The 137,996-nt window shown below is 49.3% G+C and overlaps 10 protein-coding genes and 1 long non-coding RNA gene across 12 annotated transcripts in view; 8 read left to right on the forward strand and 3 right to left on the reverse strand.

The window, feature by feature from the left end:
• Positions 1–7,055: 7,055 nt before the first annotated feature.
• NPTXR (neuronal pentraxin receptor) lies at positions 7,056–16,217 on the forward strand (the record flags this gene model as incomplete). Its single annotated transcript, XM_082497851.1, has 5 exons — positions 7,056–7,646; positions 14,509–14,731; positions 14,845–15,089; positions 15,414–15,593; positions 15,993–16,217. 5 exons carry the CDS (start codon positions 7,056–7,058, stop codon positions 16,215–16,217), a joined length of 1,464 nt encoding a protein of 487 aa, XP_082353977.1.
• A 7,542-nt stretch (positions 16,218–23,759) lies between these two features.
• Positions 23,760–28,690, forward strand: DNAL4 (dynein axonemal light chain 4). Its single transcript, XM_082497815.1, has 4 exons — positions 23,760–23,787; positions 25,195–25,410; positions 26,262–26,345; positions 27,551–28,690. Exons 2-4 carry the CDS (start codon positions 25,339–25,341, stop codon positions 27,713–27,715), a joined length of 321 nt encoding a protein of 106 aa, XP_082353941.1. The 5' UTR covers positions 23,760–23,787; positions 25,195–25,338; the 3' UTR covers positions 27,716–28,690.
• A 5,308-nt stretch (positions 28,691–33,998) lies between these two features.
• LOC309669474 (extracellular serine/threonine protein kinase FAM20C-like) lies at positions 33,999–39,072 on the forward strand (the record flags this gene model as incomplete). Its single annotated transcript, XM_082480168.1, has 10 exons — positions 33,999–34,477; positions 35,974–36,149; positions 36,249–36,327; positions 36,799–36,891; positions 37,073–37,188; positions 37,476–37,656; positions 37,794–37,903; positions 38,453–38,534; positions 38,677–38,736; positions 38,838–39,072. 10 exons carry the CDS (start codon positions 33,999–34,001, stop codon positions 39,070–39,072), a joined length of 1,611 nt encoding a protein of 536 aa, XP_082336294.1.
• A 3,012-nt stretch (positions 39,073–42,084) lies between these two features.
• On the forward strand, positions 42,085–49,822 carry SUN2 (Sad1 and UNC84 domain containing 2). The gene is made up of 17 exons (XM_082498717.1): positions 42,085–42,262; positions 42,862–43,034; positions 43,186–43,320; positions 43,522–43,617; positions 43,808–43,901; positions 44,122–44,192; positions 44,452–44,576; positions 44,936–45,166; positions 45,249–45,326; positions 45,414–45,457; positions 45,922–46,087; positions 46,173–46,400; positions 47,654–47,738; positions 47,850–47,962; positions 48,150–48,317; positions 48,749–48,841; positions 48,959–49,822. The coding sequence occupies exons 1-17, from the start codon at positions 42,135–42,137 to the stop codon at positions 49,070–49,072; spliced, it is 2,142 nt and encodes a 713-aa protein (XP_082354843.1). The 5' UTR covers positions 42,085–42,134; the 3' UTR covers positions 49,073–49,822.
• Positions 49,823–50,893: 1,071 nt separating this feature from the next.
• LOC309685083 lies at positions 50,894–52,397 on the forward strand. The gene is made up of 2 exons (XR_014270400.1): positions 50,894–51,848; positions 51,893–52,397. It is a non-coding gene; the product is annotated as an uncharacterized lncRNA (long non-coding RNA).
• Positions 52,398–53,656: 1,259 nt separating this feature from the next.
• GTPBP1 (GTP binding protein 1) lies at positions 53,657–73,196 on the reverse strand. The gene is made up of 12 exons (XM_082492191.1): positions 72,996–73,196; positions 67,508–67,619; positions 64,856–65,036; positions 63,497–63,845; positions 62,922–63,045; positions 60,857–60,971; positions 60,253–60,397; positions 59,929–60,111; positions 58,989–59,124; positions 58,239–58,417; positions 57,535–57,732; positions 53,657–55,926 (listed from the first exon to the last, which is right to left on the reverse strand). The coding sequence occupies exons 1-12, from the start codon at positions 73,185–73,187 to the stop codon at positions 55,834–55,836; spliced, it is 2,007 nt and encodes a 668-aa protein (XP_082348317.1). The 5' UTR covers positions 73,188–73,196; the 3' UTR covers positions 53,657–55,833.
• A 2,276-nt stretch (positions 73,197–75,472) lies between these two features.
• JOSD1 (Josephin domain containing 1) lies at positions 75,473–84,412 on the forward strand. The gene is made up of 4 exons (XM_082497314.1): positions 75,473–75,874; positions 80,177–80,305; positions 80,422–80,616; positions 82,005–84,412. Exons 1-4 carry the CDS (start codon positions 75,690–75,692, stop codon positions 82,102–82,104), a joined length of 609 nt encoding a protein of 202 aa, XP_082353440.1. The 5' UTR covers positions 75,473–75,689; the 3' UTR covers positions 82,105–84,412.
• A 302-nt stretch (positions 84,413–84,714) lies between these two features.
• TOMM22 (translocase of outer mitochondrial membrane 22) lies at positions 84,715–86,733 on the reverse strand. The gene is made up of 4 exons (XM_082480209.1): positions 86,601–86,733; positions 86,371–86,489; positions 85,939–86,056; positions 84,715–85,466 (listed from the first exon to the last, which is right to left on the reverse strand). Exons 1-4 carry the CDS (start codon positions 86,706–86,708, stop codon positions 85,392–85,394), a joined length of 420 nt encoding a protein of 139 aa, XP_082336335.1. The 5' UTR covers positions 86,709–86,733; the 3' UTR covers positions 84,715–85,391.
• A 269-nt stretch (positions 86,734–87,002) lies between these two features.
• Positions 87,003–90,784, reverse strand: CBY1 (chibby 1, beta catenin antagonist). The gene is made up of 4 exons (XM_082492788.1): positions 90,509–90,784; positions 88,839–88,944; positions 88,639–88,754; positions 87,003–87,588 (listed from the first exon to the last, which is right to left on the reverse strand). The coding sequence occupies exons 1-4, from the start codon at positions 90,584–90,586 to the stop codon at positions 87,508–87,510; spliced, it is 381 nt and encodes a 126-aa protein (XP_082348914.1). The 5' UTR covers positions 90,587–90,784; the 3' UTR covers positions 87,003–87,507.
• An 18,071-nt stretch (positions 90,785–108,855) lies between these two features.
• Positions 108,856–121,553, forward strand: DMC1 (DNA meiotic recombinase 1; the record flags this gene model as incomplete). Its single annotated transcript, XM_082486770.1, has 13 exons — positions 108,856–108,912; positions 109,529–109,573; positions 112,485–112,631; positions 112,935–113,017; positions 113,608–113,660; positions 114,569–114,610; positions 115,838–115,910; positions 117,702–117,793; positions 118,637–118,710; positions 118,811–118,925; positions 119,766–119,826; positions 120,363–120,479; positions 121,197–121,553. The coding sequence occupies 13 exons, from the start codon at positions 108,856–108,858 to the stop codon at positions 121,264–121,266; spliced, it is 1,029 nt and encodes a 342-aa protein (XP_082342896.1). The 3' UTR covers positions 121,267–121,553.
• Positions 121,554–123,920: 2,367 nt separating this feature from the next.
• The window catches only part of DDX17 (DEAD-box helicase 17), a 20,492-nt gene continuing 6,416 nt past the window's right edge, over positions 123,921–137,996 (forward strand). The window contains exons 1-11 of one of the 2 annotated variants that reach the window (XM_082488035.1): positions 123,921–124,249; positions 128,418–128,568; positions 130,587–130,686; positions 130,823–130,956; positions 131,642–131,707; positions 132,005–132,146; positions 134,153–134,313; positions 134,402–134,574; positions 134,891–135,001; positions 135,478–135,539; positions 135,945–136,004. In XM_082488035.1, the coding sequence (XP_082344161.1) occupies positions 124,206–124,249; positions 128,418–128,568; positions 130,587–130,686; positions 130,823–130,956; positions 131,642–131,707; positions 132,005–132,146; positions 134,153–134,313; positions 134,402–134,574; positions 134,891–135,001; positions 135,478–135,539; positions 135,945–136,004 (1,204 nt within the window). In that variant the 5' untranslated portion in view covers positions 123,921–124,205. The remainder of the gene's footprint in view (positions 124,250–128,417; positions 128,569–130,586; positions 130,687–130,822; positions 130,957–131,641; positions 131,708–132,004; positions 132,147–134,152; positions 134,314–134,401; positions 134,575–134,890; positions 135,002–135,477; positions 135,540–135,944; positions 136,005–137,996) is intronic. The other variant, XM_082488036.1, reaches the window with a different exon arrangement.

Here is a 137,996-nt window from a genome sequence, read left to right on the forward strand (position 1 = left end):
AGGTAGGAGCTGTCTCTGAGCTGAGTCTTCCTAGGGATTTCACTCCCTTTCCCAGCCCCTCTTTGTAGAGGAGGTTTTGGCAGCTCCCAGTGTTTGGAGATGGTCACCTTCCTGGGGACCTCCTGGCAGAAAGAGGCTGCCATGCTGAAGGATGGTGTCCCAGGTCCCCCACGCTTCTGTCCACCCCAGGTCGTGGCATTAGTGGGGGTGCTCAGGAGCAAGTCCTTCTTCCCAGGGAGGTGTAACAAACCTGGAGTGCGTGTCTGGCTAAGTGCTTATTTTTCCCCTTGCTTCCTTCCCCACCTTCTGACAAGACCTTTTCCTCCTTCCCTGGCACATCCTTTTACTCCAATGTTGCTTGCTTTTGCTGCATTTTTCAATCGCCCAATAATCATGCAAGAGCTGGGATCTTATTTACTTTTTATATAAAAATATATAAATATAAAAGAAACCTTCTTCCCCTCGTTCCCCCCTGTCTCACCCACCACCCTGCACGCAGCCTTCCCGATCTCCGCTCTAAAGGCGGTACGCTGTAGAGGGTTAATTTGGGGCTGGGGATTCGGTGCCTCCTGGGTTCTGTTCCTTCTTCGTTTGCCGTGGCCTTTCTGCCAGCTGTGTCACTGCCCTGTGCCTCAGTCTCCCTCCTCCGAAGGGGGCAGTGGGTGAAGGGGACCATCCTGCTGAGGGTGCTGGCAGCCTGACTCCCGCGGCGTTTGCACAGAGCCGGAGGAGTGCCAAGTGTTGCTTCAGAAATCCCCTTCTCCCTGTCTGTGCTTCCTTCCCTAGGTAACTCTAGCGAGTATCTTCATTTCATCGAAGCTTTGGGGTTGAGCAAATCAGTGGCTTTTTTTTAATTATTATTATTACTTCTGGTTTTTTAGGTCCCTCCCCAGAGCACAAAGTGTATGGTTTCTTTTTGGGAGTGTAGATGGGAGGAGATGTTGGAGTCTGTCTCCGTCCTCACCTTTGCCCTTCCGTCCTCTACTCTGCCCTGTCGATGTTGCCCTGTGTCACACTGAGGTGGCTAGTGGGCTTTGCACCCTTGTCTGTGCAGGGACAACAGCTTCAGCACCAGCAGCTTCTCATGGGTTCTGTGTGGTGCATTGGAGGTGCCCTGTGTCCCACCTGCCTCACTCATAACGAAGTTCTTCTTTCTCTCTTTGAATTTCTCCTTTCAGGAGTGAAGGGAGGTTTAACCAGTTTGCCCTTCCCATGGTGGTGGGCTGCCTCTGGCATCTCTTCTGTCCCTTCCAGCTTCTGTGTGGTGGGAAACGAAATGTCTCCAGGATTGTCCAAAAGCATGGCCCTTGTGGGGAGAGTCCCTCCCCCTTGGGTGAGCGTTGTGCTTCAAGCCCTCTCCCTCCAGGCACCCATCCGAGAGCACCAGCAGAGATGTCGCTGGGGCTGGAGGAGTGGGGGATGCCCTCTGCGCTCCCAGGCTGAGCAGAGCAGGGAAGTGGGCAGCAAGCTCTGTGCTGCGGCATAGAGAAGTCAGGTGACAGTAGAACAGCTGGATGCAGTCAGGGTGATGCTGGCTTCGGCAGTGGCTCAGAAGATATATCCAGGGCAAGCAGCCGAAGTGTTAATTCTCGTTGCAGGATGCTGATTCTTGTCTTCATTCCTTGTTCAGCCGAGCGCTTAGGGCTTGCACTAAACCGCAGGAGCACGGCTGGGTGCGTCAAAGCACTTTGTGGGGCTTTGGGACCTCGTAGGACTAGCGGGGCCCTTATGTGCTCCTGAGCAGCCTCCCCCTGCTGCTGTGCCCTGCTCTTTGGGGGTGCCGAGGATTTCCTTATGGGCAGAGCAGCAGGTAGGTACACTTTCGCAGGTAGGGTGCTCTTTAGCTGTCCTGCAGGGAGCCTGCTGCTTCCAGCCCCCCGGCTGCAAAGGGGAAACATACTCTTAGGTCAAGTTCTCAAACAGAACAAAAAAAAAAAGTATTCCTTGTGATGACTTTTTTTAGAAAAAAGTTGTCATGCCCACACCTCCCCACCTCCTCCTTTTCTCTCCCCTACCATTAAGCCTTGTACACTCCTAAAGAATAGAGGACTCTCTCTCTTTTGGGATGTTCCCCCTCCGCCTGTTTGTTTTCTTTTTTGAATAGAAAGTTGTCTCCAGTGGTGGTGGAGGACAGGGGCCTGCCTCATCTGTTCCTTCCTTTCACCTTCCCCAGTGCCAAGCTTAGGCTTAAATCCTGCAGATTCCTGCAAATACTGAACTTTGAGCAGGCGAGTTACCCCACCGAGCTCTGTGGTACTTCTTGGGTGCTTCAGATTCTGCCTGTGCTTGAGTTCTGGCGGCGTCAGAGCCTTATCCTTTCTCTTTAGAGAAGGTCAGACCTAACTCCTAGAGTGCTGACGGTTCTGGTGCAACCCATCTGTCTCTCTGTTTCCCCTCACTTGGCATACAGAGTGAAGGTGGCGATTTTTTTTTTTTTTTAATTTAAAATAAACCTAAATATGTATCTTGTAATTTTTTTTTATTTTGAAAAAAATGCATTTAAGGATTGTGCACGGATGAATTGTATATCTATATATTTTTTTGTCTTGCGATTTTCATTTTAAATATAGTGTTTGTTCAGTTTTGTTTTGTTTGTTTTATTATTTTTTTTTAATCCAGTTCCCAGCTGGCTAAACTCTGTCTAGAGCGGATGGGTGGGAGGCGTAGCCACTGGAGGGGTGATTGAATCACCCCTTCCCCTGGCGCTTCCCACAAGAAAATGGTTTGCTCCAGGTTTGGGGGTGGGGGTTGTGCTAATTACTCTTGTATTCTTGTACATTTTGTTCTTTCTGCTGCTCTTGAATATTGTATCAATGCCAGAAATGGGGAGTTAAAAATTTAAAAAAAAAAATTAACCCCAATAAATTGTTACATTCCAAAACCTGTTGTCTTCTCTTCCTTGGGTGGGCTGTGACCTGCTCTGGGTGTAAGTGACCTGCAGAGCTGCCAGTGGGGGTATCCTCTGGTTGGGGTCTTCAGAGAAACTCCAACAACAGACAAGGGAGACTTCTGTAACGCTGAGGGAAGGGGAGGTGCTTTAGGAAGGCCAAACCGCAGCAAGTGGAATCTGAACCTGCTCCTCCAAAGTGCTTTGAAGAACCTGACATGGGTTTCCCACATCCTTTTCGTTTAAAAATGAAATTAGATCCAAGTGCAACCTCAGGCTTGGTGGCTGAAAAGTGCTTTTGGCTTTTCTGACCTTCAAAATATGTGGCTAAGTGCACCTTGAGATACATTAATTTAAGAAATAGGGTGAAAAATACTCTTAATGTGTGTAATCAAAGTCCCACGTTCACTGCATTAGTCTGTAGCCCATGGAAAGATATGAAAAGGTTACAGGAAAATATCAGGTGGGGCAGTGCTATTGGGATGAGATGGGGATAGGGGATGGGTTTTGGGTGCCAGCTCTTAAGGTGAGCAGGGGAGAAGAGTGAGAAGCAGTCCTTGTGGGTGCTGGGAAGGAGCAGCAGCCGGACACAGCTGTGGAGTGTCACCATCGAGCTGGCTGTGACCAAAGCACCTTCAGGGCTGCCCATCAGCATGGTGATTCCAGTCTTGCCCAGAGGGGGAGAGGTTGGGCTGAGCTGGGGGTTCCTGGGGGAAAGTCACTGCTTTGTTAGCCAAGGCTGCAGGTGCCTTGAGATGCCTCTCTGGTGTCTGAGGCTCAGAAAGTCATGGGAGAGCCCCCTCCAGCAGTGACGTGTCTTGGCTGGCTGGGAGCAGGGAACACTGCCCACCGAAGCTGAGCGCAGCCAAGGCATTGTGCTATTTGTGCCATGCTGTCAGGCTCACCTTGCCTCTGCTGTGTGCCAAAACGCCTGTGGGGCCAGCGCTCTCCCGTGCCCCGGCACGGGGGTTTTGCTCAGAGGCAAGTGGGCTTTTGGCTGGATCTGAGTACGACAAATGAAGCCCCCTCTGACCCACGCTTTCTGGAGCTGGAGGAAGGCTGGAGAGGCAGGTGCCAGCCTTGACACATCCAACAAGGTCCTGTGCGAGTGTGCTGGCACAGGCAGACGCTATAACCAGGCAAGGTGATGCAAACCATGTCTGCGGTGATGTGAGACCTGGAAATGAAAGAAACCAAGATTTCCACACTACGTGGAAACCACCAGGTGAGATGGACTGAAGGGTCCCAGTCTAAGGAGAAGGTGGAGTTGGGTCCATGGGGTGGCAGCTGTGGAGGAGCCCTTTTGTCTCATTAGGGTGGCCCTGGGTGTACCCCTGAGCTGGGCGATAGCCCGGGGGGGGAATCTCCCCTGAGAAAGGGTTCTCCCCCTTCCTCACCCCCCCCCCTCCCCACTGGCCTGAGCATCACCAACGGAGCAGGGCTTCCCCTGGCCGGCGAGAGGCTGCCTTGTTCCCTCAGGGAGGGTTGGATGGGGAGCAGCACGTCCACCCAGCTCAGAGCAGGGGACCTCCTTCCCCTCACGCCAGCAGCCCACCCCAAATGTCCCTCTCGCCAGGGGGGGTCATGGCATGGTGGCCTCTTGGCCCACCTTATTCTGCCCACGGTTGCCCCTTGGGGACAGCTGCCAGCCCAAGACAGCATTTGGGCATTAATTAGATGGAAGAAAATCCCTTAATAGCTCGCTCCCCGTCCCTCTGGGCTGAATCTGTCAGCTTTTGTAAAAACCCGCTTCTGTCGCCAATTCTGTTCAAAACCGGGCGGCCCGAAGCCCCCCATCGGCTCCCCCCATCCCATTGCCCACAGGAGGGCAGGGTTTCGGCATCACCGCGTCCTCTCAGAGCCGGCTGCCCACCACCGAGCATCTTCAACTCATTATTCACGGGACAGGGAGGCTGCTCTGGCTACTCACCAGTCTGAGTCATCACCCCCTGCGAAAAACCTATTTTTGTCGCCTCTTTGTCTCCAGGAAGAAGTTGTGGTCCCCGCTGAGGAGAGAGGTCGGGACCCCGGGGGCAGCGAGCCCTGCCCATTGCAGCACCCAAATCTTCCACCTCCCGGCACGGGCGAGTGGGTCGGGGGTGGCGTGGAGGGGCTCACCCGCCCCGCTCACCACCACAGTGGCATCAACCGGAGGGATCAACTTTGCCACGAGGATCCTGCAGCCTTTGGCAATAAAATCTGGACGGCCGGGCCAGTGCAAAGTCCCCAGCTCAGCATCGTTTCCCCCAGCCTGGGACCCGAAAAACCTCGTGGAGGCATACGGCATTTTTTTTCACAGGGTGTGCGGGTAAAGGACACCCTTCCCACCCTCATCTGCACGCCGTGGGGTGGGGTGGGCTGGTCCAGCACCCACAGGGGTTCATTTCAAATCTGGTCCTGCCTGACAGCAGCCAGGGGTGGGCATGCTGCAGGCAGGGGGTGATGCAGGGGGATGCAACCCCCTGCCACTGCTGGGAAGGGGCAGGTCGGAGGCTGGCAGCCTCCTTTTGTGCCTCAGGGGTGTGGGTTTCCATTTTCTTTACATCTTGCACCAGCGCCCACTGGTCCCAGCGCTCCGAGCTCTTATCTGCCCGGAGCGCCTGCTGGCCTCGCTGCTGGGGCCACGTGCCTGTCGCTGGGCTTTCTCCACACCCAGCTTCTCTCCCCCCTCCATGCCCACCTCTGCTTTTCTTCCTCACGGTTCCCTTCATCATCCTTAAACCGCCCCATCCGACTTCCTCTCCTCCTCCCCGCAGCCTCCCAGCACTGAGAGCCGGGCAGGCCTCTTGCTGGCTCCAGGGTGAGGATTTCGGGGAGTGGGGGGGGAGGGGAGCTGGGGTGCAATGCACTCTGTGGGGAAGAGAGGGTGACCGTGCCTTGCTGGCAGCATCTCGCTCCCTGCTGGCACAAAGCCGAATTTGAGGAGCCTTCGTAGCTCTGGCTCCCTTCCTATCCACTCAAACCTGCCTAGAGCTGGCGGGGGGAGAAGATGTAATCTTTACCGCTGTTTCATATCCAGCGCTGAAGCTGTGTTAAACACATGTGCTGCCACTTCCCTGCCGGCTAGGAAGGATTTCCTGCCATCGCTGGGAAAATCGATTTTGTTTGCTTTCCCTCTGCTGCTGCTCTTGGCCAGGCTGGGCCGGGTGGCCGAGGCCGCGGTGAGCCCTGGCAAGGGGGGAGGGCACGGCACGGCTTGCGTCGGACTGGCGAGCGCGCCGTCGGAGCAAGGAGAGAGCGGGTCCCTGAAGGGTCTCCTTTACGAGCAGTTTGGGATAAAGCGATGGTAGGGGAAGATTAAATGTAGGTGTTTATTTCCCAAATGGATGGCGCAGGCGTGCGGGGCAGGGCGTGAGGCATCCCCCGGCTGCTCTCTGCAACAGCGGGTGGGAGAGTGGGACAGCTGCCCCACCGCCCTCCCGGGGGAGGCATTTTCCAAGAGCTGGAAGGTTTCTGGTTTAATCTTTAGGAGAAAGGTGAAGAGGGAAAGGCCCACCAGCAGCCCGAAAGACCCTCTCGGGGGACACCTGACAGCGAGGTGCTGGCTCTCGGGGTAATGAGGGGCCCTTTACTTCCAGCATCTCGCAGGGGAAAATCCTCTCGTGGGCTGTCCCGGAGGAGCATCCCCTGAGGGGCCCTTTACTTCCAGCATCTCGCAGGGGAAAATCCTCTCGTGGGCTGTCCCGGAGGAGCATCCCCTCGCCGCTGGCTCCTGCCGGGCTGCTTTCAGCGAGCCCGAGCCCAGGCTGTCCCTGTTCCCGGGTGCCCCCGGGGTGCCCCTGGGGTGACAGCCCCCCCACTCCCGCTCCTCTCAGTCTCCGCTCACCTCCCACCTCCCGGGCGGGATGCTCCGGGAGGGGAGTGGGGGGGTCCCTAAGAGGGGCCGGGCCGAGCCGGGGCCGGGGGGGGGAGTGGGCGGCGGCGGCGGGGGCGGTGCGGTGCGGTGCGGGCGGCGCCGCCCGGCACATATAAGCGCGGCGCGGCGCGCCGGGGCCCCGGCACCGGTGTTGCTGCCGGTACCGTCCTTCCCCTCCGCCCGTCTAACCCTCCCTCCATCCATCTCTCCCTCCCTTTCTCCCCGCCCGCTTTGTTTTCTCGCCGTCCGCGGGCTCGGGCCCCCCACGCCGCTGCCACCCTGAAGTTTCTGGCGGTGCTGCTGGCGGCGGGCATGCTGGCTTTCCTGGGGGCCATCATCTGCATCATCGCCAGCGTCCACCCGGCCGGTACCGCCGCTCCCGCCGCCGCCGCCCCCTCCGCCGCCGCCGACAATGACTCGGCCGCCGCCGCCCTCCTGCCCGCCGCCGACAAGGGGCTGGGAGCGCTGCACGGCCCCGCCGAGGCTCTGGCCAGCGCCGGGCCGCGCTTGCCGGGGGGGCCGCCGCCGCCTCTCTTCAGCCGCTTCGTCTGCACGCCGTTGAGCGCCGAGTGCCCGGCCACCGGCACCGGCCCCGGCACCGGCCCCGAAGAGCTGCTGGCGCTGCGGAGCGCGGCGGCCCAGCTGCGCCGCACGGCGCTGGAGCAGAAGGAGAGGATCCGCATGGACCAGGAGACCATCCGGGAGCTCACCGGCAAGCTCAGCCGCTGCGAAGGCGGCCTGCGAACACCCCCCGCCGCCGCCGCTTCCCCCGCCGCCGCCGCCGCCGGGCTCCGCGCCGCCCCGCGCCCCGGCACCATGGGCCACCCCCCCGCCGAACCGCCCGCCGTGCGGGAGCTGGAGGAGGCCGTCCGCGCCCTCCAGGACCGCATCGACCGGATAGAGGTGGGAGGGATGCTCCCGGGGGCCGGGGGGAGGGATGCTCCCGGGGGTCGGGGAGGTGATGCTCCCAGGGAGGATGCTTCACATACACCATTCCCCCGGCCTGCTGCCACCCGCACCCCAAACCAGCTCCTTCCCGTTATGAGGCTTCAGGAAGGCTGTCCTTGCCCAGCTCTTGCCCGAGGTCTCCCCCCAGGGGCAAGGGGTTCGCCCTCAGCCCCCTTCTCTTCACTCTGCAGCAGGGTTGGTCCCACGGGGCCAGGGCTGCCCTGCTTTCTCCCCAGCCTGCACCCGGGTAGGGCACCTCACTCGCCCCGTGGTGCCCACCAAGGCTCTGCTGGAGCAAGGGCAGCAGGTTGGCAGCTCAGGGCCAGATCCTGCCCTTTAGCAGAAAGGTAAATCCCACCTGATCCCATTGCAGTTATGAACGGGACATCTCACAAAGTAAAGCATGGTGCCACCTGCCGCAAGCTCAGCACCCCTTCCCCGTACGGTTCATGGGAGCTGTAGAGAAGGGGGCAGCTGGAGCCACTCACTGTGCCCATCGCTGTGGCATCGGGCTGTTGGCACTGAGGACGTGGACCCTTGGTCCTCACTCTGTAGCATCCACACTGTGTGTGCCCGGTGGGCTGAGTCCTGGTGCCACCACAAGCCAGTGGCACCAAAGGTGCTGTGGAGGCGCCTGGGATGGGGCCCGTCATAGGGTGCACCTGTGTGTTGATTTATTTGGGCTGATGTGGGCACAGCGGTTGCATGGACCTTGGCAGAATTTGCGGGATACAGCCGGGGCATTAGTTTGGGCACATGAGAGCTGCTGGAGGGGAGTTGCCTGGTTTCCCTGGGGGGTTTGCTCCAGATGTCTCAGCCTTTCTGGGGGTTGTGTTGTCCCCTGAGGTCTGCTGGGGGCCAGAGCCACCTGCAAAGAGCCTCCTGCGAGTCCTCAACCTCCTCATCTTCCTGTTTGGTCCCCTGTTGCCCTCTCCACTCCTTCCTGGAGCACGGAGCTGGGAGCGGGGTCAGGCAGCACCCCATGAGGTCCCTCTCCCCAGCTTTGCCCTTCTGCCCCCCTCACTGCAGCCATGTGGGCGCAGTAGCCGCAGCCCATGGGCAGAAAATTCAGAGCCACTAAAGTCACAGGCTGAGAAATGAGACCGGGAGAGAGGGTTGTGGTAATGGATGGAGATAGAACGATGGGGAAAGGCAAGTAAACACATGCATGCATGAAGGGAAAGAGCTGGAGATGGGAGGAAGCACCTGTGAGCTGCCAGGGTAATGCACACGTGTGTGTGGAAACACACACAGAGGCACGCCAGGCGTGTGTGGGGAGAGCGGGACACAGAGCCCAGCTAAGCACGATGCCCGTAGCCCCATGCAGCCAAAGGGAGGGACAGAGTCACCCCGAAACCCCCCAACAAATAGATTCCCACAAGCGGGATCACACAACCGAGCTCAGAAACGCACGTGCAGGCAGCAGATGTGCTCACCCAGAAATAAAAAGGGGGGTGGAGGGAAGCCCTTGCACACACATACCTGTGTGTGCACGAGGACCGGGTGCTGCACGGTGGGGCAGTGCCCGGCACATCAGGTTGAACATTGGGCCTTTAGCTGCTCTCCGGTCACATTCTCCCCCTTCCCTGAGGGGCTGTGTCACTCCTGAGCTGCCCTGACCCCTTCTCCTGAGGTTTCTGGTGACCGCAGGAGGTTTGGGCTGGAGAAGGGTGAAGCTCACAAGGGCTGGAGAAGGCTCTCGCGTGCGCCCGGGGAGCCTGAAGCGATGCTGGGTCGAGGCTTGTAAGCGCACACACACTCTGATGAGGAAGACGAGCGTTGCATCACCAAAAATGTTCCCTTTTGTGCTGCTGGGGACCTGTGGGTCCCAAGGGTACCCTGCAGGGGAGACGCAGCGCCCCGCGGCTCGGCGATCCCTGCAGGCTCGGGAAATAGGGCAGCGTGTCGCAGGTGGGCTGGACTGCGGCTGCCCTGACTCCAGGCTGCCGTAACGCGCTGTCTGTGCTGGCCCGGTGACAGCCGCAGCCTGGCCCTGGGGTCACACCTCGCCCGTGCAGTGATGGTTGCCTGTGGCCCCCCTCCCCGGCTTGCCTTTGTCCCTCCCCCGTGTATGAGCAGACACCCCCAAAATTTGAGGATGTGTTGCCTGAGCCTCTCCACCCCACATGGTTCCATCCATTGGCTCCTGGGATACCCCATGGCATGGGGGGCACCCCCACCCCAGCAACTCCCCTAAAAGGAGGCGGTGATCACCCCAAGAGGTGACCTGGATGGTGACAGTCCCGGGGTGGCCGCCAGCGTGCCGGAGGCTCTGTGAAACCTGATGGGAGGGAAGGAAGGAGAGGAAATGCTGGCGAAGCCCCGGGGTGGCTTAGTCTCGGGAGAAGGATGACACAAAATGCTGTGGGGCCCCCCTGGGAAGGCTGTGTCCCAGGGCATCTCCTGGTGGGTTTGCCGGCAGGGATTACTGCTGGAGGCTCCGCAGCCGGGATTGCAGGGAGTGGGCTGGCGGAAGATCACCGATCTAATCCGGGCGCTCTCGGCCCCGGCTGTAAGGCATAACAAGACTTACTGATGTGTCAAAACCCTATTAAGTCATTTGATTCTTAATTTTGGCAGTGCAGGGGCAGGGCTTCCTGGGGGGGGATGCAGGGAGGGCCCCCGCGGGCTCGCTCTTTGCCCCCTGCCATTTCAGCAGGGACAGGTGAGCGCCAGCACAGCGTTCACACGGGGACATCATCCCTCACCTCCTCCTAACCCCCCCGCGGCATCGCTCGTCCTTTCCTTGTGCACAGCAGCCTGGCTGGGCTTTTTCCCCCTGTTTTTGGGGGGAGGTGTCCCCTCCCTCCTTGCTCTCCGCACGTGCTCATGTCCATAAGCTCCGGCACATCTTGGCATGCAGAGCCGGAGGGCCCAGATGCTCCTTTTCCACGCTTTTAATTACTGCTGCAAATGGAAATGGAGCGGTTTCAGCTGAGGGGGGGGGGGGGGGAACTGCCTCGTCCCCCTGGGCTGTGCTGGGGTGCAGATGCCCTCCTCGTCCCCATCCTCTCTTGGAAGGGAGCTGACTGGGAGGGGGGACAGCGCGATGGGCCCTGATGGGGACCCGGCCTCGGCAGAGCCATAACAGCCTGTTTGCTTCTCCACTGGCGTGCGGCCGTGCCGGCCCGGCCATGCCATTTTGGCTGGTGACCCAGCTGCTGGCGGGAAACTGGCAGGTAAGGGCACGGAAATGGAAGTGAGCCGGCTGCCTGCCTCCCATTTCCATCTCTGGTAGAGCGAGGACGGTGAGCCCCAAATCGTGACAGCCCCGGGCCCTGAGCGAGGACAGGAATCGGCAGCGAACTCTTCTCTTGAGAGGAAGAGGAGGAGGGAAAGGCCAATGCATCCCCACTCCCCCCACAGCCTGGGCTGTCCCTCCTGAAGTTTAATGACCCCCAAGCTCCTGCCTGGGTCCGAAAGGGTCCCAAAAAGTGGTAGGGTCCAAAAAAACACTGTTGCAGTGGGCATGCCACCCTGTAGCAGTGAGCATCCCGCGGCGGCGGTGGCCATGGAGGAGCTGCAGGCAGGCTGGGAGGATTGGTGGGTCTGAGGAAGGAAATGGGGCTGCTGTCTGCACGCACCCGGCTCGGGATCACTGTCCCTGGGATGTGCCGGGGGCATCATCCCGCGAGCATTGTCCTGTAGTCCTGCCCTCCCCTGTCCCAGCAGCTAAGGTGGGCACATGCGTGCCGGCGGCCGAGGGGGAGTGGTGGGGCCCAGATTTGCCGGTGCATTAGTAAATGAGGCTCTGATCTCCTTATATAAATCAAAGTGAATTTGCCGACCGGGGGCTACAGCCCGAGTGAGCGCACGCCCAATGTGGCTGCCCCTGCCTCCCCCTCCCCGCGTTCCCCCCCCCCCCCCCGCCAGCCGCTGACATTTAACGTGATTAATATTACCTGGCATCTTTCAATCTTTTTTTGCCGGCTCCGGTGGCCAAAAAGCATCGAGCGAGCCTCCCCCGCACCCGCTGCCCACTCCCCGGCTGCCTGCGCGGCGGCAGATGGGAAGCCGGGCGCCTGCCGAACAGCCGGGGAGAAGGCGCTTCTCCCCCTTCCCCTCCCCAAAGGTCACCGGTAGATAACAGCTGCACAGCTTGCATTAATAATTTTGCAAATAATTTGATTTGGGAGAAAGATGCTCGAGTGACAGCTTGGAGATGCGGAGGATGCTTAGGGGATGCAGCCCAGCGCGGCACCGGGGGGGGGATCACCCGGCACGTCCCGGCTGCAGAGGGTGGGATGGGGAGGTCCGGTCTGTCTGGCTGCAGGGATGGTGTCTGCTGGGATGTTCCTGGGATGATGAGGTGGCCCCCAAACTCTGCTGGATGAGGGTACGGGCTGCATCCCTTGCCATGAGGAACACAGGGCCGGCTGTGGTTTGGCCAGTTGTATGGGTCCGGCTGTCAGTGCTCTGACTGCCGGGCTGGAGGGACCAGGGAGAGCTGGAGAGAGGTATGGAGGGGGAAAAACTCAGGAAGGGGGAAGGAATTGAGCAAAAGGAGAGAGTGTGTGCGTGCGTGGAGGTGAGCGTCAGGAGGAGATGCTCCAAAGTCGGAGAAATTAAAAAGCCATAGGGAAAAAAAGTTACAGGGGGAAGAAAATAGCAGCGGGGAGAAAAGAAGGAGGAAGGAGGAGGGAAAAAAAAAAAAAAAGCGCTCAGTCACTCCTGAATAATGTAGGGCAGGCTATCGGGGGCTAGCGAGAGCGACAAAAGCTCCCAGCCTTTTCTTTTTTCGTCATTAACAGATGGAGCCGTGCATGAAAGCAGGGACGTAGGCTCCAAACCCGCAGCTCGAGCAATCAAAGCGTGCGGCAGACAGGAGCGTGCCAGCCTCCGCCGCAGCCAGGCGGCCTGAAGGGATGAGAAAAAGCTCTCAGAGCCCGTGGGATGCAGACAAAGAGGCGAAGGCGACCCCCGTCCCACCTGCGCTGCCCCCCACCAACACAGCTTGGATATGGGCGCGGGCAGCCCCGGGTGGGAATCATCCCTGCTAGGAAGATGGGAATTAACCTTTCCACTCGCTTTTCCTTCCCTCCCACCAGCCCACCCCTGCTTCTCAGTCGGCTGCACTGGCGTGTCCCCAAGACCCCCACCGCCCCAAAAAGGGCTGAAACCCCCTCCCCGTTGGCTAATTCCTCCCTGTTTTATGGAGACCAAAGGTAGGATCCCCTTTGCTAGCGCTTTTCCCTTCCCGGAGAGGTTTTGCTCTCTGCGAGAGCTTCCCCAGTGCCACCAGAGCAAGCCAGCAGTGAGAGCTGGCATTTGGTCATGGCTGGCAGATGTCCCCTGCACAACCTCTCTTTTCTTGCTTGGTTTTCGTTCTCTACGTTGTTTCTCCTTGCAAAGCCCATGGGTTTGTCCCGGCAGACCCTGCTGGAGGCTTTTCCAGAGCTCAGGGCATCGCAGCCGCCCTCTCATTTGCAGCCTGAGTATGTTCCTGCCCAGTGCAGGGCTGTTTGTGCTCATGCCAACATCATCTTCTCACCCCCTTCTCCCTGCTGTTCCCATCCACCATTCTGCATCCTGCTCGGCTTTCCTCCAGCCTTCCCTCCCCTCTGTTGTTCATGATGGACAGCAAAGATTGAGGGTGACATATCCCCCTTGCATCTTTGTGTGTGTGATCATCAAGTTCTGTCCAGAAAAAGCTGGAAGCTACAACCACAGACGAGCATGGTGACCTCCTCCGGGCCAGCTCCAAGGCCTGTCCAGATCAGCAGGGATGGCATCACGCTGTGTCCCACCAGCATAAGCCATGTGAATGTGCAGGGCTGAAGCAGCCTTGCAGACCCCTCTCAGTGCTGGAGAAGCTGTGGTAGCCCCAGTCTTGGCCTCTGTCAGATTGTCTGCCAAAGGCCAAGGCAGGGGCCACCATGGCTGCTCCGGCACGCTCAGGAAGGTCTGGCAGCATGGAGAAGGTGGTTGCCATCTTTCCAAGCCCATGGTAGAGAGCTTAACACCCCAAGGACATGGGGAAGGGAGAGGTCTACTATTTACAGAGAAACTCCAAGAGCATGGCAAAGGGCCACCTTCTCCCTTCCAGCCTGATTTTCTTCCAGCTGGTATGGGGTCTCCCAGCAAGATGGGATCTGGAGTGTTTGCAGGGTGCAGTAGCAGTTGGGAGCATCTTCACCAGGCATCAGGTTTTGGATCAGCCAAGGTCTGGGTTTTAACCCTGATGGGACAAGATGTGCTCGATGTCCTCAAGGGATGGGTCATGTCTTGAGGACCAGAGGATCTACCGCTGGCCCTACTTCTCTGTGGCATCCCGCTGGCCCGGGAGAGGCTGGCTTATGCTTATGAAGAGCTACCTGTCCGACCTGGCACGCGTGCATGCACCCCCGCATGCCGGCTGAGCTGAGCTAAGAGGATTACAGCCTCGTTATGTGATGTTAACGTGATGGCCCTGGTGAAGCAGCCTCCTGCGTGGTGGGGAAGGAGAGCTCCAAGTTCCTTCTCATTTTGTCCACTCCTTGTAGGAGGCTGCCTGTGGGAGCAGAACCAAGGGATGACTGGAGCACCCGTGTGTCCCTTCCTTGCTCTGTCTCTGAAGCAGCAGAAAGTCATTAAGAGCAGCCAAGCTTCATTTTGCAGTAATGAACTCAATGGGGGCTCTGTACCTTCTCAGGAGGTACAAAGTTAGCTGGAGGCTCTTGGAGAAGACCCTGCTGCAGATGTGGGGTTGTGCTCCCAGCAGTCCTCATGGTGGTGCAGGCTGGGCATGTCCTTATTTAACCTCTCATGGTGACACCACACTGAGTTTTCTCTTTTCTCCCTCCTTACCTGCCCCCATTGTGGCTGCCGCCGAGTGCAGCAAGAGCTGCCAGCCCGCACCAACGGCTCATTGCCCACTGCCCCCGCGCTCGCCCGCGATGCCCTCCACACCAAGATGGAGCAGCTGGAGGAGCAGCTCCTCTCCAAAATCCTGACCCTGCAGAAGGAGCGCCAGGCCGCCAACACCGACCGCAGCCAGCAGCAGCACAACATTGAGAAGGAGCTGAACTCCCTCCAGAACCGGGTGAAGGAGCTGGAGCACGGTGAGTCCTGCCCAACAGGGATGGAGGTGGCGTGGTGGGGTCCTAGGACAAGCCACCCTCATCTCAACAATGGGTTCTGACCCTCCTCTCTCCTCCCCATCCTTGACATGTAGGACCGCCAGGCTACAGCCCTCCTGATGCTTTCAAGGTGACCATCCCGGTGCAGAACAACTACATGTACGCCCGCATGAAGAAGAGCCTGCCGGAGCTCTACGCCTTCACCATCTGCATGTGGCTGAAGTCTAAGGCCCTGGCGGGGCTTGGCACTCCTTTCTCCTACTCCGTCCCAAGCCAAGCCAATGAGATCGTGCTGCTGGAGTGGGGCACCAACCCCCTGGAACTGCTCATCAATGACAAAGTCAGTCCAGCCGGAGGGGTGATGGGTGGGAAGCCCCTGCCCTCATCTCCCTTGCTTCAACACCCCTGGGAAATGATGCTCCTGGGGGTACTGGGGTGGGGGAACTGGAAGGAAAGGGCCCAGAGTAGAGGGGAGAGGGAGGAGGATGGGGAGGATGGCTCACCAGGGTGTGTTTTGAGAGGCAGAAGCAGGACATCCAGGTGTCTGTAGAATTTGGGGTGCTGCCGTCATTGGGGTGCACCGCTTGCTCTCCAAGGGGCTGGGGGGACACCGGGGTACACCGGCAGTCCTACCAAGTGCCGAGCTCTTGCTCTTCTCACGAAGGTCGCCCAGCTGCCGCTCAGCCTGAAGGACAAGGCTTGGCACCACATCTGCGTGGCATGGACCACACGGGACGGCAAGTGGTCGGCGTACCAGGATGGTGAGCAGCGTGGCGCTGGCGAGAACCTGGCCTCTTGGCATGCCATCAAGCCCCAGGGTGTCATCATCCTGGGCCAGGAGCAGGTACGTGCCAGCCTGCCACCAAGGGCTGCTGGTTTGCATTGCTCTGGTGTGAAGCCGGCTGGGATGGCAGCCCCCAAATGGGGTGAGGACAAGGGGCTGCGCAGGCAGGGCACATTGGCAGTGTGGGCGAGGGGCTCTCCTGCCCGCTCATCTGACCTCTGGGTGGGCCACGTGGGCTCACTGTCTTCTCCTCTTCTCTCTCTCCCATCCCTCTATCCCCCATTTGCTCCCCACCTTGTCTTCTTGCATCTCCCCCACACATCCATCCCCTCCCCTCCTTGCCCTCGGGCATCTTGTTCTGCTTCCACCCAAACTTCTCCCTCTACCCCCTGCCCATCGGCTGCCTGTCCCTTCTCCCATCCCCATCCCTGTCCCATCATCTCTCCCTCTCTTTCCCAGGACACGTTGGGCGGCCGCTTTGATGCCACGCAGGCCTTTGTGGGGGAGCTGGCGCAGTTCAGCGTGTGGGACCACATGCTGGCGCCAGCAGAGATCCTGGGCTTGGCCAACTGCACCTCCCACCTTCAAGGCAACGTGATCCAGTGGGATGACCAGGCGGTGGAGGTCTTTGGGGGTGCCAGCAAGGGGGGCTTCACTGCCTGCGAGGAAGGGAGGAAGGCATGAGCAGCCCATTTCCCCCTCCCCAGCACCGAGGAGCCCGGCGGCAGCCCTGAAGCAGGGAACCCCTTTCGCCCCTTCCAGACTGCCGAGCCTCTCCAGGGCAATGCTGGAGCCCCCCCGTGCTGGCGTCCCAGGAGGGAGGGGGCGGGGGGCCCTTGGCAGCATCCCTCTTTCTCCCGCACCAGCGGTGTGGCTTGTCCCCCCCCACCCTCCCTCCCGGTATGTCTGCCCCCAGGGTCTCGCCTTGCCCTGCTTCTGTTTTGGGAGGACCTCGCCGTACCCACAGGCATCTCCGGTACGGCGAGGGTCCCTGCCTTGTCAGCCCCAATGGGGAGCGGGAAGGTGACCTCTGTCCACCCCAAGCGTGGTCCAGCCTTGGTGGGATGCCAGCGTGCAGGCATCCTCTGAGCATATCCCTTTTCCCCTTTCCTTATTTATTTCTAGCACCCTGCTGTCTGGTTTCGTGAGCCCATACTCCAAACGAGCCCAAAGGCTTGGCCAGGAGCATCTTCCTTTCCGGCCCCATCCACTCTTCTTCTGCCACCCTGGTTTTTCAAGCACGGCCATGGGGAGGGAGGAATGGCTGAGGGTCAGCAGGACAGCCCTCCTGTTCCCTGTGCCCCTTCCCCTGCCTCCCCTGCCTGTTCAGGCAGGGCTACCCAAGGGGAGTCGGGCTTTCGAGGCAGAGGGAAGGAACACCCCCAGCTGGGGGGGTGGGGGTGGTGTCAGTCAGCCACCGAGGGAACAGGGAGGGAAAGGGGCAAAGCATCTCCCCCAGCCCTGGCGGAGGCAGAGGGAGCACAGCTGTGCCATCAAAGGGAATGAAAGCAAAGGAAAAAAAAAACCCCATGAAACAGAGGATGGTGGTGGCCAGAGGAGCCCTGACCTCCATCCCCTGGCATTTTGGGCACTAAATGGGGATGCTGCCCTCGCCTCCGCCTGGGTCCCCCACTTTGAGCTGCTTCCAACCAGGGACGGGGCTGCCGCAAGCCTCGGAACTGGGGAGGGTTGTGGGGTGGGCTGGTGTTTTCCCCATGGAGTGCCTGAGAATACGCTGTTTCCACACCACGTGGTTACCAACATCTTGATACGTGAGTGTGCGTGTGTGTATGTGTCTAGAAGGGGGGTGTGTGTGTAATTCTGGGGGTCTCATGGTTGCTCAATGCGGTGTCCAGCTTCCAGTGCTCTCCCCTGTCCCAAATCCCACTTTGCGCTTTCGATGACGGCTGTCCCCCCAGCCTGGGGGAGGTGAAGCGGGCAGAGGGGACAGCCCCACCACCCAGTATTGCTCCCCACCAGGGTCCCTGCTGGCGGTGGGGCAGCTCAGCCCCCCATGAGGGGGGGACATGGTGGGGATGGGGTACAGCCCTCGTGCCAAGTGGGAAACACTGTGACCTTCGTGCACCCCGATGAGCTGCCCCCTCTTCCTCGCTCGCTCGCGCGCTTTCTCTAATGCACGTTTGTGAAGGGGCCCCCTGACGCGCGCCTGTGTTGGGACGTTTCTTTTGTAAAGCTGATCGTGGACAATAAACGTGACATTTTCTGTTCAAGCCTCCTGCGGGGCGCAAGGTCAGTGTGGAGGGGACCAGCCAGCCCCAGCTGAGGTGTCCTTCACCCGGATGCTCAGGTTGGCATCCCTGGAGGGAGACAGCTGGGCCTGCAGCTGCGTCACTGGCATTACAGAAACATCATCATGAGCATCTGAGTATTATTGCCATGGGGGGGGAAAGGGTCCACAGTTTAGGCACCCCTCATCTACCCTGTCATGGAGCAGCATGGGGTACAGGCTACTACCGGGGGGAAGCACCGGTCCATGGAGGAGGAACCTTCATCCCCACAACAGGGAAGTAGAAACTAGTGGGAAACCATGGCCTCCAGGTCAGACCATGATGGTGAGGAGCTCACATGGGGTATAAATCTAATTAACTACTAGTAATGAGTTCCTGACCTAGCCAGGCATGAGCTGGTTTGCCCCTGGCACGGCTCTTGGAGCTGCCTATTCTAGAGCAACCCATGGTCAGATCTGCACGATGCTTTTGCCCCTCAGTGGGTCTTGTCCCTCCTAGGAAAGATGCAACCTCAACAGTATTTGGGGAAACCAGACTATAAAATCAGAGGACCCAGTTTTGCACAGGTCCCTGCCATTGCTGGTATACCAGTGGGGTCTCCTTGCTGAGCCATAACCATCCCCTGGCTCCCACTTCTCCTTCTGAAGGGAATTTAATGCCATAAAACGTCTGGGGCTCTCACCTTGAGCCCTTCAGCACATCTCCTCAAAGTTGAGGGGTTTTTTGAAGAAAAAAATAACTCTGAATAGGTACTTCAGCTGGAGCGTATGTTCAGGGGCTTTGCTGAGCTGAAGGCTCACCCCCACACCACTAACAGGAGGGGTTTCAACAGGCGACCTCTGCCCAAATAACAGCAGGATAATTAGGAAGGATGGCACCTTTTGGAGCAGGAAATGTCCAAAACCATTGCTTAGGATGAGGTGAAATAAAGGGGAGGACTGGTCCAGAAGACCCTCCTATTTAAACTGCAGGAGCCCTGTTAGGGTGCTTTTGGGGCTGCTGGCCCAAGCAGAAGACCTGCGGGAGGATGAACAAAGATGGAAAACAGCCTGGCCACTGGTGTAGGGTACTGGCATAAAACCTGTTCCTCCAGCACCCGGAAACCCAGCCCACGCTTAAATCTGTGTGAACCACCCTCCACCTTGGAGAAGCAAAAACAAAGGGACACCAGGAGACGCTTGGACAGGGAGTTGGGCGCTGCCCTCCGCCTCTCTGCCAGACTATGCTGGTGCAGCTCCAACCCCAGCCGTGTCCCCGGGATATGTGGATCTGTCACTTCTGGGATGGGAGAAAGGGGAGAGCCCAGTGGCACGGCTTCTGCAGGGTGACCTCCTCTTCCCCCAGAGGGTCACAGCCAGCCGGGCAGACCTGGGGGGATGCAGGAAAACTTGATATAATTTATCCAGACATTTTAAAAGCTTACGGCAAACACTTCCGTATAAGGCTCTTCAGGAACTGAAGGCATTACAAGGAGATTAGAAACTGGTTGGGAAACAGAAAATCAAGAGTAGGAATAAATATTTGATTTCCATCCTGCCCTGACTCTCTGCAGGCAACAGCGGCTGCTTCTTGCCCATCTGGGGAGGAGGAGAGCAAGAAGGGACCATTTATTTTTGGGAAGCCGAGCCTTGCAAGAGCTGCAAACCTGTGACAGGGCTTAAAAGGTGGAGGAGACAACAAATCAATGGCGTTGCTGGCTGGAAGGAGTAATTACAATGACTTACACATATTGCTTGCTTCTAAATTAACCAAGAGCACTCAGGAGAAGCCCTGCATCTCTCTAAGGGCAGCCGGTTGGAAAACAATGTGTCGCAGCAGAAGAGACAAGGAGCAACAAAGTCACCCTTGGGGGGTGGGGAGGGTTAAAGAAGGAAATTTTTAACAATGGTGCAGAGATGTTTTTGCAGTTGGGGTTGGTGTGCTCAGCTGGGATGCTGTGTTGTGTCCAGATACCTAAGATGGGAAGGGAAAAAAAGGAGGGAAAGAAATGGTGGAAACCCAAGATGTGGGCAGAGCAGAGGTACGGGCACTGTTGGGTTACGGTGGTTCAGCAGGGGCTGGCGCAGGAGGACATGGCGGGGGAGACAGACGGATGCAGCAGACACCACCTGCATGCTCTCCTCTGTTTCCCCACCAAGGGGCTGTTAACACATTTTGAGGGGCAGAAAGGGACTGGTTTTTCCCTTCCTAATCTGTAAGACTTGCTGCCGCAGGGCTTCCCATGGGCCAAGGGCTTAGCTGGACACAAACACCTCCCGCCAAAAGGGGCTTTGTCCTGCAGCAAACAAGAAGACCAAATCAAACATGGCAATGGGAAACCTTCAAGCCTGAGGGCTTTTAATTATAGGGTTTGAGAATAAAACGCTGCAATTCCTGCACTCCTCTAGCCCCTGCCCAGCTTTCCGGCGGGCACTGCCAGTGGTGCAGGCTCTCCCTCCATGGGGACATGGGTAATCCTGGGAACCCCGCCTCAGGGTGCACTTTGGGGAGTTCCTGTGCTCCCTGACACCCACAGCCTCAGCTTTGGGCTCACAGGTTCTGGCTCTGCAGTGTGTCAATCTCCCAGTCCCCCCAAAACAGGTCAAGCCAGCCTGTACTTCAGGTGACACTTCCAAACCCCCATTACCCATGCTGCCCTAGCAATGGGGGGCTGCCTTAATTGCCTCCCTGCGCCTCTCCATCCTGCCAGGAGCCTCCTCCGCTCCCTCCCAGAGCCAGGAAGGCTCATTAAGACTCGTGCGGTGCTCGCACGGGGAACGCGCCGTGCTTCCAGAGCATCTGGCACAGGAACAGCTCCCACGAGGCTGCTAGCACTGCAGTAGCACCACTCCTAGAGGTAGCAAAGCCATTACTAGAGGTAGTAGCTGAGAGGTCACAGAAGGGGCACTGCCTTGCCCAGCAGACATGGGGATCTGTCTGTCCCAAAGCAGGTTGCTCTCTCCTCCGGAGCAGAGGGCTGGGCTGCTTTCAGCTGCCACCTATTCCCACACACCAGCATCCCCATCTCTGCCTTCCCTCAGCTCAACGCAACGTGGTGGGGCTCCGATCCCAGCAAAACGCAACTTCAACTTCCCCATGGGGCCTCCTGAGCACTCCTCCTGCCTGCAGAGAGCCACAACCATCTTACCCACCCCAGGGCAGCTGCAGGACAGACCTCAGCGTGGCCCAAGTCACCAGCCCAGGTCCTCCTGTACCACCCGAGGCGGTGTGGAGCAGTGCCCAGCCCCTGGGCCACGGCCAACAGACAGGACAGCTATCTCTAACCCACTGCTTTATTGCAGAGAGGAGATGGGAAACAGCAGGAGCTCCACTCACAGGGATGATGTGGGGTCCCACAACTTGACCAGAGAGAGACTGCAGATCCCCTCTGCCTGACGAGGAGTCAGCTTGCTGTCCGGTCTCCTCCTGCCATCAGTGATGGAGATGGCTAAAAGAAAGCATGGGGTGGTGCATACAGATATATATTATATATACATATATTTTGCAGCCAGCAGTTACATTTCTGTTTCTCAGCTAAGGAGTACAACACAATTTAATGTCAGATGGCAAATGGCGCTTCTTTGTTTTAATGCATTTCACTGTGGCTGCCAAAGGCAAAGGTCTGAAAGAGTTTCCACCTGCAATCAGTGGCGAATAAAAAAAGACCAGCCAGAGCAGAGTAACTGCTGAGTTTCCTTACAGATCCAGAGGTGCGAATCAGCCCCTTGCTCTGGACTTGTCTTCACCTACAGACAGGTTCCCGGTCACTTGGTTTGGAAACTAAAGACCAGACGACGTGAAGCCAGATGCATATCTGCCTTTTGGGCTAGCACCTAAGGGACCCAACAAGGCTTTGACTGGATGGTGATGTAGAGAGGCAGCTTGCAGAAACCTTGCACTTGAGGGCCAAGAAATGAAGCTGCTGCATTTTGTTAAGCCATAGCAGATGGGGACAGGCCAGTGGGATGCTCTCCTTCATCAGGAGACATCTCTACCTTGCAGCCCTGCTGTATCACCCACCTCCATCACACAAAAAAAACCCAGCGTTCCTAACTTTGAGCCCTCTGCAGTTTGGGGTTTGGCCATTTTTCTTTAGCTTTTCACCTAGGAGCCGCTGATGAATAATCCTTACAACCAGACCTAGCATTTCCCAAGGGAAACACTCCCTGGGGACACATTGATCAAAACCAAAGCAGATTTAATTGAACCCAGAATCATATACGCATGCGCGCTCCACACACACTCACACACAAAGGCATACACACACAAACACACCAGCTCGCGCTGACTTGCTGCTTAGTAGCAAAAGTGGGTGAACTACATGGGGATTAAAGCATTAAAAAAACACAGCAAGAATACGATGCTTGAAAGCGCTGTGTCCCCAGAGAGATTAGAGTAGCTGCCTGGAGATAAAGTAATGATGATGGAAGGATCTTCTTCCTCACAGAGGTTCTATTCCTAATTATCTCCCCTGAAAAAAAAAAAAAAAAGATCTCCCAGCTTTTATCTATCTCTTGACAATTTTAACTCTGTGCCTGCCTTGTTGCATGAAGCTGATGCTTGCCAAAAGGAGGAAGGAAAAGGAATCAGCACAGGAAGTAGGAGCAGTAGGCAAACAAGGGGGACAGGAGGCAGCGCTTCATTCCTGTCACCAGCGGCAGCGAAGCCCGAAGCCAATGGGAAAGATAAACAATCACTGCAGCATTGTCTTTCCAAGCCCAGAGACAGCTCTGCTGCCTCCACCACTGCTTTGTCAAGCAAATGGCAACCAGGAGGTCTGATTCACTGTTACACCAGCAAAAGAGGTAACAAGATGTCCTCCCTACAGCTATAGGAGATTATGGTGAGGGAAGAGGACTTCTTCACAAGCTGGCAGGGACAGGAAAGCGCCCGGCTTGTTCCTCCCCTACTCTTTTCCTTCTCAGACAGCTAGAAAGCAATTCTTCTTTCAGCAGACAGCCAGCAATGAGGATGTTTCAAATATACGCCAGCCAGAAGACCACATGGAAGGTCTGGCCCATGAGCAACCCTGCCACACAAGGACAGGCCCTGATGGAAACCCAGGCATCATGCCCAGCAGCTGGGGCTTTGTACAAGAGATGTCTTTCCCCTTGGTACTATCCTGGAGCTTGCTGCTTGTCCACCTGTATTAATTTCAAATACAATCCTAGACCCCCCAGGAAACTGTTTAAGCCCTGGTTTAGAAGCAACCCATGTTTGGGTGGTGGGATGCAGAGACAACACAGGTTTCCCCGAGAGCTGAGAGACAAGGAAAACCTCAAAGCAAGCAGACATTACAAATAAAAAGGCCATGAAGGGCGGGAGGGGGTCAATGGGCTCAGTGGGGATGGGGGTGTTATAGGAGCTGCTTACAAACTCATGACCCATCCTTACCCTCACAGCATTATTTTCTCCTTCTTTCCAGTTGCATCAACAAGCAAACAGGAGTGGTTGCCTCTCCCACACAATGAAAACAACACATTTGGAAAAAAAAAAAAAAAACAAAACTGAATTGCACCAAACTGCCTTAATGTTTATCCTTGCTGTGTGAATCAAGAGGTAGAAATTGGCCCCAAAAGAGTTTTAAGTCAGAAAAAATATGAAGTCTCCAGATACCAGGCAGTTTGGCTGCGGGTGCGGCTCCGAGCCGGGGCCGCGGGCCTTTACCACGGGCCACGGCGGGGGTTTAACGAGCCCCCCCGCGGCGCTGGCGGCCCCTCCCCAGCTCCGGGAGCTCCCTCCGCCTCCTGGCAGGGTCACCGGGCCGCGGGCACTGCCAACCCCCGCATAAGCACCAGGCCGCGGACAGCAGCGGAACAAGACAGACGCACAGGCCTGCCGCCGCCCCAAGCCCTCCCGCGCGGTGGCCGGCAAGGCAGACCGCCAATCAGGCGCGCCGGGCGGCGCGTTCACAGCCAATGGACGACAAGGTAAGTGGGACTTCCTGCGCCGGTTGCTACGACAAGCACGGCTCTTCCTTAGTAACAGGAGCTGGGTTGTTGGTGCGGGCCGCGGCGGCGGCGGAGGTGAGGCCGCGCCCGGAGCCCCCTCGTCCCTTTCCCCCTGTTGCGTCTTTGAGTCTGAGGCTGCTTAGCCGAGCTCTTCCCTCCCCTTTCCTTCCATCCCCTCCCGCGGGGCTGAGGGCGGCGGGCCGGTGTGAAGGGGCCGCTTCGGGTGTGCGGCCTGCTCGGACCGCGTTCCGCCGCCGCTCCGCATACCTTGGTGGTGCCGCGGAGGGGGCTCCTCCATGCCGTGCCCCCTTTTCCCCCCCACCCGGTGGCTCCGATCCTGGCTGCTCCCCCTCCCGCCGCCGGGGCTGTGGCGTGCTTTTCCGGACCCACGGCTGGCGGGCTGCCCCCAGGCCGCCTCCCTGCCCTGCCTTTAAACGACGCAGCCACCCGTTGGCGGCTCCTCCCTGGTGAAACCGCCGTCGGCCCGTGGGGCAGCCCCCGGCGGCCTGCCTCGGTCTGTGCCCCGGGCACGTCTCGGGGTGAAGCTGGGTATTGCAGTGGCTCCCGGGGTTTGCTCTGCTGCGGGAGGCTGGTGCCAGCCAGGTGATGGTTCTGTCCCGTAGAAGTTGTGGTGGTGACGTCTACAGGTCCCACAGTCCCTTGTGTGAGAGACCGTAATTTGTTCAACTTGATGCTTTAGCCAGCAACTCTACACACTTGGCATAAATGCTTGGTCTGGGTGATGTTGCCTGACACCATGTTTGTTTTGTTTTCCCTTTAATATGGGATCACCCTTGCGTCCTCTGGGAAGGAGAGGAAGGTGCTTTGTTCTGGATGAGAGCCCCAGAGGGAAGACCAGGTGAAATGTTCTGAATCTGCCAGTCAGACAGCGCTGTGCCTCTGCGTTGCCCGACAAGCTGGTCGGTTAATTAGGCCCAGAGACATGGTCCAGAGTTTTCCCATATGGTTCTCCCCAGCTGACAAATGCTCGGGGATGTGAGGAGCAAGTGCACAAACCAGACCAAGATGTTCCCATTAAACACTTCTGTCCAGACATGTACGCTGATCCTGTTCCTAAAATACTCTTACCCTTTGCTTGTCATGCGCAGTTTGAAACCCTCATGGAAAATAGAGTCCTGGGAAAATCTTTTTGAATTAATCAATAGACATAACGGCTGATGTATTGTTCTCTCCTCCCTTGTCGGAAGCTGTACCCTGACTTGGCTCTTTCCCTCAAGCTCGATTGGTGCTTCTGGGAAGTGCTGTGTTCTTGAAGCCTCATTTATGGAAAATGATACGTTTTTTAAGTTTGCTTGCATTAATGGTCTGAAAGATAATGCTCTAAGTGTGTGGTGTGTAAAGGTGGTGCTGAGGAATAGCAGGTAACTGAGATGGGACAATATTCTCGTAATAGTTTTATTGGCTTTCCATTTTAATTCAAAGCTTTCTTTCTCTTTCCTGTGTTTGTTTTTGTTCAAGCAGTGTCCTCTGGGCCGTTTCCCCTCCTGCTGAAGCTGCTCTGCCTGTGTTCACAGAGCCGTGTTCCTCTCAGCTGTCTGTGCTGCAGCACCTTGCTGAGCTCCGGGCAGCCCCTCAGCCCCTTCCCGGGGTCACTGTGGAAAGACCATGGCAGACACCGGGGAGGGGAAAAAGGAGGAGGCTGATTATAAAAGACTTCACAGCTTTCCACTGATTAGGGTAAGAAGAGGGATGGACTATGCATTTACTAGTGTTTAAGATAGGAAATTCTACCTTCCAAACTAGCATTTCTCCTGCTGAGTAGTTGCTGTGAATGTGTGTACTGATGGTCCTGCGGAGGGGTCCCAGTCATCACTGCTGCTTTCTCCCTGTCCTTGGCCTCTGTCAGGGAAATTTATTAGAACCATTGTTCTCCCCTCCCTGCTCCTGTCAGCCAGGGGAAGCCTGGGGCAAAGTGATCCCATCTAATAGGTTGAACATGCTGCCTTTGGAGCCCTCTCCTGTATTCTGGATGCAGCTGATGCACCTTGCTTTATTTTTTTTCCTACAGGAGCTGGAGTAAAAGATCTTGCTAGCCAGCCAGATAGCAGAAGAGGAAGAAAAGGCTGTGTAATTTAGAATTCTTTGTTAGGCATATGGCAATAATTAAGGACTGTGGTTGGAGCAGTATTAACATGCTTTCTCTTCATCTTATAACAGAAAAACTGGCAAATGTATTTATCTCCTCCTTTAACCTGTGCTTACTTAGTGCTTGTCTTAATGTTAGGTAGCGAAGAATTCTGCATTGGCTTGGACAAAGAAACAAATGGGTCACTTGTAATGCAGTAAGCCATTTTCATATTACTGTTCTCTGAAACAGTGGAAATGCTGGTGTACAGACAAGCCTGTGTTGCTGGTGATGGCCCCCCACCTTGAGCAAGCAGTAAAAGTCACAGGGAGTAGCTGCCTTTTGCCCACACCCAGCAGTCTAGGCCCCCGCTATACCCTGTGCAAAAGTAAGGGCTACTTACTATTGTCTTGTGTCTAGCTCTTATTTTTCTGCTTAGTTCTTGTTTGTTTGCTCTTTCCAGCACACAGATATGCCGGAGGAGATGCGTGTAGAGGCCATGGAGTTGTGTGTCACGGCGTGCGAGAAATATGCCACCAACAACGAGGTACTAGCCACATTCCACAATGGCCAGCCTTCAGTCGCTGCGGCTCAGGGAACCTGCAGGAGCAGGGCTAAGGGTGTGGGGCAGAGTGGAGTCAGATCTTGACATCCTATTACACTCTTTCTGCACGGAGCAAGGGTAGAAGAAGACAAGAGCTTGGCTAGACTTCGGATTCAGTTCCCTTTGTCTGCAAGATCCATAATAGTCCTTTACTCTCCTGCAAGAAGCAGAGATTAGTAGCAATTCTGCCTCCCAAACCTTACCTCCTTCCCAATCCTGCCTTGCCTGTGATGTGCTTCCACTCTGTTCATAAAATGCCCTGTGTCCTGGGGGCTTGGTTCAGAACCGTGTGGATATGAGCCCCTCCCATCTGTTCTTCAATGTTGAGCAAGACCATCCCCATCAGAGTGGGGAAGAAAGAGACTCTTGTTTTGGGGATGAGTACGTGAAAATCTTTGAATCTTTAAGTACAGTCTGTTAAGTCTTCCCTCTTGGCTTTCAGCCTCTTGAATGAAATTACTGAGACCATATAAATGGGGGGTGATGCAGAAGTTACGGTTTTTGGAAAGGTTGCCCTTAACTTTGAGAGCCAAAGAGGAGAACACACCTTGCTCCATGGGCGGGGCACAAACAGCTTGTTGCCAGAGCAGTTTTGTGTTGGAGCAAGGCAAAGCTATGAAGCCAGAGATTGCTTCTGTCCTATCCTGCTTGAGATACCACATGTCACTGCAAAATCTTCCTCTCTCCTTTTTTAGATCAAGTGGGGTGTGATCTGGGAGAAGCGAGCCTTTTAAAAGTCAGCCTAGTTTCAGTGTTTTGGTAATTAGCTGGAGGGGAAAAAAATGGACTCCTGTAAAAATAGCTGCAGCTTAGTGACCTGAATCTCCTCTCACACTCGCTGCACCCAGCATAACTCCATCAGCATCTAGAGCAGATCTCTTGCTTCAGACTGTGTGAACAAGAGAAGTGATTGCTAGATGCGGTTCTTTAATTTCTCGTAGCTGCTGTCGGAGGCTGCTGAAAACACAGTGGTCTTGTTTTACCCTTGGGCGCAGCTTTGGGGAGCTCCCGGTTCCTGCAGTGCAGCTGCTATTCCTGTTGCCCACAGCTTGAGTAGTCTATTAAAGAGAGAAGACAACTAGGGGGATGTTTGCATAAAAACTGCTTGCTCTGTCTCACCCTATGCTCTCCTCCTTAACATTCTCCAGAGCGCTGCCAAGATGATCAAAGAGATGATGGACAAGAAATTTGGGTCCTCCTGGCACGTGGTGATTGGGGAAGGCTTTGGCTTTGAGATCACTCACGAGGTGAAGAATCTGCTGTACATGTTCTTTGGTGGCAGCCTGGCCGTGTGTGTCTGGAAGTGCTCCTGACATCTGGCTGGGTCCCAGACTTGCTGCATACAAGAGATTTCTTCCTTCTGTTAACAGGTTTTGTACAATCTGGAGGTGGGGCTTTATTTTTAATAGTTAAAACGTCAAGATTTTTTTTTTTCATACTGATGTAACAGTTCCGTGGGATACATATAGTTGGTGCGTGTGCGCGTATAAACTTGCTAAGCTGTCCTGTCCTTGCTCGTGGGTTTTCTCATCTGTCTGTGGCTCTTTCCTTGGTGTTTGAGCCGAAGCAGGAAGGAGGTGGGGAATAGGTAATCTCACGACACGCTGCGGAGCTGTACGGCAGTGCTAGGAGGGGGAAGTGAAAGAGAAAAGGTGCTATCTAGCCTGACGTTTTATTTTTCCTCCCACTTGTTCCACATCGTGTCCTCTCTTCTTTGCCTTCTCCACTACCATGTGGTATGGCTCTAACCAGCACCTGTCTCTCCTCTCTCTGGATGCCAAGAATACCTTCTCCCTCTTCTGAGATGTCCATACAGAACAGGCAGTGCCAAGGGTCTCCCTTTAGGCTGCCCGTGGAGGTGTTAGCTACAGGGAAGCAGACTCTGCTTGCCCTTCCCCGTGTCTTTTGGGAGGGTACAACAGCTGAGCTGCCTGGGTGTAGGAGGTTGCTATGCAAACTGCCCCCTCCTTTCTCACCCACCGCACACTGAGATAGCATGAAAACACGGGCGGCTGACGACGCCTGGGGAGTGGGTGAGAACTATTCATAAGGCTCGAATGCCTCCCTGTCAGTTCTTGGGGGTGTTGCAAGTGCTGTGTACTTTCAGCATCTTGTTTGGAGGCTGGTAGAGGAAGGAGGCTCCATGTGAGATATCACTTGGTCATCAGAAACCTAGTGTCTTTTTGGACTAGCGTTCTTTTAGCCTGTTGCATTTTTTTAAAGCTGTCAATGTTGGAGGATGGAACGAACGTAATTGTATGTTACATATATGGGTTATTTATATAAATCTGGGGAACTGTGTTTTTACAATAAAAATTTAGTAAAATGTCCTTTTCTCTGTGTGTTGTAAAATGGAAATCCCAAAGTGGAGGATGAGAAGGAAAAATAGTTCAGGAAACATGGAAGTAAGCAAGCAGTGGTGTAGTTCAGAGGGAGGACAGTGACAGTTCTCCATCCTGCATGTTTCCTGGGTGACTTGTAGGTACCAGAGCCATGCTCTTATCCTCCCTGTTCAACTCCTTTTACCAGTGCAAGCCACAATGCTGAGGAAGGTTGTCAGACGCACAGTGCTGCCGGCCAAAGTCCTGAGTCCACACAGCTGTCCGAGCAGTAGCAGCAAGGGAGTGTTCCCATGTGTCGTGGTTTAGGCCAAATCCACCACTGGGGACCCGAGGGACCCCAGACGGGACCGACAGATGCTCCCCTCTACCCCTCTACAAAGAGAGAGGCAGAGGAGGAAAAAGAGACTTATGAGTTTAGAAGAAACTAAACTACTTTAATGAAATATTAATAATAAAATAAAAAGAAATAATGAAAAATATATACAAAATTGTATCAAGCTCCCGAGATGACAATCACGTCACTGGCTGGCACTGGGGCAGTCCCAGGCTGGACTCAGTGACGGACAGGAACTGGATTCCGGATCTGGATTCAGGATTGGGATCACAGGCAGACAAACAGAGTCCTCCTCAGACGTTAGCCATTGAAGGAAGAGCCCGTGACCCTTTGATCCCTCAGCTTTTATACTGAGCATGAGGCAGGTGGGATGGAATACCCTGTTGGTCAGTTTTGGGTCACCTGTCCTGTCCGCTCCTCCCTGCAGGTGGGACCCCACTATGCTTTTCCGCTTCCGACCCTCCAACGTGGCAAATAACAGAGTTGGTTGGCCTTGGGTGTTATAGCAATAAGTATAAGCAGGAGCCTCTCTGCATACCATGCCTGGGCATCAGCTATAAACAATTTTGGCCTTATCACTCTGAGAGAGTGAACATTGTCTGCACAATATGCAGTTAATTTCAGTTGTTAGAAGAGGCCCAGCTAAGAAGCGAAGTTACTGAACAAAATTGGTTCTGTTTTACCTCAAACCAGGACACCATGTCCTCTGCCCAGCCAGCATGCTTCTGCTCTGACCTTCAGGGTCTTGTATTTGTGGCTTCCTTGATTTTCAGGCTTTCCTCTCAGAACGTCGCCAGCAGTACCATTGACACCTTGTGTTTTGTGTGAGGCCACACTCTAGTCCATAGTTCCATTCTGAAGGACCTTTCTGCATTAGTGCCTGCAGTGGATCAAACTGGTGTAGAGGCTTACAATTCCTTTTGTTCCTTCTCTGAACCTCAGTGTGATGTTAGAGATTTCCTTCCTCCACTTCATCATGTCAGGAGCTCTTGTGTAAGCCAGGAATTAGAGTAATATGAAGACAACTAGAAATTATTTCAAATTTGGACCATCTGTGCTGGCTGGGCCCGATATCCTCTCACATAATTCCTTATTGATCAGGTGGAAGGGAATTGCAAGGTAGGGTGGGAGACACATAACTGGTGTCATAAAATAGTTGGCACCATGATACCTGCCCTGTGCAGTGGGCCATGGTGGCAGAATTGCTGTGCGGTGTAGAAGAGTTCAAATCCTTTGAGTTGTCTCTTGGTGCGGTTACTCTGTTTTGCTCCAGCTGGCTGCTGTTACATGAAGACAGCACTGTTGGCTGGCACTTTCTGCAGCTGACAGGTGGAAAAGATTTTCTCTTCCACAACTTTCTATTTCCTCTCAGATCAGAGGAAAAGGTAAAGCCAGTGCCTTTGGAATGGCCTGCATTGGAGCATGTTGATACCTTCAGCCATACCATAGTTGCTTTAATCGTGCTGCTTTCACACTAATGAATAATTAACTGCTGTGTGCATATGCACAAACATGCTGGTCATGGGCATCTCTGCAGGGTCAGGCTGACCTGCAGACGATCACAGGGTGCTGCTTACCTCAGCACACAATCTTTTGGCCTTGCTGCCAATTTGTTATCTCTTTGGCCACCAGCTGACCAAAGCTAATGTCTCCATGACCTGCCTCAGTAACAGGCAAGTGGTGACCCCTCCCCAGCCTTCTCGAAGCATGAGCACGCAAACAGATTGAGGTGAGCTAGGTGTGAATTTGCAGCAAGTCAGCTCACACACTGTACCTCCACCAAGGTAGGTGCAAGGTGGCTCACGGGAGAGCGGCAGGCTATTTTTGTTTCCAAGGGTAACAGCTTTCCCACAAGAAGTTACCATGAAGAAGCCAATCCATCATAGCTGGTTTGCGTGCTTGTCATCAGCGCTGTATGCGAAAGCACGAACCTCAGCTTCCCCAAATTCAGCTGTGCCTGTCAAGGCCCTGCTCTGAGGCAAGTGTTCACTAAAGCAGACCAATTTTCCTGCCTGTTGCAAGTCAAGCCACGCTGTGCTGGCCCCTATGCGTTAGAAGAAAGACTTTTGCCCTCCTTATGCTGTGGAACTGGCACAGTTTGGGGCATGCCTGTAATTTTCAGGGGAGTACGGTTCGTGGATCAGAGATGATGCCTTGTCCTGTGTTTTCCCGAGACCCCTCTGCGGCTGATGCTTTGGAGCCTCTAGGGCCTATCTGCTTTTGAATATAAAACTGCAGTCTCTTACTGAAGGATTTTACCTTATGAATTTTCAGCAGAAAGCTGGGGAAGTTGGCAACAGGTGGCTTGCTATTGTGTTCTCCTCTCCCTCTCTCATTTCTTGCCCCCTGCATATTGCTGCCATTACCCATCAAAGCATCAAACTGAGTCAGATATAGAAAAGGAGATGAAAAACACAGGGTGATGCGTTGGTGCCAGCCGAAATGACCCTTTCTATCCCCCTTCCCGGAAAGCTGCGATAGCAGCTCAGAGGGCTATGCTTCATGACTTCATCCCTCCCCACTGAGGGGAGATGGGCAACATCATTATCGGCTGCCGGGGAGTCCTGACTCGGTGCCAGCAGTGGAAATGTCCTCGGATGTGGCTCCTCCTCCACCCCAAGGGTGACTGGAACCTGCTGGGAAGAGGGGTAGGCGCTGGGAAGATGGAGGAAGAGCTTGGGGGGGGGGGTGTGAGATGGGAAGAAAGAGGTGCAAACTCAACCGCTTCTCTGCGATGATGTCATGGCAACAAGGTACGTCAACCATGCTGTCAGGCAGTCGGGGCAGGCTTTGAAGCTCTCTAGCTCTTCCCCGGTGCTGCAGGCTCGCGTCTGACTCGCTGAAAAATCTTTTGGTTAATATTTAATGCTGGCATTGAAGTGCTAAGGGTGGCAAGTGCCCCACCTAATCCTCCTGCCTCTGCTTTCCAATGGGATGCTAAATCAGGGTGGGGGGATAGGATTGCAAGATCCCCTAGCCCAGGGATGGGACTCCCTGTCAGTAGGGTGGCTTCAGTCCATAGGGTCCCTGTCCCTGTCTGGGTTTAGGATGTAGGAGGGAGGTTTCTATCCCCCCCCAGCCCAGTTTGGAGCACTGGAAGAAGGAGGGTCTCCCTCTCCCCTCTGTCCCCCAGGGCTGGCTCTGGAATAAAGCAATCTGTGGCCCTGCTCCGGGAGACGAGCCCAGCTCCTTTGATGCAAGCGGTGAGCACATGTTTTTTGTTGGTGTTTTTTTTTTTTTGCTTAGCAATGACCTAACGATCCCATGTTCCAGCTACAGCCCCTCCTAGGCGCCTTCTTTCCAAACCGTACGTCCGGACTGGATCCAGCAAACCTCATGGAGCAAGACGCCGTGTTCCCTTCCCCGGGGAAGCCATCTGCTCCCCTCCGCCCGGCTCCTTCTGCAGGGCTTCGAGCTCGCCAGCCAGGCTGGAAAGCTGTCCTCCTCCTCCTCCCCATTCGCCCCGGCTCCCATCGGCCATCTTGTCAGCGCAAGGCACAGGGAAGGGAACGCGGGGCTGGCTGAATCTGGGGCGTCTGATGGAGTCAGCCGGAGGCGGTTTCCAGGCAACTGTCGCGCCGTGGGACACGACGAGCCAAGAACACCGCGTTCTCACTGCACCGCCTGGGAGGGGGCCGAGCCCGGCACGGATGGAGCCGGCACGGGACGGTGCGGAGAGGGCAGTGCAAGTGAGAGGGTAGTGCAGGGATGACAGCAGAGGAGGGGGTTTCCAGTTTACCCCCTCCTGCCCACCTCTCATCATACCCTCCCTGGCTTGGAGCGAGGACGTCCGAGCTGGCTGCTGCTACATCACACAGAGAGGAAGGACCATGTGATGTACAGGGTTTCACATGCCCTCTGCATCCTTTGGGAAATTGAAAAGAGGAAAAACATCACTCCAAACTCTGTACCCAAGTTCCCAGGATTGTTACGGGTGGTCCCGTGCTTCTCTGTCCCTTAACAAATCCAGAGCTCCCTCCCTACAAGTCACCGACCATTTTTGCCCATGTAGCCCAGCTTTGTGTCCCTGGATGTCACTGGAAAAGTAAATTTCTTGTAAAAATGGGCTGTCCTCCCCTTCCACAAGCTGCCAGTCCTCCCCGGTGGTCGGTGGGTCCCGCTGTCCCTCTGTGCTGATGCCTGAGGCAGCAGGCAGCATCCCCACTCCTGCCTGCCTGCTTTAGAGGCCCCAGGAGCATCCCTGCCCGTGAACCTCACCTGCCTGACAGCCCTTCCTTACACTGCCAGCCCAGCTTTTCCCCTCCCAGTGATGCTGATACTCACATCCCCTTTGTTTTGCCCAGTTTGAGTGGTTTTTGAAAGGTGAGTTGAGTACCAGTGATTTTGAATAGATGGGGAGAGTGATAAATTCCTCTGGCTGAGCAGCAGGAGAAAAACCTCTCCTGGACTACGAGCGTGCAGATATGATGGACATGGGGAATGGGGCTGCGTAGTGCTGGGCAGGGCGGGTGCTGCAGAGGGACAGAACCGCTTTAATGCCCTCGATACCAAGAATGTTCTGCAGCCCCGTGTGTGCAGGTGACAGCACAGAGGGACAGGATGGTGCAAGGGTTATCTGCAGCCATCGCTGTCCCCGAGCCAGCCTTGTGGCTATTGATTTGGAACTTGCCCAGTTCACGCTAACCTTTGGTGATGCCAGCTCGCCCCTTATCAGCACTGATAAACCCCACAGCAACCTCCCGCCCCATCCTGCTGCCAGCCTGGTGGTGTCACCCTGCGAGGTGCTGCGGTGACAGATCTTTCCTGTGACTCTGCCCTTGCACCGGTTGCTCTTTTGCTGCGATGCTCTAAAATCAGGACGTCTCACTCCTATTTTGGCATAGACGGTGTGGCCGCACCAACTCTCTTTTGGCCCTGGGTGGGTGCCCACCCCTAGCTGAGCGTCTCGGGTGAGGAAGGATGCGGCGCCGGCTGCAAACACTTTTCCAAAGGAAATTTAAAGTCAGCCTCCTCTTTCTCCTGCTCTTGGCCCTCCTGGTGCACCTGGTGATGGATTTGGCTCTCCCCGCAGCCCGTGGGCCCTGTGGCTGCAACACGAAAGCACCGAAAGCCTCAGGCATCCCGTCCGGCAGCCCTGTGCTGGCTGGCCCCAAAAAGCTGAGCCTGCGGATCCTTCAGGATTTCAGTGGCAGCAACGGCTCCTTGGAGAAAAGCTCCCAGCCGCAGGGAGTGGGGCTGCGCGCAAGGGCTGGAGAGCCGGGGGTCCGGCGCCAGAGCCGAGAGGGGAATGCAGGGCGGACCGAGGGATCAAAGCTGGTGGCACTCTTCAAGCATCCTCTTTACAACATCCCAATCCCGGAGGTGACAGAGAAAGACAAGCTGTTTGTCGTCAACCCCATGGAGAAGTTCAGCCTGCGCAGCAGCGGGAGTGACGAATGGTGAGCAGCGAGCTCAGCCCTGGCTTGTTTTGGGGGGATACGGGGTTTGAGGGGACAGGCGGCAGGGACCAAACATGTCATTTCCCTGCGTAGATCAGCATCCTACCCCGGAGGGGCCCTGATAGCCAAGCATGCTCTTTTTGTACCTCAAGTCTTCTCTTAAACCTGAATTTCTGGGCTGCTACCCGGGAGCCTGTGGCACATGGTGAAGCCAAAGGGGACTCTTGAATTATTCATAGTATTATGTAGGGTACCTTTTAGGTGATCTCCTCATCTCCAATGCAGATTAGCCTTTGGTTTCTCTCTCTCTATATATATATATGAGGAAGTCCCCACTCCAGATTTCTAACCAGTTTCATCCCCCCCCACCCCCCCCGACACGTTGAAGATGCAAAGCCTGCAATGTAGGTTACTCTAACCATGAGACTGTTCCCGTCCTGCATCTCGCAGGGCATCACCTGACCTCTTTAGGCTCGGCCGTATGGTGAGCTCACCGTTGCCGGCTGCCTATTTTTATCACTGGACTACTAACCTCTAATTAGGAGGGAAGATATTAAAAGCTTTAGCGTCAATAACACGTAGCAGCTTCCTTATGGAAAGCACACCTTCCAAACATAGTGGCTGCTAAAATTGGGAGAGAATAAAAGCTGGTTAAAGAGCTGGTTTCCACAAATGGGCATTTGCCTTGTCTCTGAGGACCACCCTCCCTATGGATAACCATGGGAGATGGGTCTGGTTTGATGAAATTGGGCCACAGTCTGCACTTTCTGAGAGAGAGAGAGGTGGATTTGGGTTAATAGATGCCCTGGGTGGGACTGTCCCATTGCAGTGCTGGTGGGTGCTGGTGCAGAGGAGGGGCAGATACCCCCAGGAGCCCCCCTTGAATGCCAGCAAACTGCAGATTTGCAGGAGGCACAGAGACAGGGGTAGCACTAACCCAAACTCATCCCCTCCCAGGGGAAACCAGGAGCGTGCAATAAACCCACCCAAGGGGAGCTGGACGTTGAGGGTGGGAGTTCAGGCTGGTGGTGGGGATGGCTGGGAAGCCCCTCCTCCTCCACCCTTGTTTTACAAATATGTATGTGCCCCCACTGAGCACATGGGTGTGTGTAGCCAGTTGTATTCCCGGGAGCTAATCCCTGGGGAAATATGACAAGATGAGCTGCTCTGTCAGGGGAATAAAAGCATGGATAAGAGGAGCAGAATCAGCCCAGGGCTTTTCCATGGGGGATGTGAGGGAAGCCACTGAGACCCCTTTAGCCACGCTGGTGCGTCTCTACGGCCACCAGCCATGGGTGGAATCTGCCCAGGTGCCAGGAGCCCCAAGAAGGGTCCATGGGGCAGGGGTTTTTACCACCATCCAGGGCTTGTGCTGGGTCTTCCCCTCACCTCACCCTCCATGCACTGGTTCCTGGGAAGGGCCTGGGGACACGGTGCCTATCCCATTCCAACTAAACTCTGTTGTTGTTGGGGTGGTGGTGGCTATTGGGCTGCAGGGTCAGCAGCAGTAAAGCCGAGACGCTCCTCCCGACAGGGAAGACGGCCTACGATACCTACCCCGCCTGGCTCAAATTCCACATTGGCATCAACCGCTACGAGCTGTACCCCCGCCAGGATCCCCTGATGCCCACCCTCCTCCAGGACCTGGCCACGCAGAGGATCATCAGCTCGGGTACCACCTCCCTGTCCGCACCCCTGCCCGCACCCCTGCCCGCACCCCTGCCCCACTGCCTGCTGCCCACCCCCCTCATCCCTGTGTGCCCCCTTTCAGTCCAGAAGTCCGGCGGGACCCAGCTCAAGCTCATCATGACGTTCCCAAATTATGGGCAGGCTCTCTTCAAGCCCATGAAGTGAGTAGAGCCGGAGACAACCTCATACCCCACCCACACGGTCCTGTTAGGTGGTGAGGCACAGCTGGAGGACACTACGGAGGGAGAAATGTTTAGTTTGCTGCCCCCCACCCCAAAATTGAGGCGAGCATGTTGGTCCCCTTCTCGCCTTCCCTGGTGGTGCTTGCGGCAGGCTGGGAGCAGCTTGTGATGGGGTAGTGACCTCCAGTGGTGGAAAGAAGAAGATGGTCCATGAGTACCCTCCAGTCCATGAGGGCTTCCCAGCCCTTGGGTTGGGAGCAGGGGGTGTGTGGGCACCTGGCTGGGGGATTTGGGATCGCACCACCCAGCAGGGAACGACTGGAGGAGACTAGGTCTGGCTGTGTCTCCAGTAGTACGAGGGACACAAGGTGCGGGGTGGTTTGGAGCCAAGCCCACATTCGGGGTGACTCCGTCCATGGCCATGGCCCCCACCTTCCCCTCTCCTCCCAGGCAGACCCGGGACCAGGAGACCCCCATCGACTTCTTCTACTTCTCGGACTTTGAGCGGCACAATGCAGAGATTGCAGCCTTCCACCTGGACAGGTGAGTGCAAGGTTTGCATCCAACTCTGCCCTCCTGTGACAGCAAAGCAGCAGAGAAAATGCTCCTTCATCCCAGCTCTTCCTCCCCAGTGTGAGGGATATCTGCATCTCACGGTGGTTTTAATAACTCATTGCGAAAACCAGTCTGGGTTGGCAAGAAAAGGTTTCGTTCTGCGTTTCAGAATCCTGGATTTCCGGCGAATCCCTCCAGTTTCTGGCCGTTTGGTCAATATAACAAAGGAGATCCGTGACATCACGACAGACAAGAAACTGGCCAAGACTTTCTTCATCTCCCCAGGTGAGCTCTCACTGCCATCCATCCTCCTGTATGGCTGCCCACGCGGAGCTCACTTAGAGCCAGCTCTTCCTGCCCTGACTGGGGCAAACTGTCCCTTTGGGGACTGCTCCAGGTCCCACCAGGTCCAGGACTCAAGGCTTTCCTTGCCATTGCTTTGCTGGTGGCACATGGCCACAGTGCATGGAGCATCCTTACCTGGCTGCTTGCTGGACCACCCTGGAAGGGGGTAGCATCAGGCTGTCTGCCCTCCTGCTCTCTGTCAACCTTTGCTTTGTCCCCACTGCCAGCGGGCAACGTCTGCTTCTACGGGGAGTGCTCCTACTACTGCTCCACTGAGCACGCCCTCTGCGGCAAGCCGGACCGGCTGGAGGGCTCCATGGCCGCGTTGCTGCCTGACAAGACCTTGGCCAAGCGCCGCTCCTGGCGCAGCCCTTGGCGCCGCTCCTACCACAAGAGCAAGAAGGCTGAGTGAGCCGGGGCACAGAGGTCACGGGGGGCATGGGGGGCATGGGCGGCACGGGGCAGCAGAGCTGTGGGATGGGAGGGGGCCACCCCACGGCCGCTCTCACGGCCCCGTCCCCCCCGCCCCGTCTTCTGCCCTGCAGGTGGGAGCTGAACCCCAACTACTGCACGCAGGTGCGAGAGACGCCGCCCTATGACAGTGGCCATCGCCTCCTCGATCTCATCGACATGACGGTCCTTGATTTCCTCATGGGTGAGCCCCACTGTGCCAGCGCTGGGGGCTGCGGGGACCCCTCAGGACCAAGAGGCACAAGCAGAAGGATGAGAGATGCCGGGGAGGTCCCAGCTGAACACCCCAGGCACAGGAAGCGTCTCCCAGCAGGCTCCCACGTGCAGCCCCTGGGGAGCCGGGACCGGTGGCCACACTCCCTGGGGCTCGTGCTGCCCCTCCCGTCCCCGCGGCTGCTCCTTCCTCCCCTTACTGTCCCCCTGCCATCATCTGACTTGGAGAGCTTCCCATCTCCTCGTCCCCAGCCACCCAGCCATGCCTTTGCCATTACTTCTGCTCCATTTGCTGCTGTTGTCCCTCCACGGGGCTGCCAGGATGACAAAGGGCCTGGAGACCCCAGGGTATCTGCTCTGGTTGCCCCCCCAACCATGGCCACCATATGGGCACCTTAGAGGTGCCCCCAGCCCTTTTCCCCAGCCTCCGGGTTTCAGTCTCGCAGCAGGAGGGTGCTCCATGTCCCTGCTCCCACCTCTTGGCCCACCACCCGATGCCTAATTTGTTGCCCCACCGCAGGCAACATGGACCGGCACCACTACGAGACCTTCGAGAAATTTGGGAATGACACTTTCCTGCTCCACCTGGACAACGGGCGTGGGTAAAGTGGGGGGGTGGGAGGAAGCAATCCCAGCAAAGGGGTGGGGGAGACGGCGGGTCTTGCCGAAAAGCACCCTGCGTTGGGCCCTGAGCCATGGGGCCATGCCACCCTGATGCCCACCGGTAGGCTTCTCCCCCCCCAGCTTTGGCACACACTCGCGCGACGAACTGTCCATCTTGGCCCCTCTCCAGCAATGCTGCAGGTAAGGGGGTCCCGCCGCCCCCCCCCCTCCCCCCCCAAGCTGCCATCAGAGGGGGGGAGAGGCTCCGTGGGTTGAGACCTCTCCTTCCTCATCTTCACCAGCATCAAGAAGTCGACCTACCTGCGGCTGCAGCTGCTGGCCACCCAGCCCTACCGCCTGAGCGACCTGCTGCGGGAGGCGCTGGCCACCGACCCCCTGGCCCCCGTCCTGGCCGAGCCCCACCTGCGGGCGCTGGACCGTCGCCTGGGGAAGGTGCTGGCAGTGGTGGGACGCTGCCTGGCCAGGGCGGTCCGCCCGGACGAGGTGCTGGTGGATGATGTGGGGTCACGGGTGTGATGGGGGGAGCTCGGTACCCCGCTGGATTGGGGTGTTAGGGAGCGGCATGCAGCTCCGACTCTGCGTAGCGTTGGTTTGCGGCGGCGCCGGAGGCAGCGGCGCGATGCACCAGGGAAGCGGGCTGTAAGGATGGCCGGGATGGGGAGGGTATTTAAATAAAAAGGTTGGCCTAGTGGAGAAGACATGAGCTGAGAACTTCCCCACCAGGGCTGCTTTCCCAGCCCTGGCCTGTCCTTGCATGCTTGGACGTGTCACTTCAGCCCTCCAAAGCCTTTTAGGAAAGGGGAGGGATTTTTCCTGCCTTTCCCCAGCAAGGGCTGCCAAACTCGAGCGGTTGGAAAGCTCCTTCTGTTCCCCCCCCCTCCCCCCCCCCCAGCACGGTGATGTGCTGGTGACCCCCAAAAGAGAGCTGAGGCTCCCCACTGCTGGTGTGGGGAAACTGAGGCACGAGCTCCTGGCCTCTCGCCACAGCCCTGCCCCGCTCTTCCCACGCCCACCCGAAACACCCCCATGGCTCCGGCATTGCCACCTCCTCCACAGCTCCTGGGGTGCAGCAAGGGGGGGACAAGCCCCACTACCCCCCTACCCAACCCCGCCCCAGCATCTCACACCCCCCCCCCCCAAATTCCCTGGGAACCACTGCTGGTTCCCTCCCTGCCCGAAAAAGTGGCTCCTGGGAGGGGACGGATTGACCTGGGGCCATGTACCCTATTTAGTGCCCGGTGGCTCAGCACCAGCTTATCCCCTGAGCCTCCCGGGGGGGTTAATCCGCGGCAGGGTTACATCAGCCAGGGCAGGTGCCACCACTACGGCCACCACCGGTGTCCCCAGGATGGCGTGGCCACAGATAAAGGTGCCACCGGGGGAGAAGAGATGTTCTCCAGCCTGATCTGTCACCCACAGGGTGATGGGAAGCTGCAGGAGAGGCTGGCACAGCGGGAGACGGAGCTGCCCTGGAAAAGCCAAGCGGAGCTTTAGGCCAGAACAAAAAATGGGCTCAAAAAGGAGGGAGGGAAAAAAAAAAAAGAAAAAGAAAAAAAAAAAAAAGAGGGAAACAAAGAGGATCTGTCTGCGTTACACAACGGGGCCGGGGACTCTGAATGGGGGTTTGTTGCGGTGTGGCCCCCCCCCCCCCCCCCCGACACGGGCGGCACGTCCTCCTGGTCCTCCTGCCCGTGCCCCCGCTTGAGCGCCAAACCCCCAAACCCCGGCACACGGGGAGGAAAAGGCTTCGGGGCTGTTTCGCAACAGGTTACTCCCCTTCTGCCAGCTTCATATTTTCTAACCCTTTCTATAAACAACCTTTTTCTCTCCGTACCCAAAGCCGGCGGGGCTGTTCCCGCCCCGTGCCCCACAGACGGGACCCCACAACCGCCTCCAGACTCGGGCAGCCGGTTCCCCCCCCCCCCCCCTTCCACCCCCACTCCCCAGGCAAATCTTTTCCTGAGGCGCTGTGGGATTTAAACACCGGGGCGTGGGAGGGCGGCTGTTTTCTCAGCCCGGCAAGTTGGCACAAGGTCCCGGCTGCGCCGTCACCGTCACCCGTTCAAAGTCCCACGGGAGCAGCCGGGTTTGGCTGGTGACCCCCCTCCCTCCACGCCGAGCCGGCCCGGCCGCCCGTGGGGTGGGGGGGAGAGGGATGGTAATGGGGCGTCTGAGGCCGCGGTCCCGGGGAGCAGCAGAACCCGCCTGCCCGGTCGAGGCGGCGTGGGCACACGGGCGTCAAGCGGGGCTGCCCACACCGCAGGACGGGTTCGGCTGTGCCGGCTGGTGCGTGGGGGTGCTGGGTATTTCCCACCCCAACTGGGGCTGGCAATGACAAAAACAGCCGCCCCAGTAAAACCCAAACTGGGCCAGGGCGCAGCCCTGCGCCTGGGAGTCCCCATTTTGGGCCACCATGGCCGGTGGGATTTGCCCGGTGGCCTGCCAGCGTGGGTGCACATGGCGGGGGGTGTGGAGGGGGGTAGACCCCCGGGGGGCTGAGGGGTTTGATGATCAGGTCCCTGCGGGCAGCCAGGGGGTGGGGATGGGCCCTCCCGATCTCCCCCCGCTTCCCCATAAGTGATAATAATAAAATAAAATAAAATAAAATAAAATAAAATAAAATAAAATAAAATAAAATAAAATAAAACAAAATAAAATAATAAAATAAAATAAAATTATATAAAGTAAGATAAAATGAAATGAAATGAAATAAAATAAAATAAAATAAAATAATAAAAACAAAATTATGGTGGTGATAATAATAATAATAATAATAATATTTATTTTTACAAAGGGGATACCGAAGGGGCCCGGGGGGGGGGAAGGGGGGCGGCGGCGGCCCCGGCGGGCGCGCGCGCGCGCGGTGAGGCGGGGCGTGGCGGTGGCGGCGGCGGTGGTGGCGGCGGCGGCGGCGGCGGCGGCGGCGGGAGGGGGGGGGGGCGGGACCGGGCCGGGGGGGGGGGCGGAGGCGGCGGCCGTGGCCGGGTCCGCCTTCCCCTGCAAAACAAAAGGGAGCGGAGCGGCAGCGGTTGGCGGACGGTGTGGGGGTTCCCTTTCTGCTCTGCGCCACTCGCCGGTGGGTTTGCGTGGGCACGGCGGGGGGGGGGAAGTTGCGGGTGGGCTGGCTCGTACCGGGGCCGGGGGGGTGGTGTGTGTGGGGGGTGTGTGTAGAGGGGTCGGGGGGGGGGCGGCAGCGGCGTGGGTGCTGGCGTGGGTGGCCCGTGGGAGGGGAAGGGGGTTTATAACCCTATAAGGGATGGCGGCCGCGCCGGCGGCGGTGTGGGCGGCTCCATCCCGGTCCAGGTCCCGGTCCCGGTCCCGGTCCCGGTCCCGGTCCCTTCCCCGGGGGCAGCAGGTGCCCCTGGGCGGGCTCGGAGCACCCCCAGCCACAGCGGGCACCCCACAGCACGGCCGCCTGCACCGGGAGGGGGGTTTGGGTGTGCGCCGGGGTCCCCCGCCAGTGGGGTCCCTCCCGGCGGGTCCCCTCCCGCTGACACTTGCCTCTCTCCCCGTCCCCCCAGGTGAACCGTGACACCCCCCAAACCCCCCCAACCCCACTCCCTCCCTGTGCCGCCGCCATGTCCCGCCGCAGCCAGCGCCTCGTCACCACCCGCTACTACCCCGGGGACGACGATGCCACGACCAGCAGCAGCAGCAGCTCCCAGATGGGGGGTCAGCAGCTGCCCTTCAAGGAGAGCACCAGCAGGTTAGTGGGGTGCAGGGGTGCCCCCCACCCACCCCTTCCAGGGCACTCCGTCCCACACCACAGGCCGGCATCGGGGCGGCTTGGAGGGAGCATGATGGTGAGCTCGCTGCGTTTTGGCATGGCCGCCTTGGCACTGGCTGTGCTCCCCACCCGTGGCACCTCTGAGTGTGTGTGTGTGTGTGTGTGTGTGTGTCCCGGCCCCAGCCCTGGCACAGGAGGCCACCGTGGATGGCTCGGGGTGGCTGCGTGCCTTCCCCCAGCCGCAGCCGCCTCCGGCGTGATGGCGGGAGGGAGGTACGCTGCAAGTGCCGGGGCCGGAAAACCGCAGCGGTGCGAGCGGAAGACGGTGCCGGCAGCTGCCCGGGGATGGGCGGGAGGGCCTTTCGCAAAGCGGTGCTTGCACCTTCCGAAACCTGCCGCCATCCAGTACAACTAGGGAGGGGTAGGGGGGTGGAAGGAAGTGATGTCAACCGAGAGATTGGGGTGAATTCCCCATTTCTCCCCCACGGGTGCACTGTGACGCCACCCCCACACCCCCTCCCCCGCACACCCCCACCATAACCACGCGTGGCTGATGAGCCCGTTCTCGCCCCTGGCAGGATGACCAGGAGGAAATCGAGCAGCACGAAGCGCCTCTCTCCCGCTCCCAGCACCCAAACCTCCTACTACAGCGAGTCCGTGATGAGCGAGTCCTACCTGGGGGGCAGCCGGGCCCTTGCCGCCCTGGGCAGCTCCATGCTGGACGATGCCCTGGACAGCAGCACCTACTGGGGTGAGCCCTCCTTCCCTCTCTCCCCCCCTTTCCATGGCAGTTGTGGACATCCCTGAGGGTGGGATGGTGTTGGGGCAGCCCCAGCCCAGCTGACTGGGTTGCCCCCCTGTGGTGGTGGGTGGTTTCTCAAGGGAGGCTCTGTTGGGGCCAGGTGGGGAGTTCTCCACCAGGAGGAGAAGAGGGACTGGGGACACCGAGTCCAGTAAGATTAACGGGCTGCTGGAGAGCAAGACGTACGACACCTACGCCTCCTCATCTGGGTACTCCTCGGAAGACGACTATGGCGGTAGGGATGCACCAGCTTCTCTGTGGTGGCAGGGGTGCTGGGGGAGACTGGGAGGACCAGCCTGGGGCCTGGCTGTGCCCAGGATGCTGCCAGCCCCCCTCTTGCACACCACTCCACCCCCATCCAAAGCCTTCACCCTCGATGACGCGCAGAGATGCAGGTTCTGCTTGGTGACTTACTGCCTCGCTTCTTCCTTTCCAGGTCACTTTTACTCAGGCCAGAGTAGCTCCAGGTCGGGGCTGAGGAACGCAGCCTCCCGGGTGGGCTCCTTCCTCTGGCAGGTGCTCACCTCCCCAGGTGAGTGGAGGGCTGGTGGGGGGGTTTCTAGCAGCACCCTTCTTCCCTGCCGGCATCTCCACTCCTGTGTGGAGTCTGTGCTGTTCCCTCATTGGATGGAGGGGCTTTATCCCCCTGTGGCAGTGTACTCAGGGACAGAGGGGACATCTCTGCCGGGACCCCGCCTGAGGCTCAGTTTCTCTCCTGGCAGTTCGGTTTGTGGGATGGCTGTTCTCAGGGCTGGCAGCTGCCTGGAACCGCCTCACTGGCACAGCTCCCCGCCTGGGCAGACTCCCCCTCTCCAGGTGAGTGTGGCGGCAGGATGCCGGGATGGGGGAGGCATGGGGAAAACCTGCAGGACCCCAGAGACGGGGTGCCCCAAAGAGTCCAGCACGTGTGGAGTGTGGGTGTCCTGTGCCGAAGCCCAGCTGGGTTTTGCTTTCCCTCTGGCCCCCATCCAGAGGAGTGCTGCAGTGGGGTAAGGTGGCTGCAGTCCTACAGAAGACTTTCTCCTCCATGTTCCAGGCGCTACCCGTGGGTGAAGAGGTCCCTGCTTCTGCTGCTGCTCCTCCTGCTCCTCTCTGCTGCCGCCTACGGTGAGTCAGCCCAGCTCGATCCGTTCCCCTGAGATGTGGGGCAGTGCAGAGCATCCCACTGCCGTACCCAGGGGATGGGATGGCCCTGAGCTCAGTCCCTGTGGCTCCTGGTACTCTGGTTCATCTGCACCCCTGTGCTGGGGCCTCCTGGTAACCCCAGGTGATGCTGGTGGCTGAGCCTCTGCATGTCCACCCTGTGCCCCGCTGTGGCCCATTACCAGCCTGCCGTTTTAACCATCCCATCTCCCTGCGTGCCCAGGAGCTTGGTACTTCTACCCTTATGGGCTATCGACACTCAGTGTCCCTGCCTTCCCGTGGTGGGGAGCCGGAAAGCTTTCCTCCTCCGATGTGCCTGTGGCAGGGGACCTGACCGCGCTGGACCAGGTAAGCCTCAGCAAAGGTGCGGTGGTGACCTGGGTGGGTGACTTCCAGGGAGAGCCAGGACAGTGCAGTCTATGGCTGAAGGAGCCCTTCCAGGGGATAAGGAAGTGGTGGAGGATGGGGCAGATGGTGGAAATGGCTTCCCCAGCTTGTGGCTATCTCGCTGTCCAAGTGTCCCAGGGGTGGTGCAGGGGGAACATCTGCCCCGTCTTGGGAAGCAGCGGATGAATAAGATGCCACTGACTCTGGGGACCGGGTGGTCTGGGTCCCCTTTCACAGGGGTCCCTGTGGAGCGGGCAGTCCCCCGGGGATCTGCACCTCCCTGGGCATCTGCACTGGATTCTGCCTTTGCTCTGCCACAGGGGCTACAGGGGGAGCACCGGCTCCTGGCTCGCTTCCAGGCCCTGGAGAAGCGCTTCAAGGCACTGGAGACCGAGGTGTCACAGTGGGAGCTGCGGCAGGGGGCGGCAGCGGTGTCAGCAGCAGGGGGCCCACCCCCGGGGGATGTCTTGGCGCTGCTGGAGGGGCTGGTGAGCCGCCGGGATGCAGGGCTGAAGGAGCATCTTCTCACCGATGTGACCAGCCACCTACAGGTGAGGGGTGCAGGGGGCATGTGGGGAGATGAAGGCATGCAGGACTGAGCTCTGATGTTCTCCCATGTTCCTCACCCTGCAGGGTGAGCTGGCTGCCCTCCGAGCTCAGGTGCAGAGGGATTTAGACGGACGTCTGGGGAAGATGACACAAGCCTCTCAGGTACGGTGATGAGCGTGTGGTGGTACCCAGGTGGGACATCCTCACCACCGGCATCACAGGTCTCACCGCTTCCCCTTCTTCTGGCAGGAGATGGAAGCACACTTGCTGGAGCTGAACTCGAAGTGGCAGAGGTAACGCTGGCTGGCTGGGCAGAGCCACCACTCTGTTTAGGGGCAGGCAGATAGTGGGGTTAAAACCCCACAGCAAGGCTTGGGAAGGAGTTTCCAGGTCTTGGTTTGCTCCAGTCAAAAGAGAGGTTGAGAGGCAGTCTTGGGTGAAAAGGAGGGATGGATACATGGGCATGACCACAAAAAAGTGCCCTGGCTGGCAGCAGGGCTCAAAAGGGTGATTGCAGCAAATGACCTCTGTCACTGTCACTTTGCATCACTGTGGGGAATGTGTCCCTTTGGCTGAGGGGTGAGCTGGGGATGCTTTCCCATGGGATGCAGTAAAAGAGTTCATGGCCACAAGAATTAAAACTGTTTGGGGCTGGAGAAGGGGTTGAGCCCAGGCAATGGAGGATGAACCTCCTCCAGTTTGCAGAGGGGAGCTGGGACTGTCGGTGCACAGTTTTGTTACCTCTCTCTTGGCACAGCTCGGTGCAGGAGGGCCTGCGAGGCAGCTTCCAGCAGGAGGTGGACAAACTGGAACAGGAGGTGGCAGCGCTGAGGAGGGAGCTGGTGGGCCTCAAGTCGGACCAGGAGGTGATGGGGAAGCATGTGGAGGGGATGCTGGAGCAGCTGAAGGCTGTGCGGGCTGATGTGAGTCCCTGGTCCCCACACTCTTTGGCAGAGAGAGGCATGAGGGTCCCTGTCCCAGGGCTGAGCTCTGTCCCCACCGTTTCAGGTGGAAGCGCAGTTCCCAGCGTGGGTCAGTCGGTTCCTGTCGCAGTCCCGGCAGGATGGTGCTGCTGGCCTTGTCCTCCAGCAGGAAGACTTGCAAGTGGAGCTCCAGGCCCTGGAGCACAAGATCCTGGCCAAAGTCTTGGAGGACGGGAGGCTGTCGGCACGGGATGCTCAGGCCGGTATTGGAGTGGCCCTGCAGCAAGGGGGGACCACGGGGGTGACGGAGGAGGTGAGTGCTGGCCTGAACCTCAGGGTGATGATGGTGACCCCAGGTGTGGGATGGGAGCTGTACCCCATTGGGTGTGTGCAGGGAGGGCTGGCATGCATGCCTGGCAGATGGCAGAGCCGTGAGGACAGCCCTTCCAGCTGGGACACCGATCCTGGGTTCACAACCCACCTGGAAGGAGCACCCCTGAAACTCCTCCATCCCTTCTTGGCTTCAAGCCTCCCCTGGGCTGTCCCTGTGCCCTGCACCGGAGGGGGTCATAGGTGGTGATATCCACACCCTGTGAAGCTCTTGCTGGCTTAAAACCCGCGTTTCTGCTTGTGCATCTCTCGCCCAGAAGGCAGGGTAGGTGCCACCAAGGTGGGCAGGCACTGGCAAGGTTTCCCATGGGTTGAGCATCCCGCTTACCTCCTTCCCTTAGCAGCGCTGCAGAGTCATCTGGGGCAAAGCATTTCGGTAGAATGACACCATGGGGAAAAAATGAGCCTGCTTGCTTTGGAAAAAGTTGTTGGCAATTCCCTGCGGAGCTGGTGGAGGGGAGGGATCAAGCTGGGATTAGCAGCCTCCGCAGCCTGCGCAAGCTTCGTGCACACCATAAACTTTAGACACACACAGCGGTGCTGCCAGGTCCTGGCTCCTGGGGCTGGCTTTGGCTCCAGAAGGATGCTCTGGCTGGCTCCCCCTTTTCCAGATGGGGGACAGCTCCTATCAATCCTGTGAGATGGAGCAGGAGGGACCAGCAGATTATGCTGGAGAGGACTGGGTGGGCTGTCAGGTTGTCTGGTACCCGCTGGGGGATACCCCTCCTGCTCTGGGGCCAGCCCCTCTTTCGGGGTGGGGGTGGGTGAGCCCAGCCTGCCTGGGCGTTGCCCCTTCACTGCACAGCTCCTCATCTGGGGTATTTTTAGCAATCTCTAAGGAGGCCTCATAGAATCATAGAATGGTTTAGGTTGGAAAGGACCTTGAAGATCATCAAGTTCCAACCCCCCACCTCCCACTAGACCAGGTTGCCGAAGGCCACATCCAGCCTGGCCTTGAACACCTCCAGGGATGGGGCCCCAACAACCTCTCTGGGCAACCTGTTTGGCTTCCCGGCCAAATGTGTGTCTTCTCATTTTTGCCATGGTGATTCATACCCTGGCTGTTTTGCGGGAAGGTCCTTGTTGCCCTCTCCATCCCTGCAGGGGTGGAGGTGGGTGAGGAGCAGGATGCCTGCCCCAGCCCTTCACCCCTCGTGCCCTCTGCTCCCCCTGCAGCAAGTGCACCTCATTGTGGGCCAGGCCCTGAAGCGCTACAGCGAGGACCGCGTGGGGATGGTTGACTACGCCTTGGAGTCAGCAGGTAGGTGGTGGTGGGGCTCTTGCCCACCCGAGACGAGCCAACCATCCTGGGGAGGGGACCCGCAGGGTGGTGGCATGCAGCTCACCTGCTGCCATCCCCTCTGTGTGCCAGGGGCCAGCGTCATCAACACCCGCTGCTCTGAGACCTACAGGACATGGAAGGCGCTGAGCTTGTTCGGCATTCCCCTGTGGTACCACTCGCAGTCCCCCCGTGTCATCCTGCAGGTAGGCACCCTCGGGGTGAGACCCCACCAAGGGGGAGGACTGGCCAGGCTAGTTCTTGTGTGGGCTTGGTGGGTTTTATTGGGTTCTCAATATCGCTCCAAGCAAGCGGCCAGGCTGATGTTGGGGGGGGAAGAAAAACGGCACTGATGGTGATAACGCTGCTGGTGTCTTGTTCCTGTGCTTGTAGCCAGATGTCAACCCTGGGAACTGCTGGGCGTTTCGAGGGTCCCTGGGCTTTGCCATCATCCGCCTCTCCAGCATCATCCGCCCTACGGCTGTAACGCTGGAGCACATCCCGAAAGCCCTCTCGCCCCAGGGCACCATCCCCAGTGCCCCCAAGGACTTCGCTGTCTACGTGAGTGCCCTCGCCCGCACCCAAGGGGGGGAGCGGGGGGACACGGTGGGAGGATGCCATGGTGGAGGGTGCAGGAGGGGAGGGCTAGCAAGTCCTGTATCTGGCTGTGGGGTGCTCTGGAGGGTGGGTGTTATCCTGAAGAGGAGGAAGAAACAGTACTGGGGGTGGAGAGGCAGAGTACCGGTCTTTGGGAAGGTTTGGGGGGCACTGGCAGAGAAGGGATTGAGTAGGTATAACTCTCGGTCTTCTCACCCATCCTTCCCCACTGGCCCCCATCCACATTTGTCTGTTTTGGCCTCGAAGAGCAGGAGTGGGGGCCAAGCACGCTTGTGTCTCTGTCTCCATCTTCTACCCGGGGTGCTCTCATCACCTCCAGTCTCCCTCTCTGATCACCCCTGGTTCTCCCTTTCTGCCTCCCTGCCCCTCCATAGGGCTTGAAGGAGGAGAGAGAGGAGGAGGGCGTTCTCCTGGGGCAGTTCACCTACAACCATGATGGCGACCCCATCCAGACATTTTACCTGGAGGTAAGTGCTTTGCCCTTGGAGTAGCTGACCCTGAGAATAAAATGTGGCTCCTGAGGGTCTCTGATCCCTTGAGAGCTCTCAAGTGCTCAGTTTTTTTTCTTTTTTCCTCTGTCCCAGGGTGATGATATGGGCACATACCAGCTGGTGGAGCTCCGGATACTGAGCAATTGGGGCCACCCTGAATACACCTGCATCTACCGCTTCCGCGTGCACGGAGAGCCGGCGCACTGACCCCCGGCTCCCATGCGGGATGAGGATGCTGCTGGGCCGACAGCCAGAGGGGATTTGTCTGGTTCACCACTTTGAACACAGAAATCCTGGGATGCACCAGGAGCTGCTCCCCTTGAGGGAGAAGAAGAGCTGGTGTTTAAGGGGTGAGGCTTTCGCTCTTCCAAGGACCGGGGTGGTGAGGCAAGAGCATCCCACATGGGTCCCTAGCGCAGCCTGGCTTGTTTTCAGTGCGTATTGGACATTTTAACTTTTTAAGCTAATTTTTTATTGGGTCTGCGCAGCCCCTCGTCCCCGTTGCCTCGCTTCTTCCTGACGGCGCGCCTAGTGTTACTGGGGCTTGGGGAAGGGGTACGTAATTTTGCGATGTGCTTCACGCAGGCTTGGGTGTGATATGGTGTACGGGACCGTGGTGACTGGCTTGGTGCTGCCAGAGTAGGTAGGAACCCACCGGTCACAGCCACCGAGTCTCTCTCCCCTCCACACGGGGTCATTTCTCCTGCCTTGGTTTAGGTAAAGGTCTCCAGACCTCCAATGCTGGGCCAGCAGAGGGGAAATAAGACAGTATTAATGAAGTATTAACATAAAACTAACGGTTTGGGGCAGCAGGAGGGGAAGAAATTCGGCATGCACTGGTGGCAGAGCTGGCCCCGGTGCTGCTGTCCGTCCACTCAAGCCCTTCTGCTGCCGGCAGCTGTGTTGGGTCTTGGTTCCCCAGTGTTAAGCTTGACGATGCTATTGAAAACTCCTGTTGCCTGCTTCCCCTTTTGGGTTGGTTCTGTTTTTTTTTGTTGTTTGTTTGTTGTTTTGTTTTGTTTTTTTTTTTTTTTAAGGGGGGTGCGGGTGGGGTGGGGTGGGGAGAGGGTGTTATTTTCCAGTTGGGGTCTTCAGGATTTTTGTGTTGTGGATTTTTTTTTTTTATAGTAACTAAGGAAAAAATGACTTTTTCCATGCGATTTCTACTTAACCAGGGAATGTTAATGGTGCTGCTTGGGCGAGTGGCTTAGATGCGAAGAGGGCTTAGAGCTTTGTTTAGTAGGAGAATAGCACACATAGTAGGATGAGCTAGAATAAGATGAGCAGAGCTGTTTCAAATGCGGGCCTCGAGTTGTCGGGGGCTCGGTAGCTGGACCTGGGAGACAAGGTCTTCTGTGGACTGCTGTTTGGCGGGGTGCCGGAGGGGCTCCTGCCTTCCTTGCTCCTGAGATGTCCTCTGAGACTGCAACGTGTGGCCAGGGCTGGTCACCTGTGGCTGCATCTGTACATAGTGTGACTCTTGGCAGCGTGTGGGGAGCTGCTGCCCCGATGCCCTGCTCTACTCTCTGCGTGCTGTGGTGGTCTGCTGGGTGGGAGACAGGGCGGAGGGGAGACCTCCTTCCCCAGGGGTCGCAGGTGCCAGCGTGCAGCTTCACCTCGGGGGGCAGCAGGGCCTCTCCCAACCTGTGTGGTGCTCAGGGCTGCCTCTGCCACCTCCTGGTTCCTGGTCGCAGGTGGCTGGCGTGGGCTGACCTCCTTTCTCTTGGAAGGAGTCCTTTTCCCTCTTGCCTTCTCCTCGCTGGCGTGGCTCAGCTCCCCCAGGCCTGGCTGCAGAGGACCATGCCAGAGAGGGATGGGGAGTCCTGCCTGCACTGGGCACGTAAATCCTTTGTGCCCATCAAGCAGTGGGGGGAGCCATGGCAGGTGACTGCAGGAAGGATGCAGAGAGACCTTCCGAAGACTGAGGAGTGCCAGGGCCATCTGGCTGCCCCACCTCCTGGCTGCCTGCAGGACGCTTAGTTTGGCTTATGTTCTTGGATGGCGTTTACAACCTCCACATTTTTGTTTCAGCGCTGTCTGATGCTGGAATCATCTTCCCTGGCACTGCAAGCGCTTGGGGGAGCACCATGACTTGAGTCCCGCTCTGGTCTTCTCCGCTTGAAGCGCTGTAGGGTGAAGGGCATAGAGGAGGGGAAGGGGCTGAAGAGGTTTCTCCCTTCAGCATGCCCTGGTGTGCATCAGGCAGAGGGGCTGAGCCCTGCCACCCTCTCCCCCTGTGTCAACTCCAGGGGCTGAGGGTGATGGTGACACCATTCCTTCTGGAGGTGGTCCCCTTGCTCCAAGCAAGGGCAGTGAACCCACAGGGTGCAGCCCCATCTCCCAACTGGTTAAAATTACCCTGCGGAGCTGGGAGGCCCTGCTGCTGGGAGAAAGTGGACCCGCAGCCAGATCCTGTGATGATAAATTCTCTCCTATATTAAGCGCAGTCTTAATTCTTGGCAGCCACAGTCAAAAGTTATTTTAAGCTTGTCTACAGCTGCCCGCTTGCCTTGGAGTCGTGTCCGTGAGCGCCCTGCGTGCACGGAGTTGTGCTTTTACCAATGCCTAGACCTGTCCTGGGCTCAGCAAAGCAGCTCCTGCGTTTAATTGAATGATAGAGAAAGCAGAGATGAAGCTCTCCCCCTTCCCCAGGGGTTCTCTGGCAGCTGGAGCAAATGCCGTAACCATGAGGCTGGAAAACCCCTTTTCTTGCCTCTCTTCTGGCTTCCTAGCCTCTGAGCTGGGCAGACAGGCTCTTTGCCCATGGAAAAAAAAATTGTTTTTGTGGTAAACGAGGTGTGCTGGTGAGAGGTGGGAAAGGGAGACCCCTTTCCCTAACAAAGTAGTTGGAGCAGGGTCTCTGCTCCTTCCAAGGGTGTGTTAACCACAAGCTATGGAGTGAGGAGCATTTGGTTTTACTGTCCTTTGGAGATGGAAGTCTCTGCTGTCCTGGGGTAAAACACCCTGGAGACACTGGTGAGAGGTCACCCTGGGGTTTATGCTCTTCTCTAGAGACACTGGTGAGAGGTCACCCTGGGGTTTATGCTCTTCTCTAGAGGGCAGCTCTGTTTTCGGAGGTCTTGCCATGCCAACTGGGTGGGGGCTCCCCAGGAGGGCGTGCTGGGCTTCTGCAGCGCTTTCCCTGAGCTGCAAAGGAAAAGAGGGCAGGTAGAACTGCCGCTTCAGCACAGCACAGGGGTATCTAATCCTTGTGCTGATGCAGAAGATGCACCCAGCGAGGCAGGAGAAATGCAAAACAGCTGTCAGAGCAGATTTCCCTTATTTACTCCATTTCCCTCCTCTATTCTCCCTCCTTCTGGGTTTGCCCTACACAGGTGTTATGAATTAGCCCTGCAGAAACAGATGGCTACAGGCAGGAGATGAGTTTGTATTTGATGCTGTAGCCTGTTGCAAATGCTGCACTGTTTTGTTCATTTTATTTTTTAATCAACAGATTGTAATTTATGCCTATGCAAGGAGGAGAAAAAAAAAAAAAGACCAAGACAAATAAATTATAGCAAAACTGCTGTGAGTGCTTTGTGTGTTTTGCTGCTGAATTTTCTGGTGGGAATGATGCCCAGCTAGTAGACAGAAGAAAAACTACAGTAATAGCTCTGTCTATGTATTCTCCTGGCAAATCCTTATTTTCCAACTTTCTAGGGTCAGTGGTTTTCACCTTGTCATCGAGCAGGCTCTGGGAGGCAAAAGCTGCTTGGAGCAATGATGAAAATAAGACCTACTCTTAAAAACTTGAATAGCTTGGGACACTTAAAATCAAAATACTGTTTCTTTGATGACTTCTAGCAGTCTAGGTCTGTGATAGACCATGGCTGTGTCCTCAATCCATCTGGCAGTGACCTTGAAGCTGCCCCTAAGCATCACTCTGTCCTCTGCTTTATCGTGGCCATGAGCAGAGCACAGCTTGGCCATGAGGAATGACAAATTATACTCAGCCTGACACTAATCAAATCAAAAGTAGGTGCGTGTTGCTCTCTTTCCCTTAACACAGGCTCTAAATTACCCAGCAGGCAGCTAAGAACAAGTAGAAAGAAAATTGATTTGGACAACAGATAGGAAGGAATGGGGTATGAGGTGCTCAGGCCCAAGGGCTCAAGTATAGCCATAGCCATGAGCAGAGGGCTGAGCACACCTCCAGCAGCATCTCCACTCCCCGCAGGTGTCCATAGTAGAGGGGTTGGTGAGCCTTTGCTTCATCTACCACCAGCTCCCAGCCCAACACTTACCTGTGTTAGGAAAGGGGCGGGAAAAGCCTTCGGAACCTCGGAGAACAATGAGGAGGCAGGAAAAGGCCCATTCCAAGCCCCGGAGAGTCCTGCTGTATTTATAGAAGTAGGTGAGGTGCAAATCGCTACAAGGGCCCAGGGAAGCACAAGCTCCTGCAGACTGTACAGTGCTGAAACTGCATCCTCTAGCAAATTGTCTCCAATGGGAGCTGGACCCAAGTGATTTGCTATAGCAGCTCTTCACATACACACACACATACGCATCTCCCACAGCATAGCTCACACCACACAAGCGTTCTCCTTTCACCACTCTGCCACTGAGAAGCACTAAATCTTAGGCAGAGTAAAAGCTGTGGGGGCTGTGCAGAGGCTCAGCAGCAGCTCTCCCGAGGCATGGCATGCCCTCCCCTGCCCAGCACTCCAAACACAGCCTCCTCTCATAGCCAGCAAAGGAGCATGGTGCCAGGCAAACCCACTTGGTCCAGCTTTCGGCGTTAAAGCAGCAACTGCTGCTTTTCCAGCAAGACAAAAAAGGAACAAGACATACTTTTAACTTGGAACAAACTTTTTTAAAATTTATTTTATAGATCACACCAGCCTGAGTGATCTTTGAATGCTGGTCACAAAAGAGAGATCACACCACCTCCTTTGCACAAACTGAAGTAAACCCTCTTCCAGTCTCGGCAGTCTCCTTCATTCGGAGCACAAGGAATGGAGAAAAAGAAAACCGCCTGGAGCTCCCTGCTCCCCTCGGAAGCAGAGGGCAGTGAAATCAGATGCAGTTTGATGCTGCTACAGGGCCAGAAGACAAATGAACCAGGCCCTCATGCCCTGCTTAGCCACACTTCACACCCCGTCACAATGCGGGTGCTATTAGTGTTGTAGCCGCCTATAGTTCCTCCCTCACCAGGGGAGTGCTGGTATTTAGGCACATAGCTTGGAAAGGACTGTCTCACCTCCCCGCTTCCACCCACACTCAGGCCACTGCAGTCTCTAAGGCAAAGTATCCTCATCTCCAAACCACGTTCCTCACCTCTCCCACGCCACTTAATGCTCTTGGAGTGCTGGTGCTGGCATCAGGAGATGCGCTCTTTACCCCCCCGAGCCTGCTGTCACTCACTCGGCTTGAAAGCCTACCTTGAATCACAAGGTGAACTGGAATGAACTCCACACAGGTGCCACAGAGTGAGGAACAGGAACAACCCGCTATGGAGGGACAGAAACCTTTCAGTCTCCCTCTAATTAAAATAAAAGTCCTTCATTGGAGGAGGAAGCCCTCAAAGAAACCGAGGCTGACTGCACCTGCTGGGGAGAGCAATGATTTGCTGAGGATACCACCTCCTCCCTCAAAATGCTACCATGCTCCCACAGCTCACCACAAGCTGGCAGAGGATAACTCCTGTCCTCACGGGAGCAAAGCGAAGAGGCAGGGTTAAAGCCGGGGTTAAAAAACACATGATAACAATAAAGTTGATTCATAGACCGTCCTTGCAGGTCCTTCCTGCAGAAGCCAGAATTTGTCATTAAAAAAAATTACAATCAAAAAGAATAAATGAAAGTCAGAAAAATTACCACGTACTTCCAAACCTGAAAGCACTTCTACAAGTTTGGTACCAATTCATTATTGCCCTCTTCGGCCAAGAGGGGAGAAGACAAATCATACCTCTGCCATGGCAAAGTTTGGCCAGTGAGTTCCAGAAAAGATTTGGGAAATCTTGGAGTAAACCAAGTCAAGGGAAAGTCACGTTTTCCTGGTGTCTCTGTTCCAAAGGTATATTCCCACCTGTGATCTCTGTCCATCGAGGTGAGAAGGCTTTCTCTGGCTCAAGGGATGGACCGAGTGTTCCTGCACTATAGTCTTAATACTGTCAATTGAGCTGCCGCAGCCTTGAGAGCCAGCTTAGATTTGCTCCAATGATGTGCACTGAACAAACAATAGGAAAAGCAGCACGACGGGAAGGGGAACAAGATAGACAAATGACTGCCCATTTATATTCTGTCTCTAATTAAAATCTTAAGTGCTATCAATGTATTTGAGAAGGATATTTAGTATAGGATTCCTCAACCTAACACCAAGAACTGCTTTCCAATTTGCTTCCTTCTCAGACTTCCAAATAATATTTCTTACCATCTCCTTCAAACTTCGGTTACTACAACATTAAATTAAACCCACTTAGAAATAGTTTATGATGGAAGGAATCCAAAAACATATTTGGCATGGGGCCACAGTGGTGAGGAAACAATGCCCTATGGAGCCACCCTAAGCAACGTGGTTTAACCTTTGCAAGTCTGAAATTTCAGGCGTTTGATAACCCCTGGATCTGAGACAGCAAACAGGAGGAGAGCAGCAAGTCCTGTGGAGAGAATGGGGTGAGGGAGGAGGGAGGCAGCTAACTGGCTCTTCGCAGTTCTATCCAGACTCTCCTCTCATCTTCATGCACACAAAATATAATAAAAACTAATAAGAATAAAAACTAAGCCCATGATGTACAAAAATGTGTCGATAGGGGGAGGAGGAAGGTGTCAGTTACTCAGTTCTGTGTGTCTTATCACCTTCATTAGCTTACAAATTACGCTCCTCTCCATTGCTTCCTTCAGGGAGGAGGGACGATTCCTCTGCAGCCAATCAGCTGGGATGGGTTTTGGTTTAAGCTGCTCTGGATCTTTTGGATAACAAATGAAGGGAAGGGGAGGAATTCCTCAGAGGGAGGAGGAGTAAGAAATTCAGCAGCCACTGGCAGGAGTCACACAGGCTCCCTGAGACTTCACTTTATGGCGCTGACCCCCACGTCGCCGGCCTCCTCCTCCGACTTTTGACTGAAAAACAAGAAGATACACTTCAGTGCACAGCGACCTCTGAATCAGAGTATCAACACAGCAGGAGCTCAGAGGGATTACACACATGTCCAGACAGCAGGAGGGCAGTTGTGACTGATCAGCTTCCTGCCACCGCAGGAAGGAGATAAGGCAGACAGACACACCATGAAGGAAGGAGGAGGTACAGATACACCATGAAGTTCAGCCCTTCAAGCTGGGGAGGACCCAATCTCCCAATTTTCTGAATGCTTCACTTCCACGAGAGTCAGCAGGTCCTGTAGGACTTGGCATCCAGGAAATCGAGGCCTCAGGCTCCCTTGGCTTTGAGCAGAATGCAAAGAGAGCCCCCCACCCCCCTACCAGGGCTCTCTTGCTAACCCGACTCTGTTCCCAGCCTCAGGCCAGCAAGCCCACCATTCTTTTAAAGCAGCCAAATACCTTATTGCCCTCACGGATGTGGGGCTCTTCGTCCAGTGCAGGCTGAGGGGAAGCAGCAAGGAGAGAGAGGCAGAGGTAAGCAAGAACAAAAGCAACACAGACTCTCAGGGGGAGGGACAAAACAAAGAGCAAGCTGGGAGAACTACTTGCAACCACAGTGATGCTACAAGACAAGGAGGAGACGGGGCATCTGTAAAAAGCCACAGGCAAATGCAAAGGGAGAGAACCCTTGCCAGAGGGCCCTCTTTCAGCAGCCAGCCTGGCTCAAGAGGGTGAGAATTTGACCAACGACAACTAAGATAGCTAAAATTAAGAGGGGCAACACTGACCAGGTCTCTTGAAAGAGTCAGTTCCTGAACCTTTTACTTACTAGATAAGTACACTAAAAGGAGAAGTTCCATGTAATAAAGCTGATAAATAGCTCCCAGAGCCTGCATCTAGAATTGAGTTTCCATTCCCTTCAGGCCAGAAAGGCTAGGTATCCTTCTCGGACAAGCCAAGCTGAGAAGTTCTAACCAACAAAACAACCTCGATAAATTTCGCTCAAAAGATAAGTCTGTCCTCCTCCTTGGACATCTCTATCCTCTTTCCTTGACGGGGCAGATGACCTGTGTCTGATACTAGGATTTAGGTTGTAATTTCTCTAGTGTAGGGATGTTCTACCTCTCACTCGGAGAGCAGAGTCCCATTCTGTGACTGGTTGTTAGATGCTTCACTAGTTCAGCTACTGGTTATGTGGAGACGCTTCTTCACTGTGAGCCCAATCAAGTAGTGAAACAGGTTGCCAAGGGAGGTTGTGCAGTCTTCCTCCTTGGAGCTTTTCAAGACATGACTGGATAAAACCCTGAGCAACCTGGTCTGACCTCACAGCTAATCCTACTTAGAGGCGGAGGTTAGACTAGATACTTCCTGAAGTCCAACTCAAATTGTCCCAGGACCCTAAGCTGCTAGCTGATCAAAGATCAGCCATGAGGAGTCATCCAGTCATCAGAGAATTCTGATTTCTGCTGTGAGACTACTTATATTTCTATTTGTTTCTGTTGCACATTGAGTCCCAAAGTGAGTTCAAGAGTATGAGGGGATAATGCTTATGCTTTAGAGTGCCCTTCCTCCAACAGATGAAACCAGGATGCAAACAGCTAGGACAGACATGGTATTTTCCTCACTTACCAATGGTTGCAGGGCAGTAGGTGTCAGTGGCACTGCAGCTGTTGAGGGGGCCTCGTCCCCGGCTGGTGGGCCTCCAGCTGCTGTCCCAGCTGGGGGAACACCATCCTCTCGTTTCGTAACAGTTCCCTTCTTGGTTGACTGCATCTTGATCTGCTGTGGCTTGGAGTTCATTGGTGAGTTATTGGTGGTCTGGAGTAACTGCAAATTACAAACGGAGAGGCCAAAATCAGCATTAAAATAGCGAGGCCAATATGGCAAGGTTCAACACTGCTTTTTAAGAAAAAGCTTTGACAGAATTGATAGCAATAGCTATAGGGAGAAGAATACAGCAGCAGCTGTTCAAAGAAATTTAGGCCACTGAGCTGCCTTCAAGAACTCTTACAGGGTAGAAAGGGCCACTCATCTGAGGTGACACTCAGCCCTCCTCAAGATGACCAGCTATGAGCTGTCAGAAAGAGACTAAGCTGTAAGAACCAGAGGCATCTGGCTCACCCCCGGCTTCGCATTCCCTCATTCACACTGGCTAAGACCCACCACACAACAAAGCACATTGGTCATCTGCGACCCACGTCAGGGCTGATGTTTGTGATCAACAGATGCCCTCTTCCCTCAATTTTCCAGAGCCATCTGGATTCCCCTGCTGGCTTCTCAGCGCCAAAAGTAGCTAATGGGCAAAAAAAAAAGTCGGACTCTTCAGCCTTTACCTTAGTGATGGTACCAACAGCTTTGGTGCGGCCTTCACGGAAGACCAGACGCTGGTCTATATGTAAATATTCCGGGGTTTTGATGAAGCGAAAGTGCACCGTGGCTTTGTCCCCCGTCCGCAGGCAGTCCTTGTCCATGCTGAGAATTGTGGCTGTCTGACGGATGCTGCCACAATGCACTGTGAATGCAATGAACAAAGGCTTTCAACAGTCAGTGCCATTAGTGGAATAAGCTTCAGACATCTAAGGCAGCTCTCGCTACCCTCCAGCTAAGAGCGCTGAGTTTGGAATGTAAAAATCTACTGTGTACCAAAGACTATATGGGTCACATGGCTGCCTTTGTTCAGTCCTCAAAAAGAAAACACATAGAAGCTAGAACAGTTGCCTTCAAATGGAGACTTTGCTGAAGCATCCTCAATGGAATCCTACATGCCAACCAGCCAGGCTAGAGGGCACAACCTAAAATGTCTCTCAGTCAGCATTTGAAGCTGAAGAATCTTCACACCATGGAGATCTGGCTCAGGCAAACCCCAAGTACACTTGGAGTCACACATCTCCTTTTCACCTGCAGCCTTCACCACTCTCCTCTGTCAGCTCCCTCCCCTCTCTCTAATGCATTCCTGGGAAAGGTCAGACCAGGAACCTATATTCAGGCTGACAGAGCCATCGGGAGAAAAATTATCTCAGGCTAGAGCTGATATAAACTGTTACCGCTGGGAAACAGAGATGAGACAACGCTGAGACACATACCCATGGCCTGATATCGTGGGCTGATGGTGGTGGGGTGATGGAGCACCAGAATCTCTGCTTCAAACTCCCACGATGCTTGTGGATTCAGGCGGGGTGACACCATTACCATGCCTTTCCGGATGGAAGAACGCTTTATCTGAAAAGCAGAGACGCAAAAAACCTTAGCATTATTCTCCAGGGAAGAAATTTGCTTCTCTGGCTGGCTGCATCCAGAAGGATCCTAAGGGATTTCACAAATATTAACTCATGCTCACCAAAAGGCAAAGCCAGAGCTGTTTAGCAGTATGTAATGATGTTATGCAAAGGCTGCAAAAATCAAGTTCAGCTGAAGTTTCTGAGGAAGCTTTAGTTAGAGAGCTGGGAATGCTGGACGCAGAAGTTTTAACTCACTGATCCTTTAAAAGCAAAACATACATCCTGGTTGCACATTACCAAACAGATGATCTCTCTAAAAGCATGATGTCTGTTAACACAAAATGATAAGACTGAAGACATGAAGTTTGGTAGAGCTTAAACTATATCTCCTTAAAATCAGTGCAGCTTCTATTGACAGAAACCTTTCACCAAAGGAATCGCATCAAATTTTGCTGATTTTTAAACCCCAAATAATGCAGCTGGTTCTACAAGTTGAGAGGAATAAAGTGGAGGGTGTAAATACCTTGCTCAGGTCACTAATGCAGTTGGACCACAAGAGGAAACTTCTCTTGCAGTGCCTCCAACGCTACTCCTCATTACCATGGGTCCCACTGCTTTTACCTGGCAGCTGTCAACTGGAGCAACTGGGACATAGGACCCACAGAGGTTCTATGCGATTTCTAACGGGCTGTGAAATGAGGCAGCTGAGGTTTGCAGAAGCAGTCTGATTGCGGCTGAACTCCAAGAGCACTCTAAAATTAGGAGGGTGGTTCCTGTTCTGGGGGTCTAGAGGAGATCATCTCACCTTTTTCAAAGCAAAGGAGGCAGTCTGGCCTCCCCGCACTTCTTTGACGGGCATTCTCTTGCGGTGGATGGACTTGACAGCAATAGGTAGGAAGTTGCCAAGGGGATCTGGCCCCAGCAGCAGGGTATCATTTAGCTTGATTAGGCCCCTCAGTGTCGTCCCAGACACAACTGTTCCTACACCCTATGCCAAAAAAGAAAAAACAGTAATTGGGGTCACTCAGCCACAGTAGCAGAAGAGGTCCAGAACTGCCCTCTCTAGGGGAGATGCCTTCTTCAACCTGAGAGAGTGAGCAGAAAATTATTCAAATACCAGGCCCCTTACCGGGACAGAGTAAGTATCATCTATCTGGAATTCTGCTGGCTCTTCTTCCCTGTAACTGGTCCGTGGAGACAAGAGATTAAGAAACATCTTCAGCAAATCTAGGTTCTCCCCAGTGACATTTGAAATCTGGAAAATCGGGCACATCCTGTAAAGGAAAAATGATGAAAATGGAGTTAGTTCACCTCCCTGCCTGGAATTCCACATGTAGGGAGACATCCAAAATCTTGGGACTGAATTCAATACACAGTGCTAGGAAGGGAGAGCCTGGCAAGCAGTCAGATGCACAACACCCCATGTCTGAAAACCTGCAACATTGCCTCTGCCTTCTAATGACATTCAGGAACAGGTGGAAGGTTCCAGGACTGAAGGAAGCCGAATAGCCTGCCATCTTCTGCAGGCTGCCCAGAAGCAGCCTCTCATTTCTGCCTCACGGAGGGGACCACAAACAGGTCAATCTCAGAATCAACACATTCTGATGGAATCAACACATCACATGGCAGATACAACCTTCACACATCTAGACAATGGGATTCTCTTTCTGAATCTTCTCACCCAGTCTTCAAATAGGATCAAAAGAGAAACGACTCTCCTCTACTCCCGTTACCTCTCTGAGCTGAAGTTGGAGGCTGTTACAATGACATCATCCTTGCTCTGAACCAGCACGGGAATCTTCCTGCACCCTGGGGACTTCAGCAGTCGCTGTAACAGCTTCAGGGTTTCTTAAAGGGTGAAATGAATATTGTTAGGGCAGCATCTCCCGTCTTTACAAATCGCTTTTGTGGGGTCTCTCCCCGAAGGGAGATGGGTGCTTTTGCCACAAATAGACAGGAGAAGATGGCTAAAGGTATGTGAGTGAGACTATGAGTTTGCTGCAGCCCAGGAGGGACTTAGGAGCCATTCCATCTTCCATTTCGTGCCAGCTAGCTTGCTGCCAAGCGACACCATACATGAACATACATATTCGCATCTGCAAGTGCAATACTGCGAAGTACAGATTTTATAGCTGTCTGTTAAGTAGCTTTAAGCAGTTACACGGTTATTTCCTAATACTATAAAGGATTTTTCATACTGAATTCATTGAAAACCAGCAGCACCTGGGAACAGATATATTTGAGAATACGTTAATTAGAAATCAATTTTGACCAAACTGACCTCAACACACTGCCTAGCAATCAACCTGCCCTAGAAGGTTAGGGAAGCATGAAAGAGGTAAAGACCACCATCACAGACTAGGACAGTGTAGGTAGACAAGATCCAGAAATAAGTATTTGGGGACAAATCTCATGGCTTCCAACTTTGATCTCTTGTCTCTTTTTAAGTTTTTTTCTAAGCCTCATATCTATCAGCCAGCAGGGACGTTACCTGATGCACTAGCATCAGCCTCCTGCAAAGCACCTTATAATAAATGAGAGGGGAAATCAAAGGCTATTAAGGGCTTAAAAGAGCAAATCATTTATATTCTACAATTGTCATCCAATTAGATGGTTTTTGTGAACAAATGATTGCCTATGGGAAAGTAATGTTTTGGATACAGAAACACAAACATCTAATCATGCCATCTGCTTTTCACAGATACGCTTGAGCCAAATCGTGTGTCTATTTAATTTAAACAGAATATGACACAGGAGTGGCTTCTCCCAAGAGCAGCTCTTCTCTCCTCAACCTGAGCCAAATGTTCTCCTTCCTTCCCAGTTATTATCTTATGGTCGGGCCTTACCTTTATTTGCCAAACATCAATTATAGAGATATTCACATTATCTTTTGATCACAGGCGTCTGTTTACCTGAAACGTATTTAGGATTTTTACAATAACGAACTAACCACAGGCAGTACTGGGAGCATTCATTTTCCTGATTCTCGGGACTGCTCATCAAAAAAAGCATTGCTCCAACTAACCACAGCACGTTCCTGAAGGTGTGAGAAATGCATCAAGAAAATTTTAAAGGTGAGAGTTGGTCACAGCCTGAAAAAATGTCAAGCACAGGTTAAAGGGTCACTGCTAGGGTTAGAGGTGCTGCTTTAACTGTTGCTGAGCATAAAAGTCACTAGCCCCTGCTGTTCATTGCCATTCCCACTTGTGTCCAGTCCAGTCCTGATACCACAGCCCACATATGCAGCGGCTTTGAACCAGGATTTATTAAGTGCTGGTTGGTTGTTCAGAGGAAGGAGCTGCTGTAGTTATGCCAGCGTACCTGAGAAATACCCAGGTGAGCAGGATGTAACAAGCAGCTGCCCCTTCACCTAATGGCTGCCAGAGAACAAGCTTGATCACAGATTAAGATCATACTCAAACTGTGGGCAAGAAGGAAAGCAGCCTTCAAGAGAACTTCCAGGTTTTCCCTCCAGGTTTAAATATCCAGAGAGAACATGAAGCCACAACAACAACCATAAGCTTCTCCCCTTAGAGCTCAGTTAAGCAAAACCCCGTAGCAAACACTTTCAGCTTTCCCAGATGAGTCCCCCAACTCGAGTAATTTTGAAAAGGTGATTACGAGTGAACTGCCTACAAAATGGGCAAGGGAAAAGGATAGATTTCTGAAAGGTGTTTAAGATGCACTCAAAACCAGATAAAGGCAGCTTTCCTCCAGCAGTAATTCCTCAACCCAAGCAGAGGACAACAGCACATACACAGGTAAGAAAAAGCCCGGGAGAGAGCTTGTAAGACTCACCTTGCAGGATGTTGGCAGGACACATGTCGATCTTGGTCACCACAACAAAAACGGGAACGTTAAGTGCAAGTGCCAGGCCCAAGTGCTCCTTGGTCATTCCAACAATCCCAGCGTTACTGCCAACCTACACCAGGGATACAAGACACGGTGATGTAAACGTTCCTCCTGCAGTGAGCTGGGTTATAGAGAAGGTCTTGTGTCAGATATGCAATAGGCTGTGATTAGGTTGTAGATGCATCACTGGGACTGTATGAGCAGACCCATCTCATTTCAAATGCTGTTGGACATCGGCTAAGGGCTCATTGCTCCTCAATTTTAGCAAGGTGTGCTGGAGTTTAGAAATCTTTCAGTTTTCAAGAACCGTACACCTTGGGCCCACCTGAGACTGACAGTCCTGGGGCACCTGCCTCAGAGCCCTGGCTACATATATTCACTGTGGCTGCTGCTCTCCACCTCTGGGAGATGCTGCCTCCCTCCACAACACCAGTCACTTGGCAGCAGGAAAGAAGTTGAGGCTGTTAAAGCTGTGAACAGCCTCGCTCATGCTGGTACCATACATCTTTCTTGCTACCTACCATAAGCATGCAGAAGTCGGGTAAATGGCCGGTCATGCCGAAGACGGTGGTTTTCAGGTACTTTTCGTGACCAGCCAGGTCAATGAAAGTAATGACCTTGGTGGATTTCTCACATATTTTTGTCCATTCCAAGCTGCCACCGTGGCTGTCGGGCTTGTTCACCACGTTGCCCTCGCTGTCGAAGCCCAGAATGTCATTGCCCACACTGCTGGTGCGGCCTGACTCAATCTCATGCTTATGGCGGAAGAGCTTTTGCCGAGCAAAGCCTCTGCCATTGTCTAGTTCGCCATGTGTCAAGACACCCAGCAACGTGCTCTTCCCTGCATCCACATTGCCAACCACTGCTACCCTGGAGGGAAAAAGGAAAAAGGAACCTGGTAAAATCCAATACCTGAAGATACAAACAAGCAATCAAAAAAAATAACCCCAAACACCACTGCTCCTGCAAATAACCAGCTTTTTCTGCCTAACCTTCAAAGAGAGATTGAAGAATGTTAGACCTTCTTTCACAGTTATTAGTTAACAGTGGAGATCCCAGACTGTGGAAACATGTCACGGGTGCCCCAAACAGACAGCTCAACTCAACATTGCTTGATGCTATACAAAATGTTTATTGTCCAACTCCAAGTCTCTCCATCCAATGCATACATATGGCAATTCAAAAGAAAGTCTAAATCCCAACTTGGTCTAGAGTACCTCTGCCTTCTTCCTATGTGTCTGTTGCAATAGCACCAAGTGCTGGGGAGAGCACAGAAATTTAAATTGCTGTTCCCAAAAAAGGAAAAGTTCAAACAACAATGAAATGGTTTAGGGGAAAACCCTCTCCTACAGCAATCTCCTTCCTTGTCTCTGATAAAGGTAGCTATTATGGCTGTTGGCAAACGCTGGAAATCTATTGCATCCAGGTCTGGGCAGACTCTCAAGTCATGCTACACAAGCTATTAGATGGCCATTAAAAGGTGACTTGGATCATCACAGCTTTGTAATAGAACTGAACCCTTAGTCAAAAGTACTGTATTCGAGCAGCATATATGCACACACACACAGACACACGTGCACATGTGACTCCCCACTGGGATTCCAGCCCACAAAAGATCCCCAAACTATGAAGCTGTCACCCAGAGCGCAACAGCCCTCAGCTAAACACAGGCAAATCTCCACAGTTTGTTCACAAAAGAGACAGCAACAACAACAAAAAGGCAATTTCATTAGCAAGGAGTGGCCAAGCTCCATTCCCTTTGTTGGGTAGCTACAACACCCAGACTCGAAACAGCGTTGCTGGCTCAGCATCACTGACAGCTCACAGGGTAAAAATGCAGCTGGGCTGCTGACTAACCCTGTCTCCACCCGGCTCCTCACCTGACCTCCAGGAAGTCGTTGTCACCCACACGTTTCCGTACAAGGTAGTCGCGCACCTTGCCCCCTGCCTCCTGGTGCTCCCGCAGGAGGATCACATCTGCCTCGATCTGCTCTGCCATGCTCTTCAACGTGGCATAGGATGCTTCCATGTCTGCCTCGCTCAGACCGTATTCAGTCCCGTCTAGTGTGATGTTGAGGAGACAAAGGGCAGTTAGTGAGCATCATCTTGCAACAGCCAGCAGCAACGTCATTCTGCCGGGGACTTTCACACCAATCGGGATTTATATGTAGACTGGAGATGTCAGCCATGTGAACAGAACAGGCACCCTTTGCCCACAATAAAAAAGGATGGTCCTCACTCTAAGTCTTAAAAGATACTAGAAAAGCACCATCTTTCATCTAGAGGAGTTTTCTTCACAATTTCTACAAGCAAATACTCAGGGATTGGCAAGAAAGACACATTTCTGTCTAATTCCCTTACTTCACATGCTGAAGGTACTTTGCGTGCAATTTCCTTCAGTCAGATAAAACATCTCCTCTTGCATTGCAATAAAGGGAAAAGCATTAACAAAAGGAAAGCTCAGACTGAAATATCACCACAATTAACTAGTGAATGTGGGACCAATTTAAACAATCAGCTTATTTTGTAAAACCACATCCCAAGTGTACGTTTTCTGCAAGTCTGGCCCGCCCAGCAATTTCTTTAGCCCCCACGTACTCCAGTTAAAACACTGTTTTTGGCATGTCTCATTGCTTTTGCCCTGGCAATTTAAAGAAATGCTGACAGCATATGAGGCCAAAAAAAACCCAGGGAGGCACTGCTACCTCTGAACAGCCCACCCAAGCAAAGAGCTGACAGTCAGAGCAAGCCAGTGGCAACCATCTAGACTGTTTAAAGGCCACCACAGCTCTCAGCTGCTCTCTTAACCCAGGTGCTGAGAAGCTGCACAGATTTCAGGCCAGAATCTCCTCTGTGGGTAAAAAAAAACAAAACAACAAACAAAGGTGGAGAGCCACATAGCACCTGGATGACCAAAGCTATTGCTGTGTGCGCATTCACACGCACAGCTGACTCATCAGCTGGTAAGCAGTAACTGCAGTTTGCATGAACTAATCAGCATTTTAACTAGTGCACAGCTCTACAACAAGTAGAGTTGCTGGGTGACTTCCACCCTAGCTCATAAGCTGGCTGAGAAGCTGTTGAGGCAGTGGGTCTTGGGTCATAGACAGGGAATGAGAAGTAGGGGACAGGAGAGGGTAGAGCCAAGGGAGGAAGGGAGAGGTCACTACTGGTGAAGCAGTAAGCTTCCTGGAAGTCTTCACTCGCTTCTCAGCCATCCGAGTTGGGTATCCATGATGATCAAAGTCACAGACACTCAAAGTGAATGAGAAGGAGGGACGGTGGCGGGGATACCAAGACTTTTTTTTTTTCTGTTGGCTATTTTTTCAAATTTACAGAAAAGAATCCCATCTTCCTTGACTATGCAGCAACCCAAAATGAAGTCAGAAGTTTTAGCTCTTATTTTAAGAAACAAATGCCTACTTCTATGCATATCATTGCAAACATTACCAGTTAACACCCTCACAAGGTATCCTAGAGCAGAAAGCAGTTACTAGCCCGACTAGCTAGGTCTCCACTGCAGATGTGGTTATCCCAAACACCAAGGGTTCAGACTACATGTGGGAAGCTCGCTTGGACGCAAAAGCATCATCCCTGTGATCCTGGCTACGTGACCAATGGCTGCTTCGCAAGACACCAAGAAAACCAAAAAAACCACACAGTTCTGAGGTAACACAACTCTCTCCCTCCATTATCTCAGCCAACCCTGGCACTGACGACCAGGGTTTTGTATTCTTCGTCAAACACAGTAACTAGTAGAATGTCTGATCATAACAACTTGATATCCAGCAGATATATAGTATGTTTGAAATAAGCCTTTAGCCTTATGATAGCCATAGATATTTTTTTTTTTGCATTCAGAAAAGGAATTTCAATTTCAAAGCAAGGCCATGGTCAATATTATTTTACCAGTATCAGATGCAAATATTCAAATTGTGAAAAAGAACAAAAATGTAATCCATGCTAACTGCTAAAATCTGCAAAGGCAAATGACTGCAGTCACACCCGAGTTAATGCGACAATAAAGGCCTCATGCTGAGAAAAGGAAAACATTTCTCTCCATAGTACAGACACACACTAACAAAGAAAGTCAGCAGCATATATTTGGCTATCTGAAGTATCTCCAATACATTCCTGTGGGGTAAGAATATTGTTATTTACAATGGAGAAGTAAACAAAACCAGAGAGAACAAGACCTCCATCAAACATTGAGGACGTCTGTACTAAAACCGTTATTGTAATTTCAGATTCTTCGTCTTCTCCTGGTGTGCCCAGACAACTTATGCTTTATTTCCAAAAAGAACTTGTATGATTTTATACAAAAAATATGTTTAGCTCCACTACATAAGACAGTTACTGGCAGGAATAAAATAAGAGAATCTATCCTACATGTTCTGCTATACTTTATATGGAGGTTTCCAAGTTATTCTGGAGAAGTAAGTACTACCTTCAGCAGCAATCCAGTTAGATGAACTAGGTTTTTCTTATAGTTTTAACATTTTTTATTGTTTTCCCCAGGAAGCCATACTCACCCGATCCTTGACCAATGACATAAATGGTCTCCCCACATCCCTCATCAATTCTCTCTGACATCTGTCGGAGCAAACTGTCATACTGCTCTGAAGTTGGACTCACCATCACCAGCTGGAAAAAAAGATTAAATATCCAATTTGCAGATGTCAAGCAAACAATTTCACAAGCAGCTTCAGTTATAAGGACAATCAATCAGTGTGGTTTATTGAAAAAGGAAGCCCTTTTCCAAGGACCGCTTTACTGGTGGTTTGGTTTTGTTTGGGTTTTTTTTGTTTGTTTGTTTTGTTGTTTTTTTTTAAACCAACTCTGTTGACAGCTATTTCCTTGTGACACTGCACAAGGTTATTTGTCTGAGCTCAGAATTCATTGATGTTGGAAGATACACTTCAACACAAATAAGAATACCAAACACCTAATTTTGAAGTAACCAATGTTTAAAAGCCACATTTAAGCGAATATCCCACTTCTGCTTCTGTGTAATACATGTTTCCATGCAAGGAAAACAGAAAGGGGAGGAGCTATTTGCTCCAAAGAAATTCCTTTTATCTGGGTACTCCAGAGTCTCCGCTGCAGAGAGTACTGCTGCTCCCCAAAAGCATGACAGGACAGCCAGAGGAAGCCACCCAGACCTCACTGCAGAGCACACCTAGGCACCAAAACCTAGAGTATCTTCTAAGTCTTTCACATACTTGATCTCCCCTTTTGTTTTCTGAGGGGGCAGAGGGGAAGGAGAGAACATGAATAAACATTATTTTCAAACTCCTACCAAAACTTTAGGTACTTTACACTACAATGCTGACAGGCAGACATACAAAGCAGTTTGCACGAGCATATCTGGACGTTTTACCAGTGGAGAGCTGCATTTTGCAAGCCAACAGCTGTGTTACCGACAAGTTTTGACTGCAGCTATTGCAACAACCACAACTTCCTTCACCCTTCCCTACAGAGGCATCAAGTGGACAGAAACAAATAGGAAAACGAGGACAATGAGGCAGTGCTTCAGGAAGGATTTTTCTTAGAACAGAATGGTGCAGCACCATTTTTGGCAAAAACCTGTGATGCTCATACAGTGCAGATGAGGACACTTGCACAGAGTGGCCACAATGGTGGCATGGCAGTGGCAGACCGAGGAGACCTTCCTCACCCATTCAGGACTGATTGGCTACCTGCTCTCTGGCCACCTCCATGGTTACAAATCTGATGGTGGCCGAGCATCCTGGCACAGTGGCTCAATAGCTGTTGCGATTGAGATACTGAAAGTGCCTTTTTAACAGCAATGTGTAAGAGTTGTAAGGGCTATCACCTACCAATAGCTCTGTGGGTAGGCATGCCTTGTGCCACACTACAACACTCAATAAATCCACACTTCCACTAGCTGTCCTTACATACATGTTCAAAAATCATGCCCAGAAAGACGTACTCCCCCTCACTACGCACTAAAGCCAGTCTGAAATCTGCACTAGATTTGCCTAAAACACATGGTTTACAGCAGTTCACAATGATTAATTACATCTTCAAGCCTGCCCAACTCTCTGCTAACACAGCCTGACTTGCTAGAACAGCTGACACAATGTGTATTCAAGGAACTATCTTTACCACCTACTACTACTACTACTACAAAGTTGATGAAGAACTTGATTAGAAATCTAGAGTGTAAGGGAACCCAAAACCCTACAAATAACGCTTAAGCAGCTTTCAAAACTATAGCGATGCAGACATCTGGAAAATTGAAGCACAGACAGCACGTGCTGGTTAGAAGGTTTAAGGCAGCTAAAGCAATGCTTTCCTCAAATGTTAAAGGTCACACACAGCATCTACATGTCTGCAAGGGCCAGACAGCTACAAGAGACACAATCACCTTCATGTGCCTCTTTTAGACACATGCCCTATCACAGCCTTTTAACTACTTGGCATGGTCTGCAAAGGGTAGCAAAGCATTCTGATCTGGAAGGCCACATAGTCATTCTATTTCATGCTACAGAGGACTGTTTTGCCTTTATTAGTTGTTCTTTTGGTTTTGTTTTCTTCTTAAAGGAGACCACTGGATGTGAATGTGTTGAGTGGGAAATCAGCAGCTGTTCAGAGGCTTGATCAGGACAGGAGTGGAAGGCGGTGTGTTGATGTGTAGGGCTTGTTTTGCCCAACAAGCACTTTCAGGAATTCCTAGAACCACAGCAGACAGGCTCACTGTTTAGGCTAGTGCACCAGCACAGGTCAGGGACGCATGAAGATCTATCAAATAGGCACTTAATGGTCAATAAAATAACAGGGGCCACCAATGTAGAGGCACACTAACTTCAGTTTCTTCAAGTCTCATCACCAGCTTCATTTTTCTAGGAGTTCAAATGCTTCAGCAGTGTGAGAGGGCAGGGTGTTGTCTAAAGTACCAGGGGACATTTCAGCTGAGCAGCTCGCTGTAGCCTTTCTTCGTGGTTCCAAGCAGGAGGGCTGGGGGGCTCAAACAGCACGATACCCACACACATCAGCTCAAAACACTGTTCCCCCACCCTGCTGTCTTCACTGCCATGCAAAGGGTGTTCCAGTGGTAGAGTGCCTCCAAAGCCTACCCTGGGGCCGACGAAGATTACGGCTGATATGACATAGCGGGATGTCAAGACAAGGATGTGTAGAACAAATAGCAGCTTTCATAGATCACACTTTCCAATGCTGTTCAGTATCTCTAACAGCTGTTTCTGCAGCCTGCAGTGCCCAGCCAATTCTGCAGTTTCCTAGGTCATCACAAGACTTTACTAGCTGTTCTGAAGAGCTCTTTAGCTAGCTTCCTGGAGAGAGGGAGCCTGTTCTTTGCCATCTCCTTGGTCGGACAGAGGCCCTCCATCTTGGCTTCTCTGCTTTTCACCTTTGAGTAATCCCCTCCATGCTTGGACTATGTATTCTTGTTTTTCAGAGGTTTTCACAAAGACAAAATTTTCACTTTTGTTCTGTCCACTTTGCCAGGCATTGAGCAGTTAACAGAAGGAGCCATGCAGGTCTAGCAACCTCAGATTTCCTATAGGGCAAAAAAGTAACCACCAGTTATTGTTTTATTCTCATGACAGCAGAAAGAAATATAGCTCACACCTTTGAGATGCCATCTCTAAAGTCCCTTCCCAAACACTGGGGAGAGATGGTTTTTCCCACCTTTCCTCTGTTCAGTTTTGGGATTAACATACATTAGAGGTGGGTAATAGCTACAGCTGTCTGAGCTTACTCCAGGGAGACAAGTTAGACTGTGACATTCTGCACTACCCAACAGCAATCAAGAGGCTGTAGTATTAATTAACAGCAATTTCCAGACACCGGTGAGATTGAGCTAAGGTTAGATCAGCACTACTACAGGCAGTCCTTACAAAAGAAGCATCCCATATCCATTAGGTGGACAAACTATAAAGATTAAGGGCAAACCAAATACTATGTGGTACGTAGTACTGCTCTTTATCAGAATAACACAACCTGATGTTTTGCATGGCGGGAAGGCCGCCACCAGCCATTGGGAAGTCAGGGGAAAGGCACCTTCTATAATGTCATATTTTGCTTTCAATTTCTTGTGGACATAGGTTAAGTGCTATTAATGTTCTATTGTCAGTGTAGATCCAATATAAGTATCAGCTTCACTAATAGCCTTGTGTGATATGGTTTTGACCCGAAAGATGATTACTACTGCAGTGTGTTGGTACTGAAGGGAAAACAAACACCCATTAAGATCGACATGATAATGAATTTGTGCTGATGAATGGAACCGTTTGCTTGACCAGCTGACAAGGTGCACTTGATAACTGCATCCCAAAGGGTTCCCCTCTAAAAAGAGCACACCTTACAATGAACACACTGGGGGAGGACTGGGAGAAAAATATGTAACACAGCAACGGGGTGGGTCAGACCAGGACAGAAGTAGCAGCTAGCAAACAAACTGACTGCATCGGGAATCCCCATTTTAAGCAGGAATTGGAGGGCAGCAATTCAACTGGGAAGACAGAAAAGATGGGGGAATTGGGGGGGGGGGGGGCAGGTTAGCTACTGCATTCTCACCATGTGGGACTGCTGTTTTGAGTGCATAGTGGGAGACTAACTTGGAGAGATGGGGCAGAGCTCGTAGTCTTAGCTGTCATCTGAAATGGGGATGAATGAAAGGTCTAGGGAAAAGATAGCAGGTGTACCCTGCTGTATGGAAAAGCAACTTGCAATAAAGATAAAAAAATGCTTACCTATCACCTCCATAGTGCCTGCAGATTTCTAGGAATGGAAGACAGGCTGACAACACAAATGGAGGTTGTGGGAGAAAAGCATTCCTCTCTCTTCGTCGGAGTTGTGGTCAGGTTCCTGGCTGTCAAGAATCAGTTATACAGCCCTTGGTGTCCTCCTGGGCCCTCTTCCACATCAGCCACATCCAAGACAAAGTACAAATCGATACTGGCATCCTGTATCAAAATCTTGTCCAGCTCATTAAGGCATGAACAGGTCACTCAATAAATACTGCAGGTTTGATTTCTGTTCTTTACTTTCTTATAAGACATCTTCATAACATTTGTTTTAATAGAGTACCACATTGTAAAATATCCAGTCATCGCCTCAAAAACAAACGTTTCCACATCCACACACCACAACAACTCTCCATTTCTCCATAGAGGGTAAGAAAATCCATGACTTTTTGGAACAACTCCAGCTAGAAGTATGAAGAGGAGGGACAGCAGAAAAACGGGAGGAAACACCAGCTATGCTGGATCACATTACTACAAGCGGACCAAACGAAGTCGTCCGGAGACTTTAGAGCGGGAGATGGCACCACGATACATCAAACTCTTGGCAGTAAAAGGTATATGGTTAAAGAGACCAGCCAACTGGGACAAAACAGAAGGCAGTGTGGAAAGGCAGCTAACGTAGCCTGTGGCGGGCTCTGGCATGCACATAATAAAATGTACCTTCCTGCAAGATGGAAGTGAGAACAGATTCTGACAGAAACAAGACCACCACAGAGTTTTGTCACTCGGATCCTAGAAAGGAACCGTGTAAGGCGAGCAAACCTCTGTGCGCTGCCGTAACCTGGTCTGTGAGTGCAAGGCACCCTTGCCGTCGAGCCCTTGTGCCCCAAAAAAGTTACGAGCTCTGACCTGCTTTTAAGATTGCGAAGAAAGCCCCGGGAACCAGCGCGACTGGCAGCAGAGATAACTACAGAGAACCAGCGCAGAGGAAAAACGTTGGCGAGACGTTAAAGCACCTGCCCGGCTTGAAACCCTGAGAGGTGAAACACACACCACACACACCCCCCGGCGGAGGCAGGCGGCCCCCGGCCCCCCCTCGGCTCTCCTGAGGTGAGGGGGGCGGCGGGGAGAGGGGCTGGCCGCGGCTCGACGGGCCGGCCCTGCTCCGGACGGGCCGGGGGGGGGCAACCCCAGGGACAAGGCGGCCGCCGGGGAGAGGGCATCGCAGAGCCCGGCGGGGTGATGATGGCGCTCGCCGCCGCCCGCCCCCCCACCCCGCCGGGCCTACCTTACTGGTGAGGTCGATCTCGGGCTCGCCGTTGAGCGCCTCGCCGTCCTCAGCGTCGAAAGCGGCGCGGAGGGGACAGGCGGCCGCCGCGACGCGAGGCCCTCCGCCCGGGGAACCGGGCTCCGGAGCGAACATACAGGCCGGTACCGGGGAGCCCCCCATCGGGGATCGGCTCCGCTCCGCCGCCGCCATCTTCCCTGCCCCGGCCCTCCTCCCCCACCCTACCCCCTCCCCTCCCTGTGCCCGCCCCTCCGCCCAGGGAGGTGCGGCGGGCTCCGCCCCCGGCCCGCCAAGTCAGCGCCAGCCAATCAGCGGCGGAGGAACGGGGCGATTAGCCTGTAGCCATGACGACGGTGGGCAGGGCGATTGTTATTCATGAGGGAGGGCCACACCCCCGCAAAGCGCGCGAAGCCAATGGGAGAACCACTGCCAGCTCAACTTGTTTTCTATATATACACACACAACAGAGCCCGCCCGACCTGTCCGGGGCTTTCTACCCAATAAGAAAGCTGGTCCTCGTGACAAACAACCCTGAAGACCAATCGAATAAGAAAACTCGAGCGACCGGGTGGGACTAAGCCGCTACCACATATAGGCAGCGCCCGCCCTGGTGGGTGTGTACTCTCGCCAATGAAAAAGAGGAGATTTTTTCATGGACAGTTGTGTCAGCCAATGGAATGGGGAAGGAGCGCGCCGGGTGTCCCTTTAAGCCGCCGGTCTGGTTGTCCCGGCCGGGCGCTCCGCTAGGGTGGCGGGCGTCGGGGGCTCCGCAGAGCGGCCCGCCGCCCCCTCAGGCTCTGGGCTCCTGACAGAAAGCCCCTTCACCGTGCGAGCCCGCGGCGTTCAGACCCTGAGGGTCCCGCCCGCGGGGGGCGCCGCCGGCAGGAGGCCGGCGCCGAGGAAAGGGGATAGGGGGACACCCCCCCTCCCCCCCCCGCTGAGGGGTTTTTGCGGGCCGGCCGGCGGGGAAGCCGCCCGTCCTGTTCCTCCGCCTGGTCGCGCGTCCGCTCCTCCGCCGCCACAAGCTGCAGGCTGGCGCGCAGGGAAGCCGGGGAGGATTTATGTTTATTCACCAGGCGGTAAACCGCTTCAGTCGTCCCGACTTGTTTACCGCGGTGTGAGACTCGGCGCTCCTTTTAATTGAGCAGGCGAGAAGAAAGGAAGGGAAATTGAAGCTCAGGGAAATTAACTCGCCTAAGGTTACGCGGCGAATTAACCGCAGGGCCGGGAACCAACCCTGTCCGCGCTCCGGCAGCAAACCCAGCCGGCTGCCGGCCCCTCTCTCCGGGCACGGCCCCCGCTGCCCACCTCCCGGGCCCTTTCGCGGGGGGAGGGGGCAACCGAACAGCTGCTCGCCTTCCCCCTCGAGCGGACACCTGGACCGCCACTACCCCTCGGGCCGCCCCGCCCGCTGACGTCAGAGGATGGGCGGGCGGGCGCGCGCGCGCGACGTCGGCGCGTGCGGGGCGGGCCGCGGGGCACGCGCGCCGCGGGGGGCGGGGGTCACGGGGCGGAGGAAGGCGGGAGGGGTTGGGGGTGGGTTGTAAGAGCGGGGCCCGGCGCGCATGCGCGGATGGCTGTCGGTGTGGGGCGGCCGGGGCTGAGGAGCGGGTGAGGCGGCGGCGGCGGGGTCCGGCGGCTCTCCTCGCGTCCTCCCGGAGGGGAAGGACGGGTGCCTCGGCCCGGCGGCGAGCCCCGAGGGCTGGGGAGGTTGCCTGGCGGCGGTTGGGGGCGGTTAGGCAGGGCCTCCCCTCAGCGCGGGGGGGGGGGGGGGGAGGGAATGGGACGGGGGTGTGGGGCTGGGCCTCGGCTGCCGCCCCGGTGAGGGGGGAATAGAGAGCTGGTTGTTGTTGTTGTTTGGTGGTGGTGGTGGTGGTGGTGGCGGCGGCCGTGGCTGTGGTTGTGCGGGCTCGGGGTGGGGAGGGCCGGGGTGGGAAGGTGCGAGGCAGGCCTTGAGGCTGGTCCCGCCTGCTGCGTGCCCTCCCCTCGCCCCCACGGGCTTTGTGTTGCCTCTTCTCATCGCTAACCGAGACTTCCCTTTGTCGGAGTGCAGGGTGGCTTGTGAGGAATTGCCTTCCCCGGAGCCTGGACCTGGGTTTTTTCTTTGTGGCCTAGCAAGAACCGGTTTCCTTTCCTGAACTTTTGGCATCTTCTTGCCTGGATTCAGTCATTCCCAAAGGAATGGAGGAATGCAGCTGATAAGTCCTTAACCACCCTGTGCTCCCATAGGCAGCACCAGAAGCTGGCTTCATCTTCTCCACTTTGGCACTTTGGGGGTGGGCTTCTTTTTGCTACCTGCTCTGGGTACCTTTTTAGTGGCACTGTAGACCAAAAGATATGGAAGAAAAGGAGCGATGTGATAAATTCCAGCTGGTACCTTGAGACTAAGAGGATTCCTATCTTTTCACGTTGTTTGTTTTTTTTTCTGTGGGGGGTGGGGGGGAGGGAAGTATTACATTTTATGGGGTATGGGAGAAGGGAGGAAAAATATGTTGCAGATCTTTATGTGGTTTTTAAAACCAGCCATCAGAGGCAATTACTGAATAAACTGAATCACAAGAGAAGGGTTTGTGAGCTGGAAGCAGCACTAGCCTACAAAAGAAAGGGGCAGTGGGCTGCTGTTGTGACTGTGGAGGAAGAAACTTCAGCCTCCTTCGTTTCTCACCACCTACTCTTCATCCACCCTGCGAGAAAATGAGTTGTGTGCCATGGAAAGGTGACAAGACCAAATCGGAATCACCAGAGCCACCCCAGCTACCACCGGTGCATATTTACCATGAGAAGCAGCGTAGGGAGCTGTGTGCCCTCCATGCCCTCAACAATGTCTTCCAGGACAGCAACGCTTTCACTAGGGAAACCCTGCAGGAGATTTTTCAGAGGTAGGATACTCTCTGCACTGGCGTTAGCTTCCCCTTGTCCTCTATTGCTCAGAGGAATTTTCAGATCTTATTTGGGGGAGAAATAGAGCAAAGGAGGGGTTCAGAGTACGCCACTGCTTTGAACTTACTATAGGTTCTTTTTTAAACACCCTTCCCCCTTTTTTTCCCTCTCGATGCAAAAATTGTCTCTCATTTTACTTTTTTCTTAAACTATTCTGGCTGCCAGTTTTAGGTCCAAGGGCTTTATTGCAGATGCTGTTGTGTGGTTGGACTGCTGTCTTCTCCCCCACCCACCTTAATGCATTTTCTACCCATCTTCCATAGTTTTGCCCCTGCCTTGTGTAGATAAGTTATCTTGATGTCAATAACAGATTTTGAGATTGGCTTTGGAGAGTGAAGGTGGCAGGAATAACAAATTGGTCATCATAAAAACTTCTTGATTTAGTACTGCAACACTTCTGAGATTTTTGGAAATTAGGAGTGACTCCTTATTCAAGTGGTTAAGTGAAGTTCTTCAAATATTATGTTGGTTTTTTTCCATGCAGTGAGACCCTGTGTACTCTGTCAAACTGGAATTAATTTCAGTAGCTAGATCTCCGTTTTCTGTAGCATTGCTAAATGTTTCTTGTAGCTTCAGAGAATTAATAAAAGCATTTTTGAGTTTTACTGGGATAAATGTTAATTATTAGTGTGGCCTGTATAATAGCTCATATTTTGCTAAATGTTTACGTTATGCTGTTTCAATGCTTTGTGGAAATTCTCCTGAGCATGCCTTTGGAAATTGTGATGACCTTCCATTGGAGAAGCTAAATAATCAAACAGGAAAAGGGGTCTTTTCTGATACTCAGTCTGTGGATGTTGTACTTGTCACATAGGCTGTGCTGGAATACTTGTTACCAGCAGTTGATGGCAACTTGTGTTTGTGACAGGTAGGAAATCGCGCTTTGTGACAGTCGTCATGCAGGTACTGTTGGACAAGGCAGTCGTGGTGCCCTGTGCTGATGAGCAGGGAGCTGCGTGCCTGTTGCTGCTGTCTTGAAAATCAGCAGATTTAAGGAACTAATGCTTGATTCATCAAACGCATGCCTGTCTTTCTTTGGCAAAAGAAATGTGGTGATGGGCAACAGCAAATATCAGATTGAAACGCTGTTAATGATAATGTTGTAAATAAAATTCCTGTTGGTGAAGAGGACCTGGTCCATGGCAGGCTCAAGGCACTCTTTGTCCGGTGTAAAGATGCTATGGTTTTGTTCCAGAGCAGCAATTGTCAGAATCTTAATCACAGATGGTTTGCTATTGGCCTGAAGCAAACAAAGGCAGTTCATGTGGTAGAAGGAGTGTGATGATCTAGTTAGTTGGCTTTCATTGGGTTTGGTGAGAAAGAATTACTGTGCAGCATGAAACCTCTCAGAAAGAGCTGGCATTTTAGTCTTGTTGGACCTCTTGCCCTAGAAGGGAGAATTTGTCTTTGATTCCAACCTGTTATTGTTCCATCCTGATATTCGGATCAAGGTACACAGATTGATTCAGCCCCATGGCAGTATAGAAATAAACATGGATATTCCTCTCAGAAATGGATGAGCTATAAGCTATGCATAAGAATTGCTGCTACCTTTGCATCTCTGTTGGGTTACTACTCAGGCCTAGCTCTTTGACTTGCCTGGAAGAAGTGTGGATTTAGTTGCCCTTTATACAGCACTTTTCTGTATGTCTTGCCTGTGTCTAGTCATATTCTGTGTGTTGATGACTGATAAAGGACTGATGCATATTTTTAATAAGCTACAAAAATGTTGAGAGGTGTGATTTTTTTTTTTCTATTTTTTTTTTAAACCTGGTGTTGACAAGGTAACGAAATCACAAATAAGCTTAAGCTTTCTGTAGCTTTTAGCACATCTCTTGAAGAATGATTGAACAACATTGCTTAATCATTGGTTTCCCTTTTGCTGCATCCCATTGCATTAGGCCAGTGTAGTCTGATGATTATCATCTCAAGTGTATGGCAAAACATGGCCCAACCTCCCCTCTGATTTTGTAGTTCTTCCTCTCTTCTTTCCTCTAACACAAGAAATAGCTTTTTGATGTTCCTCTGGCTTTTGTTGCAGGAAGTAAGATTACATGTTCCAAATGTTGCATGGAGGTAAAAACAAAACCTCTTCGCTTCACTGGAGTCTGTGTATTGAGACCTGATTAGGAAAGACAACCACGTACAGGAATCTTGGAGCCTGTTGTGTTAAGACAACACGTTGATGAAAGTTTCTGACTTAGAAAGTTCAGGAGGATTATTACCTGGATTTCTGTCCAACTTTGTCAGTCTTCCTCAACTTAGTGTCTAAATAAAAAACATTAACTTTGGGGAGGCAACTTAATTCCTTGTCTAATCGGAATCCTTTAGCTGATGATTGTGGAGTCTATTTAGGTGTGTGTGAGTAGAGATGCTGAGGTGATTCTTGGTGAAAGTTTGCTCATGGGTGTCAGTTCTCCGAGTGTGTCAGCTCTGCTGATCTCTTCATCTCATTTCTGGGGCTCTGAAGGTTGCAGGAGGGAACAAAGGTAAATGTGTTCTTTCAGCTTTCAAATAAGCTTGTCTCTGGAAAATGGTGCCACAAGAGGGTGCCTGTGCGACCCAAAGGGTTCTGTTAGTTGGAAGGCTTTCCTAGCTTGCTGGCACTAATGAGAGTTGATAGGTTGAAGCAATGATCTTGAGGAATTAGTTGTAGCCAAGTGATCTTGCTTTATGGAGATGCTGGAAGAGCTGTGACGAGCTCTATCTCTGTGATTAGTAAAATACAGCAGAGCTTTGGAGACTGGAAACCATGATTCTGTGAAAATGTCACTGCCTCACTTGGAAATGCCCAGTGGTGGGTATTAACAGCTTTTCCTATTACCACATTGGTTTTGGACTCTTTTCCTTAAGTCACTTCCCAGGCTGTTCTGCTACAGTCTGCTCTACTGCAAGAAAACTCATTGTTGATGGAAAAAGCTACCTGTCTGTAGCCTCTCTAGCTTTGGTTGGTCTGAAACTCCCTACTCAATCCACTGCTTCCTTCTTGTCAAATGCCTTATGTTGTCAGGGGAGGAATGCAGAAGGGCTGAGGGATTTTCACTGGATGAAATATGCATGCAGAACTCGCACTGTGCTAAAGGCCAAGTGAAAAACGTACAGGAACATCAGGAGTTTTGGGGGATGGAGTTGACATGAGGGAGAGGCAGGTGAAATGTGGATATTTAGATGATATGAAACATCTGAACCTTGTGCCAGCAGAGCTTATGGCATCCTTACCAATCAAAAGAGCAACTCATCATAACAGAACTGATCTCAGGCTTGACTTTCTGTGGTTTGGTGTTGCATGACCTTGCTGTTCTCTACTCCCAGTTTCCTCCTGTGCTTGCTTTTCCGGCTGGTGAAGCCTGTCTGTCACCTTCATAATAATTCACCTCCTCATTGTTTCACCTCCTTACAAAATTTCTTAATGAAAAAACATAAAACGATAAAAGTGACTGAGGTTTTTGCCATGTGACTGCATGTTTTATGCCTTGCATCCATTATCTGCATTTGTGCAAAGGCTGTCCTATATTTTTGTGTGTAATGTGATGGACTGTGATTCTGGATTTTTAGACGCTATAGTGATGCAAGTGATGTCTAAGCAAGCTTATGGATTAAAGCTGAAGAGACTTGTTTGCAACAAGGTTAGGTGTTTAGTTACCTACAGCAACAGATTTTTTTTTTTTTTTTTTTTTGTCTTATAGCAATGGCAATGTTTTAGAAAGCTCCCAAACCCAAATATCTTCACAGCTTTGTGTCTGAATACTTCTTTCATTTACCATTGGGGAGTGGGAGAGAACAACCTTTTCTGCAGCCAACCCTTCCTGCCTCTTGTTATTGCAGCCAATTTTCAAGACTGATGTTGACTGTTGAACTCCTGAAATGTGAGAGATGTTGTTCTAAATGGCAAACTGGCATTTACTCCAACCATGAATCAAGGGGAAAAATAATTGAAGTGTCCTTCAGAAGTACCAGTTCAAAGGTGGGGGGGAGGGGAGGGGAGGGAAGGCTTTCTGCTTTGAGGTCTCTTTCACAGTAAAGCTAGGATCTTGGGAGGCTTTGTACATCAGAGTTGTTATTAATGCATTATTTAACCTTCTCAGCCCCTCTGTTGAGTGATAAGGGGGAACAGAATAGTTTGTGTTTAAACATAAAAACCCTGAAAATGGGCTTCAAGTTACACAGCAATTAGCCCCTTCCACTTGTGGAACACAGGTTCAGCAAATGCCTGCTGGAGCTGTCTCCTGTTCTGTTTGCAGGCTGTCTCCCAACACCATGGTGACGCCCCACAAGAAGAGCATGCTGGGAAATGGAAACTATGATGTGAATGTGATCATGGCAGCGCTTCAGACCAAAGGCTATGAGGCGGTTTGGTGGGACAAGCGCAGGTACTGAGAAGTTGCATAATGCTGGAGATGGCTGCGGCTTGTAAAAACGAGAAAGAGATTGAGTTAAAGTACCAGAATATCATCTTATAGCTGTCTTGTTTTCTGCACTCTTTCAGAGATGTTAACGTCATTGCCCTGTCTAACGTGATGGGCTTCATCATGAATCTGCCTTCCAGCCTTTGCTGGGGCCCACTGAAGCTCCCCCTCAAGCGGCAGCACTGGATCTGCGTCCGGGAGGTGGGAGGCACCTACTACAACCTCGACTCCAAACTCAAGGTGCCTGAGTGGATTGGAGGTGAAAGTGAGCTCAGGTAGGATTATTTTTTTTTGTATCCTGTTCCTCCTCAAATCCTTCCCTGTTGGAGGCGGGGAATCTGTCCTTAAACAATTAGGGATTGAAACATTTATGGTTGAACTTCAATAGCAAAGATTTGAGAGAAATAAGGTTCTTGTACTTCTGCTGAAATTTATACCCCATTTGTGCAAAGCTAGGAAAGTGCTTTTGGCAATGGTGATCTCTGCAAGCTCAGGAGAGCCTGACTTCATCCCTTACATGGCTGGCTCTGTCACTAGTGATGAAGGTAGAGGCCAAGTCTGGTATTAGTGAGTGTCACTTGCAAGGAGATGTCCTGTGCCTTGCGTTCTCAAACATGAGAGTATCAGCATTCCTTTGCCTCTTTAGTAGTGATTGGTGTGTATATTCCCAACAAAAGGTTTTCCAGACTGGAAGTGCAGCCTTATCCCTGACAGCAGTGAAAGCTGCTTGCTAGGAAATCACTTGCCTACATAAGCATGTGCTGCACTTCTGGCTTGACTCCCCTCTTCAGTCTTAACGTGAGATGGTTGTAATTACTTTGACTGTGGTCTCACCCGCTCTTATTTGCGGTTCGGCTTCTATTCCATCCTGTTCTAGAGCCTACTGGCAGCTTTGCTGCCTCAGCTAGACTTGTTCTGAGGTAGGGGTTGCACATGAGCAGTATTTGCAGAGCCTACTGTGCCATTAAAGTCTTGGTAAAGTGAATGTCTGCCTTTTGTGAACTTCTGGGATAAAGTAATGTAGTTCTGGAACTTCTGGTGGAGTTCATTCTGGGTATGCTGTTCTTCAGTGATAAATAAGGGCTTCCTACATAGGGAATATTGGAAATCTGGGCCAAAATATATCAGTCATTGATTTGACTGTCACAGTTGTTGGAGATAATCCAAGTTTGATATTAGAAAAACTTCACGGGCAGAAAGGGGCTGCAGAACCATGTCAGATGACCAGGTGGTATGCTGTTGCTATGACCTGTGATAAAGACATCTAAATGATGGTGTGTTTTTTTCCCACAAGTATTCCAGATTTGTTGGGATTATTTTAAAATATGATGGGATTCTTGATCGTGGAGATCTGAAGAAGCTGAACTTGAGTTTAGTTCTATTTTTGCCACCTTGGAAAACTGGAAAGTGACATCTATATAGACTTGTCTCTGCTAAGGTTAATCTGAAACTGCAATAACTTGCTGTGTAGAGGTGTGTTGAATCTGGTGGGGCAAGTTTAATGTTGGCAGTGTTTTTTGTTGTCAGAAAATAACTTAAGACGTTGTGTGGGGATTTCCTCCCATTTCTTGTCATGTTTGCATAGTTAGTTGCATTTAGTTGTTCTAGAAGATGATGAAGTTCTACATTCAGCAACGCTTATTTCTGTTTCTCTTTACCATAGGAAATTTTTGAAACACCAGCTGAGAGGAAAGAACTGTGAACTCCTGCTGGTGGTGCCAGAAGAGGTGGAAGCACATCAGAGCTGGAGAGCTGACGTGTGACCCGGACTGATTCTGTCCTCCCACTACAGCTCTTCCCCTTTACTGAACTCCCGACATCCTGAAACCTGGATAATGGATGCCCCGACTCTTCTCGTCTGGAACTTCCTTTGTTAGGCTCTTCTCTCCTTCCTTGGTGCAATAGGGCAATGGCGTAGGACATTGGGTGTAGTGGGTGGGGAAGAATTGAGGGCAGAGTGGAGGAAACTGGAAGCTAATCACTTTAATTGCGAAGGCGAATGAGCTGCATGCCCTTCAGCTAGCTAGAAGGCATTGCGCTCTTTAAAACTGGGCTTTGGGGCTAGGGTGTCTGGAAGCCTCTGGCTTCCCTTTCCCCACGTGGTTGAAGGCCGCGTGTGGTGGGACACTGCTTCCTCCAGGGCTTGTCGCGGAGGAGCAGGGGCCAAGCACACTGCTGCCTCTTCACAAGTCTCTCCCTCCAAAACAAGTTGTTGTGAAGACATTTCCAATTCCTAAAGGTCTCTCAGGACACTCTCAAACACTAGGAATGGTACGGTGCTCAGCACGACCCTCTGCTTCTTAGGGATGCTTTGTGCCAGGAATAAGAAAACAATAATAAAACCAGTGTCATCTTTCAAGAAATTCTTTGGGTAGCTAGAGGATTCTTCCCCAGTGTCTCCAGGGGTTTATGTATGTGGTGAGCAGTTGTTCAGCAGCATGTGGCTGGCTAAGGCAACGTGGAAACAGCAAGCACAGGCTAATTGAGGAGTATCGAGTTTCTGGACTGGAGAGAGGCCATAGCCTGCTTGGGTTTCTTTGTGCTACATTGGGGTTTGGGTTTTTTTTTTTCTTTTTTTTAAAATCTATTTTGGTTTTCTGCGTGGTCACCTAGTAGTTTAGGGGCTGCTGGGAGAGAGGAATAAAACTGAAGGGGTTTTGAGAGGAATCCATTCCCTTTTATTTTCCTTTTTCAGAAGTCTAGCCCATAGTCGCGAATGTCATCCAAAATGTCCTAGAAAGAGAAAGGTACAAAGCAAAAATCATCTGAGGAGGGAAGTCTTTATAATAGTCAGGTTTGCCCTTTTTATAGTTAATAGCTGATAATGTGGGAGATGCAGAGGGTCCTCCAGAGCCTTCAGGTGTTAAAGAGACCCTGGCCTGGGAGTTGAACCAACTTCTCTTTCAGCGTTGGCCAACAAACATTCCGTTAATGGATGAATCGCTTTTTCCTCCCCTCCCTTCCATGGGGAAGAGTGACTAGATACGGAGACACTAAGAGGAATCTCCACCAGCTGTTTCCCGGTCACCTGGGCAAGCTGTAGCTCAGTCATGCCTTCCACAGCAGGAGGAAGAAATGCTGAATTTGGAAGATTTCATTGCGTTTAGCTCTTCCTGGACGAGCTTCTGTTTGCTTCCCTCCTTTATGCATGGGATGTTTCAGTTAAACAGCAGTCTCCAGGATGTGATGGATCTTGCCCCATCATGCAGGAAAGTCTCATTACTGGTGTTGGAGCTTGCAAAAGGAGAGGGGTTTTGACTACCTTTTCTCAGTTATTTTTCTCTTGAGAGCTCCACAGAGCAGAGCATCAGTGGGTGTTTGAAGCTGAGAGACCACCAAACTCACACCTTCCAAATGGAGAACAGAGGCCACGTGACAAGGGGACAAGGATGTTCACCGACCCCTGGATGTCTGGCAAGCACCATTTTGCAGTCTTTTGAGCACAGCCTCCTGCAGTCAAGGGCAAATGGCTCTTAACGTTTTAAAGACCCAATGTTTCTATAAAAAGTCCTATTTCGTAACACATTCCAACGACCAATACCAGCTGGCAGTTTTTAAACACTTTACAGGCAGGACGCACAGCCTGCAGGCGTTCTGCTCGTGACTTGAAGCCATTTCTTCAAGAGGGGAAGGGGGGGGGGGGATAAATCTCAACAGCAACATTTTCTATGCTGATTAAAGTCGCACTTTGGAGAAAACCCTGTTTGCATGGAAACTGCAAGCCAATAGATCAGTGCACAATATGCAAAGATGTTTTAAAATATTTTGGGGCTACTTTCCTCTCCTTGTATGTCAGCACCTTTCCCGGGGAGGGGGGAACAGTGTGATCCAGCTGCTCAGGTAAAGGGAAAGTGTATGATCATGCCCCTGGGGGAGGCAAGGCTGCTGTGCCCAAGGGTGGGTGAGCTGGTCCAGTCCCACCGCTGGGGAGCAGGGAAGCCCGTGTTTGTTTTCTTGCTTGTTTGGTTTTGTTAGAGCCTTGTCTTGGGTTTGTTTACAGAGATGTATTTTGTTTAACCAAATATGAAAAATGGACAAAAAAAAGTTTCCATATAAATGTCCTATCCCTTCTGTGTGTTCAGCTGAATTGTTCTGTAACAAAGTATGTAAAGGAAAAATACATTTTTTTTTTTTCTTTGGTTATAAAACCGCAACCTTTCTGGAAGTTAATAACCTCTAAAGTCAGTCACTGGTGCTGAGGTAGAATCCCCTCTCTGACAACTCCCTTAAGCCATGCAGAGCTTGCTCAGCCACCAGAAGGTGACTTCATCCCTTCCCCCATGCATGAAATGGCAGGGTGTCTACCCACAAGGTCACCGACAGTTCTGAAAGGACTGAGCCTCCCTAAAGGATGTCTAGTAAAACCACACTGCTCAGGTTGGATTTATTTAATATTTGATACAAAAAAATATGCAGCCAATATCTGGAAATTCTACTTTATGAGGCAGAGGATCAGCGTGGATGTGATCGTCTTGAGCCTGGCCTGCTGCTCCCTCAGTTCTCACGTGCACACACACACATACACGAAGTTGCAGTGAAGGAATTTTTGCACACGCGTCTTCCTGGAGCGTGTTTACCATGGGGTACAGCTACCCCACACCCCTCCTTCCTTTCCTTCACCTGCTGGGAAAGTCACTCCTTCCGTCACTGGTGTCCTTCAGCTCCCAGTCAGCCAGGAAAGGATTTGTTTTGTTTGACTGCTGCCTTTTGAAGCCTGACCTGTGCCCCAGGGTGGTTGAGGGGGGCAAGAAGGCTGGAAGAGGAACTTCCCCCAGTTCAAGTCTGTAACTGGTTACGGCATACTGATTGAATAAAAGGAAAGACTCACAACTTCTACAGGGGGGAGGATGCAGACAGGAGCCGTCATCAGGTCCAGAAGGGGGGCTTCCCCACCCTTGTTACGAATAGGTCAATGTCCCAAAGGAGAACCAAAAATAAAAACAAACAAACGGAAAAAAAAAAATGCCCTGACCCAACAAATCCAACAGTTCAATATATCATCATCTCAAGGTCTTCCCACGTGATATGAATCCAGCGCAGCTCCCGCAAATTAGATCTTTCCAGAGAGTGGAGGCAGGGCCCCTGGCATTCCCCCCGAGAGCCCTGTGTTGGGTCCAAGGAGGATCTGGAAGGAAAACAGTCAGTTGGGGGGTTGTGAGGACACAGGGCAGCTGCCCTGTGCTGCCCTCCCCTCCCGTAGCTACTCAGCGGGGCACCACACTGGTGGTATTTTGCAGTATCGGTTCCTCCCCTGCTATAACAACCAAGTTTAATGCTCAACCACACCAAATGCAAACGGGGCAGGTGCAGATGTTGCTGCATTCGGCCTCTGTGCAGTCCTCGCTGCCTATTTCTACCCAGTGAAAGCCGGGTTGTATTTGCCACCGCTTGCCACCAGCTTGCTGCTGGGAACAGGCAGAATTGTCCCATTAGAACATCCAACCAGAGCATCTGGTGGGATGAATGAGGCCACAACAAATAACAAATCACACTCTGCCCCCTAAGCTCCTTCAGCAGCCGGTAACTGGGAGGAGGTGCAGGCACCCCAAGCCGGCTCTGAAGGGCCATGGGAGAGGGCTGGGGTGTTCCTGCCTCACCTGTCGCTGCTGCAGCTGCTGCTGTTGCTCCATCTGCAGTTTTTCAGTTTCGAAGACGACAGGAAGAACCAGAATCATGAAGGAGGTGGTCCCAATCCACAGAGCTGCCCTGGAGAATCTAGGGAGGAGAAAGCACATTAACAATAAGAAACGGTTCCTTAGCTGCTTCTTAAAGGCACTGAGCTTCTCCCGCGTTTCCGTTCTGCGCCTCAGACAAAAGCCTTCCCCGAGTTCCACCCCCAAGCCCCGAGACAGCACCTTCTCCCCACCCTCCCCACGCCGCCCAGAAAAAAAAGACAGCGGCTCTGCCGCTCCCCGCCCGCCCCACGTTGCGCTACCAGCGGCCAATGTCGGCGGGGCCACCCCGCACCCACCCGGGCCCCGCTCCCGCGGGACTCCCGCCCGGCCCGGCCCGCCCCGCCGCTCCCTCACCTGTACATCTTTTGCGCTACCGTCAGCGACAGGTCGAAGGTGGCTCCGGCCGCCGAACGGACGCTCTCGGGGAACATCTCCGTCAGCCCCCACAGCCGCTCCGCCAGCGTCTCGTCCAGCTGCGGGAGGCATGCACCGCGTCAGGCCCGCCCGCCCCCTGAGCGCCCGCCGGGGTCACCCCGCCCGCCCGTCCGTCCGTCCGCCCGCCCGGCCGCCAGCCTCCCCGCTACCTCCTCGTCGTCCTCCTCCTCCTCCAGCTCGTCCTCCAGCTCCTCGGCCTTGCCCGAGCCGCCCTTGGGCAGCAGCTCCTCGGGAGACAGGGACGCAGCGGCAGCCATCACCACCAGCCAGGGACGGAGGGGGCGGCGAGCCAGCGGAAGCGGAAGGGCGGCCTGAGCGCCGCCGGAAGCGGGGCGGTGACCCGCAGCCCGCGCAAGGGGGGAGGCGCCCCCTGGCGGCCGGGAGGAGCGTCGGCCGTTCCCCACCACACCCCCTCTTCCTCCTCCTCCTCCTCCTCCTCCGCGGGGCTCCCCCGGGACCTGCCGGTTCCGTTTCCCTCCGGTTCCCCTCGCCCTCCCCAGCTCGCAGCGCGACCCTTTACATGACAAAACACCCGTAGAATCTGGTTTTAAATGTTGTTGTTTTTTTTTAATGTAAAATATGCAAAACCCTTGAGAACAAGCAACCCCGACACCCTGCTGGCCAAAGGCAAGCTGTGAAGGTCCTACAAGCCCCCGGGCTCCCCCGAGGGGAGGAATTTGGGGATGGTCGAGGGTCTCCCTGCGCTTTTAAGCACAGCAGGCAGGCAGGGAGGGGGCCGCCCAGAGGTGGACCTTCTCCACCGCCTGCTGCCAGGCTGCCTTAGGAAAGGGGGTACCAATCCCTGGGCTGCGGTGAGGAAAGGCGGTGAGGTCAAGCACTCTGCGAGCAAAGGCGGGCGTTAATAAGCAGCGTGGCGGCGTGACTCGTTGGGGTGCCCAACTGGCCGTTACGCGGCACCTACGGCACCACACAATACCAGAGGCACCTCGTTACTGGCAGTTCTGTGGAACGAAGTACGTATGCACAGTACCAACAGGGCAAGGAGGCTCAGAGCCATCCTCCTCTCCCTCCCATTCTCCAGCCACTGCTTCTTCTTCACTTCCTCCTCCTGCTGTGGCTTTTCAGTTCCTCCAGCTCCTTCTCCATCAGGTGAGACTCAGCCGTGGTCTCGGAGAGCTGCAATGCACAGCGAACAACGACAAGAGTGAGCTACCCCTCCATGACACAGCTGTGGGGCTAACGCCAAACTGCAGCCTCACAGCCTGCCGTATACCTCAGGCGCGCCTCCCAGGATGTGAAAGCCCCTGAGAGGGATCAGAGATGGCTCTCCCTCTGGAGAAGCACCTCATGTTGCAGCGGCACATGCAGCAAGACATTTGTGCCTCAGAAGCTTTTCTGATTTCACAGCACCACCTTTCCAGAGAGATGGTGGAGATTTAGAGGTGCAGGCCTGCAGCTGCACGAGCGAATTTGTTCCCATTCAAGCGAGGGGGAAGCCGAGATTTCACACTTCACTGAGGTCCCCTCAAAAACCTGAGAGCAGCTGGAGCTCCTGCTAAGGGCTCCAGCCACAAAAGCAGCTTGCAGTTTTAAAACATGGGAAGAGCATAAGGAAGGAAAATGATGAAGGAATAATTAAGTGTTTGTTTGGACTGACATAAAGGCTAAATCATTCAACAGACTGAGAACACACATGTATTCTATTCACTGAAAATGTCTCCAGGTTTTAAGCATGAAAGCTGTGATCTCTGGGTAAGGTTAAATTTCGGTTTATTTACGGCTTAGGAATTCTTTCATCCTTAGGTTTATGCATAGAATAGATGTCACACCACTCATGACAGCAGCTGGAAGCTTTCATCTTCTGTGACCAGAAAGTGTGGCTGTAACTCGGTTTCACAGTTAGGGCAGTAGCCAGAGGGGCAAGAAAAATGCCATACTCCATGCAGAAAGGGAAAGAGGAGACAAGGCACTTGCAGGGGCTCCTCTCTAATCAGCCACAGTGTTCGCAAACAGAGCCAAGTTCTGCTGTGGGGAGAACCTTCCCCTCTTCTCACAGAGCAGATCAGACTTTACTCCCACAGTCACGTTGCTGTTACACTGGCCTTGCGTAGCACGGTAAAGGAGAAGGAGCAGGGTGCAGCGAGAAGGGCCTCCTTTGGTAGTCCCAGCACCCTTCGCTTGGGCATTCCCACCGCTACAGCAGGTAGCCGTTGGGCAGAGACTCACCATGTCCAGCAGAATGTCCACTTTCAGCCGAAGGAGGTTGTTTTCTTCCTCTAGCTGCTGGTTTCGTTTGCGCAAGCGCTGCATTTCCCTGCGGTCCCCCGTGAAGCTTCCTGATTCTGGAAGGAAAGAACGAGGTCAAAATACGGATTGTCAGCCAACTGTGGCTACTTCAGATCAAAGCAATCTGAGCTGTACTCTACCTGCCACCCACTGGCCATTTTCAAACTTCAGGCTCTGGCCAGCGAGGTTCATAGTGGGGATGCCATACTCCAGGCCCAGCTCAATCTCACGGGTTGATCTGTCCAGCTGCAGGGAGAAGATCACACTCAGCGTTGGACATAAATCCAAAGCCCGCCCCTTCTCTCCCGTTTCTCAGTGACCAGCATTCCAATGGAAGCCACTGGTTCGACTGGTCCTAGAGCCTGAAACCCTAATTTTAGCCACGTACTGCTGCAACAGAGGACCAGCTCCTCTCACTACTGTGCCTACGCTCTCTCCCACTCAAACATATACTTATGTCCCTGGGCTTAGAGACCATTGATGAGAAGTTTTAGGTGAAGCAGTTCTGGGCTGTGGTTAGGGTGATGATGATCATTCCCTGAGCTATTCCATTTCTACCTTCATGGAATCACAGAATCATCTAGGTTGGAAGGGATCTTTAAGATCACTGAGTCCAACCATTAGCCTAACACTGCCAAAAACACCACTAAACCATGTCCCTCAGCACCACGTCTACCTGTCTTTTAAATACCTCCAGGGGTGGTGATTCAACCACTTCCCTGGGCAGCCTGTTCCAAGGTTGTCAAACAATAACCCTTTTGGTGAAGAAATTTTTCCTAATATCCAATCTAAACCTTCCCTGGCACAACTTGAGGCCATTTCCTGTTTTCCTATCACTTCTTACTTGGGAGAAGAGACCGACCCCCACCTCGCTACAACCTCCTTTCAGGTAGTTGTAGAGAGCAATAAGGTCTCCCCTCAGCCTCCTTTTCTCCAGACTAAACAACTCCAGTTCCCTCAGCTGCCCCTCACAGGACTTTTCTCTAGGGCTTTGTTGCTCTCCTCTGGACACGCTCCAGAACCTCAGTGTCTTTTGTGTAGTGAGGGGCCCAACACTGAACACAGTATTCGAGGTGCAGCCTCACCAGTGCCGACCGAGTACAGGGGAATGATCATTTCCCTAGTCCTGTTGGCCACACTATTCCTGATACAGGCTGGGATGCCGTTGGTCTTCTTGGCCACCTGAGCACACCGCTGGGTCATATTCAGCCAGAAAACCAACACCCCCAGGTCCTTTTCTGCCGGGCAGCTTTCCAGCCACTCTTCCCCAAGCCTGCAGTGCTGCTGCATGGAGTTGTTGTGACCCAAGTGCAGGACCCGGCACTTGGCCTTGTTGAACCTCATACCACTGCCCTCAGCCCACTGATCCAGCCTGTCCAGATCCCTCTGTAGAGCCTTCCTACCCTCAAGCAGAGCAACACTCCTGCCCAACTTGGTGTCATCTGCAAACTTACTGAGGGTGCAGTCAATCCTCTTGTCCAGATAGTTGATAAAGATATTAAACAGAACCAGCCCCAATACTGAGCCCTGAGGAACACCACATGTGACCAGCCCGCCAACTGAATTTAACTCCATTCACCACCACTCTTTGGGCCTGGCCATCCAGCCAGCTCTTTACCCAGCGAAGCATTCGCCCATCCAAGCCATGAGCAGCCAGTTTCTTCATGAGAAAGCTGTGGAAATTCATGTCTGGTTGCCAGTGAGGAAAGAGGCACGGTTGCGAGCTCTCGAGAGGGTTATGGCATACGCAGGCCCACCCCGGCTGACCCAGCAAGCATTCCCGCCGCAAGCCCGAGGGGCCGGGACTCACCAAGTGCAGGTTGGAGAGCGAGGCACATTTCCTCGGGGGGGTCTTCTTCGGGCTGAAGGTGCTCCCGAAGAGCGGCATGGTGTGCTGCCGGCCGGGCGTACGGGGCGCTGCCGGCGGCAGCGGGGAGAGGCGGCCGGTGCGGGGCTGTAGGAGCAGTGACCCGACAAGGCGGCCGCGTCGGCGGGGACGGGGTTTCCTCCGGCGGCCCGTTTTCCGGCGGTTCCACTGACGTTACCCGGTTTCCACCTAAAACCAGACCCGTTCTCCTCACGCCACGCACCCCCGCCCTTCAGAAAGAGTTAAATGGGGGGGGGGGGGGGAGGGGAGCGGACGGGCACGGACGGAGAGGGAGGACACGTCCGGGGGTCCTCCGCCGCCGCGTGCCGCTGGAGCGGTTTGCGGCCGTTGCGTTGCCATGGCGACAGCGGGGCTCCGCCGCTCCTCCCCGCTGCTGCGTCTGGAGGCGGCGGCCCTCAGGCCTGGGCGGCGGGGACGGGGCTGGCGGCCGTTGCCTGGCCGTTGCGGGAGGATGGCCGCGGGGGGATGCTCCGGGGCCGCCGGCGAGGGAGCGGGCGAGGGAGGCCCCCCCCCCCGGAGGGCCTGGCTGACGGGCCTTGGGCCCCGCTCCGGCCCCCCCCCTCCCCTTCTGGGGCCCGCTGGCCGCGGTGGAGAGGGGGGAGCGCAGAGGGGCCGGTGGTGTGGAGATGGGGCTCTTCTCGTGGTTGGGCTGCGTCCAGCTTGTGATGTTCTTTCTGCCCACCGATTATCTAAAATGGTTGAATTGGTTGCAAGACTCTTTTTAATTGTTCTTGCAGGTAAACAACGAAACGCCATAAGGCAGAGAATCCCTCCTTGCTTGGGAACATGGGGGGAAGACGTGGAGAAGGTCTGGGGTCCTGGACTGCAAGAGTTCAGGGAATGGTGGGTTACAAGTTGGAGAGAAGAGCGGGCAGATCTTTAATAAGCTGTCCTCTGGAGCAGTCCCGGTGTCCTGATTTTCTGTGCATGTTACAAAGTCCTCTCCCTTCTCAGCACACGGTGGAATAAATTTAGTTTTATTGTGGTACTTGCTGGCTTGTATCCCATGAGAGGCGGCTTCAGTAGTCAGTTTGGATAATATTTTGAATGAATGGCAGGGGTATGTAGTACATACCACCCAATATTTTCTATAATGCAGAGGCAAAATACCACTTCTTTTCTAAATTTTAAAATAATTCTCCAATCTATTAGAATTTAGTGATCTGAAATTACTTGCCTCATTGTTAGAAAAGCTTCTGTTGAGGACTTTGTGAGGCTTTCCTGAAAATTTTAGAATAATGAAATATTAGGATGCTGACTTTAGTTAAAGGGGAACAATAAAGAAAAGGGGTGGAAAAAGGGGTAGGGGGCAGAGAAACAGAAGTGCCAAGAAAAAGAGGAGAAAATAAGAGAATCACCAGCCTTTTAATTTGGTTTGTACATGTATTAATACTCCACAAAAAAAGTTCTTTAACAGTCTTACATTCTCAGAATGCTTAATTGGCCCCCTGCCTGAAGTCAACCAGAAAATTGCTCACTTGGAATGAGAATTGGAAAGATACCACAGTGCCAAACCAGTGACTATAGACAAGAAAAATCTCTGGTGCTGCAATATCTTCTGGTAGTCCAGTTAAGCAATATCTGATTCTTGCAGGACATATACTATAAAACCAGTGGCCTTCTGACCCCATGTATGGGAGTCTGTGCGCTGGAAATTAGTGATTTTTTTTATATGAGAAGGGATTACAGGGTGGTGGTGGGGAAACAATACCCTTAAAAGTAGAACAAAAACTTGCAGTTCTGAACAAGGGCTTTGTGAAGTAGTTGTGATTCCTATCAGCATTTAACATCCATATGTGAGTGTGCATATATTGGATAAGAGAGATGAAAAGAAGAAGGGCCAGAGTGAAATAAGGGCAAGAACCCTGAAAGAAAAGCTGGGAGAATGTAGAATTACAATTTTGAACTGAAAAAAACTGTAGCTAACCTACGTGCTTAGAAGAGTCGAACACCATACAGGACAGAGGAACTGAGCTCTTAACGCTTGCTTTCACTTTTTTTAGTTGTTAAATGCACTGAAAAATTCTGGGTTTCCAAACCAACACTTAGATCAAAAGAGCTGCAGATGAGAGAAGCATCTCCCTGAGATGCTCAAAGACAAAGGCACGTACGTTTCCATTATAAATACTTCAGGGGGTTGTTATTGAGGGGGGCGGGAACAGATGTTAAGAAGTTCTGGTGAGGACATGCCCCACCAGTAGCACAGGGGTTGTAGTGTTCACCTTCTTAGAAGAAACCTGTATGTTTCAGTACAATTGTGCGCTTGAGTTCTTATTGCACTAAGCAGGATGAATATTGTAGTAATACAAAATAATTATTGTAAAACTAAACTGTCTCATTTATCCAAGGTCTCACAGTGATTCTCGGACAGGGAGAATCTCTGACAGCCTCTTTCTCCAAGGCAGAGACTTGGAAAAAGCCAGGCAGCCCATCCCACTGCCTTGGCGTGTGCGGTGAATGCGTACTTCTGTGTGCCTGATTGCTATATGGACAGATACTAATATGTATGTGAATAGTTTCACAGCTGGTAGGATTTGTGAATGAGAGCTCAGAAAGCTTCTCCAGAAGTTTGAGAGCAAGAGAAAGAGGTTCAATTGTCTGATTTTCAGTGTGATATGCTTCAGGAGTCTTTCTTCCTTTGCATGGTTTTACTAAATTTCATTTCTTGCCAGACTCCATTTCCTCGAAAAATGCTGTGGAATTTCCTCACTGCACCAACCTCCCAGGTGATTCTGGCAGTAACTTTTAGTGGTTATTTCTCCACTTATATCAGGTAGATACTGAGATAAGAGCTGACCATTGCTGTTTCTAGCATTGCCTCTCAATATATTGCATTGTTCTCTGGCCAGCAGGTAGTTTGATGTTTTGATTTTACGTGATGTTAAAAGCATTATGGCCTAGTACTGTGCATCCTTCTGTGCCTGTCACTCTGTGGAGAAGCGAGCACCTAGCGCATGCTCTCCCTCCTGGTATAATAACTAGAGATATCACTTAGGATCTGCACAAGCTCATTAAACAGTGAGGAACCTGCATATTGCAGTCATCCTGTAAGGAAACTGTGTATCTTGTTATGAAGACATCTTTGGGAATGCTGGTGGAAGGCTGAGAGAGTGACAGGATGAAGATAGGGCTGTAGGACGTGACAATGTGGACATTTTGGAATAGACTCAAGCTGTTCTTGGTACCCTAATCTGGAGCATCTTCTTCAGCTTTTTCGGTTCACAAGTGATACAGCTTAGATGGTCTCAGAGCCGCTTTTAACTCCATAGTGTTTCTCTTTCCTTTTTTCATATACACTGAGGGATTATTATTGTTCTCTGTTATATCAGTAATTATAGGGAAATCCCACTGACTGGTGAATTCATTAGGCTTACTCTAGGCTTACTCTGATGTCAAAGAGAGTATTTATTGTAATTATTGCTGCTTGAAACTTGCTACACTGACTGGTGGGCTAAGTGAGATAGAGTTTAAAACCTATAAAATAATTCTTTTTGGCATATTGAAATTAATTCCATGACCAATTAAGTTCTTCAGCAGTGAGATAATTCCTGTTGCCTCAGTGCTCTGCAGTTAACTATGCCCCTTCTTTTAGTATCCTAGATATTAGAATATCTCACCTACATTTTATTGACAAAGCAACCACCTCTTCTTCTCTATTTTTTTTCTTTTCATTATAGCCAACTCAAGAACAGCTCTTTCACCGCATTGCAAAGAATTATGCTTTCCTCCTGCTTGACTGTCGCAAATTCCACCACCAGGAGGCCTTCATTAAAGTGCTTATAGCTACACAAAGAAAACGCAAGGACAGTGAACTGAGATGGAGACATCCATCCCCACAGGAGTAATCTGAAACTAATACTTATGCTATAAATAGAGATTTTCAGAGTGCTGCGCAGGCATCTATTAATTGATTATTGCAGGAATCCTAATACCTAGCCATCAGTTGTACTGTTACTTTTGAGGATACTGAGGTGTTGTGGGTGCTATGCCTGCATTGAATCACCAAGTGATAGCCAGGAAAGTTCATGCCTTTGTCTTCTGGATAAGAAAGTTCTTAATAACATAAGTAAAATAATAAAACTAGGGGGAAGCATGGTTTTGACTTCTAGTCACTCACGTCTGCCCTCTATCTTTCACAAGGCATATGCCTTCACCTAATTCACCACTGCCTTCTCGCTTTTAGTTACTTATTCCTGAGTTCTTTGTTTTCTGCCACTTTTCACAGCAAGTTTTTATTGTCTCCTGAAAGTTCTAAATACCCACACTAGCTGTCTGATTGATTGTTCACTTTTGCTAACGTGACCTTCTTAAAAGAAAGGGGGAAGGAGAAACGTTTTCATCCTTTTTTTGTCAAATAGTGCACTTAATTACTGGATTTTCAAAGCTGCAGCCATTCCTTTGGCTGAAGTGTAGACTTTGTTATTAAAAAAAATAGTGTGTCCATGATCTCTTAACTAAGAAGTATATAGAGGTTAAACCCTAGTTTTTTTCTCTTCACTGCTGAGTCAAGCCTTGTATATCTGATTCTGTTCTGGTCTCCCAAGATAATTTTTCGGTACTGACGGATCCAAGACACAGCTTTGCAATGCAATTTCAGAATTGATGGAAGGTGAGAGTGGCTTTGCTTCTGCCGGGAAATGTGGCTTGTGCAAGTTGGAGGCTGAAAATTGAGCTATCCCTTGTCTTTCAAACTCTGTTTCTGCCCTTCTTCCCTGAATTCACACATATACATTCCACACATTTACATTTGTTTACTTGGGCATTTCTTATATGTACTAATGTGTAAAACACATATCCTCTGCTCTAAGAAGCAGAAAAAGCGCATTTGAGGCCATGATGTTGTATACAATGTTCCCAGGCCTCTGCAGAGGTTTTCCAATCGTTGTTCACCATTCTTGCCACACGGTTCACCTTAAAGAGTTTAAGCAAATATACAGGCAGTTCTGCCACTCACATGCTCGGGATAGAATCTATCGCTTCCTGATGGAGTTTGCCACGAGGCTGTCCTTGGTGACTGGAAGCCTGAAGGTTCAGAGGACACATGCAGTCCACACAGCAGTGAAAGCTTCTGTTAAGTTCTATTTCATTCTCTTCTGATTACCTGTCTAACTCCTTGCTTGTTTCCATGTCCGTCTTTTCATTCTTCTCTTTGTCCCTTAATTTCACAGCTATCTATTTCCATGTGTCATTTCAGATGTCCTTTCCAGGAAATTATGAAATATTAAACCTCCAGTCTGTATATTCCCGATTAGCAGATGCAAGGAGGCTATAACAGGGAAAGGATCACTCAGTATTGGTTGGTTTCTTATGCTCTGTTGTAACCTTCCACAGCTGGCAGCTGCTGGAGACAAGATGTTAGGCCTTTGGGCTGAGCTGCTGTGTTGTTTATACAGGAGGAAAAACAGGGCCTGCATTCTAAATCCCTTTCTATTTTATCTCATGCCTTTTATGAATGCCAACTGTGCTTTGTACAAACAAGTGATAACAAATCATGAGAAAATGTGAAGCTTAGTGTGTATAGCACACTATGAAGACGGGAGAGAAGTGCTAAGTATTCTTTTCTCTTCTGTGTTAGCTCATCATTCCTTCTTTCTCTCCACTTAGGCACACTGCCAACCCCAAGAAGCTATGCTAACTGGGACTATTCCCAGTTGGAACTGGAAAAATTCAAGATGAACAATTTGCTGTCACCAAAGGGAGAGCTGGAAGAACACTGGTGTAAACACTTCTCCCTAGTTCCTGCTGATCTAAATAGGAGTTTCATATCCAAACCAGGTGGTCATTTTTCTCCCCAGGATGCCTTGATCTACAGGTCTTACCCTATGCTGATTCTTTGTGTTAGAAAGGTATGGCTGTGGATGACCTTTTACCAAAGGCAAAAATTGGAAATAATGTGGGCTTTAGATGATGTGGTGTCTGCAGTGGTAGGAGAACGGGTTGTGTGGCCCAAAAAGTAGTGGGTATCTGCTGCAAGCTCATATGCAGATGAAGTAGTTTTTCAGGCTTTTGGGGAACGCAGATGACTGCTCACCCATGGCCTGAACTAGCTTGGGGTAAAAGCTATTCAGGGACACACAAGAGATTTGGAACCCATTCCTATAAGACCTGCAAAGGCCAGGTACTGTAGTGCAGTAAATGAAATATCCAGTTGTTTTGTTTTGTTTCCCTGTTTTTATTTTTCATTTTTCTCTGGGATAGCAAGAGATGCAAATATGAGACATACTAGGACCAGGTAGAAGGTGGTCTTGATGGCTCAACAGTTGTCATATAAATAGCTGGATGGTGTCAGTGTGTTCAACAGCAGTAAAGCAGGATCTTCATTGGTTCACAAGGAAAAAAGAACCATGAAAATACAAATTTTGAATTTGCATTGAATGCCCAAGCAAAATGAGCCTTATGGAGGGTGCCCTCTCTGCATAAACTTGGTTCTAAGTCTTGGATTCACAACTTATGAACTGTGTTTTTCATTCTGCCTCCCTTCCCCAGATTCCTTCAACATGACAAGCAGTCCAAAGAAGACTGGTAATCACTGTACAAGAATGTAAGATAAAAATATGTTTACAAAGATTTGTGGCCAGCAAGTGGATGTGTCACAGAAGCTAAGGCTTTCATTAAAAGTATCCATTGCTCTTCATCTTGTTCCTATTACCAACAAATTTGTTGGTTTGGAGTTTTTTGGTCAATTTGTCAGGTGACATGAAAAAGGAGTTTTTCCTTAACCATTCAGAAAAAAATTCCTCGAAGCCATCAGCAGTCTTCCCGTTTTCTAAGTTTGATCTTACTAATTTCAATCACATGTCCCACAAGCTTCTATACTTCCCGTGTTGTTTAGAGATTCTTGCTTACTGCAGGCTATCATTCCACAGGCAACACTCGCTGTCTACATTGTACTCTTCAGCCAAGATACAGCAGACATTTCCTTTAGAAAAGAAGTGAGTGAAGAATGTGGCACAGGGAAAATTATACTTAACTTTGACTTATGCACCAAGTGCTTAAATATTGTGAGGAATCTTGTCTTTTTAATGTTACTGGGAGGGAAGGGGTGTCATATTTAGAAACTAGTTCCCAGCTCACACATCTATGTAATTTGATTCATTTTGGAAATAAAAGTAGATGAAAATCTGCGTCTCTAAAGATTTAAATCTTGTCAGTCCGAAAGAAAGCTAAATTGTTTTCACGGGTCAGCAGACAGGCTATTCTCACAATTCATTCATTCATTTACTGCTGAAGTAATGTGCTACTTCAGTTCCAAGATTAAACAACTGGTAGTGATAACTTGTTGTCAGGGATCGTGTCAGTGTGTCAAGTCTTGTGTAGAACACGGGAAAACTTGTAATTGAAATTGAGACAGGTGAGCCAGGGTTCAACAGGCTGCAAATGCAGATAATCAAGTCAGTAAAAAATGGGGATTGCTGTTTCCAAGGCAACTGTCCTAATTTGATATTTAGTCACCTAGACAGGTAGTGACATTTTCCAAAATGCTCCATTATAAGCGTTTCTTTTGCAGTCAATGGGAAGTGCAGGTGCCTGGAACTTAACATTTGACTGTTTAATTGTGAGCCTCTGATTAAATTCCTGGTTTGAAATCTTGGGATCTGAATGACCTGAATGAGGGACTAACGCAAGAGCATTACCACTGTGCGTGGATACAGAGTAGCAAATCACTTGGAAATGTCTAACAGAAATTAATTGTTCTTTATTAGACATGGTTTTGTTAGTGTTTTAGGAGAAAGGAAAGGATGGTTATTTGTCACACAAAGAAGGGAAAAATTCTAAGCACAGAGAAAAATAAGGCAGTAGGAAAAAGCAAGAAAAGAATATTTGGGCAAAGTAGCATGGAAAAAAGTATGAACAGTGGAAGGAATGGTAGTGGTAAATGTACACAGGGGGTGCATTGAGTAGGAGGCTGGGAACACTGAACCTGATACAGAGACCAGTGAGAACATTCAAAGTCAGTAATGATAGCAATTTATTTCTCTGCAAATGCTTTGGAAATAAATTGAATTCTATTTTTCTTAAATAAAAGTTAAGAACAATGTGTGTATTGTTATATGTTTTGTATTTTTTTCCTGTATTGTACATTCAAGAGGGGGAAAAGAAATAGGTCATCAGTCATAAGGTCTGCCCATACTGTTAAAATCTAGAGTCCTGGAAAACAAACTGGCAGGAGAGCAAGTTTAAAATCCTTAAAATCTGAAATTATGGATATCAAGCATTTTCTCTTGTATTTACTCATATTGCAAAGCACTTTTACTTTGCTTGGCATAACACACAATTTATTCAGCTTGTATTTTGCTGATTTCTACATATTTTTGTAATGAAAGTTTGTGCTCTCAACAAGTGGAAGCAACATCTTTTGTTTCTTTTGACCAAGCTAAATCGAGTTTGGTGTATTTCTTCTTGTAATATACACTATTAGAGCAATCCTGCCAGGCTCCCTTTCACTTTTATTCTTTGGAATCCCTGTCTTTGCTTATATTTAACTCTCATCAAAGTGATACTGCCATACTGCCAGCATATCAATTTCTCTCACCACAGCCAGGGTCTTGCCATTACAGAGTGTAAGAAAAAAGCCCCCTTACCAGTGCTTCTTTGTCACTGTGGAGTGGCAAGGGGGAAACTTATTTCACTGAATAATTATGCAGGGAGTGGGTATTTGGGAGCAATTGCTTATAAAACTGGCTTAGAGAAATACATTAAACATGTGATGTTAGTGCCATTTTTTTTACTTAGAGCTGCACATTGAAACACACATAAGCATGTTCTGCTTCATTTATTTTGTTAAAGCAACTTACAAAGTTGATAAACTTGAGGGAAGAAATCTTCCAAACTTTCTTCTATTAGACAGCTGACTTGGGTGTTTTATGGAATAGTTCCATCAGTTACTTTTTACTAGATAGGGACATTGCCCTGGTGTCATAGCTATTTTGTGAGCCTATAATTGCCTTCTGTGACCCTGAAATGTCTCCTTCCTGTTTCAGCAGGAGAGGATGTTTATCCCTTTCCCAATGACTGCAATGTGGTGCTGCTAGCACTAGTGGCTGCTGTATTTTGGCCTAGAAATGGCTACGTTTCACTTGTGGATGGGCTAGACTTTTAAAAGAGAATACATGAAAATTAAGGCATTAATCCTACCAATATGGTAAATTACTCAAAGTTTTTCTGTCTTTCATTTTTCTGGAAGGAACTGAAACACGGACAAGCTTCTAGCAAGTACCAACCTCACCAAACAAGCAAAGTCTTCCAAGTCCAAACAGGTAAAATATAAACCAGTGACTTTACCGGGTATAGAATGGGGAAGAAAAGGTAAAATATTATTTATTTTACTAAGACTCTGCAGTCTTGTTGTTCTGAATGCCTTTGCTATGCTATAATATGTGCTGTCTGTATAAGAAGCAGGAGAGTGTGTGTACACATATATGTGTATGTTTGTCAATCCTAGACAGCTGGAACCCATCAAAGCTGCTTGTGTGTGTATCCTCTTGTGTGTGCCTAATTAGTGCAAATAGTTCCTTAGGTATTGGGTTCACTGACATGTGCTAGGCGAGGGCAATCTGGACTGCTAGCATTTAATATTTCAGACCTCCACACCCAAGATGCAAAGCCTGAAAAGGATAAGAAGGAAAGTGTTTGGAAGCAGTCTCAACATATGCTTAAAACTAGAAGACTAAAAATAGCAACTCATCCTAAAGAGGTGATGCAGTGTTTGTAGAAGGATGGAAGATGATGTGATAGATTGAGTGAATTTTTCTCTCTCCCGCTGACATAGCTGATCTTGTTGGCATCCACATATGCCCTGCAATACAGAAAACATTCTTAAGGGCAGTTGTTCGTGTAAAGGGAGTGTGGAAGTAGGATTGCTTTACACGTCTTAAGTGTTGCTTTTTTTGTCAGTTTTTCTCTACAGATTCTGTCCCTAAGCCAGTAAGGTTCCTTCCCTGCCCCCCACTAAACGCTTTCATCTTCCTGAGAAGAATGGGTGAGAGGACTTTACTCCTTTCTCCAGAAGCAGGTCCTCTAAGAGACTTGAAACAACTTCTGTTGTGTTGAACTATTGACAAGTACGGCTTCCAAACCTCAGTGCTTCATACATATTTTTAGTCTCATAATGATGACGGTACTGAAGTCTGTAGCATTGTGTGCTTCTCAACAGGCCTTCTTTAGCAGTTGCTCTTTAGGAACTTCAATATAGTGTTAGTCACAAACTATATATTGCATACTTATTCTAGCTGTGTCTGGAATTTCCTTCCCTGCCTTTTTTTTCCTATCAATCAAATGTACGTGAATTTCTCCTGAAGCAACACCCAGAAAAGCCCTCCACCCAGATAATTCAGACTCCTGAGATGATTCGCAGACTCTTTTACTCTACAGAGAGTTCCTTCAAGGCGACTCAGTCATTCCTTACAAATGCCTGGGGTGAAAGACGGTTGTTATTCTCATCAGCTTCTTATCTCCGATTTGCTTTTGCTGCATTAGCACTGTGATAGCTGGGGGTGGGGAACAGTGGTTGGTCAGTTAAGAACAGCTCATGGCTGCAGTTCAATACTGAATATTATTTTGAAATTAAAGATTTGAGTGTCATGTGATTTCCTACTTGTCTCATACTCATCGCCCTAAGAACAGAGGTCACATGTTGCCATGGTTTCAGCTGGGTTAGAGTAGATTTTCTTACTAGCAGCTGGTATAGTGCTATGTTTTGGATTTGGAATGGGAAATAGTGTCAATAGAGCCCTGGTGGTTTTGATTGTTGCTAAGCAGTCAAGGCCTTTTCTGATCCTCACACCACCCGACCAGCAAGCAGGCTGGAAGGGCACAAGACACAGGTGGGACAGCTGATCTCGACTGGCCAAAGGGATATTCCATGCCATGTGACATCATGCTCAGTATATAAAGTTTGGGGAAGAAGAAGGAAGGGTGGGGATGTTCAGAGTGATGGCACTTGTGTTCCCAAGTAACCATTCTGTGTGATGGAGCCCGGTTTTCCTGGACATGGCTGAACACCTGCCTGCCAATGGGAAGTGGTGAATGGAATTCCTTGTTTTGCTTTGCTTGTGCACGCGGCTTTTGCTTTACTTATTAAACTGTCTTTATCTCAACCCACGAGTTTTCTCACTTCCGATTCTCTCCCCATCCTGCTGTGGGGGGAGTGAGTGAGTGGCTGCGAGGTCCTAGTTGCCAGCTGGTGCTAAACCATGACACGTGTGAAATTTGGTCGCAGAAACTCTGACCTATTCCTCTGTCTTGGATTGCCTGGCCATTAAAGCAGGATGTGCTGCCTTAATAATCCAGTGGGAATATAACAGTGGGGACAGACAAAACAGGAAGGAAGACTATAGTAGGAAGTACTGGGATGTATTGAATTGAGTGGGAGTTTTGCACCTGCACTGAGTTTCAGAGACACCTTTAAGTCACTTACCATCACCAATTCAGCAAAAGCACCAGGAGGAGAAATTAAAAGCTTTCTTCAGATACAGACAGAGGAAATGTTTAAGAAATAGACATGCTTCCAGTCAGGCTGGTAATTAAACCATTATAATCCAAGGAAAGAGGAACAAAGGATAAAACAAGAATAATCAGGTTAATGAATCTGAAGTTTAGAGGTGCAAGATTGAAGAAATTTATTATCTGGACCATTACTGAAAATTAAGGCTCTGTGTATAGCAAAATCAAGGAAAGACAATATTTTAAAGCTAATTACAACTCCTGAGAGCTCTCAATATTATTCTGAGCTAAAAATAATGGTGTGATGATGCAGACGATGCCTATCCAAGTTTTGGGGTTTGAAAAACAAACTACTTATGATCTCTTCTGGCCACTAGCCTGGCAAACATATGGAATACAAACGGAGCAAGATTGGTTTTTTTTCTGTGGTTTACATACAAACTCACTTGCAGAAGCAGCAGGCAAAGCCAGGAGTAGAAAACTGGCCAAAAGAAGAGCATGTTCAGTTCTGCAGCATGGCTGGTTTGAAACAAAAGCTGCTACCAACCGAGAGGCTGAGCTAGAAAGCTTTAACTTTTCCAAACTCATAAGGTATGTGGAAACACTGTGAAAATGATTAGTCTTTCAAGCAAAGGCTCCTCATAGTTTGGGGGTTTTTAAACGAAGAAATGTCTCAAATACCAGTGCTGAACCTCTTCCAAGTGTGAATTTAAAAATGTTTTTCTTGTAAAATGCCATTCTTTGATGAGACCAGTGAATTCCGCTGTGACCTGGAAATTAAAAAAAAATCCATTAGCTGCACTTTAAATACATTCTTCTTTCTGAAGCATGCCAAGGAAAATGCTATCCTGAGTACAAAACAGAGCAGTGTACTCAAAGTCATTATCCAACATACTTGACAACAGAAGCACTCAGGTTCTGTGAGCTGGAATGTATTGGGGGGGGGGGGGGGAACATTCCATGAATTATGCTTTTTTTAGCTGTAACACTGAAAACTTTGCTTTCCTATGTTCTGTGGATACAGCGGCTTTGCTTTGTGTCTTTTTTAGATTAATTTTCAATGCTGATGTGTGAATAAGTTAGAGAAGCATTGACTCTTTTGGCCATAACAGTTAAGACAATATTTGCAGTACTCCCAGTTTGTTTGTATTAGGAGTCAGACTTTCTTTGGCGTGAAGAATACACCCACAGTCCTGTGTTCTGCAGCATGGGAGATGCATCTGTGAGCAATTTTCTTGTTTTAACTCCCTTTATGAAGAGTTATTGTTGTTAAATCAAGTTTTCTGCCTCAGCTTCCTCCTAAAGCAATAATCCCTGTTGCTTATCTCTCTTTCCCTGTGCCATGCAGCAATGTGAACAGCTGCCACTAGGCAAATTTTACCTCCTGTATTTGCATTCAGTCCCAGAGAAGTCCCTCTGTCTACAGTAATGGTGTGAGACCACCAAATGGCAAAACTGACCCCAACATGTGTCTGAGGCAAGTCTTTCCCTGTCTCTCTTCCCCATCCCCCAGCTGACTGAGCCCATCTTATTTACTGTTCAGATGAGTACCAGAGTGAATACAAATAGGAGAAATGCAAAGCCATTTTGATAAGGCAGAGCATAATGCCCTGCATCTTTGCCCAGAAGCATTCTGCAATTCTGGGGAGATTTCAGGTATGTCACAGTTTTAGTCTGACACCAACTGTAAGTGAAATGCATTCCTATGGAAACCAGAAGGCACCGTTCTTCCAAAACAATTCAGACATAAATGTACACGCATATCCCAGGCTGAATCTTTGTGGGTTATATTCTGGAAAGCCAAATATCACATTATTCTGTCCTGGTTAAGAACAGGCAAACTGCCAACTTGAAAGTTCAGAGAAGGCATTAACTTACATATTTGACTGTAGTCCATTTGGTTCACGTAACCAGCCAACCAAAAAAACCCCACATGACTTCCCTACTGCAACTATGGATTTCAATTATTTGTGAGGATGAAAAAATCAGCTGGATACTTAGTATTTTTATGGTTAATGGTTTGACTTGGGTCTTGTCTTGTCTGAACTGATATAAGATCTCAGGAGAGAGGAAATGCAGATCACAGCAGGGAATCTCATTAGCAGTGCCTCACCCACAACTGGAGGTGCACTGGTCAGCAGCAGAACCTGTAAGAGGGAAGGAGCAGACTCAGGGATGCCTTGACTGACTTGGCTGGTGTGTAACATGACGGGGTATGTGGGTTTATTATACAATACCAGCTGGAAGCCAAATGAGCAACTAATGATCACACAACATTTTGAAGGTGTAGAACGTAATTTATTGCCCGAAGTAGCACTTTGGGGTGGGAAATGATCTGCAGATTCTGTGCATTCATTGACCCCTCTGAGAACTATTTTACAAACTAGAAGGATAATGGAGGGAAGGCTGTTTACAGAGGCATTAGCTGCTGCAGAGCTGTTCAGCAGCACCAGAAAGATCACTCTCTACACGTGCATTCTATCCTGGAATAAAAGCACACTTTGTGAAGGAATTCTTCTTTCAAGGGCTGTCTGCCTAAGTGCTCTTCTGGAATAGCTCTTGCGGAATAATGCAGTTTTCAAAAGCAGTGCCAGCCAGTTCCTCTGTATAGACAAAGCCTCAGGCATCCAGAATTAGACTTCAGGTACTTACATAAATTGCTTGATGTCTCGAACGGGGACCCTGCAAGCACCTCCTGATGATGGTTAGGGGCTGTGGGTTTTGCTGTTTGGTTTCCCAACCTGTTATCAAAGCATATTCTTGAAATAGTCAATAGTAATTAATGTTGAGAGACCATGGGTATGTTTTCACGGATAATGAGGATTCTATCCTTGAAACTGTCAAGGATCAATTAGTGAAGGAACTCCTAATAAAGGAAAGCAAGTATTGTTACCATTCTTGAGGAGAAACATCCTGGGCCATACGAGCATACGGACCTCAAAAATGCTACTAATCTACATGTTTTGAAAAGTTTAGCCAACTTGGCAGAAAAGTGAAAATTCTGAGTGTCCTAAGCTGAACAACCTTCATTATAATACTACAAATCACACCCATAGATCAAGAAGAGCCTAGGCCAGGTTAAGATCCTTCCTCTGAGCATGCATAGTAGCTATAACTCAATTGTGCAATCATATGTAAATTACTAACCAATCAAATATAGGTAGGAGGTACTAATGAGAGAATGATGTTGTAAAATGTGTATATAAGCTGCATGGAGAGTCCGTGGGGAACCACCAAGCACCTGGCCTTGCGCAACTCTGAAATAAATAATCAACGTCTCATCCTGATGCATGAGATTGGCTATTGCACACCAGGTAACGGGTCCGATTTTTCAGACAACAAACTGACGACACCCAGGCGTGCTCTTAACCTCCCACAGGTGAAGTTTTCACAAGCATCTTGAAAGAGGCCAAGATGCTGCTGCCACCTCTTCTGCCATCTGAACACCCCCCACCCAGCAGGGCAGTGATCCCCGGGGGCCAGCCAGCGACACCGGGGGGCAGCCAGTGACCCCTCCTGCTCTCAGGAGCACACCCGCGGCTCCTTTATGTGCAGTCCCGGCACCTGCTGTCCTACCAGAGGTGAGCTAAAAGGGGTGATTGCTTTCCAAACGCTGTCTCCCAAGAAGACTGGAGACTTGTAGAACGGTTCGTATCCTAAGCAACACCTTTTCCATCTTTTTAAAATGGCAGATGAAGTCATGGGTATGACTCAGCCTCATCTTCTTGTCCTGTGACTTCAGGCGAGTCACGGCTCTTCCAGCTTTTGGGAACAGATGCTCTCTGACGGGCTTTGGCCATCCAATCCAATCCAATCCAAAAGTGCCCTGTGCCGTCTTTAGGAAGACGTGCGTGCTGCACCCTGGTGACACAAAGCTGAGCGGCGTTGAATCCAGCCCCCTCCAAACCAACGCCACCCCATGTTCTTAAGGAAGCCTGGCTCTGCCAGCTGTACAACACGCGGTCATACAAAATATTCCTCAGAGACAGCAAATACAGCAGTCGATACATTTTAGGAGATTTTACCAGTAACTGCAGACCATAAATCAGCAGTATTTCGGCGCCGCGGGGTGGTGAGGAAAGGGGCGGTCCCCACTCCTGTCAGGGGCCCGAGCGCCTCCCGCCCGTCGGCCTGCCGGCAGCGCGCGCGAGCGGGCGCACAGTCCACGGCAGCCTCGGTTTGGCGGGAGAGCAGCACCCCCCCCACCCCCACCCCCTTCCTGGCCCCGCCCCTCCCCGCTGCGGCGGGAAAAGTGGCGGGTCCGTTCCCTCAGGAGGAGGTGGGCGGGGGCGGTGGTAGCAGCGGCAGCAGCACAGCTTGGGCTGGTGTAGGGAGCTCAGGTCCCTGCGCGCTTGGGGTACTGTAACCACTCGCAGCCCCGGAGGTGCCCGGCGATGGGTTATGTTTTAATTATTGTTGTAATTTTGATGGAGAATTTTGGTGCTCCGGGGGGCGGGGCGTGCGCGAGGGAATTCTGTGGTGCCGCAGCCTTTGGGAGCAGAAATTTACATCCCCTGAAAAGGCAACTGGCATGGAAAAGCCAGAATAAATCCGTGTGTCGATACACGATTAATCATTTATTTCCCTCTGAGACAATAGATGCGAAATTCCTCCTTGGTGCCCTTCGGGGCAGGCCAGATGGCCTCCTGCCCCTAACGTGGGGCCCAAATTCCGTTCAAGACAGCTGCCATGTTTCTGTCAGCTCAAAACCACCCGCTAAAACCGGGGTTACATGCTGGGGCCAAGTACCCGTCACACTGATAGTCTGTACCCATCGAAAGGAGCGCAGCGTGCAGGTCTTGCTCACCTGCCCTAATGAAGAGCTCCCAGGGTGGTTAACAGGAGGTTTGGGGCACCCGAGATGGCTCAGAAGTGTTTGTGTTTCCTCACAAAGTTCCTCGTTTCTTCATGGATTTACTGTGTTGTCTCAGACTTTCACCCTTTTATCTGCTTCATTGCAGGTGGTGGTGGCAGCAGCTGAAATCCTCTGGGTCTTTGGTGCGCCAACGCACCTGCAACAAGAGGACCCTCCACTGAACGGGAGGGTTTTGTTCATCCCTCAGGCTTTTAGTAGGGTGTGGTATAATTTCTTCGTTTCCCCTCCTAGCCCGCAGGAAGGCGCAGGTCTGGCTCTGCCTCGTTTTTTCTGCAGTGAGATGCCAATTGCCTAAGGATGGGGAGTAGAACAATCCCATGACCTGTTCAGCTGTGCTTGGGGTGCAGGATTATGTGCGCTTAAGGAGGATATTTTTGATGGAGGAGGGGATTGCAGTACAATTGTAATGCCTTTTTGCATTACTTGTTTTTCTTCCTTCAGTATTTGAAGCTAAGGGGTTTTAAAAGTCTCTTCAAGTATTTTTTAATTAATGTTTTACTCTAATTATTTTTCTGATTGATATTAGGCATGATGTGAAGACATGATTTCTCATTCCATAATTCCAGGGTTCTGAAATAGAAATGAAATGAAATGTTTCTGACACTATCAGAAACAACTGATTTTATAGGAGTATTTCCATTAAATACTAACAGAAATGACTCCATTGTATTTTCACTCCAAAACCAATTAAGATCATTCTAAAATTCTATTTTCTTTCTCACTTTTCCCAGCCTCTATACACAAGATTCTTGCAAGCAAATTAGGCAGACCTTAGGTATCCATTTAATAGCTGAAAAAAACTATTTGCAGATACTTCGTTTAAATTATCCCATCCTCTGTTAGATGTAGCCCATCGTGTAGTTTCATAATAAACATGTCATACCTTCCATGGATTTTATTAACAAGGATGAGCAAGCAAACATGTAAACTACACGAAGTAGTTTACAAAACTTTTGATCTGCCATAGCTAGAACAGTGAAGGCAAGCTCACAATTAAGACAGAAGCAACGTATCCATTTACAAACCCACAAAAATGATACAGCAGGTTCTAAGATCATATTTCTAAGGAGAACTACTTTGTATTAATTTTTCTTGCATTCATAAAATTTAAGGAGATAATATTTTGCTTTCTATTTGACTGTGCTATCAATAAGTGTCTATTCTGGCTTTAGGCCTTGCTTATAGGAAGTCACACAAAGAGGGCAGTGAAGCTGTAGTGGCAAGTTAACTATGAAAAACCATGAAATAAGCTCTCTGTGTATGTTTTTGCACAATAAAAGTGTTGGATTTTTATTACCCTTCTTTTATTCTCTTCATGCAAGCATATTTCTTACAGGCATTACTTGCATGTCTTCAGCATTTATTAGGTATTCGGAACTCCAGCAAGAACTTGAAAACAAATACAGCTTTATAGTCTGCTCTCAAGATACATGACTTGGGAGTTGTAGCCTTCTCAATGGTACTGTTTTGTGGGCTTTCTATCAGATAAAGATGGGGAAGCTGAGATGTTGCTTAGCCTTTCTGTTACCCGTTCTGTATGCAACCCTGCTGACTTTTGCTATAAAAATACAGACTGCCTTTAACTTTCTTACCAGAATAAATTCCACTAATGAGAACTCATTTAAAATGTTCCCACCTCCAAGTTCATCTCTGACCCAAGATTCTCACAAGGGAATGGCATCTCTTTTCCTAATATCCGTTAAACCCTTTCTAGCCAAACTGGTTCATCTGAGAGTTAAGCAGTAGATTTCCTCCTTTTGGTCAGGTAACAAAGAGTTGGAACCGGAATCTGAGTTTAAATCCACATGTGATGGCACACTGAGAAGGTTCTGTAGTTCAAGGGCTTTTTAAAAATCTTTTTACAGTCATTGACTCATTTATTGCCACCCAAATACTGCCTTTGTTTGCATTTCCCAGCAGTGATCGATACTTTATTACCTGTTCATTCACGATGAAAGCTATGGAGGATCAAGTAGTCCAAGAAGAACCAGGATACCAGGACGATGAGGTAAATTTATGGTTGATTGAAAAATGTGTGCGGCAAATAATTGTTTGAAGGTATTTTTATAGTGTTATGAAATCAATGGAGAGACATGTGGTCCCCAAAGACTGTTAGGGAGTTCAATGCATTTAAAATTCCGTTCCAGTCTAATAGCAAGAAAATCTTATTCTCCTAGTCCCTGTAGAGCCTTGCTCTTTGAGTACTCTTCATTAACCTTTCAAAAGCTACGCACAGTTTTTAATGGGGTTATCATTATTTCTTTATATTTTGCACTTCTATATTAAATGCAAAGGGGACTGAGTTAATTTTATCCTTCCAAGGAATGGTCATTAGCCTGAAAAGCTGAGAAACTGTGGTGAAAGAACTCAAAATGATGATGGTCATAACACAAGTTTTATTAGCACAGCAGAGAATTGCTTGTCTGTGAAGATACACTTTATGAAGAAGGTGATAGGAAATATGCAGGCCTTCTTGGCTCACTAGGGCTTTGCTTATTTGGGTAGTCCAATGTATTATCAGGGAAAATCATTTAACTGTTTAGAAATTGGAAAAAAACACATAGTGAGACAGATGTAATTACAAGAAAAAGCAAAATCTATTTTTTTTTCTGCTATTTTTTTAGGAATCCTTTTTTCAGGATATTGACCTGCTACAGAAGCATGGAATTGTAAGTATTAGCAATGACTTTACCGAACAGAATTCTCCATGTAAAGCTATTATAAGGTTATTTCCAAAAGCATATACACCTTGATACTAACAACTTGAAATTCTTCCTTGCATTAAATTCTAAATCATTCATGTGAAGACAAATTTTTCCTTTGGTGATAAGACAGGTTTTCAGAAAATCTCATTCCCATCCAATTCCTAAATAAAGATATTCAAAGTATTTAGCACCCAGCACTCTTGAAAACCAACTACTTGCTAATTTATTTGAAAACTGTGTGATAGATTGCTTCCTGTTCCTGCCAATCTTTGTAATTACTCCTGCATTTTTGGTGCCTGTGAAATTACACCGTGACAATTGTTGCTCTACTATTTTCAGCATGCTAGTGAAGAGGATAGAGTGGGAGTGAGGAAAATATTATTAGCTAAAGAAAAAAGTGGCTAGTTTTCTTCATCACATATGAATTCCTATAATCATTATCTTCATCATCATTATTATCACATAAACTTCATCTATTTACTTGAAATACTATTATTATATGTTTATCCGTGAGACTGAATCCTATTACATTCAGTGTTATAGAAGCAGAATAAAAAGTTGAGTTTGCCGAACAGAATGTAAAATTTAACTCTCAGATAAATGACTACAGATGGATGCAGACAGGGAGACATAGACACAATGAGACAGCATTAGTCAGCACTAGCTACTGGGCTCAGGCATGTCAGCAGTGTAATTGTTGTCAGCTTTTTTTATTGGCAATTCCTTGGCATTTTTAGAGAGAGTTTTGAAGAAGGGTTATGAGGTTGGGAGCTGTAACCATGGGGCAACATAGGAAAAATACACAAATTCTTGTGTTAAAAAATTTAACAAGTTGACCAAAGAGGCTGACCTCATGAGGTAGAAGGGAGCTGTCCTAGTCTGTCAATATTAAATGAGGCATGGTATGCAGAGAACGATACTAAGGTATGAAAGATCTTAAAAATTAAGAATAATGACATAGGCTGTTCTTCTGGCTTAATAAGAGTTTCCTGCTCCTTTTCTTTTTTTTTTTTTTTTTTTCTTCCTTCCAAGTGGTTATTCCCACACCTCAGAGGAAGTTTTTGTTCTCAGCTGTGCCAGTTAAAATCTTTGTGTGAACATATGGTAACCCATATCTGTTAAATTCATTTGCTTAAATAAATAGTTTTTGTAGGTTTATAATTTTTTTCCTAGGAGTAGAAAGAGAAAAATATTTACTAGATCTGACTGTGGCCATAATGAGAGTCAGATTAGCCCAACCTAGGTTGTGGTTTGATGTTCAGAAGCATTTGGTAGGAATTAAGGTGCTGTGACCTTTAGACTGTGGCCTTTGCTGAGTGTTCCTGCACCTAGAGCATGCTATCCCTTCTTCTGGCACATCTGCTTTTGTAGCTGCCCTGTGAACTGGATTTGTGAACCAATTAGTCCAAAAATTATCACAATTAAAAATGTGGCTTTGTTGTTTTGGTTTTTTTATTTGTAAATTCTCAGCCTGTTCCCTTTCCACCTCAGAGGAGCACAACTGGGACAGGGCTGCAACGTAAGGTAGAGAGAGGATCAGGACAAGCAGCTGGTGCAAGGGTGCGGGCATGTCAGTACGTTAAGCCAGAGGACTGCTGAACACTGCATGGTCTTGAACTATAGTCTAAGGAGGAGTACATCCCAGGGCCTTGGTTGGTACATAAGCTGTTGGTGAAAGGTGTATCTCCACGGGAGAGAACAAGAACTTCTATAACCAGGTCTACCACATAGAGACTTGTAATGCAGCACAGACTTAAGTCTGATGTGACCAGAAAGACAAAGCCACTGAAGAAATGCAGAAGCGGGGCAATGCATTCGAGGTTTTGGTCTAGAAAAAAGATCTTTGCAGCAATAGTCTGTTGTCTTAATAGAAAAAATCACAATAAAACAGCTCAATCCTTTTTATATGGCTGGTTATTATATTCTTTTGGGTGGAAGAGTCATTTTTATTCGTGACTGATTTTACCTCATCCATCTTTATTAATGTAATAATCAAAAAACATATCACAGGATGAGAAATAAGCTTCCAAATGAACATGACTAATTTCTAACATAGCGCCACTCCATTCTTATGTTCTAGGCACCCACACGCACTAGATAAATAGATTCAGTTCATACTTTTTTTCAAAGAAAAATCTTGGCTGCAAATGGTAAATTGAAGTATCCCGAACCTTTCACATAGTATATTTTCCTGTGAGTAATCTGTTTCTTGCCCTCAAGTTTCCAGTGATGTCAGAATCATAAAATGAGGTGAGAGGAGGCAAAATGTGTCAGCAGGGTGCTGACTGAAGTCACGCTGTACCCAATTTACGAAAAACTCATTCCAGCCCAAAGTGTCAGTCAGATCTGGAGGACACGTTTGGTTTAAACTGGACATACTGTGAACACGCAGGAACAGCACAGCAGTTAGAGTCGGCTTCCGATGATTCATGCGAGTCAGCTCCCAATTATCCGTGATCAGATTATCTGGTTTACAGATGATCTGTGCTAAGGGACCAAGGACAGATTGAGGGTTATAGGGTTTACTAGGCTGGGCTTCACACGATCTGAAATAATCCGTACTTTTTCCTTACTACCAGCTTGGGTCTAGAAAGACTGACACTGAACAGGGACTAGTAAATACAGCTGGACCCAAGACACCTGTCTCAAAAGCACCAGGATCTGGTCTCTGCACCACGATCCCTCACACCAATGTTACTCAAAATTTTCTGTTGTTGGTGTCACAAACTACATAATGAAAAGTTTACTGTAAATCTGCTTCTTTCTTGGTGAAAATACACATGCATATGAATGTATAATAAAATGTGTTTCAAAGGTTTACTTCACCTTCTAGTTAACTGTCATAAGTACTCACAGAAGGGAACTTTCTTCACAGAACGTAGCAGATATTAAAAAACTGAAGTCGGTTGGGATCTGCACTATCAAGGGAATCCAGATGACCACAAGACGGGCACTGTGCAATGTAAAAGGGCTTTCAGAGGCCAAAGTGGACAAGATTAAAGAAGCTGCAAACAAGCTTATTGTAAGCCAATCACTTTCCTGATAGTTTAAATTTACACTGGCCTCTCCAAAATGCTGTGCAGCATTTCTCTTAATAGATTTTTCCACCACATCATGAATAAAATTTTGAAAATTATTCTGCTCTTTACTCTAACGGGATAATACTTTATACTCTACAACAACCAGACAAATGCTGTGGTGCTTTTCATACCCAACATGTGTAAATGAGGCTAGGGTGGAGAGAAGATATTTAGGTGGGTTATTGCACTTTACCTTGAGGTTAAAGCTAAAATAAATGTCTCGTGTTCTCTTTGGTCTTCCTTAGGAGCCAGGTTTCCTGACCGCCTTTGAGTACAGTGAAAAACGGAAGATGGTATTTCATATTACTACTGGCAGCCAGGAATTTGAGTAAGCTTATCTCTACTTAAATCCCTCCTTAGTCCAAATTGTTCCAATAATCATATTTATTGTCTTTAATGAGGCACAAAAATGAGAAACACATATTCAGCTAGGACACGTAGGTTACCTTGCATTTGGAGCTAGTGCTGGCTCGAAGATGCCTGCATCAGTAAACAACAAAACCAACTCGTTTTCCACAGTCATCGTAAATAAACAGAGTTTGCATCCAGAAATCCTGAATGTATCATCATTTTTTCACCTAGTCAAAACAACCTGCAGATCTCAGGTCAAAATTATAAGTCTTCAAGACCACCCTTGAGATATTTTTATGGAATGTTATCTTTTCCAAGGTATTTTCTTTCTTCTTTCTTTCCAGTAATCATTTCTATAGATCTTTCTCTTGCTCACAGAAAGGAAGGTTGAGACAGAGTTAATTCTTTATGAATCAGTGATCATTTAGTGCCCTGTACTTAATGCACCAAGTGAGGGGCTTTAAGGCAGAAATAACTTTTCTTAGAAGTAGCAAAAAATTATCTTTTTTACTTTCCTCTTGTGATTGTGTGGATTTAACTATATCATAATCCTCTCCCTTTCTCCAGTAAACTTCTGGGTGGTGGGATTGAAAGCATGGCAATCACTGAGGCGTTTGGAGGTGAGAAAACCACATTAAATGAGTATTACTGAACAAAGAATTGCAATTTAGTTTAGATTATAAATCAAGCTGGATTACTTCTATCAAACTTATCACATTGTAGTCATAAAGATGAGTACCTGCATGAGTGTAAGAAGAAAGAATCCAATTAGTGTTTTCCCATTTTTCCTCTTCATTTGCTTGCAGACTAAGCTTGAGCTGAGTAATCATTAGACTTGGGGCACCCTGATTCAGTACAACATAGCATTATTAATACTATTACAAACATGTCATATAGCAAAGATTTCCCTCATGCCATCTGTGTTCCTTTTCCAGTAACAGAACTGCCACAAAAGATATTTTCTTCATGCACATTTAGGATATATTGCATTTCATATAAGATTTTGAAATTACAATTAAGTTACTATTATAGTAAATATGATCTGTTAGTGGTTAATACTTCAACAACAATAAGAGTTCGTAAAACACAGTACTCTTCCCTTCAGAAAAGATAAACTGGAGGCTAACATGATTTGATATAATGAGATTAATGAAGTCATAAGCTTCTCCTTGATCATTTTACTGAAAATGAAACTGGGCCAGGTCAGTGGAATCACCCATTTCTTTTCCCCCCTTCCCTCAGTTAACACTTTTCTACAGGTGCCATGTGGTTTTAACTTCTACACAGAAAAGAATAAATTACTTTAGCAATGAAGCATGATCAAATTAAAGCATTTCAGATTTTGCTTTTCACGTAACATATTTCTACTGCACAGAATATGATTTATAAATTGGGGTTAAATGATTAAAAAAGGTAGAGATAGAGGTGAATTTTGTAAGTGTGTTCCTAACTGCAGTAACTCCTGAATCTGGCAAACTCAGAAAAAGAAACCATGACTTTTTTTTTTTTCTTTTTCTTTATTTAACAGAGTTCCGGACAGGCAAAACTCAGTTATCTCACACCCTTTGTGGTAGGTGTAATACCTTAACAGACAGAGACGTTTCTTCTCAGTGAATCCATTCTTTACAATTATATCAGAATTAAACACATAGAGACAAGTCAGAATCTTTTACCTCTAGAAACACAGCGAAACAGACCTTGGTTACTCTTACCTCCATTCATTGTATTTGAGCAGAGAACTCATAAAAATGATTACTATTTAATACTGCTCACATCAATATAGGTTTTGCCATAAGGAGAGAGAAGATAATAGACTGTCTTAGAGAAACGAGTGAAACACACCATCTGGAAAAGCAGAGCACAAATATGGGTTACAGGTGGACAGGGGCATTGCTCAGAAAGGGCCAAAGGCAAGATTCTTTCTCAGCAACTCTTAATTTCCTGGTTTCGAGAGGTTTTGCTGAATATCACATTCTGAAAGGGCACTGAAAGGATACTACTGGCTGACAGTAACTGGATAAACAAAGACTTTGGCAGTCACCGTATCTGGGCAGTGCCAAATACAGCAGGACTCTGATTTCCCAGAGATGTCCCTCAATGTGTAAATAGTAGTAAATAATAACTAATGTAACTATTAACACTGCTGGAATATAGTTACCAGACATTGGATAGGCAAACATTCCCTTAAATAAACCCTATATTATAAAGGGAATTATGACGCCTTTGGGAAAAATAAGGCCTCTTCCATTTAGTACAGTCTAATGGTCGTCAGTCTTACCCTTTTGTATGAATGATTACAACTGAATTGAGTATTTTAGCTTATTCACTCCAAAGAGACTACACCCACAATCAGTAACTATTTGCATATAAGGAAAAAATCATATCCAAAGAATTTTATATCTTATGAGTTACAGCTGGGGAAAAAAAAAAAACCTACTAAATCAATACCATTAATTTGGGCAGAGGATTAAGAGGATGCTTTGTGCATAATAACTTACTAATAATATCCTTACCTATTTTCAATATAAAATATACAGATTTAGTGATGGTACTGAGTAAAACACATTTTTGACACCATTATTTAAATCTCATCTGATCTCAAATTGAGAAAAGTGGCTTGAGTTTCTCCTCAAGATGGCAGTAAGACTTGAGATACTCCTGATTTCCACATTGATCAAAACTGGTGGTTCTTTGTGATATGGATATGCAGTCACAGTTTATTGAAAAAATAGTAATAGAGAGAGGAAGAAAATATTTTTCCTGCTTTTTCATTTTGATCTTCTATGATTCACTGTAGTGACAGCTCAGCTTCCAGGTCCAGACGGCTACACAGGTGGAAAGATTATCTTCATTGATACTGAAAACACTTTGTATCTTTTGAACTGTTAAAAGGTTATAGCTTTATACATGTAAAATAGTATGACTGACATTTGATGTAATCGAACCTGGAAAAATAAGAGGATATGGATTTTATATTAACTAGATTTTTTTTTTTGAGTTCTAATATGCCTCCTACAGGTGATAGAAGCTCTTCTGTTTACTTCAAAAGAAATTCTTCTAAGTACTAAACACTCTTTTTGACACTTCATATCTGTGGTAGACTGTGTATAAATAGGTTTTGCTCATGGCTAAATTCCTAAAGCACAAATATAGAATCACAGAATCATAGAATGGTTTAGGTTGGAAGGGACCTTGAAGATCATCTAGTTCCAACCCCCCTGCCATGGGCAGGGACATCTCCCACTAGACCAGGTTGCTCAAAGCCCCCTGCAGCCTGGCCTTGAACGCTTCCAGGGATGGAGCTTCCACAACTTCCCTGGGCAACCTGTTCCAGTGCCTCACCACCCTCAGAGTGAAAAATTTCTTCCTAATATCTGATCTAAATCTACCCTCTTTCAGTTTAAAACCATAATCCCTCATCCTATTGCTACACTCCCTGATAAAGAGTCCCTCCCCATCTTTCCTGTAGGCCCCCTTTAAGTACTGGAAGGCTGCTATAAGGTCTCCCTGGGGCCTTCTCCAGGCTAAACAACCCCAACTCTCTCAGCCTGTCTTCATAGGAGAGGTGCTTCAGCCCTCTGATCATCTTCATGGCCTTCCTCTGGATCCACTCCAACAGGTCCATGTCCTTCTTATGTTGGGGGCTCCAGAGCTGGATGCAGTAGTCCAGGTGGGGTTTCCTGAGAGCAGAGTAGAGGGGCAGAATCACCTCCCATGACCTGCTGGCCATGCTTCTTTTGATGGAGCCCAGGATGTGGTTGGCTTTCTGGGCTGCAAGTGCACATTGCCGGCTGATGTTGAGCTTTTCATCAAACAACACCTACAAGTCATTCTCCTCAGGGCTGCTCTCAATCCATTCTCCACCCAGCCTGTATTTGTGCTTGGCATTGCCCCAACCCATGTGCAGGACCTGGCACTTGGCCTTATTGACCTTAATGAGGTTCCTACAGGCTCACTTCTCAAGCCTGTCAAGGTCCATCTGGATTGCATCCCTTCGCTCCAATGTGTTGACCACGCCACACAGCTTGGTGTCGTCGGCAAAAATGCTGAGGGTGCACTCAATCCCAACATCCATGTTGCCACCAAAGATGTTAAATAGCACTGGTCCCAGTACCGACCCCTGAGGAACACCACCTGTCACTGCTCACTACTTGGATATCGAGCTGATAACCACAACTCTTTGAGTATGGCCATCTAGGCAATTCCTTATCCACCAAGTGGTTCATCTGTCAAATCCATGTCTCTCCAATTTAGAGACAAGGATGTCATGCGGGACAGTGTCAAATGCTTTGCACAAGTCCAGGTAGATGATGTCAGTTGCTCTTCCCTTATCCACCAACACTATAACACTGTCGTAGAAGGCCACCAAATTTGTCAAACACGATTTGCCCTTAATTAAGCTAAGTTGGCTGTCACCAATCACCTCCTTATTATATCCATATGTCAACTTCCCCTGCCTCAAACCTTAAACAGAACAATTATCATCGTGAGCCCTAGACTATCTTTAGGCTATGAGGAACAATGTGAAGAGAAAAAGTCAGTCTTCTCTAGGATCAAAATAAATATTCTTATATTTTTCCCCATAGTTCTATTTGGGAATGGATTTTTATTATTTTCAGAGCATGATTTGTACAAAGAGAAATCCTTAACTTTAATTTCAGCCGACCAGACCGTCTTCGTGACATTGCTGATCGCTTCAATGTTGACCACGATGCAGTACTTGACAACGTGCTGTATGCACGTGCATATACTAGTAAGATCATCTAGCATAATGTCTGTGTATTTTCTCTAAGACTCACGTTTTAATAGTTCTCAGATTATTAACTGAGATTGCCCACTGAGGATCATAAAGAATGTTTGGCTGCTAAGAAAAGAAGTTGTAAGCTTGCTTCCATTTTCTGTTTCTGGTGGTATACGCTGAGCAGACTTGTGCAGTGTAAGTATTCCAGCTCAGCTTTGCTACATAAACAATAAAGTTTTGCAGTTTCCCACAACATTAAGTGAACTCTGCCATGTATATGACAAGCGTCAGTCTAGCATCTTCATAAGAGAAGCACCAATTAATGTAACCACAATTGCCTGAATGTAAGCTAATTCTATAAATGCTGTTGAGACATTCTCTGTGATCTTGTGAATGGAACTTGATAGGGACAGCTCTAACACACTCCGTCACAAGACACTGCATTAAAACTTCAAGGCAATTTTAAGTGGGACTTTTACTTTGAGAATACAATATAAACATGCATAATATGATTAATACAATTTCTGTGTGTCATTTAATCCAACATTTAATTCAAATGTTTATATTGCTTTTCTGTTCTTAACACAACAAAAAAGTTGTCTTCATGCATAGTTTTGTTGTGAAGCTTTTCAGAAAGAAGTTTTGTTAGCTGGGCAAGTGGAAACGAACCTGCAGAAGCACAGGAACTGCTGGTTACTGTAGAGGGGGCTTGTTATTGGGCACTGGATTAAAAACTGCTGGCAGTGAAAATATAAACAGTGCAGACATTTAAAGTGGAATTTTAAAATTCAGGCTTTTGTTCCTTCAGAGCTCTTTCTGGTCCTAATGTCACTTGGCAACTGTACTTCCCACCAGGTGAACATCAGATGGAATTACTCGACTATGTAGCAGCCAAGTTCCATGAGGAAGCTGGTATCTTCAAGCTATTGGTACAAAAGTAATTTTTTTTTTTGCATGCTTACTGCTTTCAGAATATGTTTTCCTATTTTCTTTCATAATACTTACTTATCTAGCATAATTACAATGCAGATCATTGACTCCATAATGGCACTTTTCCGTGTGGATTTCAGTGGTCGTGGGGAGTTGGCTGAACGACAACAGAAACTGGCTCAGATGCTGTCAAGGCTCCAAAAAATATCAGAAGGTAAGGAAAATATTGCAAAATTTGGAAAAACATGGACTGGAGTTACTGGAACAGTAGCTGTTGGTAGCACGACCACCTAGCAGTCCAAGTGTATTATCAATCAGTCATTGGCCCAGGAATCTTTCCTCACTTTACACCTCTGTCAGTTACCAAAAGATCAAAGTGGTAATATATTATGTCAAGGTGACGGATTAAGGAGTCTTTAGAACTATTAAACATTTAGAGTTTTCCTAGAAGTACTGATAGGAGAAGACCTAAATGAGAGAATAGGTTGTAGAACTGGACAAATATCCAGTAAGAGAAATTATCTTCCCCAAATTTCAACAGTCCAACTACAGGAGAAACATGAAGAATAGAAAAAAGGATGAAGGCACAAAGAGAGAAAAAAGCTCTGCCCATTACCACGTTGCCAGTACTTTGCAATGCTCTGAGGGATGATGACAGGATCAATAGGGTTTCTCCTCTCCTCTCAGAAATGTTGATAAGGAATGAGTAAATGTTTTTCTCATGCGGTAAATTTAAAAAAAAAGCAAAGAGACAAAGGGAGGGAGAGGGGGCTGAGGGCAGGGAGGCAACAGGGAAGATGGGAACTGAGGAGGACTTGTTCAGTGGAATTCTGAAAAGTGCTCATTTTTGGCGTATTACAGCTGAAATCACACCAGAGCAAATTTAAGCTGTCTTCTGATTAACTCCAGCCATCAGACATAAAGAATATTTGCTTTTCTTTCATTTGAAATTTGAAATGCTTCAGCAGCAGCCTTGCTTTTACCATGGATGGGAGAATATTTTGGAATTCTAATTGGATATAGTCCACCCTCTTTGCATTGTTTTCTATTGCAGAATATAATGTGGCCGTGTTTGTGACCAACCAGATGACTGCTGATCCAGGAGCAACTATGACGTAAGATATTTTTTCTCTCTCTTTTTTAAAAAATGTCATCTCTTTTGTATTACATATTTAACAGAGATGAGAACTGAGATTTTACAGAGCAAGAGGCACCGAAATGAAGGTTCAGCCTGGTCATTGGTCCCTCTAGTATGATGAATCATTCATGGATGACACCTATAGGTTTCTCTCAGTTTTCGTAAGGATTTTTGTTATGTTCATATGCTGCCTGACATGATGGCTTCTTTCACTGTGACTTGAACAAGGAGAAGAAGCCGTAAAAAGTTTTAAAAGGCACCCCATTTTCTTTTGGAGCAGCTTATATATGAAGTTTAAAGTGTGTATTTCTTGAGCCTCTTGAATTTAATGAGTGGAAAATTATGCCAGCATTGAACATCCCATCTTGAAGCAAGTATGTTAAAGTCCTTTTTTGATATATTTACCTATTTATTATTCATTACTGAGTTCAACGTGCCTTGTCTGACAGTTAATCACAGTATTAACCCATGGAGTTTGCACAGTGAATCATCACAATTTTCTTGCTAATTTAGCTTTCAGGCAGACCCAAAAAAGCCCATTGGGGGCCACATCCTTGCTCATGCTTCGACTACCAGGATTAGTCTGAGGAAAGGGAGAGGGGAGCTGCGTATTGCAAAGATATACGACAGGTAAATCACCTTTCCTTCACAGGAAGGAAGCTGTGTTATGAGCAACCACAAGGTTACAAAGTTCATGGTACTGAAACTTAATAGCTTGACAGCCAATTCATGGTTTCAAACTAACCATGTTTCTGGATGGTAAACTGAGAGAAAATCTGAAAGGACAAACTAATTAGCAGATGTAAAAGTTATCTTGCATATCACGTACATTAAATTACATAGGCTTTCATCATAAATCCTACTAGATGCTCATCTCTTAAAGAAGACCATCAAATAGTTTGGTAAGACTGGTAAGAATCTTCCTTGGCAGGAAAATTCCAGAGCTGTTAAATTACTAAACTTTGCTGACACAATTAGTATCACTTTAAGTGGCAAGCTGTGGCAGATGCAAGTCATTAAAAATCATAGTAGTGGAACTGCATGGAGAGACACCAGTGTTACTCGTTAGGAACAAAGAAATTGAAATGAGATTTTGCAGACAGAATCTTTCATTCTCCTGCACCTTCTCCCTTCCCCTCCTCTGTGTTTGTCATCTTCCAAGAGGCAGATTTCACATTTTCTGGTCTTGATAATATTGATCAAGTTCTACAGTTTGCACATAAGTATAAAGATGTGGAAGTATTCCAGGTTGCTTACACTTAGAACATTTTGGGGACTGTTTCACAACTGCGTTTAACATGGGGAAACCCACAAGTTCCTTCTTTCTTTTTTTTTTTTTTTCCCCAGCCCTGAGATGCCTGAAAACGAAGCCACATTTGCAATAACTGCTGGAGGGATTGGGGATGCCAAAGAATAGGCAGAAAACTGATGTAAATGTACAGCTGAAAACTGCCTGGGCAGTTGGGATGAAGATTTGTGCAAGGTCACCCACTGGCTGGCTGCATTTCTATTATTTGGGAACCATTTGAGATATTTTGAGAGAACACAGGGATGAAGTCTGTACAGTTCAGTTTTACTGATCTTAATAGAATGTGGTTCATTTAGGGTCTTAATTTTTCAATTGAACTTTCAGCAGACAAAGATATAAGAAATAAGCTTGTGAACTGTTCAAAGAATCCTTTTCCTATATTTTGTGAAAATCAAAGTTGTCCTTTCACATGACATTAATATACCCTTTTTTCGTTTCTTTCAAAGAGAGTGTCTGTGGTAGAATTTAATACTGTGAAATGGAACAGTATTGGAATAAACTCAGTTATAAAATTGACATAAATAGATGGAAAAAGCAGTAGCAGGAGCAACAGCCCAAGAACTCAATGGACTCTGATATAACATAGAGGAACAAGTTACTTTAAAAATACATTTTTAGGCATTTTTATCTTGACTACATAAATTTGTGTCTTTTTATTTAGCATTTTCTACTTTTTTGAGAGAATGTTTTAAAACTCTTCTTATTAAATTTTAAAATAAAGACTATGAATGAGACCAGCACCCTGCTTATGTCTGGGTGCTTTGAATCAAACCCTGCTCTCAGTAATCTCGCTAGTCTTTCATGAGAGAAACAAACTGGGTGCAAGCCAACACTTTAAAACCTTTTGCCTAGTTCTCTAAAGAAACAAACTTGATATATAAATTGCCTTGTCAGTCTCCTAATAGAAGCAAGAATATTCAAGATTATTATTAAAAAGCAGAAGAAAACAAACCCAGTGGCTAGCCAGGGGAGGCTGACACTGGTGCTTACAGGGTGGGAAAGGCACCTGCGACTGGGCTCGCTGGGGGACTGTGCCCACGGGCCAGCCAGCACGCCCAGCTAGCCAGAGGTGTTTGTCAAGGTGGGGGCAAACGAAGAAGCCGGGAGTGAAGACAGAAATGGGGCATAAGGGGACCAATTCAGTTTGGATTACCTCCAACGCTCATGGAATTGCCTCTTTTAAAATCAGTTCAACCATTTATGTATTGGATGCTTTAAGGGAAGGCCTTACTTTGTCCCCTTCTATAAAAATGCTAATTAGAATGATTCTAACTTTTGTGTGCGGTTAGAGAGCTTGCCCTCACGGACCATAAGTTTTTGTCATTTAGATTAAACAACGCATGTAAGTTAACATGAAATAAAAAGGCAGTGATGACCAGGAATTAATCCAAGAAACGCCAGACCCTGTAGCCAGGGTCTGTCACAGGACAGAACTGCAGAGCCTGCCTGCCTCGAGCGCTTTAACACATCTTTGGTATTTCTCCTGGGGTAAAGCACAACTTTCCACCGTGGAGAGAAGCCTAGAGAGACAAAGGCAACGGGGGCTGGCTGATCTGAGGGAGCAGGAATGGATCAGCCATTGTTATGTTTAGTAACATCTTGTTTTTCGCATGTGCCAGCCTCTTCCACACCAGGCACTGGTATCTACTGGCCCAGCACCACTGCTGCCCGACTCCCTCCCACCCGCTCTGAAAGGCCCAAGTTTCTTCCAATATTTAAGCACCAAGATCGCTTTTTGCTTTCTCACCTATGCCACACATACAGCAAACAACACTAAACTGGCAAACAATGGGGGTCTCCTTCCAGGCCAAGTTATTTGCTTCAAGGTCTGATAGTAACTAAAAGGGGACTCACTTCCCCTTCTGCCAATCGAACTGATTTTGGACAACCTGACAGCCCAGAAAGAACGAGGTGAATTAATTACTAGTTTACTTTCCGGAGAGGTTGCCCAGAACCTCCCGCAGCTGCTGGGGTGTGTGTGTGACCCGGGGGTTGCCGCCACCACTCGCCTTGGGGCCGGCGATGCCATTTTCTCCCGGCGCCCAGTCGAACGCAAACATCATGGCTGCTGTCACTCCCGCTCCTGCCCCAGTGCCGCGCCAAGATCCCCTGGCAGGGAAAAAAAAAAAAAAAAAAAAAAAACCAAAACGGAGGAAAAAACCCAACCCGCTGGACCCATACGGCCTCGCCGGCGCCGTCGAGGAGGCCCCCCACCGCCGGGCCGCCGCCCCGCGCTCTCGTTATTGTCTCCTCAGCCCCACTACCGCCCTCCACGGGGGCAGCGGGCGCGTAGGCCGTATTCTCCAAACCCGACTACGCGGCAAAATTAACGTAATCCTCCGACCCTCCGCCAACCCTGACCGCACCACCCGCGGAAGAATTTTACGCAAAACGCACGGGCTCTTCCGGCCCTACGCCAGCTCGAATTACGCAACTTGCGTACGCGGTGCACTTACGCAACGTACGCCTCGGCCTACGTTTTCCCTATCGTCTAGAAGGGGTTACGGTGTTGACTCTTTGCGTAGCAGACTTTGAGGAATAGGGAGAGCGCTACTCTCCTCCCTCTCTTCCTCACGCGGGGGCTCGGTTCAAGTAAGGGGCGCTACGCACCTTTCGTAGCCTGCCTGCCGCGCGGAGCCCTGTTTCGCCAAGAGAGTTTGGGGCGTAGTTGCCTTCCGGGAATAGGCGTAGGTATTTTCGAGAGCCGCAGTTTGCGCAGCGCCGGACCGCCCGTAACGTAACTGAAGCGGGTTGGAGCGGCGGCAGCCATTTTGTGCCGGGAGCCCGGAGGAAGAAGACGCTGGTGTCTCCACACTTCACGGGCCCTGGAGCCGACCGAGAGCCCCGCCGTTCCGTCCGCCGACGTCCAGCGGGTCTCTGACCCACTGACCACTTCTCCTTTTGTATCCCACCAAAGAAGCGAGGTGGCGCAAAGCGATTCCTCCGAGACACAGCCGCCCCTGGCTGGACCGTCTCCCCGTACCCCCAGTCCCTCGCCGTCCCCACGGCCGGCGTTCCGCTGCCTTTCTCCCACCCCTCCGGGTGCGATGAGGGGCTTCGGGGACCGGGGCCGCGATCGAGACCGCGGCGGGTAAGGGGGGGGGGGGAGGGGGGGAGGGGGGAAGGAGGGGAGGGAGTAGGGGGAGGTTGACAGGCCGGGGGGGGGGGGGGGCGGGGCGGGTCGACATGGCGTGAGGGGCGGTGGAGGGAGCCGCGTCCTCCGCGTTGGGGGCCTGGTGGGAGGAAGGCTGGGGAGGGGAGTGGACGAGGGGGATGCGTTCAGCTTGCGATATAGGGGGGAGATTTTCCCTAAAAAATTCCGGGGCGGGGGCGGGACGGAGACTTTATTAGTATCGTTCTGGCAGCAAGGGGTGGTGGTGTTTTTTTGTTTGTTTCTTGTTGGTTTTTTTTTAATTTAGCTTTTTCATGGTTCATGTGCAACAGTGTGTGCGTTGCTTGCAGTTTTAAGGCCTGCCTTTTCCTTTCTCCCCTACCCTTAATTTATTTTCTGCCATTCCCCCCCACTCCTGCAAGCCACCAAAGTCTTGGTGGCCCTGGCAAGGGTGGTTGGAGACGGTCTGCCCTTCTGGTTGTCATTGCTCCTTCTGGACTTACTAGAAAGATGGCAGTTGGTGAAAGATCTTTCTCAGTTGCACTCCGAGGCTTATCGTGAGAGGAAATGAGATTGAAAACTGCTGCCGTGCAGAGGACTTGCATACTCGGGGGGGTGATCTCGGTAAACATGCCCCTGGATCACACTAAACGAGCATGACCAAGCTTACGTAGCAGTCAAACAGGAGTTGTCTGTGTGGCACTGCAGAGGCCTAGTGCTTGATACTCTTGATTCTGCTATTTAAAAGAAGCTTGGCTTGGAAAAGGTTGTTGCAGGTTTGATATATATATTTTTTTTCTTCTAAGGATGGCAGCAATAAATACAATGGCATTGTAGTATATAACTAGTTTGGGACTTGGATTTTTTTAAGGCTTGAAAGTAATAAGATGTTCATTGTCAGGCCTTTTTAAAGAGAAAGTTAAAACTAATTTCGGAGAGTGGTGTCTTCCATCCTTTAGATCGCAAGTAGTTAGGCCTCCATTCTCAAGGATTAACAAGAAACATATCATGTGGGTCCTGTTATTTTTAATATGGCAGACTAGATCTCCATTAATGAGTCTTCTTCCCACCCGCCTTTTTTTCCTTCTTGTTTTCCTCACCCCCCTCGGGAGATTAGGAATATTTTGTTTATATGTTGCAATGCATTTAGCTTCTTGTCATCTGTGGAGGGAGATAGGTGTATCCTTGCTTTATCTTACACACACATTTCACGCTCTGAAATTAAAAAATACTTTCATTTTTTTCACAGAGAGGAGGGTTCTGGTGTTTTTCCACAATGAGATTTCCAGCTCAGTTTAACACAAGGACATTGGACTAAATGCTTTGGCAAGTCTGAGATAGTTCAGACCCCAGCTGTTTTTGGAGCTTAGTGAGTTTGAGTACGCAGATTTATATAGTTACTTAAAAGAACACTGTCCAAAGCGTTGTCAGAACACTTGGTGTGCCTTAAAATTTGTGTAATCTCATTTTGTGTGAAGACTTTGATTATAGACGGATGCTTCTCTTTTGGATCAGGGGTTTTGCATAAGTAAAAAGAGTGCCTCCATGCTTCTTGGTGAAGTTTTTGGACATTAGCATGGAAAATCATTTTCTTGGCATATTATCCTGGAAGCTTTAATGCATCAGGATTCATTTTTTTACACCTGTCTATTTAAGGTGTGAAAATATTTGTAACCCCTAATACCCATCATACTTCATAAATAATCTCTATAAAATTTTGGGCCACCCAGCATGCTGGATAAGCGCCATTTGAAAGTTTTGTCACCTTCTCAGTGCTGATTCTTTCACAAGCTAAAAAATACAGGCTTTCTGTTTTCCTCCTGTCAGGAATAAGTTGTAGGTGACTTCTTAGAATGGAAAGTTGTACTGGTTTTCTATGGAATTTAACAAATTCACTCGGTTCTATCAGAAATGATGGCACCAGTAGTATTGGAGAAGAATGTGTGGTCAGTGTGAATTTACACTTGAAAAGAGAACTGTTGGCAAATCAGTGGAATAATCTTAGATTTAAATCAGTTTAACTTGAATTGGAATCTCATTTTACTTGTGATCAGAATATAAAGTGTCAGTTACTGCCAGTTTAGCAAACTTCAGCAGAGACAGTGTTAAGGACTGCTGCAGGGCTCGCTTCTTTCAGGTCAGCGTACAGCCATATTGTGTAGAAGTCACATAGTTTCCTTTTTCCATTCTTCTATGTGAAATGTGTAGATTCTTCCATTTGTATAGCTGTGGAGCAAATATTCACAGTACCCAGCTGTTTCAGTGTCCAGTCCTGCAATCAGTTCTTCCTTATGTTTCCTTTCATAAGGAAACTCATTGACCCTTTGAACCTCCAGCTGACTTCCGAGAGACTATGGGGTTTGTTGGAACTACTTGGATACAGAAATAGTTGTCATTTTGGCCTCAAGTTAGCACGATCAGTAGCAAACATCTTCAATAAAGGTGAATGTTCCTGTAAATGAAAATCTGTACTGTTTTTTTTTTTTTTTTTTTACTTTATCATGAAAGAAAATGTAGTGCTTAAATGAATTTTACAGTCTTTTCATATGACAAAAATTGCTGATTATGCAGGCCGTCTGGGGGATCTGATGGACAAACTGATGAGAAAATAAGGGATATTTATAGGAGAGGGAAGACACTCTTAATGAAACAGTTGCAAGAAAGGAAACATTTTAAAACTTAGCGGGTGTCAAGTGAAATTATATCTCCCATACTTAGGTTTTCCAACAACATAACCTCTTCTTCCTGTTAATATATTGATTTGAGTTCTGTATTTTTGGTCTCCTAATCACTGCCCAATGGAAACTACGTATCATAGTGATTTAAAGAATAAATGCATTTAATGTTTGAACAGATAGTCTTGTACTTAAGATAATTGAGGAATTTATTTCAGATCTTTATTTTTTAGCAACTCCTTCTCCCATTACTAGTGTAAGAAGATTGCTTTGGGATTTTTGTTACTTTTGGTTTGCTTCATTAACAGTTTTTTATTTATTAGTGGACTACCTGGGTGTAAGGTGCAGACACTTTGGATTTGCTATCTAAATAAAAGTCTCATTTAAATGAGCATTTCTCATGAATACGTATTTTGCAAAAAGCTGTAGCTTTATTAACCAAAATCTGAATTAGGACAAAATTGGACCTGATGGCATTTGTAAAAGTACCTTCTGCTGTGTTTGTATGGTACTAATGAAAAAGCTATAACACTTTGGTGGAATTTTAAAATATATAGTTTATAATATGTATGGTAAATAATCATTTTATGGCACTCAGTTACTCTTACAGATTATTGCTAGAAGCTTATGTTGTGTCTAATGCATCAATTAGTCATTACAGTTAGTTCTTAAAGTACTTAAGTGTATTAAATTAACTGGGTGAAGAAAATTTATGAGAGAAAGAACAGTTAACTTCTGGGTAGTTCTGCTAGTTAAGAATTTTTTAGCAGAATAAACATTAGCTGCTTTCTCTCTTGAGTGTTCTTCAAAAGCATTTGAGAGAGGATATGATTTTTGCCAGGTACTTCCCCACCCCCCGTTACACTCTGGTTTAAAATCTAATTAATTTTTTTTTTTTTTTCCATTTCTTTGATTCCACCATTTCAGATGGACTTGCAGGTTTGGCTGGACTTGTTTACTTTCTGCTCTTCACTCTTTTGTTTTTTATTTAAGGCATACCACTTGATAAGGAAGGAGAGAAGACATAGTGGGGGAGACAGTCAAGTAGCTATTTTTGTGTAAAACTAACCTTGAGAGAAATAGAAGGAACTTGCGATTAGAGATTTTTCTCCTCCCTTTCATCCAACTGTGTTTTAAGTGTACTGTCAGTTTCAAGAAAAGACAAGTGTACCTACAGCTTTGTCCTGAGGGAGGAAACCTTCAGGTAGAAACCTAGAGACAAGAGCTTTAAGGCAGTGACTTACAAATGTCTGTATTGGAAGGAAACCTTGAGATGGAGTTGGGTTTAGAACTGACTTAGAGCAGTTCTATGCCATCATAGTGATTGGGGGAGGGAGAGGAGGAGTGACTTTTATGTGAATATTGTGCTCGTGTGTCAACTTGGGGAGGAAAAAAAAGAGTGGAAAATGCTTAAAAAAACTGCAAATTCCAATGTAATTACTCTTGTTTATATGTAATGTTCACATTCCCAGGTTTGGAGCAAGTCGTGGAGGTCCTCTTCCTCCAAAGAAATTTGGTAATCCGGGGGAACGTTTACGTAAGAAAAAGTGGGATTTAAATGAACTGCCCAAGTTTGAGAAGAACTTTTACGTGGAACATCCGGAAGTAGCCAGGCTTACCCCAGTAAGTGTTCAGATCTTGTCTGTTCCATTTTTCCTACAACAGAAAATATCACAAATGGAAAAACTTGGCCTAGGAAGTCTGAGACAGTGTCTTTTCATTAAGCTTGTTTGGTATGTGTGTAACCTGCAGGATACCAGTTCTAGCTGCCTTCAATATTTAATGTTAGTGAAGGTGGTGCCTCTGCTCTTAGCTGTTTTAATACGAGATACTTGCATTTAGTCATTTGTAATTCATTATCATAATGCTTGTCTGGTCTAGCTATTCGTCAGTGTAGATAAGACTTACAGAGTTTGAGAGTTGCAGTACTGGGGAGGCCCTGAAAGAACCTAAAATAATCAACTAAGACTGGCAAAAATATATGAGAAACACTTGAAAGAATATTTTATCATAGTAATAACTGGGGCTGAAAGAGGCCATGGGAGATGTCTAGTCTAAACCTCTGCTCAGAGCAGGGCCAGCTACTAGAGGAGGTTGCTTAGCACCTTGTCCTTTTGAGTTTAAAAATATATCCACATGGACGGAGAAAGTTTATATCATCTCTGGGTGGCTGTCCCAGGGCTTAATGTTTCTCATGATATTTTTTCCCCCCTAATAGTTATTTGTAGCATCTTCTCTTTAGCGACCCATTGTGTAGTTGAAAGCAGTATTTACATTCCCCTATTAGTCCTCTCTGTCCTAAGGTAAACAAATCCAGCACTAGCAGTCTTTCTTTGTACCGCCTGTACTCCAGCTTCTAGCTTTCCCCCCATAATTGGACATGCCCTATTAAAACAATGCCCTTACACTGGGGGCTCAAAACTGGACTCAGTACTTCGTATTTACTCATAGATACAGTAATCTCCCCTTCCTACTCCACTTGAGTCTAGAGTATTTTTTCCCTCTTTAATGTATTTTTATATTTAGAAATAAAGAGATTTCATTCTTAACTCGAGGAGACAAACAAAATGTTCTTATCCAGTTACATAGACTTACAGATCTTCATGTGAAATATGCATGACCTATTTATATGGCATAAAGGAATTGAAGGAGGCATTGGCTGTTTAAGGAGACACCAACTTGAACTACTGAACCACAGTTAACATTAGCTGCTGTGGCTGTGTTTGCCTTAGCCAGCTACAAGAATTTTCACATTTTTCCCAAAGTTAATTTATTTTTTTACCTTTTTATTCAAGCTCAAGAGATTCTCATTTATTGCTTTGGATAAAGTACGTTTGGTGTTGATGTATAACTTTCTGTTGATTTTTAATGAGTATTAGAATAAGGTCATGAATTGTGGAAGCATGTTACGAAGTGCAGTTGGACTTGCAAGATAACCTAGACAAAGATAAAACACTTTTTCTGATCCTATAATTATGCTTATATACATACACATTTCAGAAATATTTTAAGAAGTTCCATTATTAAAAAATTTCTGATGTCTTGGGGTGTCATTATGATGTTGCCTGGGCTTCTTTCATGTTGAAAAAAGTGCTAGTTTTGAAAAGATTCCAGGCAACATTTCTGAATTGCAAGTTGTCCAGCAAGAGCTCTGTATTTAACCACCTCTGGAATGTGTTAATTGAAGGAGGGGGACTGTCCTGCCTTCTGCTTGTTTGTAGTAAATTAGGGCCTATTTATGTTGTTTAGTTCTTAGCACTGCCCCATAAAACGTTTCTTATCCGATCCTCTGTTTCTAATCACTTTTGAAGCTGTTTGATCATTTCTGGCCTCTGGAAGAAGAGTACATTTTTTAAAAATACTATATTAATATACTTTTCATTATAAGGGCTGGTTGGAAGAAGAGTCCTTCTGGACTGCATAGAGAGCTCATATCTCTGAATATTGTGGAAGCTATGTGATAGCTCAATCTCAAGATAAAATCCTTAGGAAAGTAGTTCTTACTAGATCTTCATTTCAGTTCTCTAATGAAGCCGTTACATAGAGGTATGAAGTGAGTTAATAGTTAAAAAGATGCACTTTAAGTCTGTACTGACATTTGATGTTTGTCTCTGCATATTTTTTTTTCTTCACATAAATAGTATGAAGTTGAAGAATTGCGAAGAAAGAAAGAGATAACAATTCGAGGAATGGAGGGCTGCCCCAAACCTGTGTTTGCCTTCCACCAGTGTAGCTTTCCGCGTAAGTATTTTGCCATTCTTTAAGATCACAAGGATTGCTCAAAACCAATAACTGTTTAGGCCTGTTCTGTATTCTGAAAGGTCTTCTGAAGCCTTAGTTATCCTTTAAGAAATTTTTTCTTTTCTTAAATTCTTAGAGTATGTGATGGATGCCTTGATGGACCAGAACTTCACAGAACCCACTCCGATTCAGTGCCAAGGCTTTCCACTAGCCCTCAGTGGTCGTGATATGGTGGGCATTGCGCAGACTGGCTCTGGGAAGACACTAGCAGTATGTATTCTTCCTTTTTATTTATTTGGTTAGTTTTCCTAGTCATTTTGCAGAAATTACCCTTGGCTACCTGTTAGTAGTTTTTGAGCTTGTCAGTACTACAAACATAAAGCCAGATGGTTACAGGTTTTTTAAAGCATGCTTTATTGCATCATGGGTGATGCTTAAGTCTCAACTCAACTAGCCAACTAGCCTGTCTTATTCTCAGGCACATATTTTGTATGTCTTTCCTTTTGGATGCTTAGTCACTTCTCTTTGGTCTATGCTTAGATTGTGGTTTAAAAAATAGTATGTGCTCTTTAGCATATTTGTTTTATTGATCATTATTGATTTATTGATTATTAATCAAGTTAACGATTGCTCGATTCTACACTTGGACTCCAAATTTAACTGAGCTGTCTGTTCAGAGGTACCGACCAACTATATTTTGTGCTCATGTCAAAGCAGGTATGGTTGGTCAGCAGCTCTGAAAATCTTACGTTCTGTTGGATAACAAGTATCTGATTTTGCAGAATCCTGATTTTTATACAGCCAAGGTTTCTTGCTGTCTCTCACATCAGATGTTGGCTTCTTGAAGGGATATTAGGCTAAGTGGGCTTTTGCTGTGATCCAGTTGTCATGGCAAGTGATCATTGGCACCAAATATTGAAGTCCTGTGTCTTGACTTGAAGTTCTTCTGTTTCAGTACTTGTTGCCTGCAATTGTTCACATCAACCACCAGCCATATTTGGAGAGAGGAGATGGCCCAATTGTAAGTAGTCATCAGTTCTCTTCCTTTTTGTGTGTGTGGCATGGCATCGTTAATGAGGTGTGTACTTTTATTTAATTGGTATATCAAAATAGTAAGTAGAGAAATGTTTACTATCACAATGTGAACATCCCACTCGTTAGTCGAAATGTTGTGCAATTGCTGACATAGTCTAAAGATACTTAAATGTTTTAGCTATTAAAGAGCAGATGGTCCAACTTTGCTTGTGGTATCTGTGCAGAGCCCTTAAGTTAGGGATGCATGTGCAGCTTGGCTATCCTGAATTGATTCCTTTTGCAGTGTCTGGTTCTAGCACCTACTAGAGAGTTGGCCCAGCAAGTGCAGCAGGTGGCTGATGATTATGGCAAATGTTCAAGACTGAAGAGTACCTGCATATATGGAGGAGCACCCAAAGGTCCCCAAATCAGAGATCTAGAAAGAGGTAATTTTAAAATGGCTGTTGGCAGTTTCTGGAGGAGGTGATATTGTAAAATCTCTATAAAAATAAAACGATCTTAGAACCTGCTAGAAGGGAGCTGTGTGTAAATGAGCAGCTATCTCTTTCTCCAGTTACAGTGATGGTGCATGTAGTATTTCTCTTCTTTGTTGTGTAGCGACTTATTTGGATATTAGATTTTCTTTCCACTTTCTCATTGAACTTTCCACTTTTGAAGATCATCAGGACATAGGAAGGGGGAAGGAAACTTACCAGAAAGAGAACAGGTTATTGTTAGGAAATGCAGTAGTAGCAAGTTTAAGGAATGAGAAATCAAACTTAATTTCTGAATGTATATAAACTTCTTTAGACAGTGTTGGGTTTTTTTTATTGCTCTTGAGCACTAAGCTCTCTTTCTATTCACGAACCCCATAACATTCTGTAACTGCCTTTCCATACGTAGCAAGGTGCAGGAGTTGGGAATAATGAGGAACCCTGGTTCTACAGGAACTATTGTAACACAGTAGTGCTCAAGTGACCTAACCTTCATATTGAGAGCTAGTTACATACAATTTCAAGTGCAGGAATGTGCTGATGGCTTTCATCTTCACTAGATTAAAAAAAAAAAAAAGTTATAGAATTATATAAAAAGATGTAAGAAGTATTATTAAGGTAAGCTTATATATATACACAGACCTACTCAAGAAACCAGGAAATTTTACTTACCACTCAGTTTGCAGAGTCATTATTGAAAACTGCAGTAATAGGATAAAGGCATGTGTGGTAGAAGGCTGTGGGAGAGTTCTCTTCAAGAAAATGGTAGTGCATTCCAATTCAAAAGTAGCATCTTCAATGGAAGAGTCAAAGGTTACATGAAGAGACCTTGGGAGGATCGGCTTGGTGGGTTTTTGCACACCTTTCTGGAGTGCTGTAAAATAGGTGCTCTCTGGCTTCTGAAGAAAACCATTTGGTTAGGGCATATGGACAGGTTCAGTGCTTTCAGTCCTTTCAGCTGTTACTGTTTTTGAATGATTGCTTAGTATTTTCTGCAACAAAGATTGTTGAATAAAGTCCAGAAAACACGTGGGGTTTTTCTCAGTTGTGATTTATAGGGTATATATTTAGTTTATTTTGGAGGAGTACATCATTGACAACAGAAATTGCAGTTCCTTCAGTCTCCCTGGCAGACTAATGGCTCCATTAGAAATCTAATTAATTCTTGCATGAGCTTTATAGAAACTAGAAGTATGCCCAGCTTTGACAACTCTGAGTCCAGGTTGACAAAGACAAAAAGATCTGGGTTGCCACAAAATACTCTGCATATGTAAATGCAGTATCAAGAAAGCTGATGGGGTTTTTGCTCTTTTTCACCTTACTGCTTACCTAAATTTCCCTTCTGTGGACGTTTCAGTGACATGAAGGACTCGCATGTAAGATTTGGGAATCGGTGGAAACAGTTCCTCTTTTTAAGGAATGTATAAGTTCCATACCTGATACTAGTTTATGAATACTTGAGTTCTGTTCTTATGCTAACAGATAAGGGCAGGATGGTTGTTGCTATTGGTGCATAAAAGGTGGAAGTGGCAGTAATTTGACCTGTATAGCAAGAGGAACACTTCATGTTTGCTTAACATGGAGAGTTTAGCTGGAGTTCACTCTTATTTTTCTAGAGAGCTCTTCAGACTATAATTCTGGATGAAGGTGGGTCAGGCTTGAGTAGAAGCTTTACTTCTGATTTTTGGACAGCTCTTTGGTGTTTTCTGACAGTAAGCTTTTAGCTTCTATACTGCATTTATTATTCTAATGGTACTGTAACAGTAATTTCAGAATGAAGAATATATTAAAAGAAACTAGGGCTTCTACTGAAATGACTCAATCTTGGGTACGAATGAGGGTGGTGCTTTTTTATTTTTTTAAACAATTTTGCTCTGGAAGGTGATTCATTCTGACTAAAAATACCAATTGACATTCAAATGGAGAGCCTTACTCTTTTTCTTCATTCTGTTTTGAAGGTGTGGAGATCTGCATTGCTACACCAGGTCGCTTGATTGATTTCCTTGAGGCAGGAAAGACCAACCTTCGTCGATGTACATACCTGGTTCTGGATGAAGCAGACAGGATGTTGGACATGGGATTTGAGCCCCAAATTCGTAAAATTGTTGACCAGATCAGGGTACGTGGACCTTGTAAAAGGGCACCCTCCTTTGGTTTCTCATTCAAAGTCCAATACCTTAAATAAATCTGTTTTCCCTTTTTCTTAGCCTGACAGACAGACTCTGATGTGGAGTGCCACCTGGCCAAAAGAAGTGCGCCAGCTTGCCGAGGACTTCCTGCAGGACTATGTTCAAATCAATGTGGGAAACTTGGAGCTGAGTGCCAACCACAATATCCTGCAGATAGTGGATGTATGCATGGAAAGCGAGAAAGACCATAAGTAAGCTGATTTTCCTACCATTTCATTTTTTTGGGTTGTACTTAAAAATCTGCATTGCTTTGAAAGCCAAATATGAATTCTGAATAGTGAGGTTACTTGTAGTATTATTTAACCATTGAGTGTTACAAAATAAGTAAGTCTTGTCATTAACTAGTGTGTTGGGTATATTTTAACCATACTGTTGTACAACGGACCTAAATTCTCTGCAAGTGATATTCACTGATTTATGTGGATGCGTGTTGTGGTGTTCTTAATATAAGTGCTCCTATATTCTTGTATATGTGGATATACATCTTAGCTCTCATGTCTATTTTAGACTGATCCAACTGATGGAAGAAATCATGGCAGAGAAAGAAAACAAGACTATCATCTTTGTGGAGACAAAGAGGCGATGTGATGATCTCACTCGAAGGATGCGCAGAGATGGGTGATTAGCTTCCCCCCTCCCTCCCCTTTTTCTAGTGGGAAACAGAAATTGTAATCAAAAAGCAGTAAGGTTTGAATGTTCATGGTGCTGTTGTTGGGAACAACTTGTCCGTTCTTTTCTTGGCTGAATTTGGTCTTAGTTTCCCAGAAGGTTCCAGTCCTTCAAAGCATTAGTGCAAGAGAGAATATTTGTTAGCTGGGCAGCTTTTAGTATATTGGAATACTGATACGCTGATCAGGACAGTATCATAGCAAATGTGATTTGGCTTAGATGGTTGTTGATGTAGGCAATGGGTTTAACGTGCAAGAAACAAACCAGTATACATGATAGGTAGGTAAGGGCCAGAGGAGGACAGGGAATAAAATATTTCTCAAGTCTTTTATTTTTTGCCTTTTTACTGAAATGCCAGTAAAGCTTCCTCTTGCCTTTAATGTATATATTTTCTGTCTATACTAATGTGCCTCTCTGTTTGGCAGTTGGCCAGCTATGTGTATCCATGGAGACAAGAGTCAGCCAGAAAGAGATTGGGTGCTTAATGGTGAGTCCATCACTGAGGGGAGACTAACTCAGCTGCCTGCTGTACGTAATTTACAGAGATGTGCTTTTCTCCAATCGTCTTTTTTTTAATTGTCTCTCTACCTGATAGATACATTTCAAAAGAACTTCCTTTGCCTTTGTACTGTTAATTTCAGTACTTGTATATGCCTTTGGGGGGCGGGGGGGAGGGGCGACAGGATGCAAAAATGCAGTGGTAAAATTGCTTAACCCAGAGAGCCGGATTTTGAAAAATAGTTGACATGTTATATCCTGACTTGCTGGGGTTTCTGAAATTGACTGACCCATCTTACCTAGATTCTGGAAAATGAGCATTTAGTGTAAATCAAGTTCACGTAACTTTTATAATTTTTAAAAAACTTACTTCATAGCATGCTTTGCTTTACAGAATTTCGGTCTGGAAAGGCTCCTATCCTCATTGCTACCGACGTTGCATCTCGTGGGCTAGGTTTGTACACATAGACCACTCTTGCCTACTGCTGCATATTTTTCTTCTTTGGACTGAAATATGTTTTCTTTAAAAAAAAAAAAAATTCAAAGCGTGATTTTCCCCCACATGTGAAATACGTTTTTTAACATTAATCTTTTTTTTTTCTTTCATATTCAAAGTCTCTTCCTGCTCCTAATGAACAGGCTTTGGTCTGCAGCAAGGCCTAGGCATGACCAATCGATCGCCAAGAGGGAGAAGAGACGTCCAATTATGCAACCCAACCCTTCCACCACACTCACTTCTTCCCCAAATCCAGCTTTTGTTGCTGGATGATAGGGATGGATTGCTCTCAGTTCAGAGCGTGTCAGATAAAGTTCAAGTAGGAAGTTGTGGGAGAGCATTTCAACAGCGAATATCTAATATTCTCCCCGTATGACACACCGCAGATTTGAACATACCAACCCCAGTGTACACGCATGTTTACCCCACAGATGTATTCGCATCTGAGAAAGCACTGCTCCAGATCTTTTGTCTTGACATGTAACTTTCCCTCCTCTGTGTTCCTTTTAGGCAGGACCACTGAGATTTTATATGGCCTTTAACATCATGTTACCCAAATGTGTAATTGAATCAAAATTGCACAGCTCTATTCTGGTGGTATGAAGATGATCTGTCTGGATGCATCAGTTGTGCCCCCTTTTTTAATAAGCGTGTTTGCATTGTGAAACACTTTGTGCTGAGCACAGTCCTTACACATCTCTCCACTCTAGAAGAGGAGGATGACTTCGGAAGTGCTCTGAGTTTAATAATGAACATTGAGTATTGCACCCTCCCTGAGTTTGGTAGACAATAAACTACTTGGGGGTCAATGTCTTGTAGTAAATTTTAGACAAAAATATTGCAAGTCATTGCAAATCAGCTCAGGGAAATCCCTAGCTGTTAAAAAAAAAAAAAATCTCGGTTATCTGAGCTCTCTTTTTTCATATGCTGAAAGGGTGGCTGTGCTGTGCATCATATGGTCACTTTAATACAGGCAGACCATTACTAGACTTGGCAGCCTTTGCTCACACGACCTTCACCCCTCCTTCCCCTCCCCCCTCAAAAAGTGTCCAACACTTCCTCAGAGAGGTGATTATATGGACTTCAGTCTCTGCCCTCTAGGGTCATGTCTGGACCTGTGCAGTTAGAACTTGGGCCTGTTGGGAGAAGGGACTGAGGCCTGAAACCAGTTTGTATGAAAGAGAGCTGCTTTCTCTAGCAGCATTTTTTAAACAGGCTTGCTATGTGCTGGTAGCTTCTTTGTGCATCTTGCCTAGACATTTAAAACAGCCTCACCCCCCCTCAAAAAAACACTCCCCCCAAAACTACTCAATTGGATAACACTTCAGAAAACAGTGTCCCCGCTTCCCATCCTCCACTTCACCTGAGCGAAGGGGGAAAGGTACCAGAGTCTGTTTCTTGTTACTGAACAACATCTCTGCTTATTTTGGGGCCCTGAGTTTGCTGCTTCTTAAAATAAGTCACTTAACTGGCAAACTTCTGGACGACTTCCTCCAAGATCCTGGAAAGTGAAGGCTTCTACCTAAATAACATAAAACAGGGGCGCGCGCCTTTTGGCTGAGTCACCAGGGCTTTCCCTCTTCCTAATGGAACATTGGTTTCAAAAAAGCTTCTTCAGGTAAGTTCTGAGTCCCATAATGACTTCTTTGTGATAATTCCCTGGAGTGAGGTCCTCTCTCTGCACTGATTTATTTTTTTTTTTTTACTTTTTATTTTTTTGCTCAGTTTATTAAACTAAAAACATTGAATTTGTTTTGTTTTGTTTTCTTTAACAGAAGCTTTGATATCAGCTGCAGATTATTCTCAGTGCAGGGGTGGGGGCACATCCACATTGATGGTCTAAACAGCTCTCTAGACTAGCATGTTTGCTAGTTTGTATCTCTCCTGATTAATAATCGGAGACTGCCGTATGGCGTTCTGATGGTCTGACAAAGGAAATGTTTCCCAGGT

Source organism: Vanellus vanellus (genome assembly GCF_965231255.1).
Source record: "Vanellus vanellus genome assembly, chromosome: 1".
In the NCBI taxonomy this organism is placed as follows: Eukaryota; Metazoa; Chordata; class Aves; order Charadriiformes; family Charadriidae; genus Vanellus; species Vanellus vanellus.

Bases quoted from the DNA above. Each gene is read 5' to 3' on its own strand.
- DNAL4 (XM_082497815.1), top strand. From the start codon at position 25,339: ATGGCAGACACCGGGGAGGGGAAAAAGGAGGAGGCTGATTATAAAAGA. The intron at 25,411-26,261 runs GTAAGAAGAGGG...TGCTCTTTCCAG, and splicing joins ACAGCTTTCCACTGATTAGG to CACACAGATATGCCGGAGGA. The intron at 26,346-27,550 runs GTACTAGCCACA...AACATTCTCCAG, and splicing joins AATATGCCACCAACAACGAG to AGCGCTGCCAAGATGATCAA.
- SUN2 (XM_082498717.1), top strand. From the start codon at position 42,135: ATGTCCCGCCGCAGCCAGCGCCTCGTCACCACCCGCTACTACCCCGGG. The intron at 45,327-45,413 runs GTACGGTGATGA...TTCTTCTGGCAG, and splicing joins AGATGACACAAGCCTCTCAG to GAGATGGAAGCACACTTGCT. The intron at 46,401-47,653 runs GTGAGTGCTGGC...CTCCCCCTGCAG, and splicing joins CCACGGGGGTGACGGAGGAG to CAAGTGCACCTCATTGTGGG.
- GTPBP1 (XM_082492191.1), bottom strand. From the start codon at position 73,187: ATGGCGGCGGCGGAGCGGAGCCGATCCCCGATGGGGGGCTCCCCGGTA. The intron at 67,620-72,995 runs GTAGGCCCGGCG...CTTTTTTTCCAG, and splicing joins AGATCGACCTCACCAGTAAG to CTGGTGATGGTGAGTCCAAC. The intron at 65,037-67,507 runs GTGAGTATGGCT...ACATCACACTAG, and splicing joins TGTCATTGGTCAAGGATCGG to ACGGGACTGAATACGGTCTG.
- JOSD1 (XM_082497314.1), top strand. From the start codon at position 75,690: ATGAGTTGTGTGCCATGGAAAGGTGACAAGACCAAATCGGAATCACCA. The intron at 75,875-80,176 runs GTAGGATACTCT...TTCTGTTTGCAG, and splicing joins CTGCAGGAGATTTTTCAGAG to GCTGTCTCCCAACACCATGG. The intron at 80,306-80,421 runs GTACTGAGAAGT...GCACTCTTTCAG, and splicing joins GTTTGGTGGGACAAGCGCAG to AGATGTTAACGTCATTGCCC.
- TOMM22 (XM_082480209.1), bottom strand. From the start codon at position 86,708: ATGGCTGCCGCTGCGTCCCTGTCTCCCGAGGAGCTGCTGCCCAAGGGC. The intron at 86,057-86,370 runs GTGAGGGAGCGG...TCTCCTCCCTAG, and splicing joins GTAGCGCAAAAGATGTACAG to ATTCTCCAGGGCAGCTCTGT. The intron at 85,467-85,938 runs GTGAGGCAGGAA...TTTTCCTTCCAG, and splicing joins AGCAGCTGCAGCAGCGACAG to ATCCTCCTTGGACCCAACAC.
- CBY1 (XM_082492788.1), bottom strand. From the start codon at position 90,586: ATGCCGCTCTTCGGGAGCACCTTCAGCCCGAAGAAGACCCCCCCGAGG. The intron at 88,945-90,508 runs GTGAGTCCCGGC...TTCTCCCTGCAG, and splicing joins CGCTCTCCAACCTGCACTTG to CTGGACAGATCAACCCGTGA. The intron at 88,755-88,838 runs GTAGAGTACAGC...CTTTCCTTCCAG, and splicing joins AAATGGCCAGTGGGTGGCAG to AATCAGGAAGCTTCACGGGG.